This window comes from Thunnus albacares, chromosome 21, assembly GCF_914725855.1.
Source record: "Thunnus albacares chromosome 21, fThuAlb1.1, whole genome shotgun sequence".
NCBI classification, from domain to species: Eukaryota; Metazoa; Chordata; class Actinopteri; order Scombriformes; family Scombridae; genus Thunnus; species Thunnus albacares.
In genome coordinates this window covers 24667008-24811186 of record NC_058126.1, presented here as the reverse complement: position 1 = coordinate 24811186, position 144179 = coordinate 24667008, and the positions used below count along the sequence as shown (strand labels likewise).

Sequence of the window (144179 nt, the reverse complement as noted above, 5' to 3'; positions counted from 1 at the left end):
AGTCTGAAGTGAAGTGTTATTTCATAGTGTTTAATGTTCAAAAAAACATTTCCTGTTAGTCATTTAATTTGATGTTATCAGAAATTTTTCTCATTGGAGTTTTGGGTTGAAATAATTTCTTTTATCACAACCAAACACTGAACAAGATTTTTTTAGGTGACCCAAATGTTACAATTAACTTTCATGAACTGGAAACACACTGTGAAACATCTATAGTCTGTGAATCTGTTACACCAGGATTACGTTACGTAATCAACGCTGTGGTAGCGACTTGTCAATCACAACGTAGCCCTGCCTTAAAGCATACCCTGCTTTATCATCTATTTCACTCTAAATGGGGCCATACTTTACAAAGTGAACATCATGTTGTATTAAAGAAGACTTGAAACTAGCGTTTGAGACCATAAACTCATTAGGAAAGTGTTTACTGAGGTAATAAATCAAGTGAGAAGTAGGGTCATTTTCTCATAGACTTCCATACAATTGTACTTCTTTTTGCAGCCAGTGGAGTCGCCCCCTGCTGGCCCTTAGAAAGCATGCAGGTATAAGGCGCTTCTGCATTGGCTTCACTTTTCAGACCTGGAGCTATCTGCTTGTTTACAGGACACATTTTTCTCCTTATGGATGAGTTTATTTTAAGGAGAAACGTACAGTGTCTGCTGCTACCTGTGCTCTGAGACTGCTGGCTGGTTTTCAAACAGCCGTTGGTCCAGCTGCCAGGACAGAAGCCTAGTTTTTCTGTGTTTGCTGTTGGACCCACGACCACTCAAATTCTCTCAATCAAATTCCTTCTCCTAAGGTAATCAAACAAAAATAGATAACAAGATAACAGCAAAACATCTCTTAAATCAAACTTTAATCTCTCTGAGGCTCTGAATCAGGCATCTTCTATCAGCTTGACAGTATATCATTACATGTTCTAATGTGCACATAAATCTTCCTGTATTATGTTTCTCTATTTAGAGTATTATTTAGTCCTGTGTGACCAAATCTAAACCTTGATTTTATCAACTTTAATCAAATTTTTCCAACTTTTCTTGGAATACTGTAAAACCACCGTCCCTTCCTGTCTTCCATTGCTTTCGCCTTCAATCTCTGCTTAATTATACTCCTGCTGTAGTTAAGGCAATATCAATGTGGCTCGTTTTATGTTTTTTATTTAAAAAACTTTAAAAACTGCAGCTTTATTTGCTGGTTTGTAACGTTTCATTCTAACATGTGCTGGTATCCAAAAGTATAATCTTACATCTTATTATCTTATTATGTTATCAAACCACAATCTTACACCGAGCCCTGTCATTCTGTATAATGTATGTTGTATATTCTATGTAATGTATATTTTATCTCTATCAATGAATGACTAACTTAAACTGGATAGTGATGAACACACAACTGCTCTCAACAGACTTTTTTCAGAGTGGACATTTTGACATGTCAAAGCAGGAACAGCACAGGTGCAATTAATAGCCTGCCACTGATGATGGCTGAATTCCATTTAGTTTCTCCAAATTCATGACTCTGGTATATTGCATGATGGTTCACCAGTATAGCTTTCATGGCCACATGAGTGGAACCAAGCCTTTATTAATGTTATCAGATGTTAGACCTGTATTCTTCCTGCTATGGCAAATCAGAATGGCTGTGAAAAATGCACATGGTCTTGCCTCTGTCCATCACTGATTCTTTACGGTTAAACTATAAATGCAATTTGATTGGCTGAATTCTGTGTAGATCTGTATGAAATTGTAGCAGAGACTTTCTGTATGGGTCTTAATTGTATGTGTGTTCAAAATACATTCCTTATCTTTGATCTTTTCTAGTAATATAAACTCTACTGTTCAAGTACTATTGCTGTAAGTGGCACTGTTGGACTAATGTTTAGTTGAGCTACAATATATCTGTTGCTTTCTGCAGAACTGTCTATTCAAAACTTTTTCTTTCCCTCCTCTCCTTTTTTTTGTTCCTTTTACGACCTCAGAAGCTCGATCATCACGGGTCTTAAGGCGGGTGTGTGGGACACACACCAAATTTAGCATATCTGACCTAAGAGTGTGAGCTGATGAATTCGGGTGAAACAGATCAGCCATGTATGCAGGAGCCTGACCGTGCAATGCTCTGTAAGTAAGAATGAGAATTTTAAACAGGATCCTATACACAACAGAGCCAGTGAAGAGATTTAAGTTTAGGTGTAATGTGAGACAGTCTATTTGACCTAGTGAGTAGTCTTGAGGCAGCATTCTGGATTGCCTGCAGACGTACTAAGTGAGGAGAAAAGTGTGTTACATTAGTCAAAGTGAGATTATATAAAGGCATGTATAAGCATCTCTAGTTCAGCAGTTGAAACTACAGATTTCAGTTTACTAATATTTCTCAAGTGGAAAAAACAAAAACGCACATGTACATAATCTCAAAGCCTGATATTGAATATTATAACCTTTTTCAGAAGTGTAGCCTACTTGTTACAAACCCATACATGGCTGCATTGTTATGTTCTTGGTTTAGCTGCACAACTGTGCTGTTGCTATTCTGATTCAATTTGTGATGAACATGAATTATTGGCATTCATGGCTTCCACATGTTTGTGGGTGTTGTGCAGCTGGCTGTTCTGCTTGCTATGCTGCTGAATCTCTAATGATTTTAAATCTGTGTATTCATTTGCAGTGTTTGTGCGTTCATTCTCACTGGTATCAATAAAAAAATAAGTTAATGCAGCAGTTTAGCTAATTGTCTCTTGTTTGGCATGTGCTTGCCTTGTTGCTGATGTCAGAGTGATGAATTTGAATTCTCTTGTCGAGGCTGAACTGGTTTCTGACATATTTAATTCAACTTTGATTTATGTTTGTTCATATTATAATGGAATCTATAGCTGAACTCCTGCTCACTGCTAATTTATTTAGCTTAAAGGAGAGGAGAGAAGGCCTAGTTTGCATAAGAGCAACACGTCTTTCTCTACGTAGTCACATTTTAGTTTATTTCCCTTGTATTAGTATCCCAATTTATGAAAGTGGTGCTGTAATAGTTTTTCTTACCTTCTGTGGGTCCATTGGTCTCATTTCATTTTAGTACATTATCACAATCAACTTACAGAGACTTGAAACTTGCTTCATATAACTTGTTTTTCGTTAAAGTTACTTGAAAATGATATTAGTGCTAAAATATCTGAGTGATCTGTGAATTCCTCCCGATGGTGCATTCACATGCAGAAGTGAAGTGAAGTGAAGGCAACAGCTTCTACTTGCAGCTGCCTTATAGCATTGCATTCATAAGCTATGATGTTTGGAAACTCAACAGGGAATATGGATATCATAATTTTGACATCACCGAATGGTCTATGAATGATGAGACAGAATGTACCGTAAAAGCACAATTCCTCTAGGTCAAACTCAGACGTGCACTATCATTAGATGATCAGGGCTGGAAAGCTGGCATAGTAGTTAGTAAACAAAAAGTTGGTAGAAAAATAACTCCAAAGTGATGTTTCTTGATGATTACACTTTCTATGGAACTACTGTTGTTCCCTATCAGTTTGATATACCAAGGAGGAAATGATGCTGTAGGCAAGGCAGTGATGCAGTGGATGAACCAACATGACAAAGTTGTGCATCCTTCCTAGAATGCTTTGGTCAGAAACATGGTGTGCTTCATGGAGCAGAGTGTCCAATCAGAAGTACATGTGGAGAGGACATCTGTCCTACTCACTGATCCAGCACAAAACTACAGGGAATACAAGGAATGTATGTCTCTGCCATGGAAATTAGTCCCAGGATAACAGATTGTTTTACATCATGAAACCATGATAGAAAATTCTGCAAAATATACAAAAACTAAAATATGCATGTTTTGGGAAATGACTGGCACTAACAGAAGGTTTAAGGAGATAATAGTTATTTTGCTTAAACATGCAAAACCTTATTTAACATAGGTTAGATACATTTAGTTTAGTATATTTCCTTTACTGTTATCTTGCTAAATGTTCATCTGAGCTGTACTGTCAGCTACTGTATTTCTCAGGTGAGAAGGGCTTTGCTAGCATTCAAGGGGAATTGCAACATGCTGTTGCGTATATTCAGGAAGGTGGATCACAGTGGCTCTGTTGTTGTGGGATTAGCTGTCTTAACTGAATTCTCGTTGCTGCTCAGATTCTTTGAGAGCTTCCTCAAACAGCACAGCCTGTACTGCCAAATCTAACTATGTAACCGTTTGCTGTAAATGGTCATTCCTTGACCTAAGTGTCCCTGAAATAACAAAGCAGCATCAAGATCAAACATTACCAGAACAGAAACAAGAAGCTCAATACTTAATAGAAACCAAAGCACTGAGACAGGGCATATTTATGCTTAAAATTACAAATGAATTAGGTAGCATGACTCAGTGGTTACACTCCTGTCCTTGAAGCTGTAGTTGTCTGTGTGTCTGTTTGATGTGTGAAAGAGAGGCGCTGGCTCTGATATGAAAGGAGATCTCATTCCAAATTTTTTGGGTAAATGTGGATAAAGCATCTTTGATCATAGCTGGTTCTTCAAAGCTGGTACAAGGGTTGAGTACTTGTGATGGCCCTAGTTACATGTTCCTGTCTTATTTAAAAGTAATTACACTGCAGTGTTTCAGCCCATCTTCTCTCACTATATAAAACTGAAAAATGTTTGCTGGGCTGACTGAGTGACGGAATAAAGGGTGGGGAGAGTGCGGTGTGCTCTCTGATCAGATTTTTATCTATTTCATGTCAAAGTGATAAATACAGATGGGGGCAGAGTGGACAGCAGAGTGAATTTCAAATACCAATGGCTGCCTTTTTTTTCTGGCAACTAGTCATGATCCAAAGTTTAATTACCCTTTTAAACTGTATTGAAAAAAAAAAAAAAAGCAAAGGAGTGAAAACATTGTTTTGGAAACTAAAGGTGTTGTCAGGTATTTGCACCACTTTGGTCATTTCCTGGCTCTAAATAAACTACACTTGGCTGAGGGGAGTGCATTACTAGATTATCCTGTTATTGAGGCCCCCCGAATTTGCTGTTGGGCCTCTATTTGCCACCACACAGCAAATCTCCTACCCTACATTATTTATATCTAGTTTTAATTTTTGCATCAGATTTTGAGTTAGTGTCTTATAACAAAAATGATGATTCATTTTAGTCATTAGATTTTTTTGTTAGTTTTAGTCTAGTATTCATCATGCATTTTTCACTTTGTTTATTCTAAGCATTTTGTGGTTGAGCTATTGCCATCTTTGTGCATGGGTACCATGGTTATTGGTTCATTGTGAGGAGAGGCCAGTGTTAACTTGCAGCCCAGTCTCATGGACTCTGGAGCAAAGAAGCTGTATTGTTTTTTCTAATTTGTTATTCATTTTTAACTATAACCGTTACATCAATCAACCTTTAATCACAAGATTTTATCCTTATTTTTACTTTATTTTAATTTTATCGGTAGTCTACAGTCAATGGTCTTCAATATAGCTCCTCTGCTCTGTCCGGACCGTCTGACCTGCTGCTAATGCAACACCACTAACACACTTTTAGCTTAGTCTGTCAGCAACTGCTACCACCAATGTTACTGAGAAAAATAAATAAAACAGCTCACAAGCTTATTAAATATGTATTTACAGAGCTGTGTGAAAGTTAATCAGGGATCCTTTCTAAGAACTGGAACAAAATCAGCTGATGAATAATCGGGCCGGAAATAAAGCTGCTAACATTAGCTAGCCCGATTCACTCAACAGTTCATAAAAACTCTGATTTTAATCCTGCTGCTTTGGTTGTCAAACTGTCACATTCAGTCTGTCAGTCAAACTGTTTATTGTTTATTGTTATTCTTGTCTTGTTTTATGTGTTTTTTATTTTTATTTTTACATGTTAAAATAAAATTGACTACACTAAACTAAACTGTCAGGTTTTATCATGATTTATGTGAGCAGCCCACTTTCAGAAAAGGACAGCAATAACCGTTGGATCATAACTTAAAAGAGACTGAGATTATTCAGACCTTTCTTGATCAATATATCAGGGACAGTGGAGAGACACTTTCTTTCCTTGTTGCTACATGTTTAAGTTTCATAAGAAGCAGGCAGTGTGGCTAAAGCAGATGTCGCAGGTGTCATCCAATTTGATAGCATGGTCTCACCATGACACCAGAGGGAGAAGATTCATCAGTGTGAGATGTGTTGATATGTGCAGAAGTGATAGTAGCCTCCCAACCTCCCTGGTGTTTTACTGGGAATGTTACCATCTGATTTAATGTTGAGCACAGCGGTGTTCCTCGTGGAAACATGGAAACAGAACCAAAGCACAGCATTTCCACCAGCCATAGTTAAAGGTTGGTTTCCACTTATGACTTAGAATTTCCTCCCTTATTCATAATACCTGGACACTGTTTTCTTAAAAATATCAACTCTGAAAAATTGCTAAAATTAATGAAAAATACAGAATATCTAATAACATGATTAAAAAAGCTGGAAGATGGAATGTCTTTCAGAATTCTCCCTGGGATTGTCCTTTTAATTACATTTACTGGATGTGAAAGTGATTATAATTCAGCCACATCTGTGTGAAGGTTTCTGTTCCCATCACATTTTTCCATTTAATTTCCATACACCATTCCATACACCAAGAAAAGGCTCCAGTGAACATCGCTCTTTTCAGCGCCCTTCCATCGCCACAGTGGCTGCTATTGGGAGCAATTCAGTTCCTGATTGGAAGTCATGCCGCTGTAGACAAAAAGTAGTAAAATAGCTCATTTAGTGAGCCATCATTCGCTTCAACTCCCATTCTAAATGAAACACCTGGCTTAGAATGACTTCATTCATCTGAACTCTCTTTAACTCTACAGCTGGCAGCATTTCACCTATTACAGTAGATATAAAGAGCAAATTCTCAAAGGGCACCTAGAGAGGGGAAAATGGTCTCATCATGACTCCAGATACATGCCTATTTAACATTGCTATGTTCACACAAAGCAGAGTCTGTAAATACTTAGCTTTGTTAGCAATATTTACATGTGCACAATTCTCTGTAGTATTGCAGCACTGTGAGTAAGGCAGTCGTCTCTTAACTATTTACATCACTCCGTAATTTCAAAGTACTGATGATCAGGATATTTAGAAGTGTGAGGAAGCCTGACCACAGTGGCTAGGAAGGTGGTAGGAGACAGACTCAGACTCTTGTTGAATGAGTAAAAACTGATTTTTTCAGTCCAGTGTAGCAAAAAACAAACAAACGTCTCAAAAAATGAAATGAACACAAGCAAAATCAAAGTTAACTAGCTCAACTCAGGATAAAGCAAACTAAGGCATGATAACATGCACACAGCTACACTGTCATCTTCTAATTTCTGCTCCACTAAACCTACATCTCTCCCCTTACATAGGCTCTCCAATCTACCAGGCAGAACCATATTCCTTTCCCTGATGCCACCTTGTATATAACAATGCTACTTGTATCAGTCAGCATTGTTTACACAAAACACATCCACATCATTAAACCTCAACCTGAGCCAAAACAAGTACAAATCATATAGATACTAAACCAAACCTTTAACTACGTAACATAAATCCCCCTATACTTGGTCTAACCCAGTAACATCACTGAAGATGTCACCCAGTGTATAGATATAAGAAGTAGTTGGGTGCCCCCTCCTTTTGTTTGTAGGGCACATGGTGGGTATGGTAAGAAAATGATTAACTTATGAAATGCAGAACTAAACCAATAAACAACAACTAAACTTAACTTGTCTGTGTTTTACTTTAATCAAAAATATTGCTGGTATGTAAACTGTAACCAAACATAATGCAAACCACAAACAAACCCAGGATAGTCTGTCTGCAAGTTACAGATTGATCGTGGACCTATGGCTAAACAAACAATTAACAAGCATGGTTAAATTAATAAGCTATATGGCACTGAGGGTGAAAAATGTGAAAAATGGTGTGTTCTTACCCACTTTGTCACAAGAAGGAACTGGCTCATACCCCAATATAAAATTTCTATCCATCCCCTTTCTAAACCACCTTTTCTCACGACAGGTCACCAATCACAGTTGCCAATAGGACTTTTCTGCTCAATTGGGCTATTTTTTCTTGGTTTAGGTGGTCAAAATGGCTTGTGATTCAGGCTATCTAATCAAAAATAATCTGGGATGTAGGCAGAAGTCAACAAGCCGCCAGTGGTAGTTCACTTGTAATCCATCATATGTATATCACTGTTATGTATGTAAAGGACTTCACTCAGCTAGCGCTTGAGCAGCTTGCTCACAAAAAAAAAAAAGAAAAGAAAAGAAAAAGATCAAGCGATTTGTTTACACAGGACTGATGGTAAACTGCCATCCTGCTGATCTCTTTCTAGCTATTGTTACATTTCCTGCCTGGAATTCCCTTTTTACAGTACCATGTTTTTTTTTACAAAATAATGTGTTTCGTATTTTTATGAAATTATACATTTCTTCTGATTTACAATGCAAGGAACCATGAAGTTTGATGATTTAAATCATAAGCCAGAAAGTAATAGCTGCTGGGTATATAATAAGCTTCTCCACAGCACTTTCATATCCAGGCTGTGGAGGCTGGACAGAGGCGCTACGTTCATTTTATTTTTTTCCAAAGCTTCTGTCATAACAAATTTCAGACCAGTGTTTTGAAAGTGAATAACTGTGATTAACCCAAACATCTCAGCTTCTACTGTCAGTATAAATATGTTCCCTTCCACTCTGACACGTAATGCACTGCAAAAACTCTTTCTAAGTAATTGAGATAATCTTATGTTTAGTTTTAAAATCTCGTCTGACTTGCTTTGAATATGAATTTGATTATCTAGTACTGACTATGCAAGGTGTTTGGCTTAATTCAAGTAAATGTCTTGCCTTGTCTTAATTAGCATTTTAGAGAAATCTTTTTTGGGGCTTTGTTTGGATACAAGGGACATGTCTGTTACAGGACCTCCAGTATGTTTTGACACTTATTTTAAGATCTGCGGTTTCAAGACAAAAACATCATACTTTAAGTTTTAGTCTTACTTGCATGAGCCTATATTCTCAGCTTCATACTGGGGCAAAATATATAATATCTAGGATCAATATCATGTATCAAGGTTTAGAATTTTTTATTTTTTATTTTTATTTATTACTTTTCACATTCCTTTGACATCAATAGTTCTTTCAATATTTTATGTCCCTTTCAGTACAATACAAACATACTGTATTCAGAATAATCAGTAGAACTAACACTAGGGGTGTGGCACACAAAAATCACAGTTCAGTATGTACCTTGGTTTTGGGGTAATGGTACAGGAGAGAAAACAAAAGAGAGGTAGAAAATGAAATTTTGGTCCTTTATTGTAATAAATGTAAACGTCAAACAATGGCTTTAGTTGCTCTGCAGTGTAAAAGGAAAACAACCTTTCTGTTTCTTGCAAGGAGTCAGAGCATCTGCTGACAGCTGTTGCTTTCTGTGATGCTGGAGCTCAATTTATGGTTGCAAAACTGGTTCTTACGACATGTTGTTTGACCACAGTCTGAAATCAAGTGCGTTTGTAGTTGTTCTAAATGGAAGTCACTTACCGAACATCCTGTACCAAACAGTTTGGGATGAATACACATATTGTTACACCCCTACCTAAAACCTTTCTCAGATCCTATAATTGATGAAACATTTCACTCAAAACCAAAAAGGTCAATCTCATAGTGGTGTTAGAGCAGTGGTGGACTCAGGCTAACTGAGGGACAGGAGCGAAAAAATATATAGGGCGCCTGATACATTCAATGGGCCCCATCAGCAGAAGACAACGATGTATGTTTGGTAAAAAGGCTATATCCCCAATTAAGATTAAGATTTTATGGGGTGATTCAGAATATAAGGAAAACACCTCTGTATTAAAAGCATGTACTTTTTAAACATTTATTTTGAAACATCTCTGTAATAAAATACAGGGAATGAGTAAGGTTTTAAATATTTATTTCTCAACACATCTGCAGTAAAAACCTGGAAATATTAACATTTTGAGAATTAGCTGTTTTGAGCAGTCTTGTCAGGGAAGCAAGAAGCAAGATTGGTGAAATCAAAGGAGAATTCTTTTGGCCATGAGTTTGTAAATGTTAATGACCTCATTATGGTCAACTGGGATGTCCCTCTCAATGGACAACAGCAGAAGATCTGAGAGCCTTCCTTCTCCACATCTATTTTTAAGCTGGTTCTTGATCACCTTCAGTTTGGAGAATGATTGCTCAACTGATGCAGTTGTCACTGGCAATATAGCATATATTTTGAGGAGTTTTGTCTGTTAGCAGGGTTACTCAAAAGGTTTCCCTCCAGATTTCATAACTGTTTTCATGTCTGGATACATTTTTAAAACTTTTTAACATGCCAGGCTTGAGTTCTCCTGGGCATCCCTCTAATTGCTAATGGGTGATGCAAACATACCTGTATCTCTCTCATCTCTTCCCTGCTGCCTCTAGCTGCATTTTGCAGATCTCTTTGTATTGTCTTCACTTTTCTGTCTCTTCTTGGCATTCCTCTACAATTGCAATTTAAACCAAGCTAAAGGGTTGTAAACACAATTTGAGAAAAGAGAACTTTGATTTCCTTTAAGGTGTTACTACACCACCAGGTTGATGTCCAATTTGTAGCAAATATTTACTGAGATGACTAAGTACATATCTAGCCAGCTTACAGCTTAGACTGCACTGACCCAAAGACAACAGAACAATCTAAAGAGGGTGTGACTGAGCAAACTAGTGAGTAGTATTGTGCCAAAATGGAATGTCAGCTACAACTACAACATTTTTAAGGGTGCTTTATTTTCCTAATGGTCAGCCTACATAAAGGATGCATTAATACTTACCATAATGGCCAGTTTACTCAACCGTATAGGGCACAGTATCTCATGTTCTTCACTGGAAGGGCACTTCATCATATTTTCTCTTATACAGTACACCCTATAGGGCACTTCACCATGTGTTTTCTTTCATTGAAAGGGCACTCAATTCTGCACTTCTGTATGTTAGACTAAGGCGAACCCTAAAAGGCACTTTTTCAGAGATTTCATGGCAGTATTCGGTTGACATGTTGGCTCATTGGTTAGTATGCATGACTCCCAATCTGATGACTGTAGGTTTAAAACCCGGTTTTGGGTTCTGTGCGGGTATTCCCTGTGTGAAGTTTTGTTGTCTAGAAACAAGGATAGCACTAATCTTATTTTCAGTAATTTGATCTTGTTTTAAGACTTCTGGACATCCAGAATTATTCTGAGAAATCTTATTCAGTGACAGTCACAAAAGCTCATCTAAAGTGTCTTCACTGATGTTTGATAGGGTATTTTTGCAGTGTGGCAGCAATGCTTGAGAGCAAAGCACATCATAAACCAACCTCCTGGTTCATCTGTACTTTCACCTTTTGTCATTTGCCTCAAAAAATTATAAGATACAGGCTTTGGATACACAGACGATACTTGTTAGTAGGACCAATTCATTGTTGGCTGTGATCTTTTTTATGGTATAAGAAAAATATAGTGTCACTAGATGTCCTCTAATGATGACTGGTGATTGTTGGAAAACAAACCACTAGCTCTATGGTATGATGATGTCTGCTTAAAGGGGGGGATTCCTTTATATTCACAGAAAAGTGTCACCTTTGTAAAGTGTTACAGCTGCCTCAGCTGCCCATTTGTTCGTTCCTCTCTTGTCTATTGCTCTACCCAGGTCTCCTCCACATAATCAGTCCACAATGAGGTGCACCTGGCCAGGGGGGAAGGGTTAAATGCTCCAGGTTCCTGCTGCAGAGAAGAGGCTTCTTGTTTGTGGACTGCTAGTCTTGCTGCCTCTCGGCCTGGGATTTTATTTTATTCAGTGTTTCTGTATTTTGATTGCTTATAGTATTTATTTAGTGTCTTGGTTGTTTTGTATGTTTTTGTTAATAAATCCCATGGTTTGAATATTTTGAAAGGTGTTGGGGTCTTACTTTGGGTAAATGGAGAATTGTTGTTTCTTTTAACGTTAATGTCTTCGCACAGAAAGAACAAAAACTAAATCCAGTAACTTCTCTTTTTTGTTTGTTTTCAAAACTTATTTGATTAACATTTATTTCCTCCTCTACAACACATATAAATGCTTTCATGAACTGGGAACATGTTAAGACCTTGCTATACTGGTAATGGAGAGAGCAAACACTTTGATTTCAATGAAAATTTTGTTGATTCAATATATTTTAAATTCAAATGACAAAACCCAGAACTTAAAGAAGAGTCTTCTACAATATGTCAGTACTCATTCTAACATACTATGCAGTCAAAGCACATCCCTTTTTGTTTTTGGCAAAAGATGAGAGAATGAGAGATGAAAGAAGAATGAACATGTGATTCCCTCTGTTACAGCGGAGTCTGTTCATTAACAAGCATTATTCATAACATTCTTTCAAGTCCATTGTCAATCAATATTTCCAAACTCAAGAGGATTTTTAAAATTTCAGGCTTAGTCCAGTCTTCGTCCTAGCGTTGTCAATTAAAGGTCAAAGAAACAACTCAAATGTATTCCTTTTCAAAAAACAGTGAACAAAATAAACAAGCAGGCGGTCATGTCAATCTGTCAGGGATGCAACACGGTAGGATTTGTTTGGTTGAGATAATTTGGTGTTTTTTGTGGATATAGTGCTTCAGTTCAGTTCCACTTTTTCACACTGCACAGGTTTTTCTTGTGCTGCTTCCAATACCTGTCAAAAACCAGCCTCTGCTTTGAACTACCTCTCACCTGGACGAGTGACCACCTGCTCCCCGGCTGAGCAGCGGAGACACAGCTTCATCTCTGTGTTAATGGCTGACGGCTGAGTGGTTGTGGCAGGCAGCCTTCTGCAGCCTCCGTGCCTCGCGTGTCACCCAAGGGCCCGGTGGATGGGAGTGGATGGGTGTGAAAGTGGAGACGGTTAGCACTTCCACATCTGTCAGCTGGGGTTGGCAACTCACACCTAACATTTACGTAGGTGGAGAAAGGCGAGGGCAGAGAGGGCAGGGGAAGAGAAAAAGAAAATGACAGGATGACTATGTGTCATGCATTTGGTTTGTATAAATTTAGAACTACTGTTTGGATGCCAAGACTAATGGAAAAGAGATGGAAAATGGATGAATTAACAACTCACATGTAAAGTAAGGGTCTCTTGTAGGTTTATACATTTTCCATCTCATTCAAGTACAACTTAAGATAGCTTAAAGGAGCACTTCAACATTATGGAAGATTATTTTGGAAGTCTTATTTTCTTTCTTGCCGAGAAGATTGATACCACTCTCATGTCTGTCTTTCTGCTGGTTGCCTGGCAACTTCACAGAGATGACAAGACTCCAGGAAGTGACTCTGCCTGGCCAAGAAATGGTCCAGCACATAACTCCCTGTTAAACCTATGGATGTATAAAAGGATTATATTATACCCAAAGAATGGCGCCCATTTACTTGCATGTAAATTGCTCACCTGGCACATGAGCCAAAAACGATTTCTAGCTTCCAGGTTTGCTACAGCTGAATATGTGCAGTGTTTTTCCTACTATGGGGAACATGCTCTTAGGGCCCCAGGGGATTTTTTTCACTGCACTATCAGGAGTGGCAGTTGGAAAAAATTGGCAGCAAGGCTTAGTGGTGTTACTTTATCAGCTCTCTTCATACATCCATGGTTAAACCACAACATGATGTTCTTCCTCTTTGGTTTGTGTACAGATTAAACAAACAAGATATAACTAATTAATGATCTTTAAGCAGCTCTCAGGTAAACTGGTTTAACTGGTCACCTCAGCTCAACCTGCTGTTGTTAGCAACATTCAGCATCTTTTTTTTTTTTTTTTTGCACCAAGATTACATTATGCTAAACCAGTTCTCCACAGGAAATATTAGGTTCTACATCTTTTTTTCTAGCTTTTTTTATTTGCCATTAACCTAAACCTGAAAAGGGATTTATTCCTAAAACATTAAAGAGTAACTCATCACCAGGCTAAAATGTAGTGTTTTACTACTCTGGTGGGTGTGGTCATAAGTGTGCTTTGGTTATGCCTGTAACAGTGAAGTCATAAAATCCTGGAGTACACTTATACATCACTGCGGCAAGGTGACAAGATACAAGATTTTCACAGGGAATTAAGTTACTTTTAAAAGGTCTACAGGTTATCTGCTCAAGTATAACACCGCTTCAACTAGAGGAAGCATAGTCAACCATGAAATGAGATGACAAATTATTTTATAGAGACTTTTTGATCCTAGAATATGGAAAGTAAACCCCAGGAACATGCTTCACTTTTTGCTGACACCAGTGGAACAGAGGTTAGCACCGAACATGATGTCATGACCTGTTTGCAAACAGCTGCCTACTTACACATCCAACAGACACAGAACGTTAGTTATGTAACATAACTCCAGATTCTATGAGTATAGGTGTAACTTCTAAACTCTAAGAGCTGTCAATACTGGATTTATCCCCATATGCATGCACAGTCATGAGGATTTTCTTTCCCATCATTGTAAATTGTACAGTTGCCTCTCTCAGGTTCCTGTACAGTATATAACACAGTCAGAGCCTGAGCTCTGCTCCCAAAAAGCCGGTATTTTCTTCAGCTAATCCTGGTGGAGCAGGGGGCCTAAGTCTTAGCGGGCTATGCCCATATTCATAGAATCTGCAGTTACGATACGTAACTAACTTTCTATTTTGTATAGGGTTTGTCCTTTAAGAGCTGTCACTGTTGGGTTAAGGGCGAAGCTGATGTAATCAATGCCTGCTGTGACACCAAGGTCCACAAGCATATAACATACACCAGTTCACAACCCAATAAATGTGAAGTGTAATAAGGCAGGGAGGCACCGGCTGTGCCATGCTTAACACCATGTCAGCCCTGTGTGGAAAAGGGGCCAAGTGATATTACACTCTCCCCAAATAGCACTGCCGCTGCAGAAGGGTAGGATGTTGATTACTTATCATAAAGGTCCCCCATGCAGCCCACTAATCCATGATGATGGTATTAAAGGCGCAGGGTTTGACATGTGCGTAAAAGTGCCAGATCTTACCACGCATCATCTGCCATTTAGCATGTTTAAAACTAAATGAGTCAGGGTGGACTCAGACACTTCATGCAGGTTAAAATAGATGAAAGGGCATGGAGAAGCCCAAGGTGCTGCTGCACGGATGTCTGCCACTGGCCCTCTGAGGAGAGCCTTGGATGAGGATAAGGCTCTCGTGGAGTGCCCCTGCTCTGCTCCTGTTGCAATGTTCAATTGTATGAGGGCATCGCACAGCCAGTGAGACAGACAATGTTTTCACAGAGCCATGCCTTGTGAGCAGATCCACCTTCTCCTTCTCAAACCTGTCCCACAACATCTGGATGAGTGTGGGACTCAGTTTCCACTCATTGGGGGATGGACCCCCACATCATCATCAAGTCCACAGCACAGTTCTGTACCACTGGGATGTACACTGCTCTGATGGAGAGCCGGTCTCTGTGTGACCACAGCAGGAGGCTCCTGGCTATTTCCAGCAGTTGGGCTGAGCGCACACCGCCCAGATGGTTAATGTATGCCGCCACTGTCATGTTGCCTGTCCTTACTATGACATGTCTGTTTGTCAGCAGTGGAGCAAAATGTTTTAGCACTTTGAGTATCCCTGGACAGCTCCAGACAGTTTATGTGCAGGGATGATGGATTCTCACATTTTCCCCCCACAACCTGTGACTTGCACATGAAGTGTAGCCTCTTGAAATTAGCCTTGATATCCATGTATTCATGGGTAGCAGGCTTTGCCACATTGAGCAGTGCTCTGTAAGCTGTCACATGCTCATCACAGCCCATGGGAGGGCTGTCTTGAAAGGGCTAGTGCTGGCTGTGGTGCTGGAAAGCTCTGTGTTCAGTTTCGTGCATTCAAACCATGAGTCTGAAATAGGCCATGCTGAGATATCACCACATCAACTTGCCCTGATGGGTTGGAGGTGGGTGATGATTCTTTACGGTCAGTAATTTATATTTTAAGGAGGATTTATTACTCATGAAAATGTGAAGAAGTGACTGGGCTGCTCCTGCTGCACTGTTTTGTGTATGCAGTGGCAAACCTCTGTTTTGTGTGGGGAGCGTGTGTCTGTGTGACAGAAGCTACAAAAAGCTCAGTGGGAACATAATTGGACTGGGAGCAGACGGAGAGGAAACTGCTCTTTAGAGAAAAGTGGTTGGACCTGAAAAGGGCTGTTGTGTTTCCTTAGTTTAGTTGCATCGAGACACATGATCCCTGCACTCCATTGTTGCCACTGACGCTGTTGTTTTCGAGGTGCCTCAGGGCAGGTTAGACAAGGTGCACGCTGGCTGCCGGTTCTTGATCGGATGGTGCAGAGCCTGCTGAGCCATGGCCGCTGGAGGAGGATGTTGTGGTGGGGGAGGAGGAGGTGGTGCTGCAGCGGATGCATGCTGAGGCACAGCTGCAGCTGGGGCTGCAGGGCACTTCTTCTTGGAGTGAGCAACTTGGCACTTCTGAAGAGGCTGAGGTGCAGCTTTGACCCAGAAGGTGTCCTTCCTCACCCTTTTTGCTTCCTTGGCTATTTCATGCAGGTGAGCTGTGGTGCTTTGGAAGAGTGGTCCAAATAGCTCATGAGGGGATATGGCAGCATCCAGTAGCTCCTGTCTGATTAGATGAAGAAGCTGAGACATGTGCAGCCAGATATTTCTCTGCATCATAGTTTGCCACACCATTATTCTAGATGAAACCGCTGTTGTCACCATGGCGAGAGTCAGGACAGCTGTCATAACCTTCCCAATGTCTGTGACTAGGTCTGGGGAAAGAGCCCTGGGTTTAGTGGCCATAACGGAGACAGCTGAGGACAGCAGCGCTATGTTGTTTTGAACTGCCGCAATCTGAGAGGCACACTGGTGTGAACAGTCAGAGAGGTGAGCATAAACTTGATTCTGAAGAGTCAGTGGCAATGGCTTGCACCTGCTGACAAAGGTTGCCTTGGGAAGAAGGATTTTAGTTAGGCTCTGCTCTAGTGGTGGGATGGTGGGAGACCCTTTTTCTGTATCCCTGTGGACTCTGCTGCAGCATGCGGAGTTAGTGCTAGCCTGGCGCACCATTCAATAGCAGTGTGGGTGAAGATCTGATGGCAGGATGTAGCTGGTTTGACAGGTGGGGCACAAGTGGACAGCTTCAGTGGCTGGACTTCTTCATCTTCTCTTTTGTTCTTCACTTGTTGACTGCTTGATGCTGTTATATACTATAAATTGGGACCTGAGAGAGACAACTGTACAGTGTGCAGTGGCGGGAAAGAAAATCTCTATGACTGAGCATAAGTGCTGGGATAAACCCAATAACGACAGTTCTTAGAGGGCGATGCTTATATGAAATAGAACAACATGAGCATTCCTTAAGAGGTCTGCCTCTGTCAACATGACAAAAGTAAGTCCATTGTTTACTTGCTCTTATCCTGTAGTTTGATGTATTTGGAAGAAGAGCGCCTCAATTCATACACTCATACACTTCATATTTCAACAAGCTGCCACTGCATTTTTGAATATATTGTTCTGTACAGAAATAATTAAACTTAGTGTCAAATTACACCAGTAATACATAATGGGTCATTAGTTGGTTTCTATTTCTCTATCTCTGATGTCCAGTAATTAATCTAGTTTTCATTCTATGCTAATTACAATTGAAAAGTCTGCAAAGCCATGAAACTTGAAGGCACACTGAACATTTTTTGTCAAATAAAGTGCCCAGGTGACACTTTGTTCAGCCTTTAAGCTGTGTTATCTAATCCACAGTGACACATTTAGCACATTTCCTTCTCCTCCATTAAGCTAGCTCCGTTGATCCTCCTGACACTCTCCATGACATCAGCGTGGTTCAGAGCTTTCTGCCGAGTCACACACCTGCTCTCCTCAGAATGTTGAGCCTTTGCGTCGTTTATTAAAACATTCATTACTGTTGTTGCTTCATTGTGGTTTCTTAGAGGCACGGATGCACTTAAAAAACTGAATAATTAATTAATTTTGTAATTTAGTTTATTAACTTGCTGTAAAATGAAATGTTACATATCATGGTTCAGATACTGTGCAAATAAGAAAATACTATTGGTTAAGTATTAAGTATTACTGGTTTGGTCTGTACCTACTCCTGAGAAAATATGTCTCTTTAGCTGCTAAGATAACCAACTTTATGCACCATTCAATCATTTACTTAACTTTTAACTTATCTCACTCCTCCTGAATTTCCTCACTTTCATTTTTTTCATGAATGATATTTAAAAACATTCAAAACCCATTTTAAACCTTGAGAAACTCATTTTTTTTGCCAACCCTTCAAATTATGGAATTAATCCTTTCAAAATTCACTTAACATTTTCTTCACATAGATTTTATATTGTAAAAAACTTGAAAATCTCTTGTTTTCATTTCCTCATTTAAGAAACTGTTTTATATTATATATGACAGTTTTTATACAAAAAAGGCTGAAAGGATTCTTAAATTCTCCAATAAAAGTATGATGATGATGATGATGATGATGATGATGATGATGATAGTAAAGTAAGGTTAATAAAGCCATTTGGCAGTCAGAATTAAATCAAGATAACAGTTCTTTAAAAAAAGAAAAAATGTACTGTATATATCATACTTACTGAGACCACAGAATAATAACATGTCAAATTATTCATAGAATGTTATGATATCCCAAACAATGGATGGAATGATGTGAAATGTGTCTCTTGTTGTGACAAACCCACAGAGAATATCACCAACTGCAGTTCTCAACTCTACAGAGTTTTTTTTTAACATCTTTCAGCTCATTGTTTTGGTTTACTGCCTAATTCATTGTTTTGTTCATTCTCACAGATCTCATCAGCCTCGCTTTCATCCTTTTTCAGTGTAGAAGCTCTGATAAACCGTGCACTCAAACTGCAGACACACAAAGTTGCAGCTAGTGAATGCAGTGGAGCATTTAGCAGCTGAAGAGCCTGATAGTTTTCTCGGAAGTCAGTGCAGACAAAAACAGAGCAAAGAAGATAACAAAACAAAAAAGAAGATACTGGACTTGCATTCATCTGGTGTCAATGTTGTTTTACAGCTTCTTTCTGGCAAAAAAAAATCACTTAATGCAGAATAGTTACAGCATGTTCTGTAAAAAATCTATTTGATAGTAAAGCAACAGTTATCTTAAAATACATCCCCTGTCCTCTACTTTATCCTCTCATATAAGTTATGCATTCACAAATACATATGACTTCTCTAATAAATAAATATAATTTACTGATTATTCACCTATACTGTCATTCAGTGCTTATAAATAATGACATTACCTTAACACTATTTAACCTACTACCCCTTGGATTCTGAACAGGGCTGGGTTAAGAAATCATTTAAGACCCTTGTTTGGTCAATTTGAAACAAATGGAAATGCACTGCTACTAATTAAAGTTGAAAAACTAAGACAGAGTGTATTATATGACAATCAAAACAACAAAAGAAGGTCCTTTTACATCACCCAACAAACACTGCACACAGAAACCCTGTCCTCTGAGGTGTCAGAGTCTATGTAGCCTCCGTGTCTAAGACGGCCCTGATCCCATTAATTAACTTGAGTGCAGAGCTGCAACTATTAGTGGATTAAGCGAGTAGTTGATTGACAGAACCATAAATCGGACTATTTTGATAATAGATTAATCACAAAAGTAAATTATTGACCAAAAACGCTGGAAATTTTCTGGTTTCATTTTCTTCAGTGTGAGGATTCACTGATTTTCTGTTTTTATACCATTGTAAAGTGAATATCCTTGAGTTTTAGACTGTTAGATGAACAAAACAAGACATTTGATGAACTCTGAGAAAATGTGAAGGACATTTTTCTGTACAGTATTTCATAAATACTTTCCCCACAGGGTTTCAATTTGAAAAAACACTCTTCATACAAAGAGCCAAAATTCCTCCCCAAGTTCTTACCTTGAAACACAAAAGGCTGCTCCCAAATACAAAGTGCAATGCATTGATGAAACACTCAGTTCACTCTATACAGCCACATCATTTTTGCACCATGCAATTGTTAAACTAGACACACAGTTCACAAAATTAATTTTCAAATGTACAGGATTACATTACACACAGACTGAATAGGTGTTCCTACTTTTGGCAAAATGTTCCAATTGACACAAAGTGTGTCTGTATTTTATTGTGAATTGAGTGTAATGCATTATCCCATGATTTAGCTGACAATGTTACATGACAGGAATGTACTATTGGTGTGACTCAACGGCAGGAGAGAGCAATCGTGGATATGGTGGTCCAAAGACATCCAGCAAAATGAATTGACAGCGATAACATCTTCCAAAATCAGCTTCTTGATGCATGATGAATCACCAGTTTTCATACAGCTGAATATTATATGCAATTTTGAAGCAGAAATTAGGAGTATGTCATTTTTTGTGAAGAGTTTTGCAAATTGAAACACTTGTGAAAATTGAGCTAAACCAATATTTAAAGTCTCCCTCCACTCAAAAATGTGTTTTTCTTGATCTTACAGTTGATTGTTTGAGCTTCACTGTGCTGAATGATGTATGAATGATGTATGTGCAGACTATTTGATAGTAGAAGGCTGTTTTCACATTCATCTGCTGAAAGTTTCTCTGTGCTCATTGAAAATACAACTTTAAGGGGCGGGCCTACGAGCATGATTTGTGAGATCACAACTAGTTTGGAAGCCAATCCTGGTCCAATATTCAACTTACAGAAATGTGATGTAGAAACTTGAAGCCTCTAGTGCACATACACTGAATTTCTTTACAGTGAAGTAGGGGACATCCTTTGTCCAGCAACCAAACTTCTGAAATGGAAGTAGAGTAATTTATATCCATCTTAAAACATTTCAGGAGGGGATCTTTAAAGTCACACTGACATTTCACAGTGAAACGGAATAATGTGTGTGGGTGGTGTACAGATACAAGCAGGATTTAAATCAAATCATTCAGATTTGATTGCTAAAAAAGTGTGCATGGTTGAGAGAATACAGTGCAATATGGAGCTTTAGAGGACCGCTGACCTCCACACACCTCCCTCACCTGCTGTTAGATCAGAAGGAGGGCGCCAAGAGAGAAATGAATAAATTAGATCTCAGCCACATTCTTTTGGAAATTAAAACTTTTGTCCACCGATACCCAAACACACACACCTCTTTCTATCCCAGTCACCTTCCATATTGCTCTACTGGCTACTACAACCCACACAAACATTCAAGTGTGGTTTTTTTGACATTATGTGTTTCAGCAACAAGGAAGTCCTTCAACTCAATAATTTAGTAACTTCTTGTCTGCACTGGAAGTGGAGATATGTTGTGTTGTGAACACTGACATCTCAAGGGCTGAAAGAACATGAGACTTTCTTCTGCAACAGTTTGACAAACACTGAGCACTATTTTTATAGCTGCGCTTATTAGATCAGTTCTCACACACAGCACTGAGATCAGCTGCTCATATTACTGTTATAATGTCATGGTGACTACTCAGAATATGTTATTTGTATTATTGTGGGTTGTCTGAGTGTGGTTGTTCATAAGTTCATAAGTGAGGAGTTAATTGGACAGAGTTAATTACACTATTACAAACAGTCCACTTTCCTGTGATGTGGCCTTATTATTGTGTAAAAGGCAAATTATTCCAAATTTATTAAATCAGTGAAATGTTAGATTACATAGTTGGGTGAAATAAGATGTTTTAATCTTTGCTGATAAATAAGATTATAAGTAATAAAACCATCTGGTTTAGTGATGGTTTGTGAATAATAAATAATGTGAATAACTTAACCTGCATCATCATACTGATTCGTTAGCATCAGAGCTATTGGAAGTTTTCACCCTAGAAACAGCTACAGCAGCACAAAGTAAGCTAGCCAAGCTAGCTGTAAGCTAGTTAACTCTGAGCTTAACTTTGCACTGAAGATCTTCTTTTTAATTTGATATTTGCGATTGATGTAGAGGTGTCAGGTCACATGACCTCCTCAGATATGTGGACACGTGTTCCATACTTTGAGAAATGTACAGCAGGCTGTGTGAACTGATCAGGACTTTGACTTTTTACTAGTATTTACCGTAGCCAACAATAGCAAATAAGAGACTAAACAGCAAATGGAAGTGAAAAAAGGGGTGGCTGCATAAAATCAATATGAAAAAGTCACATTTGATTGGGTACATTTTTGTATATATGGCCCTGAGTTCAAAATGAGTCAAACATGTGAAAATGTCTTACACGGCATTACAGATGAGGATATTGATATAAAAATACTTAATGATTTTTTAGTAGGCCAAAGATGTCAAAAAACAAAAAAAGAAAAAATCCTGTTATGACAGGAGATAACTGACTGGACACAAGATTAGAACTGGGAATTTTTTGGGATTATTTCTTTCCCCCAATTTCTGTAATGTGTTTGCTTAGTTTAGCAATCCATTCACATAGATTCCCACATCCAGATATTGTTATTTAGTTAGAAGCTGACTGACACGTCTCACTAGAGTACTCACTGACTGTCCTTAGTATCTCCCCATCTATCAGACTAAACACATTTAGAACACTCTGGCATTTCCCAGCTCCTGTTTACCAGTAAAGCTTCCTGGAGTGTAAATGAAATGGGATGGTACAATCCGCTCAGAGACAAACTGATTACAACATCATGTCAACTGACAAATATGCAAAGATAAACAGCTCATACAGCTAATTAAGTCTGGAGTCTTGTGTTCAAGAATTTGATGTCTTCAGTCCTTCATTTCCTCACACAGTTAATACATTTTTGAATAAAATTCAAACCTCAAACCTGAAGGCGGTGAATGTAATTTTCTGTCTTTTTTTCCCCCTGGGACCTATGACTGATTTGAAACGGCCTTGGTTAGAATGAGAAAAAATGATTCCCTGTCGCTAGCTTCCTTTTTTTATGTCTCTGTGTTTTGTGAGCTTGTTTTTCCATTTACATCATTTCACATTAAGAAGACCTACACGTTAGACTCTGCACACCTCCTCAAGGTTAAAACATAAACATTTTGTTCCTAAGTGCGTTTGACTGCTGTGAAGGACACATAGCCTTATGTAATTAGAAGGAACATTAGTGTGTGTGTGCATGTGTTTGTTGTGTGCAGGTATGATATAACCAGGATTTAATGCTGGCGACTGCTGTATCTTAACGGCAATAAAAACCCACGTAGATCTAAGCACTGTAAATCACTCTTTGATATTTCTGGAGAATCAAACAGTCAGAAAGAACTTATTTCCAGAGTTATCTTTTGCACTAACAATTATCCAGACAGAAATCCTCTACAGAAGCACTTGAGTCACCTTTTCATTGATTTGCTTGAACTTATTGCTTCACAAGTTATTGGAGATAGAAAAACACTTCACTAATTTTATTCTGTACACATACTCTAAAACTGATGGATACGTCAAACTCATGCTCTCTACTGTGGTGGGTAAAGAGAAATGTATATGCCCATATGCCACACTGTGTGTGTGGGCCCCCCTGCACAAACCACATAACAAAAATATTCACTTCAGTTTGCAGCACTATTTTAATATGTTAGTTAAGTTAATTAGTTATGTAAGTAAGTTTGCAAAAATATGACAGTACACATGCACACAGGCACTACACAAATATGTCTTTTGATTTAACTGTGAGGTTATTGTCCCCATTCAGCAACCAAGCTAAGGTAACACACCAATGAGTTTGCTAAGTTACCATTAGCAAGCTTGTTAGAGCTTTATTTTTTGCATTCTGTTGCATATTTCACATGGTTTGTCAAAACACAATTACATTTATTCTGACATTGCATTTCTTAATAAGCTCATAGTGATGCTCTCTTTTGTCTCTAAATGTGCATGCATGTCTACTACAACTCCTAATATTTTGGGACTCCTCTTAGCGCTCCTAAATATCAACACAGATAGGAGTGATTTCCCAAGCTGAGAAAGTTGATAAATTGCTTTTACTACTAGTCCTAAAAGTAGGACCAAATTTGCATTACTTTGAGAATTACTGGCCAGTTGGGAGCGATTTCCTACCGAGAGACACTTAATAAATACAATCCCAGATCACAAAGCAAAACAATACAGGAGTGCAGGAAACATCTCATGGTAACATGGAAGAAGATCTCAAGGTGAATTATTCTATCAAAGTGTCTCAGAATGAAGTAGTGAATAGCAATCAAACTTTCATGTATGCAGCAATAAAGACCAACATAAGATCTTCAACCTTAAATTTATTTTGAGCAGGAATCACATGATTTGGTCTAAATGTTTGAACATCTGTCTGAGCAGCCTGTCAGAGATACATGATTCATGATTATAGAGGTTAAGCTACATTACCTGTAATGCTCTCTGACAACAGCAGCTCTTAGTCATGCTTCATTTATTGTGGGTTTTTTCTGGTGCTGCAGGCAGACGCTATATATAGAATCTACGGTAGTCTCATTTCATTCTGCATGTTGTACCTTGTGTCATGAATGTTGCCAAGGGAGTGTGAAGAGAAGGGACACTAGAGGGCAGTAAAACATCAAGATAATACAGGTACCAGCGGCCTGATTTCTATTACTACACAAAATAAGGAAGCAGGGACACGTACTGTAGACTTTGTCCGAAACACTAATTCACGACAAAAGACAAAAATGGAAATCGTGTCAAATTTTACAAATATAGTAAACAGTAACTGAAGTATCAAGCAGGTAGCTCCTGGTCTGAAAAGTGAAGCTAGTGCTGAACTAACTTAAACCTGCATTCTCTCTAATGGCCAGCAGGTGGCGACTCCACTGGCTCCAAAAAGAAGTCTGATTGTATGGAAGTCTATGAGAATATGACCCTGCTTCTCACTTGATTTATTACCTCAGTAAACTGTTTCCTTATGAGTTTATGGTCTCAATCGCTAGTTTCAAGTCTTCTCGAATACAGCATGATGTGTATTTTGTAAATTATGGTCCCACTGAGAATAAAATAGACCATAAGACTGGGTATGCTTTAGAGTGTGGCTACATTGTGATTGACAAGTCACTACCATGACAACAACATTGGTTAGATAATGTAACCATGGAGTAACCACCATGGATGTATAAAGCAAACTGGATACAGCGTCGGAAGCTGGGCCCCATTCATTCCTATGAAATTTGTTCAGTTGCACATGAGGCCAAAAAAGTTCACCTTCTTCAACATCTGCAGTTAAGTGCATAGTTGTCTGCAACTAACTAACCATTGTACAGGAGTTTGGATCCCAGAGACTTTGTCATTGAGCCCACCTTGCTAACAAATACCACCTAGTGGTTGTCACGGCACACAACAACTCCTGGGTGTTAGAATTAAAATGCAAGTGCTCCCTCGGAGGGTATCGTGGTAACAATGCCATGTGGAGACGTTGTGGATTCTGGGGAGGAGTGGCAGAAGCAGATTAGCTACCTTCAAGGTGGACCACATATATCACCGATTTCCCCTAAATTTCCTGCCTGTCTACTGTGCATACTGCATTAGTATTTCTGTTTTTCCTGCCTGTTAATACCATTTCCTGCCTGCCTAAGCCCTTTGCTTTGCTTGCCTGTTTGGACTGACCAGCAGTAGACAAACCTTATTTTGAACTACGGACACAGTAAAACATTTACTGTATCAAGCCTACCTCTGAGTTGTGCGTCTGAGTACTTCATATGCAAAACTGAGGCTTTACAGATCTACCTTTACTCCTGACAGATAAGGATTATAATTGACCCAACTCCTATAGATCCTTATCAGTTAGACCTAAACTGTTTTTAGACATCTGAACAATTGACTGATGCTGTTGTTGGAGGGACAGTCTTCTGCTGTCTTGATTGCAAAGAAAACTTGTTCAGATTCATGGCTCCTAGAAGATGTACCCTACTGATTGCAATGACACACTTAGGCCAACATTTTCACTTGTCAATCTTTTAGACATTTTAAGCCCCAACTGGAAGGACTCTGCATCATCAGTATGCTTGTTCTGTCCTACACCAGAGTAATGAACGCGACTTTAAAGGGCTTCTAAACAGCACTTTAAACTGTTTTATCATAATTCACCAAATGGATTCACAATTTAAGTGTAATAGGCTACCAAACACATATTTATATCTTTCATCCATGCCATCAGCCTACAGAGATTGTTTATCTAAGAGGTAAAAACTTGCTCACATATTTTTTTCCATGTTAATGCCAACTGTGTAGACAGAATGCTATCATGTCATGAACTGTGGTCGCCCACTCGCTGTTAGACGAGAGGTGGACAGTATCTTTTTGTCTACTCACATGCTTGCATACTTGTCTAATCTAATGCTTTTATGCAAATCAGGTTTAAATGGAGTTTAGCCAAACTCCTGGTTCAGCAGTAATATTCCAGTAAAACACACACCACTGAATACAGAGGTGAGCTTGTGCGATTGTAGCCTGGATGGGCTTTTAGAGTACAGAGCTGTTGTGTGGGGCTGGGTGGCTGCTCAATTGTGAAGTCGCCTCAGTGTGTGAACTAAAATTATGTAAGAGATGTCACTTTTAACCTCTTCAAAGAAGATAAAAGTATCCATTCCACTTCCCTTTTCCACCCTTCCCAACGGATAGACAATATGATCAATGGAATTCATTGAGCCCCTAAAAGGTCACAGTGGGAAGTTTTTACTGAACTACTACATGCCCTTCATACATAAAGGAAGATTGAGGTGTATTATAATGCAATATAATGTATTATGTATCAGTTACAGCTGCTGGCTGTGACCACAGCATGAGTGGATGCACACTCAGCTCAGCCAGAAGCCTGCATCATTGCAACTATGACAACTAAACCAATTTTCTACACTGTAGGGCTATAACTAACAATTATTTTCATTATCAATTAATCTGCAGACCATTTCTCCACTAATCCGTTAATCCTTTAGTCTATAAAATGTTTGGAAATGGCGAAAAATGTCCATCACATTTTCCCAGTATTTGTTGATGTCATCTAATATTTTGTGTTGTCCAAAACCCAAAGATATTCAGTTTACAGTAATATAAAACAGAGAAAACAGCAAATCCTCATGAGGAGCAGCAGCTACATAATTTGGGACACTGGTTTAAAAAAATTGCTTAAACAATGAATCAATTATCAAAATAGTTGCAGATTAATTTTCTTTTGATTGACATCAATCAATCGTTATTGCTTCGTTGCACTGCATTTTGACCAGCTGCTGCAGATGTGTATCAAGAACCGGTACTAAATTGGTACCGGTTCCTGACTGGTCAGTGCCGAAATATTGATACGCTCTTGGACAAACGGTGCTGCTACTGGTATATATGTAAAGTTAATTCATTTTAACATAGCTGGTATGGGTGGCAGTACCAGGCACCTTAACGTTTTTTGCCAGCCAACATAAAACGGAAAGAAAAAGAAGAAAGCACTGCACACCCAGAGGCAGGCCAGGGAGACAGCTGCCGACCAGGGTGAGTCTGAGAGAGAGGCAAAAGCAGGAGAGCTGCCCGGAGGATGAGAGGACTTTCCTGAGCTTGTCAGGCTCCGAGATAACGTTATCTTCTGCTTTCTGCTTAGAAGTGGTGAATTTACAGCTCAGAGCAACTTAATACAATATAGTCTCTGGCATTTATTTGATATCTAGTGTTGTCAAAAAATGTTGCTGACACTAGATTTCACCATGATATCACCTGCTAAGTAGTTAGCATTCATTAGCTAAGAGGGCTAACTTGGCTTGTTTATATTACATGAACGTTGCTTTTTTCCCCATCGAAGAAATTATGAATTGTATGTTGTACATGAAAGTACATACAAAAAAGTGCAAAACAATATCAGGTATGTTACATGATGTACAAAATGTGCATTATACAACAGGGCACAAAATGTGTAGGATGTGAAATACATTTACATTTTACAGTTTGTCATTTGGCAGATGCTTTTATCCAAAGCCATTTACGAGCAAGACAAGACAATCAAGCATTAGAGGACAGTGACTCAGAAAGGCTGTGGTACAAATGCTCATACATACTCATGAATACTTTTATTTTACAGATGCAGAGAGGATGCATATTTGGATATGTGCATCACTAAGCGTTCGTATGCTTAATAACTAAAGCTAGAACAAATTGATGTATACATAAAGGTCTTTAATAAACAATAAAACCCTACTTAGCTCTTTACACACCAACCAGGCTGCTGTGGCAACATGGATGAGTAAGGATATTGCTGCTCCTGTATGAGTACTGTTTAATCATACTAACCTTTTTAAATCTTTTACTGCCTTCACTGTTCATTGCAGTGTAATTAGTGGTACTCCATACTGGAAGCAGCACTGAGTACAAGTGTCAACGAATATTTGGAATAGAGCTATAACACACTCATTAGTGCTCAACATAGGGAGCTGATTATACACCTGTTTGCTGACGCCTGCATATTGAAAACATTCATGTTGAACATATACTGCTAATTTGCTGTGTGCAAACGAGCCTTTATTTTGGCAACTAGGTCAGAGCAGTAGAGAAAAAAAGGAAGTTAAAGCCATCGGGTCCAATCCTCATTAAAGCTAGAATCTGATTTTGTTAATTTTTTTCAGTTCAGCCGACCATACAAATTGCTACTTCAATATGAAGAGGGAAAAAAAAGATGGAATGAATTGCGGAACAAAAATGAGAAGTCTGATAGGGGAAGCAAAAATAATCAGCAGCAGCATCCCCGCCAGTCCCTCTCTTTGGTGTTTTTGTTATTCTTGAAGATCTGCCACTTGAGAAAGTTGGGAGGTGGAAGAAAGCCAAGCTTCCTATTAAAAAAGCCTCAGAGTGTGTGAGCAACATCCAAGGAAGCGTTTTACATCAGCGGCTGCATAGGTAAGCTTTTCACAATCTCAACTGCATGTCATCGAGAGAGGTGGATCTTGTCAAACGTTTAAAAATGGATGGTTTTCTTTGCATTTGCAAGCGATTTTTAAACCTGCAAAGAGCAAGTGAGATGAGGATCAGAGGCTGTATGATGGAGAATAGGCAGAGGGAGGGTTAGAGAGGCAGAGACAGACAGACAATTGGAGAATTGAGCTTTCTTCAGGTTATATTTGGGGTCTCTGTGACAGCTGAATTCCCTTTGCTCCCTATTCTTTCAGGCATCATGTATCAGCCTCGGCTGCCAGTCTAAGAAAGAAAAGGCAGCTGATGAAGAGAGCAACCTCACACAGGATCCGCTTCAGCCGCACAGCCTCCGAAACCGTTGGCTGTGTTTGCCACTGTGAAACGTGAAAAGAAAAGACTCCTGCATGCTGACATCAATACTATTTCTCAACTTTTCATTGTGCTGCAAAAGATCCAATGTCACCGGGTCCTGCATCTGTTCAACACAACTTAAATCTGCAGTTCCTATCTCAAAAGAATCAGTGCTATCGATCTCTTTTTATGATACAAGCTCTGTTTTGCCCAGAATGTAATCAATTCCTTTATAAACAGCTTGGTTCTAGGGGGAGCTTTACGAGTTTTTCAGCTTATAACGCGGATCGATATGTGCAGTCAGATTAGATGAGGTCTCTGAGGCACAAGCATTCCTCCACTCCAGAGAATTACCAATTCAAACATGGAGGACTCAAACAGCACTCTACACCTGTCAACACTTATCCATAATTGGGGTGCATGTTCTCGGATAACATATGTGCATGCACACACCACATCTGAGAACAAAGTGTTTTCAACAAGGGCTGCCACAGGCTGGAGCAACTCTCACCCCAGGACAGGCAGTCCTGGTGGAAGGCTGTAGCCTCTGTTTGATGCCTGCATGTTGGTGGAGTCACTTTACTGTTGCTGCTTCCCTTCTCTGCTGTGGACACTTTCCTTTCTGTGTTTCATCATGTGTAAAATCTGGGTGAGCAAAGCACTTTATGCACTATCAGGGAAAAGCATCAGTAATATGTAATCTGCCCTCATGCTCTGCTCCGATTTTTTATTTATCCTGAGCTGGCATGTATGCTTAAAAGCTGCCATGAATGCTTCTTTTGTTGAAACATTTAGCTTCTTTCAATCCAACCTCAAAGCCCTTAAAGGGTCAGTTCGCCTAAATTACAAAGGGGTTTTTTTTTTACTGTCCTCTAGTGTTTGTCCAGTCGTGCAAATAGTTTTAGTTTTATTTGTCCAGTTTTGTCCAATATTGCTGAAGTTTCTGCCTTATAGCCACTTTGTACAATAGCCATACTAAAACAGTTCACAGTGACTTTTTTCAGGGACATTGCTTTTGGAAAGACATGATGCTGCTGAGTTTTTTTTTTTTTGCAGTTTTGTCTTTTACTACAAGCATCTCAAACAAATTCCATTCAATTCCAATGTACTGCAGTGGAGGCAGAAATCTCTAATAAGGTGTCAGAGACAGTCACAGACAGCAGCAACAAAGCTCAAGGACTTTGGATTCTAATCAGAGAGTGATTCAAAATGAAAAAAAAATAAATAGGAAAACTAGATACATTTGATATTATGGGCCTTTGTATTTTTAAACAAAATAACTGAGGACCAAACTGAATGTAACCTTACAAGAGTTTATACACAGTGGCTAGCATACAGACACAATAGGAGAGAAGCAGACACAAGTAACTCTATAATTCTACTTCAACTTGAATAGTTATAGTTTAACACTTTGTGAAAAATATATCTGCCAAGACAGAGATGAGAAGCTAATCAATAAAGTTATAGAAAAGATTTTTTTTTTTTACTTTGGATGGAGCCAGGCTAGCTGTTTTCCCCTGCTCCCAGTCTTCATACTAAGTTTACTTGGCTGCTGGCTGTAGCTTCATATTTAGAGTACATATAAGAGAGTGGATTGATTATCCAAAGTGATGGACAACACCCCCGCTTCCACTTCCTGCTAGCAAAGTACAAAAAGCCAAAACATGTTATGTTCAGGGGAGGACTCAGCCATGGACCCCAGAAACAGAAATTATTATTAATGTACTAAGGACAGAATTTTGAACGAAAATACATGTACTCAAATGAGCAAAAATTTGAAACCAAATGCAATAAAAATATGCAATAAAAGTGTACTATGTGAAAGCAAAAGCCAAATCCATAACTTGAATAAGTTTTTATGTTAAATAACTGTACTTAAAGAAGGAAAGATCTCACAAAACCTGAGCAAATAAAACCAAAACCATTTGCGTGACTAAAGTTAATAAGAAAATGAGTTTTCCTTTGACTATTGTTTGTATTGCAGCAGGTTCAGTAAGTGTGTTTTCATCCACCTGTTTTCAAGATAAGATGTAATGATACTGTTCCTAAAATATATATATATACAGTACATACACTCATACATTATCTGTATCTGTTGTATATACATGTTCAATATCTGTGGTGGTGACAGTTGAACTGAGTGGTTGATGGTATTGAGTCAATCAGTGGAGGTAGGAGGTACTGGGTGCTGTTGCGTTGTGGAGTCTGATGGCTGATGGCACAAAGGATGCCCCTCAGCACTTTGAGGCATGTGACTGGATGAGTCTGTGGCTGAACATGCTCCTGAGCCAGCTCAGCCCATCATTGAGAGGATGAGAGGGGTTGTCCATGATAGCTTTCGGCTTCCCTTTCATCTTCTTCTCCTCTGTTACTGCCTCCACACTGTCCAGTTCCATCCCCACCACAGAGCTGGCCTTCCTCACCAACTTGCCCGGTTTGTTGGCACCACAAGTCCCAATGCCACCTCTCCAGCACACCACAGCAAAGAAGATAACACTGGCCACCACAGACTGGTAGAACAGCCGTAGCAGCACATTGAGGGATCTGAGCCTCCTCAGAAAGAACAGCCTGCTCTGTCCTTTCCTGTGGAGGGCTTCATGATTTTAACATAATTTACATCACCATTTATTATGAGGACTGCACTGGGATACGTCACAAGCATGTGCCGCCACTGCCAATGGTGGAATGTGAACAATGATAACAATAGCCACTGAAAACTCCTGAGGCAGATAGTTTGGCCTCAATCTGACGACCAGCAGCTCAACATCAGGCGTGCAGATTGTTACCTCCATAGTAACATGCCCTGGGTTACATCATTTGGAATTAACAAATACAGCAAACCCTCCGCCTGAATTCTTACTGCTCTGTTTCTCCCTGGCTGCCCAAACTAGCGAGAAGCCGGCTAGTTCCACTGAACAGTCTGGTATTTTCATATTCAGCCATGTCTCCATCAGACATAATACACTCCTAGTACTCGCGCTGTCTGCTAACCAGGGCCGAGAGCTCATCCATCTTTTAAATCAGCGAGCGTACATTCCCCATGACAACAGAGGGAAGACAAGGCTTGTATCTGCATCTTCTCTCTGTCTTCTTGTTTCTTACCATTGCTCTGGCTCGAGTTCCGCTCCTCGGTGTCCTTAGCTCCAGCGGGATCTTCTTTGGACATGCAAGTGGTCGATCCCGGCACTGAAGGAGCTCCTCGTGTGAATAGACCACGTTGCATTGTTGTTTTGGTGGTTGTGGTGTCTGTTTTCCTGCACATTGTTACTATGCATTACTAGTCAAAAGCTAGCTCAAAAAGCTAAACCACTATGACTGTTAACCTGTTTACAGAATAAATAAGTCAAGCTGCAATCTATTGTAGCCGTGCTAAAGTAATTAAAAATAGTAAAAAAAAAAAAATGTCTACTCCCCTTGGACCACATTGTGACTTGCAAAGGCGGAGTGGTGCTGTCTGCATTTAGACTCATTGATTGAGGGCAGTGAAGACTGCAGAAGCTTCACAGTTTATGACTAACCTTGCTGAAAACTTAAGCCAAAATATAATGTTTGTAGTGAATGCAAGACTTTTCTTTGTTGGAGCAGACATTTATCTGCTGGCCTTCAGTAAATTTGTTCCTGACATTTAATCTGCTGTTCCTCAGCTGAGGAACCGGCTTAACGGTGAGAGACAATGTAAATTTCTCTGTGAATTTTTGCCTTGAGCCTCCATCGGAGAGGTCATATTCATAACATAACGTTATTGATAATCTCTCCATGAGATAACATTGGTAATATTAATTGGTAATAACAACAGCAAACAACAACACATGAAGGTACTGCTCTGTCTCCTGTATTAGTGACTGACAGTAAACCACTGTAGCATTATTGTCACTGATGTAGTCAGACAGATAAGCTGGTTCAAATAAACAAAGCCACACCACGCTTTGTCTGATAAACATTAGACATGGGTGTGCATGATGTAACTCAGTAAATAAATGATAATGATACCTCAGTAATATTTGAAGTGTGAGTTATATAAATGATGTCTGTGTGAATTTTGCACCTTGTTGTCTGAGCTGTCAGAAACTGAAACTGGAATCTTTCCAGACTGATACTGACACAAGACAGTAGAGTTAGTTTGTTTTTCCTTTTTTGGAATACACATGCACACTGAGATTTAATAAAGTTATTGACCTTTTATACTGAAATGTATTCTTTTCATTTAATTTCTGTCATGGTTACATCCTAACCCCTAATCTTGTCTGTCTCCTGTGTTTTGATAACAGGCTGCAGGTTCAGTAAATCCTGATTTCTTTAGTTCTGCCTTTCTCTGTCTGAAATGAGTGCAGTTCAGGTCCATTTAGCTGCTGAAGAACTATGAGGCAGCATGTGGAGCAGCAGGAATGATTCATATATTTGTGAATGTATTCATGTATTTTATATCTGTGATTATGTTTTTTCTTGGTAAAAGCAGAATCACAGACAGCAGGGTGAAGTAGCTGCTCAGCCTTCTCATCATCATCACCTCTGACCTTCAGCAGTGACCTTCACTCATGCCTCTAATCCTCCAGGTCTGATGGTTCCAGAATGAGGATGAGGATAGCACACCGGGTGAGTACGTAGTTTCAGTCCAGTGTTATGCTTTTTCCACAGCTGATCTGTACTGATGAATGCCAGTAATCTTACTGGGTTGTGCTTATCTTCTTTACAGTCACCAGAGACCCACCCCGATCTGAACTGAAAGCTTCTCTGTGATCACAGTGATGGATACATCTAAAACTCTGTGACATCATCAGGAGATCTGGATCAATGGATGCTGCTTCTCAAGTAAATATGTACTTGTGTTTATTTCATAGTGCAATGCTATTTTGGTTAAGAAATGTTTATTTTGCTTGTCTGTCTTTTTTATTTAGCCTCGTAAAAGCTCCTGTGTCTCCTTGGACTGGTTTCATCTTCAGTCCTTCAGTGCATCAGTGCAACATGATGAGGAATGAAACTGTTACTGCTGTTGATTCATAAACAGACAGTTTATGTTCATTATATCACATTCAGTCGTACTGATTTCTGTCCCTCCAGCATCTGTCCAGACTCTTCTGGTTGTCCTCCTTCACCTCAGACCTCCATACATCCCTCATCTGGTCAGACTGCAGCCTCAGCCCCAGCTCTGACAGGACTACAGGCAGCCACACTCTGTGTATTCATCAACATCATCAACATGTGCATAAGCCTATCATATTGGCTGTGTTATGTATGATTTGGTATCCATTTATAAGACTTATAAATGTCTTGAATCTATCTATTGTCTGCCTTTATTTGTTGCAAAATGTGTATATATATATAGAGAGAACATAAAAGAAAAACATAATTTTCATGTGTTTTGTGAGTCTGAAACATTGCAAATGATCTGAAAAAGACTAATTTGGACAAAATTTTCATTAATTTCTTTCTATTGTTACTGTTATCAAAATTATATTTACTCAGAACGCAGTGAGAATGGTAAATTAAAATAAATCAATGACTACGGCCCAGAGTAAATATTTACATATTTACTGTAAGATGGTGTGTGGTAGCTGTATAAAACACCATCAGAACTGTGTTCCAGACGAGACCAGACAAGCCCTCTATACCTGTCTGCAGAGAAGAAGAAAAAGCGGGTGTTCTTGTACCCCACAAGCCAGTCATAACAGTTGGCATTCCTTAAAAGTGAGTATTCCTGTGCTCTACAGGAACACCCTACTGTGGCTGCAATCAGACTCTACTGTATGGTTTCTCATTGTTTGAGGTTTGACATCATCTTGTTATGTCCTCCTGCAATGGTTTAATGGCACAGACTGGAAAATTAGCACCACTGACTGTTAACCTTGATGAACCAACTCTTAATTTTCAAAAAACAGTGGTGGATTTGCATTTTCCTTTGCAGATTTTCTGGAAATTCAGTTAAAATTTGGCCTACATTTGGATCAAAAGGATATTGTGACTTGTTTTTCTCTTCCAAAATCGGCCACTTTAATTTGCAGTGCAAATGAACATGTTCATTATTAGTCATAAAGTTTTTGACTGGCATTCTTTAGTGTTTTGACGCTATAAACTATCCACATTAAAATGAACCAAAAGAGACACATTGAAAAAGTGTCTCTTATTCTTAGGATTCAACCAAATGACCAGTAACTGGGTTCACACCATCAGTTGGTGCTTTCATTCCCTTTCTAGGACACACAGCGGTGCTCTGTAAGGGTTGTGTATAACAAAGAGAGCAGACTGTTACATTCTGCATCGTTATTCAACCCAGGCTCTCATGTCTTTTTACTCTCTGCTCTCTTCCTGTTCATCCTTCCCTCTGTCTAATCCCACTCACCATTAGGGGTGCGAATCTTTCATAATCTCAGGATTTTTGAGGTGAAATAGACTGACCGCGGAGTTATTTTCTTCAGTCTCTGAGTGACGGCATAGAAAGTTATTCATATACGTCATATTTGTCGAGGAAAGGTAATTATTTAGACATGAAATCAAAACGTGCTTACCACTGCTGCCTTTTGTGAAGATTCTCTGGACGCTGCACTGCCCTCACAGTTGACTTCTGCCTTTTTTTTATTCCATCAACATCACATTATTAACTAACATATAGGAAATCAATTTTTGACATTTGTGAATCGATGCAGAAGCGTCCATGTCCGCATTGAGATGCATCTAAGAATTGATCCGCCCTCCCCCACCCCTACTTGCCATCCACCGGACTAGATCTATCCTCGTTTCACCTAGTTGACTCTGTATTACTCATATACTGCAGTGCCAGAAGAACTTTGTTATGCAAATGGATACTTAGCGGCAAAGCTCTTTGGAAGCTGCTAAAACAAACAGCTCTGTGCATTAGGAGAACAAACTGGAAAACCTTGCAGTGGATGTTAACAGCAGCTTGAGTTTGCCATCATCAAACAAAAAGAAAAGGTGATTGTTTCCTATTTGCATTCTTATGTTCTTTGACGTGCCTTTCTGTCTTAATGGTGCCACTTGTGTGAACTCCTCTATTCACCTCCATTGCACCCGTCTACACACATACTTTCTCTTCTTTCATCCCTCCACTGCTTTTTAACTCACCATACATAAACATGCACTAATACTCTTACAACTTGTCACTGTTTTTATACAGAAACTCCATATATTGAAATATTACTCATTATTGTTAGTTTGTGGCTCTAGGGGTGGTAATGTTGGATAATGGATAGTCTGTCAGTTCAGCTTGTTTGGTCAGCAGCTGAAATATTTCAACAGCTACTAGATAGATTGCCATGTGTAGGGTTGGGTATCGTATCAATTTTATTGATTCTAATTTTGCTTATTGAATCTCAGTTCTGATCCCAATATTTTTTGGAGAGAAAAAAAGAACAAATATTTCAAGAACAAAAATCAGCCTACCTTTATTCTTGGCACATTTAAACTATATATATATATACTATATATACTATACTATATATATATACTATAGTCTCTTTCCCCCTTCAATTATAAAAATAAATATTACTCTTTCTTATAAGGATTGATCAACAAAAACAACAAACTACAAAACAAAACTGTTCAAATAAATAATGGAAAAATACATGTAAAAAAAATCAGAGTATAACAAAATATTTAACAGACAGTTGTTATGGAAGCAGCAACAATGTCAAGAGAATGGATGAATGGATGTCTGCAATGCAAAATAAACAATTATTCTGGAGAAAATCAGCATGTTGGCCTTCTCGGGAAGAATGCGTGATCTCTCTGGGCTGATTGTATCTCCAGCAGTAGAAATAACCCCTTTCCCTGGGGGTAAAGGAGGCCTGTACACACAGGTATGAGAGGGCTAGGTCTGACAGCAAAGGATATTTGTCTCTTCTGTTCTACCACCAGAGAGCAAGGTCTTCAGAGGTCATTATAGGAGGCATATCCCTATACATCTCCAGTTCTTTGTGAGTCTTTTCCTGGATGGACAAGGTACTCTGAATTAGGCTCCTCTTCAGATCATCACCCTCTGCGAATCCTGAGATAAAAATCAAAACTAAGAACACATAAGATTATAAAGACAATAATATCAAGTATAATTGAAGCAATTTTTATCATGTTGCATTCACCGATACAGTCTCATTCTTTCTCTCCTCCCCTCTCTCCTCTTCATCTGGTTGAACTGTTTCCATGTCCCTCTCACCATCACCATGCTCTGTCAGTTGCAAGTGTAATAAGCAATTAGACTAGACAAAGGAGTAACACAGGACATGATGCAGGAGATGAATATTTGATAATTAAAAGTCTAAGTTTAATTCACATCTATAATGAATATGTGTATTTCTGTAGGATGTGCTGCTGCCAGTACTTTGTCCTTGACCCGGTCTCAGACTGTCATCATCCTCCAGTTTATGTTTAATCCTAGGAACCAATGTGGTCGCCTCTCCAAGGAAGGCTCTGACGTTGACACTCTATGAAATGTACATATCGAATTATAATAATAAAACATAATACAATTATTTCCCTAAGTGATATCCATTGCTTTTAATCATTTTTTTTACCTGATAGAAGAAGACCAAACTGTCTTCTTTAGGGTGGACACAAACACTATATCTCCATCTTGCAAAGTGAAATGCTCCCTCAGCTTTTATAGTATGGGTTGAGACACAGAGTGTGGATGCGTACAGAACTGACAGGTCCTCTGCTTTTCTGAAGTCTGTTTTGGGAAGAAAACACTTTCCATGTTCAGGAATCAAATTATGAATTATTCTTCAATCAAAGAGTAACCACTTACTATTCCACTTAGCTAGGTAATTGAATTATTCATCATTAATTTCATCACATTATGTCACCATAGACCACAACACATCACTCAAAAGCTCAAAAGCTGTCATACCTGTCCCTTTCCATTGCCTTTCTCAGCCATTGATCCAAAGACGCTGTGTGAATCGTAAGATACTGCTAGAGGAACCTCTCAAGCATGAGGTAAAGAGAGTACCAGCGAGTTCTGACATCAACAAAGACAGAGTGCTAAGGAAGGTCTACAAGACACACAAACAATAATATTTTTAACTTTATCTTCCTAATACTAATACATAGATAATAATATCTGAAGTTGAACTTGATGATGAGTAATGATTATTACCCACAATGTGTTGCTTCTCTTGGCGCACAGTCTTGGCCATGGATCACTTCTTCATCCACAAGATCACATTCCAGATCTTTGCTGTCCATTTTGCCACTTGTGTACAGACTTTGAGCTCCAAGATTAAGTGTGTGTGTGTGAGGCAGCCTATTACTGCCACATCCATGTTGGATGCATTATCCACTGTGATAGCTGCAATTTTGCCCCTTATTCCAAACTCATCCAAAATGTCCCCAGTTTCCTTGGCTATCACTGCCCCTGTTTGTGTTTTGTAGATGACTTTTGTTTTAAGAACTTTATGATTCATCCTTCCCTCAGTGATATAATGTGCCGTAACTGTAATGTAATGGTCCCGGCAAATGCTTGTCTAGCCATCACCGGTAACTGCTACTTTGCTGACCTTTTCCAGATCTGCTTTTATGTTTTCTTTTTCGATGTTGTACCAGGCTGGTTCAAATGATTGGACAGACTATCCCTGGAGGGAGGGCAGTATTTGGGATTTAGGGCGTTGGTCATCTCCCTGCAGAGATATTGTACACTCACATTATTATGCTACACCTCCCATGGGGTAGGCCTAATCATAGTTTACTGGAGACTATGATGTTAGTTATTCTGTCAGCTGTTTCTGATGTGCTATGACAGGAAAATATCAAAGAAGGCTGAATATTGCTGTGAATAACCAGATATTAATAATGAAATTTGCATATCTAAACAGAGGAGACTCAACTGTAGCAAAGGGATGTAACCGCAAATCTTGTCACTGCTTGGTGACATTCATCCACTTTCTCCTTGCTCATATTCTCTGTCATGGCTGAAGTGAAAGGAGTTTCTGTACTAGAGGGGGGTCTCTGGGGATGAACCGGAGGTGGAGGGGTGCTCTCTGAACTCACATCTAAAAGATATATTAGAATAATTTATGGACATCATCCCTCAATATAAAAGGCAAATGTCAGCTCATCTGTGTTTTGTACCTGTGCATGAGATGCTTCTGTTAACGTTAGCTGTATCTGGGGCGTTGTTGTGGCTGTGAGACTGCAACACATTGAACACAGTGCATTCCTTCAGATTCACACTGAGTTGAAGTAAATGCTTCGTCATATTGGAGGTTCTTCCTCCCTTGCACAAAATATCCTTACTGCAGGTTTTGCATTTTGCTGTGTCATTATCTTTTTTAGTGAAGCTAAGCCAAACTTTCAAGCGCTTGCTGTAGATAGTCAGGGTCCAGGATGTAAATTGAAGTGTCTCTTCTTACTTGCTTTGTTGACGTACTGCGTAACAAATGACGTGACATTAGGTCTGCGTAGCAGGTCCTGGCAGATAAGATAAACTTTGATGGACTGCAAAATGCTCACTGCAGTTCACTTGAGAGTGCAACTGAAATATGCAACTGAATATATTTCAGTTCCAACTTGGAACTGGTTCTGGATACCCAACCCTATTGCCATGACATACTGAACCATGACATTCATGGACATTCAAGATGATTAATCCTGTTTACTTTGGTGATTCCATGACTTTCCCTCTAGTGCCCCAGTGAGATTTATTTTTTTTTCTTTTTTGGGTTTTTTTTGTGAAATGGTAATTTTGAAAATTACTGGATGAATTACCATTACATTAAAAACACATAATCATGGTGTCCTGATGATGAATCCTAATGACTTTGGTGATCATCTGGATGTCCATCTAGTGCCACCAGCAGGTCAAAATTTTCACTTATCCAGTGAAATATTTCAACATCTACTTGATGGATAGGTGATTCCTAATGAATTCTTATGAATTTTGATCCCCTGATGCTTCCTGTAGAGCCACCATGAGGATGACATTTGAGTGAAATGTTTTGACAACTATTGGATGGATTGCCGTGAAATTTCTTTCCGATATTCATGTTCTCCTTGGGATCAATTTTAATAACTTTGGTGATCATCAAGTCAAAATTTCAAATTATGAAATACCTTAATTTTGCAGGTCTTAAGTCATAAACCAATGACATTCCCATCAGTCACATGTGTACTTTGTGTTAAGTTTTAATTAGAAAATGTTCGAATGCTGACACGCTAAACTATGACCGTGTCCACACTAAGCCATCTAAATTCATAAGCCATCTTTCTCTCTCCATTTTGGCCCTTTGTCCAGACTAAAATGGCGTTTTTCTCACCCAAAAACAGAACTTTGTATAAAGGCTGTTGGTGACAAAACAGATGGTGGCCGTAGCGCGGCTATAAAAACAATGACAAACAGCTTCATGCAAGTATTATTCTCTTTACTGTCTACTTTGACAGCTTGTTTAGAGTTAAACATAGCTATCTACCACCTTTCTCTTGCTGAAACCTCTGTAATCTGTTTGCAATAAACAAAATGTCAGGAAGCCACTGCAGAAACCGAAATAGTATACCATTTCTTCTTTGCTTGTTTTCTGTGGCTGTGGCTTGCTCATTTGTTCTCCATGCATGCCCAGTAGGAGGACAATTACTCATTTTACATTCAGTTTTAATGTAGACTGAGTGGACTGTTTGCAGAAACAAGCTGAAACTTCTGCTGTGTGTGCATGGCATTTTAGGATTTAGCTGGCTTAATGTAGACATAGTCTAAGATGGTGAACATGTTAAACATTATACCTGCTAGCATGTTGATGTTTGCATTTAGCTCTCAGTCTCCTGCCTTAAACTGTGGTCTATTTCAAATGTTTTTAAATTACTTAAAAACATTTATTATTAATTACTTAATAATTAGTGCTCAAAGAAAGCTTAGCTTTGAAAGGCACATGTTGATCATTTTCACCAAGTACTAACCTTAAAAATACAGATAAAGTTCAACAGCAATGAAGACAGAGGGCATCTGAGGGTTTGGATGAAACTTTTTTCTTGAGACCATACTGCTGCAAATGCTCCAGTGCCAAACTTGTCACCTTCACACTGCTCGAGTTTTATGTTAATATACTACATGTGAAAAAATAAATAAATAAATATATATATATATAAAACAAATGTATCATGTACTGTTTTCAGTTGGATAATGTTACGCCATGGAAATCTCTAAGTGTTTGACTAATTGAATGAAACATTTTGTGTTGTACCACAATTTCATAGTTTGATATATTGTAGTGTACAAAATATGGCTGTTCTTGTTACATACCTTGTTCATTAAATATGTCTTCTTCAAGGACCCAGCATAACACTCTGAAAATCAAGATTCTGAAATCTAGACATCTCAGCTTCATATAAAGAACATTAGGATGCCCTGTTCACATGCTGTTCCCACAACTTGACTCTGACTAATTCTCCTCTTAGCATCCAGATGTAGCAGCTATTTAAGGATGCTTCTTAAAAATGCCATCCTGTGTTCATATTCACAGTCCTGCACAGGCAGGATTTCAGATTTACAGGCATGATTGACTCTTAAACAGGTTTCCCTGCTACCTCATCCTGGACTTTAATGAAGAAGGTAATAATCCAGATGATGTGATCATGACCTACCCAGAGAGAGAGAGATGATATGATTTTAAGCCTCCTTAAACAGCTGCTACATCTGGATGCTGAGAGGAGAATTACTCCCAGTCAAGCTTTGGAGCACAGCCTTGTCACCAGATCACATGACTCTGAAACCAGATGATTCAGTCACTGCTATTTCTTGTGATATTTCCTCTGTCAGAGGCTGCAGTGGCTTCATTTGCTATTTGCTCCAATGATGGGACATTCAACCAAAGCTATCCACTAATGGACATACAGTATAGTACCAAGCTGAAGCTTCAGTTGCTGCATGCTCACCTGACTGTGTACCTGCTGACTCAGATGATTCCTGATGGAGCCCTGACCATTACACTGATAGACTTAAGAGGATCCCTCAGTCCTTCAGCAGAGATACATGCTGTTCCTGTTGTTAAGGATTGATACTCTGTGATAATTCACAGCAATGCAATACAGATAACACAAGTGTAACATTTACAATTTAATCGGATGTTTACCTCTGAACCTCTGAATCACTCAACATCTCCACATGTTCAGTGAATCAAAGCAGTCTAGTGTTATTCTTAAGGGCTGCAGTTTTCTATGGTTAGTGACCAATCAGAACTTTGTAGGCAGAATTAAAAATGTGGGTGTTATCTTCCTACATGGGTAGCTAGCTACATTCACAAAATTAGCAACAAATGAGGATGAGAGACAGCTTTTTTACGTTCGCGCACAGAAGTAACTCCTAAACTGGCATATTTCTTAAATAGTTCAAAATTGTTTTGTTAAAATATTCAAGCAACCACTACTGCAGCCTTCGTATCGACCAGAAATTACATGGACTTGCTCAACAAGTCCTCCATATAAAATGACATAATACATCTTAGTTGGTGAATTATATCCTGAATGACACTGTGAACTGACGTCCCTATCAGCAGGATGACATCATTTGCATGTGCCTTCAAATCACTGTTGAAATGATAAATGAAATATGTTTTATGATGTGACTGAGCTTTGGGTTAAAATGACAACTTCTGGTTAGGGGACCTTAGTCGTCATGGTTACACTAACAACCATGTGGCTTATGGTAGGGGGCTATCATGACTCCCATGTTAAAGTCTGATGTTTTGTTGACCCTTACATACACCCGACCAACTCCCGAAATGGACTTTGTTGTTCTATACTACTGTCACCTGATTTCCTCCATTATCATAATTATTATGGCTGATAGAGAGCGCTGTCACTTGAGTGTAAACAGATTTTGTTTCGGGGTACTTGCTTAAACAACAGATTCTGTCATTCTTGACAGGATCATTATGTGGGTGGACAGTCTACTCTTGCTGCTGACAGTTTATGACAAAACAAAATAGTCCTCCCCTTCTCAAACAGAAACTGGTTAAAAGATAGTTTGACCTTTTTATCAAATCTGTCTTAAAACAATACCCACATGCTCATATGTTCATTGAAATTGAGTTTTTGATTGCTGTAATTGTTCTTCCTGTCCATTCTGTCAGAGATCCCCTCCCTAGTTTGATTTCCATGTGAGTGGGGGACAAAAGGGGATAAAATCTACAGTCCTCTTTTAAAAATGTGTTCCACACTTCAGCCAAACATCTTTTTTAGTACAAAATTCTCTCTTTGTGTTACTAAGAGTGGTGTCAGGGCTTCATTTTGCTGCTGCTGTTAAAGGCTAATGCCGCAACAGTCTAAAGGACGGGTTCGCAATTTTTCAAGTCTGTCCTTAAACAAAAGTCAGGAGCCCAAATGAACATTGACACATGTTTTTCTTGCTGTAATAATTTCTCCTGTTCATACTGACCATGAGAGATCCCTTCATGATGCACTTACAATGTAAGTGATGGGGGACAAAATCCACAAGCTAAATTCATGAAGCTAATATGAGGTTACAGCGATCCAAATTAGTCAAATTGAGTCATTTATCTTTCTAATGCCAAATTTCCTTTTCTGTGATGAATTTTCCACTGCAGCTGAAGAGGAAAACACTGTCCATCGAGACACACTAAAAAGACTGTAACTGGGGAAGACCTGCACTAACTTAAATGGCTGAAGCCTCACATTATCTTAAAATAAAATTTTTGCTTAAAGTGAGCACCGTGGATTTTGTGCCCCATAACTTGCATTATAAGTGCATTATGAGGGGATCTCTTAATGAGTTTCAATGTTCATTTGGGCACCTGACCACTGTGTTGAGACAGACTTGAAAAATTGTGAACCTGTCCTTTTAAGAGTGAAACTGTATGTGAAAGAAAATGTAAGAGCAAAGTAATAAATGAATAAATATGAGAACAGCTTCTGCTGCCAAGGCTGGAGGAGGGCACTGGAGGTCAAATGCAGAGATGTAAATGCATAAAAAGCAACTTCACGCTGTCCTGTCACTAGGCCACAGAGGGCAAACTCTATATTTTGTTAGAACATTGAGACTATAAATATATTTTCTATAAAATATTTTGAATAAGATGGTGTCACAGTCTGTAAAGCTGCAGTGAGATCATGGGTACAGCAGGCTACACTAAACCATTAGTCAGGACTCACATGGAAGAATATAGTAACTGTTTTTAATGAATACAGTACATTCTATTCATTAGAGTCTAAAATCATTTATTGTACTCATGATTTAATAAACAATGGAAAGGAAATTAATTGTACCGCTCAGTGTGAATTTTTTTGTGAAGAAGTTTTCTCATCTGATAATTCAATAGCATTTCATTTAATTCAAGATCTGTGGTGTTTTTTGTTTTGTTTTGTATTTTAACCTTGATGACAGAAAGTTACACAGTAGGAAACTGAAAAGAAGCAGGAAACACATGGAGAGAACAGGAGATGCTCAAAGGTCCCTATCATCATACACACTCACAGACACACTAACAAAGCAAACACAAATATTCAAAAATAACTAGTAAAACTTTAAAGTAACTCAGAGGAATAAGTGTCTCTAACCTGTGCTGTGTTGTGGTTCACAGTTAGTATGAAGACCTTTTAAAGCCAATCTGCTCTTTGTTCTGGTCTCATGGTCACCAGCTCTCGGTTCAAATAAGGATGTTAAATATCTCGGCAACTTGCATAGTAAGGCCTTATAAATGAAGACGCAGGCATGCTGGTGTTTTCTAGATGTCAGTGATTACTGCTGATATTTTCATGTAACTCAGTGGTGAGTGCGATAGCTGTCTTGTGTAATGAATTGAATAGCACTGTGGTAGTTGGCATCCAGTGGTTTAAGGCTGGTGGCAGCAGCATGAGCATACAAGGTATCTCCATAATCCAATGTGGACAGTATGGTAGATTGTATAATGTTTTTGGTTTCTGTTTCGACAAGAGAAACAAGCTCTGTTCCAGAACAAGAATCTAATTTGAATTTTTAGTTTAATTAAACCAAATTCCTAAGTATATATATAATACTATACTGTATTGATTAGATTTCCATTGAAAGCAAGAATTTTAAAAATGTTGGCATTGGACTTAAAAACCGTTGATTGTAATGCAAAGTTTTGCTGAGTTTTTCAATAACATTGAAATGACATTCTTGTCTGGCAATAGGATTGGCATGATTCACTGCTGATTGCTTTTACAGTATTTTTGTCCACTTTGGGAACTCGTAAAAATAGTTACACATTGTCACGGGTTCGCTTTCAATGATGGCTCAGACGATGAGAAACTTCAGCGTGGTGATTTTTATTCACACCAAGTTCCCCAAACAAGAGTGGCAAAAATATTTACAGTGCAGAAGTGGAAAAACCCTAATAACAAAAAAAAAAGTATTTACACGACAGGTTTCCTACTGGCAGCTCGTCACCCACATTGTTACTTAGCCACGACCAAAACCCAACCAAACCTAAATGAGCAGAGCTCCCCCTTATATATTCTTAGCCCCTCCCCCGGGCAAACCAATTACCAAATTATAGTATCCTACGTTCAAATTTGACATCACAACAAACATAAATTCAAAAATCAATATATATTTCGCATAAAGGAAAAACGGCACTAATCACCCTTCATATAGCTATGGCCAAATACCCCCAAACCAAAATAAACCATAAAATATCAGTCCATACGATGTTGATGGTATAGTCCACAGTCGCATGGCCCTCTTAAGCGCGCCACCAAGCGCTATATATGGTGTGTCCAGGAAGTGCCTCAGTTTGGCCCATGCCCGGAGGCAACCAAAGGCAGCAGCAGCAGCAGGTAAGTGTATATGTGTGTGTGTGTGTTGCGTCAGCGCCAAGTGTGCACCCTCGAATGCTTAGCGTGAAGAAAAGAGTTCGGACAGTTGGGAAAAGTTTGTGGGAGTGCAGGACCGCGGGACACAAGTGCGGGCCTGCAAGGAACCGTTTTAACTGGAGCATGGCTCCGCAGGAACAGTGGGAGCGCTGTGCGCTCCAAGGCACCGGCGCTCTCTCTCTGGCCAAGAGAGAGAGAAACACACGCCGGTTAGGGCATGACGGAGCGTTCACGGGCGCCCCGTCACATTATCCCCCTCCTCCCCGAGGTTGGCGATGTGCGGCAACCTGGAGAGATAATCTGCCACAACATTGGTCTTGCCAGCTCGATGTCTGATCTGGAACTGGAAAGGCTCGAGGGAGAGGTACCAGCGGGTGAGACGGCTGTTATGATCTTTCATGGAGTTCATCCAGGTCAGAGCGCGATGGTCGGTCTCCAAGTCAAACTCCCTCCTCAGCAGGTAGTATCTCAGACTTTCCAGGGCCCATTTTATGGCCAGGCCCTCCTTCTCCACATTGGAGTACCTGGTTTCACGGGGCAGCAGCTTGCGGCTCAGCACTGGTTGTTCTTCACCAGGATCACCCTGGGCCAGGACTGCTCCCAGTCCCACGGCAGAATCGTCAGTGTGGACCAAGAACCGCTGGCTGAAGTCGGGACTCCTCAGCACTGGAGAAGAGCACAAGCAGGCCTTGAGGGTTTGGAATGCGGTCTCGCAGTCCTCATTCCACGCGACCGGGTTCCTCTGGTCCTTCGCTGTCAGAGCTGTCAGAGGAGCAGCGATGGTGGCGAACTGCGGGACAAATCTCCTGTACCAGCCAGCCAAGCCCAAGAAGGACCTCACCTCCTTCTTCGTGCGTGGGCGTGGGCAGCCATGGATGGCCTCGACCTTGTCCACCTGTGGTCGGACCTCGCCTCGTCCCAGCCGGTAGCCCAGGTACTTAGCCTCCTCCTTGGCCCACTGACACTTGGCAGGATTCAGTGTCAGACCCGCCTGCTGGATCTGGCCGAGGACTTGCTCCAGATGACACAGGTGCTGCTCCCAGGTGTCACTGAAGATGACCACATCATCCAGGTAAGCAGCACTGCAGTCCTCACACCCCTGCAGGACGCGGTCCATCAGTCTCTGGAAAGTGGCAGGTGCACCATGGAGGCCGAAGGGCATCACGGTGAACTGGAAGAGGCCGGCCGGTGTCTGGAAAGCAGTGTAGGGGCGACTGGATGCATCTAGGGGTACCTGCCAGTAGCCCTTGCAGAGGTCCAGGGTAGTGATGAACCTGGCCTGGCCAATCTTCTCCAGTAGGTCGTCAATCCAGGGCATTGGGTAGGCATCGAACTCCGACATTGCATTGAGCTTCCTGAAGTCGATGCAGATGTGGAATGAGCCATCCTTCTTCACCACGATGACTACCGGGCTGCACCACTCAGATTGCGATGGCTCGATTACCCCCAGACGCTGCATCTCCTCCACCTCCTTCAGGAGCTTTGCCACCAGGTGTTGGGGTACTCGATAGGACCTCTGGCGAACCGGCCCCCTGTCTTTCAGGCGGATGACGTGCTCCACCAGGTAAGTGTTCCCTGGGTTAGCAGCAAACAGCTTGGAGACTTGCTGGAACACCTGGCTCAGCTGGCTGCACTGGCTGACAGAGAGATGGTCGAGAGCAGGTTCAGCAGACTGGTTGAGGTCAGCTAGGGTAGACTCCTCCTCCCCTTCGCTGCCCACCTCCGTCACCAACAGGGATGCCACGGGAACCTGAACTGGAGCCTCCTTCCACTCCTTCAATAGGTTGACGTGGTAGATCTGCTTTGCCTTTTTCTTGTCCGGGTGGTGGATCTCGTAGGTCACAGGGCCCATCTTCCTGAGGACTGTGTATGGGCCCTGCCACTTAGCCAGTAATTTGCTGTTGGAGGATGGCAGGAGGAGCAGGACCTTCTGTCCAGGCTGAAACTCTCTGTGTCTGGCCTGTCGGTCATACCATGCCTTCTGGATCTGCCGGGCCTCACGTAGGTTGACCTCAGCCTCGTCTCGGTACTTTGCCAGCCGGTCTCTCATCTCCAACACAAACTGGACCACACTACGATCGCTGGTGCTGGTTGCAGGAGCCTCCCAGGTCTTTAGCAGCAAGTCCAGCGGCCCCTGGACATCCCAGCTGTACAGTAGCTCAAACGGGGAGAAACCAGTGGAAGCTTGAGGGACTTCCCTGTAGGCAAACAACAGGAAGGGCAACCACTGGTCCCAGTCCCATCCGGTGTCGGCGACAAACTTCTGCAGCATCTTCTTCAGGGTTTGGTTGAACCGTTCGACCAACCCATCAGTCTGCGGGTGGTATGGGGTGGTCTTGATCACTGCAATGCCCAACTGTCGATGGAAGAGCTGCAGGAGTCTGGAGATGAAGTTTGTCCCCTGGTCTGTTATGATCTCGTCCAGAACACCAACCCTGGAGAACAGCTGGACAAGACACCGCAGCACAGCAGGGGCAGCGACAGTGCACAAGGGAAAGGCCTCAGGAAACCTTGTGGCATAATCACAGACCACCAGAATGTACTGATGCCCTCTACTGCTTCGCACCAACGGGCTAACAATGTCCATGGCTGTACGCCTAAAAGGGGTGGAGATAATGGGCAGAGGCTGGAGGTAGGCACGGTCTGATTGGCGGACATAGCAGGTTTTCTGGCAGGTGGGACAGGTTCTGCAGAAAGTTTGGACATCTGTATACATGGAGGACCAATAGAATCTGGAGGCTAGGCGCAGATAGGTTTTGTTGTGACCAAGATGACCAGCCCAAGGCAAGGCGTGTGCCAGGTGCATTATCATTGGTCGACATGACCCAGGAACCACAAGACGCTTGACCCCGTCAGCCAGTGCATACAGGACATCATTGTCAATGACAAAGCATTCTTTTCCCTCCTTTGCCATATCCAGCCCCCCAACTGCTTTGGTGAACAATGTCTTAAGAGTCCCATCCTCCCTTTGCAAGGCCCCAATGTCCCCAGGCACCTTCCATATGTCCTTTGTTAGTCCCTCTTTACAGTCTGGCTGCCTGGTTTTAAGCCCCTTTTCAAAACGCCGCGGGCGGCGAGACTTCCTCGGGCCCTTTGTGCCCCCTTCAAACAAACTGCTGTCCAGGGTTGAAAAGGGTTCTGGATCTGGTCCCTTTCTCTGCCATGGGTCGGACGTCACCCCCGCTCTTGCCTGGGCGCGGGTGATCACCTGACCGGACAAGCCCTTAACCCCGTCACTGTCTTTGGCCTCCACATCAAGCAGCACATCAAGTAGCACCGGTAAGTCCCATCCCAGTATGGCAGCTACAGGCAGCTTTTCCACCACCCCCACAGTTATCAAATAGGGTTGCTCATCCACCACCACAGTCAGATCAGCAGTAGGGTAGGAATGGCTGTCCCCGTGCACGCACAAAATGTCCTCCTGTCTGCTATAGTCCACAATGCCCGTTGGCACTAAATCCCTACGGACCAGCGTCAGAAAGCTACCCGAGTCAACCAGAGAAGTCATAGGTTCACCATTGATGGTAATGTCTTTAAAATGCTGCCGCCTTCCCACAGCCCTTCCATCCTCAGCGCGGGGAGTGTAGCATGCACCACTCAGTTTAGCTTTTCTGATGGGCCATAGAGAAGCTTGGTGGCCTGCCTGCTGACAGTAAAAGCAGATGAGCTCCTTACTGGAACTGTGCTGGCTGGGTGCAGAGCGGAGTTCTCCTGGCAGATGTGGGTTGGCTCTGGCTGCTGGTCTGGGCTGGGAAGAAGGCTGACGACCGGGACCACCTTGGTATGAAGCTGGGCCTCCCCTTCGTGCATTGATGTGCTGTTGCGCTAGCTTGGCCGCAGCTAGTCCATCTGTGGACTCGTGATCCTTCACCCAGGTGTGGATGTCTGCAGGGAAGACACGTAGAAGCTGCTCCAAAATGATCTGCTCTCTGATTTGCTCCTTTGTGTGCTGCACCGGACGAATCCATCGTCGGTAGAGACCCTTTAAGCGGTGGTAGGTCTCTGATGGGTTCTCCCCGGATGGCAATGCCATGGACCGGAACTGAGTGAGCGGTAAGAGTGAGCCCTCTCCTCATCCATAGCCGTGTAGGCCTCAAGAGCCTTTCCGGTGAGTAGAGGCACCAGGCGACATGTCCACTCACACTCTGGTCAGCTCCATGTTCTAGCAATGCGCTCAAAGCGAAGCAGGTAATTTTCAATGTCCTCTCCTGCCAGGTACTGTGGGATCTTGGGGTCGCCATAGGGTCTGCTCTCAGGCCTAGGGGGTTCTGCTCCGCTGCTCAGCCTGTCCCTTGATCCCTCCATAGGTGAACTGTGGCGTGGCCGAGGGGCTGGTGTTGGTAAGTCCAGCCTTAGGCTCATTGTCGACTCCTCAGATGGCGATGTGGCTCTGGCGGGCGCTGGGCTAGGTGCTACCGGCCTCTGCTCTGCCACCGGCTGTCCTAGTTGCAGGGTTGGCATCGAAGCCCGTAGTCCTCTGAGCTCTTCCAGAAACCCCTCCTCTCTTCTCTGCTGTCCCTCCAGGAAGGTTCTCATGACGGCCAGCAGCTCCTCTCCGGCACTTGGAGCTCCCAGAGCTGCCTGGAGGGCTGGAGCAGCAGCTCCCCCTCCGTCCTCCTCCTCTGTGGCCCAGGCTCCCTCATCTGCCGCTTCATCGTGAGCCACTTCTTGCTTATGTGAGCGCAGTCCAGTCCATTTTCCTGAGGACCAGGTGCGCCCACGTCGACTGGCCATCCCACTTCTGACACCAAATGTCGTGGGTTCGCTTTCAATGATGGCTCAGACGATGAGAAACTTCAGCGTGGTGATTTTTATTCACACCAAGTTCCCCAAACAAGAGTGGCAAAAATATTTACAGTGCAGAAGTGGAAAAACCCTAATAACAAAAAAAGTATTTACACGACAGGTTTCCTACTGGCAGCTCGTCACCCACATTGTTACTTAGCCATGACCAAAACCCAACCAAACCTAAATGAGCAGAGCTCCCCCTTATATATTCTTAGCCCCTCCCCCGGGCAAACCAATTACCAAATTATAGTATCCTACGTTCAAATTTGACATCACAACAAACATAAATTCAAAAATGATATATATCGTATAAAGGAAAAAACGGCACTAATCGCCCTTCATATAGCTATGGCCAAATACCCCCAAACCAAAATAAACCATAAAATATCAGTTCATACGATGTTGATGGTATAGTCCACGGTCACATGGCCCTCTTAAGCGCGCCACCAAGCGCTATATATGGTGTGTCCAGAAAGTGCCTCAGTTTGGCCCATGCCGGAGGCAACCAGAGGCAGCAGCAGCAGGTAAGTGTATATGTGTGTGTGTGTGTTGCGTCAGCGCCAAGTGTGCACCCTCGAATGCTTAGCGTGAAGAAAAGAGTTCGGACAGTTGGGAAAAGTTTGTGGGAGTGCAGGACCGCGGGACACAAGTGCGGGTCTGCAAGGAACCGTTTTAACTGGAGCATGGCTCCGCAGGAACAGTGGGAGCGCTGCGCGCTCCCGGCACCGGCGCTCTCTCTCCGGCCAAGAAAGAGAGAAACACACGCCGGTTAGGGCATGACGGAGCGTTCATGGGCGCCCCGTCACACACATTCATTCAGAGAGTAATTGGTGGTTATGCATCCTGCCTTAACACGATATATACAACGGTTAAAAGTGACATTTGTAAGAGTTAAAGAAAAATTCACATCAACTCTTTGTATTTTTGCTGATTTGGCTAATATATTTAGTATAGCATTGTACTCCTTGCTGTCATTGTAGAGAGTGTGGACCTGACAGCTCCACTGGACACTCTTTTACAACTGGGCTGAGTAAATTCAACCCTGTAAGGCTGGTGTCCCATGTCTTACATCCTACTGTGAACAAAACTGCAGGGAGCATTTAGGTCAACCTGTGGTTTGGGGTTATAGAAAAATTGTGTACTCTGCAGAATTATTATATTAAACCCCATTTATGGTATTATTACTAGCTGTATTTTTCTGCAATAGACATTCAATGTGTTTGCATGCTGTAACTGACTCATTCTTATTGTCAGCATACACTTGTCCAGTGTGTTGGACAGATTGTAGCTCAAAGTGTGTTTTCTGGCCCCAGCAGATGACACATATGTAGTTACAAATGAAACTCTGGGAGCTGAATTATGAAAACACACTTCTCATTTCCACAAGTAATCACAGGTGTGACCAAATCAACCAGGGCTGAAATGTTCAGGATTACAGTTTACAATATCTTTCCTTTTTAGCCATGCTTAACTGCATGGCGCTATGAATGACAGTGTCAGTCTTTTGACCACCACTTTGGTCCAGACTAAAATATAGCCTGATAACTATTAGATGGATGCCATGAAATTTTATGTTTATGTTTTCATTTTTTGGGGTGGTTGTTTGTTTTGGTGAAATATCTCAACAACTGCTGGAGGAAATTTGGTGCAGACACTAATGTTCCCCTCAGGATGAATTCTAATAACTTTTGGCCTTCATCAGGACAAAGTTTGTTCAGTACCTGTGACCTAATATCTGCTAATGACATTCTTACCAGCCTGTACTTTGTGTGTAGTGCTAATGTTAACATGCTAACATTTGCATTCTTTGCCATGGTGAACATGGTAAAGATTGCATGCTAAACACATCAACATGTTTACATTGTATCTGCATGTTAATATGCTAATGTAGCCTCATAGAGCCACTGGCATGGCTGTAGGCTCTTAGCCTTTATAACCTTGGATTCTTAGTCTTACTGCATCCTGTTTGTCCTGTTTGCATTTTTTGTCTCCACCTGTTATCCCAATGGCTGTCTCAGTTTAGTTTATTTGTATTATTAGTAGTAATATTGTTATTATCATGACAGCATTACTTCCGTTTTACTACAATTATTTACTACTTAGGTCACAGACTTACTTTGTTGTTTTGATCCATCCTTAATAACACTAGTCAGGGGAACGCAAACAACATTTCTGTAGTGGCATATCCCAAGCCTATAGAGATTAATAATCCTGTTGCTCATCGCTGGCATCCAGAGCTGCAATAATTTGCTGATAAATTGATTAGTTGATTGACAGAAAATTAATCATCAACATTTTTGATAACTGATTGATCGTTTTGAGTACTTTTTAAAGAAAAATGAAGACTGAATATATTTGGGTTGTGGGTTGTTGGTTGGGACAAAACAAGACATTTTGAGAATATCACCTTAGGCTTTGGGTAACAGTGATGCACATTTTTCACCATTTTCTGACATTTATAGACCAAACAACTAATCAGTTAATCAAGAAATTAATTTACAGATTAATGTGGAGGAATGCAAGGCAGCTTAGACGTGTGGTCAAAATGGATGATCAGACTTTGTTCTAATTATTATTATAATTAATATTATAATTATTACTATTACTATAATTATCATTATTATTATTGCTGCACACTAACCTTTTAGCACATCCTCTCAAGTATGCCACCCCCATATTTTATAGGAGTATGTGACAAATAAATCTTGAAAATGATGGAACATTAGTGTGCTGGTTTTCCTCTTCAGTTCCTCCATCAGCCATCTTCATCACTTAAACAAAGAAATCAGTGTACTCAAATCTCATATGCAATTATGTTAGACACTTAATTAAAATATATTGAAATGAAATTGTAACAGGGATTGTTGCTCGGTGTGTTTTCTTGATCAAAAGATTTGTTTCTTGGAGGATGAGAAAACTGAATAGGATTTTTTTTTAATTGAAGTAGTTAGTGCACATATCAAAAACATATTTTCAATTGTTAACTACATGAAAGTTATTTAAGTTGAGAATACATCAAATCATGTCAGGGAACATATTTAAACCCATTTAAATTTGGGTGGTAATCAGGTGTTACTGACTGTTTTTATTTTATCCTTATGTTCTTCATATTGTATCATGGTTTCATGTCTATTTGAAGACATTCTTGTGAACATAACTCAGCAACATGAGAGAAGCTGCACCACATGGTCCTCCTATAGGAAGAATTATTTCATTAGATTTAAGCTGCATAAATCTGCATACTAATGAGGAGGACCAGATTTTGATGAAACCACTACTCCATTTCTTATTCTCTCAGTGTGTTAACATTCATATTAATTTCATTTTGTCTTAATTTTATATTGTCATAATATTATCACACTTTTTTAAAAATGTAGTCATTATCATTTAATTCAAGATTAAGGCAGGATATTAGAAATAAATATCTCCTACTTAATGCAATAAATAGCTTAATTAAAGCATTCATTATATTATTTTCAATTTATTGTTGTAGTTAAGTGCCTTTTGTCTGCAACTGGCTTTGTACATTTTCTGCAATTTCTTTAGCTATTTTATTCCTATGGCAACCACTGGAGGAACAAACAAGTCTGTCCTAAAACAACAGTCAGGTGCCCAAATGAGCACTGACACATGTTTTTCTTGCTGTAACCACCTCTTCATACTAGCTATTAAAGGATATGGCTGGTGATTTTCTATATTTTTCTTCCTGTCAACAAATCTCATGTGTAAAGCCAAACCAACAATGAATTGATCTATTTACAAGTATTGTGTGTGTATCCAAAGTCTGATATGTCTTATTCCTCTGTGCTGTAGTGCTCCGTTTTTGTCCAAAAACTTCACGTCCAAACACTTCAATGAGCCACATTGTTGCGCTGGGTAACATGTTCCTTCACCACAAATAGATTTATGGACACAGTAGTTTGTTTAGAAACCGTTCCAAAGAATAATAACAGCCAATACTTGTTGAGATATTTCAGTCTGGACCAAAGTGGTGGACAGACTGGCTGACAGTCATCAGGCTGACGTTGCCATCCATAGAGTGGCACCACTTGGCTAAAAACGTCTTGTGCACCAGCATGGCCAGTAGTCCTGGGAGAGCTGGGAAAATTATGGTCATGAGAACACAGCTCAATCAGCTGGCTGTGATCACCATGCTTCAATCAGTCAGAAACTTAAAGTACAAATATGTAGGAGCAAAAAAAATCATGACAAAAGTCCTACTGTAGAGTGACATGTTAACAACAAGTACATCACTTTAATCTAAAAATCAATGGACAATCATTACAGAAGCATAAGAGATCAAATGTATGGGTTTAATGCTATGTTCTCACACAAAATCTGAGAATACTGCAGAAATTATTCCCTTAATTTTGATTGATTGGCAATAGCTTACCAGTCCAGTGCTGTACTCAGTGATCTTATCACAATTAGGTGATTGTGTAACCTTTTGGTCTCAAGGAAATCCTGATGTAACCAAACCTCACCTGGCAATAAAAAGTTTCTCTAGAAAGCTCAGTATTGTCCTGGTCTCACATATCAGTCTAATCTTAGAAGCTGCTGTGACTGCGAGGCTCCACACTGTTGTGCTTTCCCATGCTGAAGAGGATCCTGGGGGGAAAGGAAGCTGCTACCTCTGACCTGAGTGTTTGGCTGATAAACAACCTGCACAACTTAAAGGTGCAGCACATGAATCTGAAACATGCCACATACATCATTCGAATCAGGGCTGGTTGGAAAAAGTTTTATTGCACTGGTCTATGAGTTAGGTCTGTCTTATTTGTCTTAGACTCATTCAGGTTTGACAAAAATAAAGATTTAATAATTAGAAGTTTAAAAAATTAAATATAATAGTCTATCTCAATACAATAAGTATTGGTTAACAATAAAAACATGTGCTTGAATGGTAAATGAGTATGGAATTAATATGTTTTTAGACTGCAGCAACTCCCTAAAATGAAAAGAATATATACATTTAGTAAAATGTAACAAACTCACACATATACACATAAAACAGATGAGCAATTGAAGCATTTGTCAGCCATGTTATTTTTGCTGTACATGCTCAAATAGTGGTCTGACCCTTTTTGGATTGCTGTTTTGATTAATGTCAAACATGTGTGTTGTGTTTCACAGCAGCTTACCACAAATAACAAAAACATCAAAGTATCAGCAATAGGAACTTATTAGTGAATGAAACCAGTATTTCTATTAATGAAGAGAAAAAGGGCTGCAACTAATGTCTATAAAGTTTAAAAGATAATGAAAAAATGCCATCCGCTATTTCTCAGAGCCAAACAGCCAAAACAACAAAAAACTAATATATTCAATTTACTGTCATATTTTTCAAAGAAAAGCAGCAAATCCTCACATTTGACAGGCTGAAACTAGAATGTTTGGCACATTTGCTTGAAAAATTACTTAAACAATTAATCCAATATCAAAATAGTTGCAAGTTCAATTTCTGTCAATCAACTTATTGATTATTTGAACTGTTGCAGAAACTCACAGCATGCTCTTTGTTGTTAATGCAGCAAATGGCATCACAGTCAACACAGTGGGAGGAGATTAGAAAAGGGACATCTCAAAGGTTCTAATTCCTGGTAGACTTTTGATGTGAAAACATCTGCAGGAAGTGTAGCGTTCCCCAGACAGTAGCTTAATAATGATGGAAAAAATGGCAAAGTATAAATGATTGAAATTAGATATACAAACAGTATTCCTGTTAAAAGCACATTTATGACTGTGACTTTGTTGTTACTGCTGAAACTGGTACTGTGGAAACAACAAAACTGGTACATTATGCTCCATTTACCATGTGATCCAGTATAGTACAGGTATGCTCAGTGGCCCCACACTGCTGGTATAAGGATGTATAAAGTAGCAGATATTAAATTCAAGGTTAAACCCCTTGAGATAAGTCATCTCTTTTCTGAGCAATATAAGCGGAACATTTAATGTGATGTGAACTCTCACCATTTCTCTGCAGCATCACATGATGAGCGAAGCAGGCCGTTTCATGTTCTTTCACATCCCTCTCCCAGCAGTTAAATACAATTTCAGAAGTATCAAGCCGGTTTCAGGAAGTCTGTTGAATACCAAGCATCTTGTTGGCACCCAAGCCTTGTATGACCTCCGGGCTCACATCGATCATCAAATGGTCCCTATGGAGCATCCAACCACAGGTTGACACTGGAGAGTTGGAATAATAAATCAGTCATAGACTCAGTCAGAGGTAGAGACCTGGAGAAATGGGCCATGATAGGGATGGTGGATATGTTTGGGACCCATGGCTGAACTGCAAGGAGCTAAATCTCTGTAACATGGAGGATTTTAGAGATGTGGAAGGCTTTGTAGTGTTCTACAAAAAGTCTTGTCATTTCTTATGTAGACAGTGATCTTGCTCCGATATGTGACAGATGTGATTTTGTCCTACTTCTTCTAAAAAGGGTTTTATTTTTAAATTTTTATAAATATAGTTACAAATGTACTGTGCCTCAGATAACTATATATATCTTTAAGGTAATTTTGAAATAAATTACAACCAATCGGATGATTCGTGAACGGATTTGAAGAGTAAAATCTCACATAAGTACAGACAGGAGCAGTCTGCTAAATTCAAATGATCAAATGATGAACTTGGAGTCTGGAGGCGTAGCAGACAGTCTGTCAATTTGGATTCTGCCGATGTGACTGATGGAAGAATTTGCCTCGCTTATGGCAGGCTGCCACTCAAAAACTACAAAATGAAGTATCAAAACTTAAAATGAAGTATTCAACATATGAGCACAGATTTGTTAATTTTGAATTTCAAATGATTTGTAAAGATGTTGATTTGTTTGTGACATATCTGCTATCATATCTGTTTATACTGTATCCGCCCTTGATATGCTACATCCACTATCTATTTTATGTACTGATATTTTCTTTATGTAGTATGTATTCGTCTCCACTGCATTGCTATTGACACCTATTTGTATTTGCATAACAATATTTTTTATACACATTTACATATATATAACAAATATTTACATATATATGGTTTATACAAAAAGGTAACAACTGTGGGAAAAATCCATAAATGTGAGAATATCATTCTCTTTCAAGTCAGGGCTATTTGTGTAGTCCATAATATAACACAGTGTCTCAATGAGCTTTACCTTACACGCCCATAACTGCAACAGTTTCTTGCACAGCCCAAGCTCTCTGAGAAGACTTGTTTATAACGCAATACAATGCTGTTGTAAGCAGATATTAGGACATTTGCAAATGTTAATCAATGTATTTGTCAACAAACATTTTTCTATGAAGCGCCCATAATGGTTAATAAATTACTGATAAAACAGTAAAACAGTAATTTAGTAGTGATTGCACACATGAACAAATATTCACAATGTGTTATAAAGTATGAATTAACTGTTTATACACATGTACAAATGGTTCACATTTGGGTTTTAAAACTCATAAAGAAGAGGAGCTTCAAGGTTCATTCTTGACTTGTTTGCTCATGGTCCACTTACTAGATTTTTTTCCCCCATTGTTTTAGCTACATTCTGTGGTCTTCATCAGCAGGTTGAGTTTGCTGTCGAGTATTTTTAGATAAATACTCCATTAATAATGCTCCATATTATTACTTCAATTATTGGTGAAATAGGGAAGGGTAGCTTGAAAGATAAGAAGGTCCAGCTCCTTTAAACAGTCCAGTAGTTTTAATGTTGACAATACCTTTTATGAAAATGTTTTATTCCTGTTTTATTGAATCAGTCCTCATACTCTCCTTTGTTAGCTGGTATGGAGCACATACCCTCAAAACAGATCGCAAGTTATCATCAAAGTATGCAGCAAAATTGCAGGCACAACCTTGTATGACCGTCCTTATCTGTACAAGGTTACAAGGACTTTGAAGAAAGCCCAGTCAGTCCTGGCTGGTCCTAGTCACGCTCTCTCAAGGAGTTCAAGTAGCTTCCATAAGGCTGCAGATACAATCTGCCGAGATGCAGGACCAGTAGACTTAAGATCTTATTTGTCTCTGCTGCCAGTGGCTTTTTAAATAACTCAATGTGATTTTTATATTATTATGTTATTCTTCATCTGATGATATGTGGTTACTGCTTGCTGTACAACAAATTGCCCTTCAGGGATAATAAAGATATACTTGATCTTTGGTGAATTGGATTGAGTATCGAGCTTTGAGGGACATCATACCTAAGTACATGGAGAGACATGTACTTGAGATGCTCTGCTCCTGTATTAAGTAAGACTTACTTCAATTATTTCTCACAATTTTGATGAAAAGACTGCTAATTTGCACACATGAAATGATTCTGAGCAACAACCACGGTGCTTAGAGTGAGAATAAAATAACAAAGTTGCACTAGAGTCAGCCGCAAGAAGTAGAATTTTTTCTTTTCTTTTTTTCTTTTTTACAAATTTGGTTGTCAGTCTTGTCAAGTCAATTTAGTTAACCCAGAAGATTTACCTCTCTTAGTTCAGAGGCAAGACTTCATCTGAACATTTCTTCATTTTAAATATCTTATATTAATATGCAAATAATTTTCTTACTTCTGTTGAGTTTAATTTGTTTCTTATAGCCACATCCACCAAAGCCTTTTAAAGAAAACTTGGAAATAAATTCTTGGTCAGTTTCTTCTGGGCAGAAACATTATTACCGCAGGGACATTAATCTACATTTTAAAGTAAAATACTGTGAAAATTATATAACTTGGTTTATTTTCTCTCACTTCTCACCTCTTGTTGGTGGATGTGTTGAGCTGAGCTGTCAGATTATTTTTCTCGGGTCAGATAACCTCACAGTGGTCGATGTGTTGTTTCATGTTCTAGTGTGTATTTAGTCTTTTCCCTGTTGCATCCTGTGACCTTTTCTGCTGCAACAATTTAGTTCAAGATCAATAATATTTCATCTTGTGTGATTTTCACACGTATTGATGAATCTGAAATAGGCTTTGATCCTCCGTTACAGGCACACAACCGCATCAGCATCGCAGTGTCATCGTCACAATAAAATGTTGTCACCATCATTCATTCGTCGCAAGGCTGTCAACTGAAATTATTTACAAAGTCTTTTCCCTGGGCTGTTGTTGCCTCCTGGCTCGCCTCTGCAACACTTGACAAACCCTACACTTTCTCCTTCCATGTTGGATCCAAACACGCTTCAGCTCTTACCCAGAAGAGGCTAAGGGCTTTGGGTTATGATCACCCTTGAACTACAGAGGTGGCAGCTCTCGTATTCTCTTTGAAAACTAAATCCTGTCTCCGGCCCCTCACATCAAAAAAAAAAGGCAAGAGATCAAGAGGAGGAGGAGGAGTAAAAAAAGGAGGAGGTGTTGGTGGTAGTAGGGGTGCTAATTAAAGCCATGGATTATTTATTTGCTTCGTGGTGGCATTTTGCTTGTTTGCCAAACAGCTGCTGTGGGCTGAGTGCACTGCCTTAGCTTGGCTGACTGCCTTAGACTGAATTCACACCAAATCGGGCATTGCGGTGAAAACGCCGGTTCTCCCGTTCATTTGAATGGGGGTAGTGTGTTAAGGCTGTGGGGATGGGGGCTGCAGGGGTGCACCAGCGGCCTGCGGTGAGTAAGTTGAACCAGAATCAACTTTTGGAGAAACGCAACCTGACGTCATGTTGCGGTCCAATCACAGCCAGTGATCAGACTGATCAGAGCGTTACAACCCTGCCATGAGGGAGGACAATGACGTTACTGGGACGAGGGGAGGACATTTCTCTTCGTTTGATAACATTAAAAGTAAAGTTAGTCTTTTCTGACAGCTTCCCGACTCATTTTAGAAAAGACAAGAGAGAAAGCGAGCAGAGAGCACCAGCAAAAGAGAGAGAGAGAGAGAGAGAGCAACGGTGGTCAAGCGAGCTAGAGACTGAATGAAGGGAGCGAGAAAGTCGGTGAATGAGAGGAATAAAATGTATTTTCTGACTGGTTACTAATAAACATACCCACACCTCCGCACAACCCTGCAGAGGTGCGGCGCAAAGCCTGATTTGGTCTCAGTACAGCCTTACACTGACTGTTTTGTAGATACATATGGTGATACACACAAATCCTACTTCTAACAGATGCATTCACCATTACACACACCAGTATTTCCCCAGGAATTTTATTCTTGTCAGGGTGGAAAAGCCTCTGAAAAGTGTTATGTGTGCACTGCATGTTAAGTCGCCTACAGTGTGGGCAGATGTATGTGTAGGCAATCTGAATTTGGTCAAACAGAAATTTTTTATTGCATATTCTAAATGTGTATGTGATGTCAAAGTGAATGGAGGTTCCTCTGGAAAGTATTTACTTTTTATTGATTTGTCTCACTGTCCTTAACGCTGGCTCAGCCAAGCTGCTAAAGTGTGCCAGCTCCCTTGAGTGAATGATGTAAGATTTACTTATTGTCACTGTAACTCTGACAAATTATGATTGGAGTGTTCAAATGCAAGATGCATGTAGGTTACTTGCCTCCGGGATCAGATTTGGCACCATGCGTTACATATCCATGTGGTCCGGATGGAATAAAAAACTTTAAAAAAAAAACAAGTGCAGCTTTTAGCTGTTCACACTGATTAAAAAGCATCAGATCTGTGTCACATGTGAGGGGACTGAGAACTGGGACACATTCATCTGCAGTGTGACTGTAGCCTAAAAGTCTTAAGAGCCATCTCTAATGAAATTCTTGTAGGTGGGTTACCAGCTTGTTAGGACAGGGAAGGTTAGGATAGTTAGGACAGAGCTGTATTATTTTAATTTTTCTTGGCAACCCTGCTGCTGCAGACGTTGGACATTTGTAGCACAAAAATAAAACAGTGAAGCACTGAAATAAAAAACAGGAATTATTGACACCATTTTTGAAAATATTCATGTCCAGAAAATGTACTCTTTTACTGAGTTAATTTAAACAGTAGTGTTTCAGTAGTGTGCTCACTGTAATCATTCCTCCTGTTCATACGGATCATTAGAAGATCCCTTCATAATGTACTTTCAATGTAAGTGATGAGGGACAAAATCCACAGTCCTCCTTCTGTGTGAAAATGTATTTTAAAGTTTATCTGAAGCTATTATGAGGCTTCAGCGTCCAAATGAGTCAAATCAAGTAGATATATTTCAACATTACAGTCTTTTTAGTGCCAAAGTCCCTCTTTTTATTCGTCTGCAGCTGAACAGGAAAACACTATCCATTGAGAGACAAACTTTATTTAAAACAACTGTAAATGTGGCAGATATCCACTTTATTTGACTAAACCATCACTTACATTGCAAGCATATTTGAAGCAGATCCTCTAATGGTCAGTACGAACAGGAGAAAGGATTACTGCAAGCAAAACCTATATATTTTCTTTACTGGTATAGAATAGTATAGAATATTAAATCTGTTTACATGACAGTGTTAGCTAAAATTAAAGCACTGAAAAGACTTGAAGTTGCAATTTACAGTTGAATTCCTGAAAGGAGTGGGAGTTTCAGCCGGAGCAGAAATGTTGAATGGAGTTGAAGAGGAAGGAGATGAAAGGCCGGTTGATATCAGTTGAAGCGTAAGCACAGTGTAAGTGTCGTAGAAGCCAAACTAGTAACCACACTTCAACATTTACCTCAAGTGAAGGTTAAAGTGCAGTTACTAAAAGGAGTTGAAGTGGCAGATAGCATGTGATTACTGAAAGGAGATGAAGTGGTACTTAGAATGTGATTGCATGTCTATTGATACATGTGTAATCACAGGTAGGAGGCCTGTTTTTTGTAGAAATTCAGTGAAAACCATCCACAGTGGGATTTGAGTCAATTTAGACTTCTTCCTCTTCTTTTTTTTTTGCTTTTTAACACCACTAACAGCAACAGTTTACTTCAATTGTATTGATGTGGCAGCATAACACTTAGAGACAGTTATAAATTAATGTGGACAAATAAAACCACAATTAACAATGAGATACCACTGGGTCTAAAAAAAGATTTACTATGTGACTTGAGTGAATTGACTCTATAATGTGGTAAGAACAGTTTACTAATCCCATTATTAACCTGACATTAACATAAATATTATAACTACAGCATACCTAGACATATACCTCACACACACACACACACACACACACACACACACACACACACACACACACACACACACACACACACACACACACACACATACATACACACACACACACACACACACACACACACACACACACAGTAGCAGTCCTGGCAAGACTTTTGGCAGGACCAGCATGAAATAGAGTTAGTAACAGCAGGATATCTCACACACACACACACAGGGATGGAGGGAATAGATTAGCTCTGTGGGGGGGGTAGTGAGGATATATGTGGGGTTGTGGGAGTACAATTAATAAGCAGCCACTGTCTGGTTGTCCCAAAGCCATGCTGATGATTTGACACTTCTCCTGCTCTTTCGCTCGCTCTCATCTTTGTTCATTATCAAAAAAAAAAAAAAAAAAAAAAAAAACTTTGTTCATCATCATGTGTGCTTTGCCATAGCAATTAGTCTGTGATTTGTCCAAAGACACTGTAAGGCAGGCACCGGCTTACAGTGATCAATGTCTCTTGTAGAGTCCTGCTGCACCGAAGGCAGCGGGATCTCAGTGACATGAAGGGCTCTCGGCAGCTCTGATTAGCACTCATTGATTGAAGCTGTGCCTTTTGAAAGAGATGCTTTTAATTGTCAACTCTTCAGACCCCTGTCTCCTGTGATACCAGCATCAGAAAAAATACTAGATGAATTCTCTCCTTTCGTCTAACTGGAGCCAGAAGAGGAATAAGTCATGACTCACACACTCCGCTTCCTCACTTTTTATTCATTTCACATTGCTTTAGAGGTCATCGCAAGCAACTACTAATTGCTCTGCTGTCATTAAACCATTTATTTTCTTGTCTTAATCAACACATCGGTGTGCTCTCTATATAATGTAGCCCAGACTGGGATATACACTCTGCAAGACTGTTCATTTGGATTTGGTTTGTAAGGAGTCGTAGTGCCTTGTTATCTTAAAGGATAGTTTCACAATATTTCAAGTCTGTCCTAAAACAACAGTCAGGAGCCCAAATGAACAGTTACCATTAAAGAGTAAGGCTGCCAAGTTTCTATATTTTTCTTATTGTCAAGAAATCTCATGTGCAAAGCCAAACCTACAATGAACTAATCCTAGTATTGTATATTGTATTGTGTGTATCCAACCTTGACTGGTAAATCAATAACTGTATTGTGTGTATCCAAATCCTGATGTATCTTTTTTTCTCTTTGCTGTAGAACTCTATTGAAAAACATATCAATGAGCCACACCGTCGCACTGTGACATGTTACTCAGCCCCAAACAGTATGGGCACTTTAGGTTGTTGAGAAATGGCTCCAAATGTAGCAGTGTGGTGTTTTTGTGCTGTATTATGGACAGCATTAAACATCGTGGTAAAATCCTTTAAGGACTGAAGCGCTGCTGTCATGTTTCCTATGTTCCTTAAGTGTTGTTGATATGTTTTTATGCAGTTGTGTATGTAAATCTGGTTTCATGTAAAGAGAGATATTATGCGTTATAGCAGGAAGTATAGTGACTTGTCGTACTTCTTTGGGCTTTTCTTCTTACTTCCTGTTTTTTTTAAGGACTTTTCCCGGGAAGGTACGCATGTTCTTTGCTCTGTGTACTTCTGCTGCTGTAAATGTGAAGTTACTTAAAAACACATGTGAATTCAGTGTGTTAACATTGTTAGTTTTAGAGCTGTAATTTTATTTCTTTTCATGTATGAATTAATTAGGGGAGAGGTTTGTCGATGCATGTGTGTCGCAGGGCTGCCGTGTAGCTTGTCACGCTAGAGTGTACTGTTGAGATCGTGTTTAGTGACTTTACTCACGATGTTACACAAACATTAATAACAGCGATCACGTGGTTGCTATGGTAGTTCTGTATAAGGAAGATGCCACTGAGCATGCGCAGCAATGTGGTTCTGTTTACAGAGCTTTGTTAGCTTGTTGTGCTACATATCACAACCTTTTGTCTTTTTACTAAAGTTATTTACAATGTACAATGTAGTACAAAGTCAAGAAGTTAGTCAAAAAGCTTAATACAACTTTTTTGTATTGCTGGAATTCTCCTTTAAAGCTCTAGCAGTAAAACACCTGAGTGTATTGAATTGAGCAAAGGTGTGTTCTACTAACAAAATCAACTTCTCATTTTAAACAGAATAATGTGTTATTTTCTCTTTCAGAAGTTACATAGTCTTGATATTGGTGCACACTGAAGGATGCAGCCCGTTCCGGGTTTTTAAAAGATTCTTTATTTGGATTTGATTTGTAAGGGATTTTAGCACTTAAGTTTCAAAACAAACTCAAGAGCTACAGTAAAACTTTATCACATGGATTCACTTTGTCAGGCAGAGCATGACACAGCAGTTTGCTGCCTGTGTATCAGATGTGTGTGCCAAAGAAAAAAAGCACCAGATGCCAAATTTATAGGAGAGCTTGTTTGTGGAGAGGTCACAATTATGGTTTATCTTTTCTATCTCTGTACACTCTCTACAGTATAAACAGTGGACCAGCTGAGATGTCCAGTGTGACCTGTGAGCAGAACATCAAACAGCAAGGAGTGGCAGCCCCGCAGGGTGTGTTATGAATGTACTTTAGCTGATGAGTAACAATATACAAAACAGGTGTTTGCTGTGCTGTGTAAGCAGAATATCAATTATTAAAGGAGGCTTAATGCAGTGCATGTCAAACCCTCTCCTCAATAGGCTCATCAATTGCATTGGTCAGCGTGGTACATTAGATTGAAAATATATTGCCTCTGTAACCATTGTAGTTTCACTATATACATACATACATACATATATACACATATATATATACATACACACACACACACACACACACACACACACACACGTGTGTATATATATATGAAGTCAGTTATCAAACCTAAGAAAACATTTTTAGAGGTATGTTTTTTACTGTACTGTGATTCTGTCATAATGTTGAGAGTTGCCTGTACTGCCAAAACATGAAAGTGTTCTACAAAAGTAAAATATATTGGATTTCTATCCGATCCTTCCCCAAACTTCTACTTGACGAGAGGTCTCAGTATTTGATCCCAGAGATATTTTATCAATTTAGTTCAATGGTGCTTTGTTGGTTTATCTTCTTTATGCAATCTCTAAATGTAAACACCATGGTGGTTTATATCTGGGAAAACAGATGGGAAATGATGGAGACAGGATAGAAATTTTGGGTTAATAGTGTAGTGCATTATTTATTTTTCACATTCAGCACCACATGAATAGAAACTCAGCGGGAGACATCAACAGTGAGCCCACCATGTTGTCTTCCTCTGACATGAAGACAGCTTTTAAACACTATTTTTGCACATTTTTATTAATTCTCTTTATTGTTCAGGCATGTGTTTGGCACTGCAGATTTTTCTTTGCAATAGAGAAGAAGCAGTGGAAGGTTTCATTGTGCTGTGATAGACAAAATGCTCTTTCAAAGGCTTTTAGATCCTGACAAGAATAAACTTTACATACATTTCACATTCACTGAAAGTTATCATTTTCCACTGTGCTAAGCAACTGTGCAGAGCCTCAGCAAGCTGCTATAGATCCAAACCCCGGCAACTCCTTATCCAGCACACATGATTAATAATCCCAACACAGAAACCTGACTCACGTTTGGATGTCAGTCACATGCAGCACAAGATCAATCTTATCAGGAAGTGGAGCCGCAAACATACCGACCGACTCTTACTCTGAGGAAGTAGGTCGATGGATGAAGGCGGTGTCACAGTTTGGAGCCTTTTTGACATTTCGATCTGTAAATATTTCTGCTTATTTTTTTCCTTACAGACTTTTCACTGACTGTCGTTCATCCCTTTGGGTTTGCATCATTTTATCAGCCAAGTTTAAAGAGTAACTTAACATTCTGTTTGAGCATGACTGGCACAATCCCCAAGGCCCCCTGTCCTAACCCACGACCACTGACATTTCTACTCCCCTTCACAGCCCTGTCAGTTTGTTGCTCCAGCATCCCTCTATCTTTCCCCCTGGCTGCTTACACTGGACACATATCAGCCATGTTAATGCCTGAATATTATATCTGGTGGTCATTCAGAATTCATAGAACCCTAGTCACTCACTATCTCTCAATTTGAAGGCTAATTTTAACTTGATTTCTATTGCTCTAGTTCATGTGTGTACATTTCACAGCCCTCTAACTGTATTGAAATATCCCTCTACCTCCAAATGCAAGGATCTGCAAAATCATGCAAAATGCAACACACTTAATTTCCTTAATAATAATAATAATAATAATAATAATAATAATAATAATAATAATAATCTTTATTGTCCACAAATGTGGAAATTTACCTTTGGCTTCACAGGTTGGTTAAAACACATCATAGTAAATCACAATACATACAATAATAAATAACACAACATGCACAGTACAGACAGCGATAACGGACATGGTTTCAGTGTGAATGGTGTTTATTGCATTTGGTATAAAAGACTATTTGTAAATGTTCTTGGTTGCTGCAGCAGCTCTATAGAGTCTTCCTGAGGGCAGTTTTATGAATTCATTAAAAGGAGGATGAATAGGATCAGACACAATTTGTCAGGCTTTTTGTTTCACCTGCAACATTTCTGGAAAGTTGCCATTTGTAAAAACACTCTCAGCTAAAGCCCTTGTCAGGAGGAGCCAATAAAAGGAGTACTCTAGGAAGGCATTGTGTGCAATGCATTCTGGTTATTGTAGGGCTCTCTGTCATATTTTCTAGCTTTTTATCTGTAAGAAGAACAGAATAATAGATTTTTCACTGAATTTTTTGCTTGTTTGTTTTTTCTTTCTTTCTATAGAGCAGCATTACCTGAATTCTGCTGTTGCAATGCACATAATAGGCTGGGAGCAGCATTATTAACAGTATAATACAGTGACTATACCTATAATTCACTGAATGAAAAAAGTGGATGTGCACACTTTCTCTGTTAACCAGTCACAGCTGGATGCACTCTTTATCAACTCAATCGGCAGTGCCTCTATCTTCAACCCGGTTGCTGATTTGCATTGCATCACTTCCGACTCCACCACTTGCATCAAGGCTCTGTTTGGATACCCATGGGTGTTTACTGCATTCTTGCTCATAACTGGACGTTATAGCCTCAAATAGAGACTACATCAAAGTTTGATGAATGTTTGATCAATAACGCTTTGAATTCAGGAACCTAGTCTCTCTTGATATTAACCACTCTTCACAGGTAATGAGTTCATATTTGGTAGTTCATTCAAGGAAAAAGGATTTTTTTTTTTTTTTTTTTTTTTACCTCAAAACAACCTCGTCAGATATCAAATGTGAGGAATAAGATTGTTCAGTGGTGTCAGTTCTGTCTCTATCTCTAAGAATGATTAGATATTCATGTTAAAGGAGCTGTCAACATCTTTTTTTCTGAAAGTAAAGCAGTTGTCATATCACCTCCATGCCGAGTCGTCAAAGTGACATTCGTGACTTAATTACTTGAACTTCCCTTCTTTCCTCTTTCCCATCTTTTTCTCTCTGCATCACCCACTTGTGTCTCTTTTAGCTTCACCTCGTCTATAGATCAACCTTGCCAGAGCCCTCAAGTCTCCAACACATATCACTTTTGACTGGTGAATCAATAACTGAATTACTTTTATGAAACCACACCACTAGAAGAGATGAGGGCTCTGCGGCTGCCTCAAGCCAACCACTTTACATTTTTAATCTTGCGGGAGTTCAGTATGGATCAGCCAGTTGGGGAAGAAGTGGACGGAAATCAGACACCCGGATGTTTTTTAATTAGAGGCAGGAGCCAAACAAGCAATGTCAGCTGGGCCACTTGTCAACATTAGTCAGCAGTTGTGTGTGTGTATGTGTGTGTACGTGTATGTGTGCGTGCATTCGTGCGTGTGTGTGTGTGTGTGTGTGGAGGGTGTGAGGCAGAATGTGCAATCGTACAGGTCACTTAAATAGACAAAAAGATACATTAACATTTTAGGCATTTGGCTGAAGCTGTTACCCACAGCAATTTACAGGAAGCTGATAGACACTAAGACACTTAGGATTTGATTTGATTTGGTTTGATTTATTGACTGGGACAGTGTGCAGTTTTAAACATTAAAGATGCACTGCACCAGAGTTAGCTCGAAGCTAATTTGCATCCGTAGTCCCCCACAATCAAAACATACAACAGCACAATAACAAACAGTGCAAAGCAAAAAACAAAAAAAACAAAAAATCAAACCAAAACAAACAAAAAAACCCCACACAGAACACACCATACAAAATACAAAGCTACACACAACAGCACAGCACATACACCCACAATATCAATTAGAAATTAATAATGTAAATTAGACTCAGTGGTCACACAGCTGATTGGTCTTTAGTAATTTTTTTAATTTGGTCTTGAATGTATTGATAGAACTGCAGTTCTTCATATCATCAGGTAGGGCTTTCCACTGAGTTGTGGCTTTCACACAGAAAGCTGACAGCCCAAATGCAGTGCGATGAAATGGTATGGTACAATCTCGTATAGAGGATATTCTGGAGGATGTAATAGAACTTACTGAGTGAGTGAACACAAAGTCACATAGTGGAGGAGGAGCCATTTAAAATTTTATAAACCAGGCACATGAGTGGGCAGACATAAAGACAGGCTGACAGAGACTATAGAGAGTGATCCAGACTATATGTACAGGATTTTGACAACCCAGTAAGCATTTTGGTGATTTACAGGGTAAATCAAAATAGTCTAAATTTAGTTGAAAAGTCAATGGTTTTCATCAGCATTTTCCATGACTAAATTTGGCATATCATAACTACATAAAGCATTGGTTGTGTGTAACCTTGACATCTAAAAGACAAACAAAATCACTGAACCAACCACTGAATTTCTGTTGACTTGCAAATCACCAAATCAATACTTACTGGGAACAACACCTTTGCACATCATGTGCTGTAAATACTCAAATAGTGGCTGTAAGAGCCATTTCAATGTGTTATTATTACTGTAGTCCAGTGTTTGCACTGGGTGTCACCTTGTCACGTGGTCAATATAGGGAGGGACTTATAAGAGTGTAATTCTAAGTTGGCAGTACTCTTAACAGTTTCAGACCCATGAAGGACAGTTTATTTTTTTAAAGGTGAAAGTCAAATTTGATGCAGCAGAGGCAAAGATATTGTCTTCTTTATTCCATACTCTGTCCTTCCTTGTCAAAACATGGTGCCTACATTACCCCCAGTGCAACTCAACTCGAGTGACTCGACCTTACAAATTCAGGTGTCGTGGCTTATGAGCTACTAGCCTCAGGCAGAGATGAGGAGCTACAGAGGTCTGGTAACATCACTTCTTTTCAACCGCACACCCCCAGATTTTTTTCATTTTCAAACTTATTCAGCCACAACCGACAGTGTGACATCACTTGAGGCAATTTATCATGCAGAGGGATCTGGAGCCACACAAAGCTTTTTATTTTTTTTTTCCACATATGCAGTAGTACTCCCAAAGTAAAACTGGTGGAGTTCCCCTTTAAAATAAGGCCTCTGATGTTGCATGATGGAAGGCCCGTCTTGCCGAGTAAACACTATGATGATATATTTATGAAAATATTGACTTCATAGAGAATTTTAAACTGAGACAGAGACTTTATGTCAGAGCAATTTAGGAGATCAAGTCAGAAGGGAGGTTTATTCCACCTGATAATGAAGACTTTTACAACTTCAGGTCAAGACCCGACTAGAGTCTGACAGCCCTGGTATAGCTTAACAGTAATTTTAAAAAAACAAAAAACAGCAAAGTAAAAGCAATTGGAATTAATTATTAAATGAAAACCACATTTTTGTTAAAAAGAAACTCAAAACAGAATGGTGAGTATGCCTGTTGTTATAATGATGGGATTGGCATTGTGTGAATGTACATTATCCTTTATTTATTACATCTATTTAAGTTTAGTTAATCTTGTACTGTTATCCATTATTACATTATCCATCCATTTTTATAAGGCCAGCAGTCAGACCTGCAAAGAAACAGTGGATTACTTGGAGGTGACTGCGGTTTTAGTTCACCTTCAGTCTGACTGTCAATGTGTTTTATCTGAATAAAACCATTCTAACATTTTCACAAGAGCAGTAATAAACCTGCTTGAAGAGGACAAGTTATACATTGAAGTGGTAACTTCTCTGTTAGCACACTGGAAACTGATAACCTCTATGTGAACCGAACCATCAGCTGAAGCTCTCAGTGGCCACTTAGACTCTTCATACTCACTATGGAAGTGCTTACTGAAGGACTGCAGTAATTTTACAGTATGTGACTATATTTTGTAATGTATTTCTGAAAGTTACTCACATGGATGGCTGGAGATTCATCTGGTCGACTATTTCATGGTGTGACAGTGAAAATATTCCAACACTATATATGTTCAGAAGAGGTCTGTGAATAGACATGGATGGAGCAGTATTGCAGTGAATGCATGTTCTACAGTGATGAAACCTCATATTATTAGAGGCTCAATATCAAGCACAGACTTTCTACTACAGCTGTAATTTAACATAGCCTAATTAATTAACAACAGAGTGATTAAAAATTTGTTTTGTGTCAAGTAACCTGAAAATTCAATTAAAAGAAGATAACACAAGCAACTGCTACACCCCCCCTTCCAGTGAGCCAGCACGTGTAACCCTAGAATTTTAATTATGACAAAACCAGAGGATGAGTACACTCATCAGGCCATATTGTTTCATACATTTCCCTAATACCAGGTTGGACCCCATTTGTCCGCAGAACAGTTCTCTCAGAGCGGATGTTCTGGATGTGGTCAGAATGGTAACCCCATCTGGAGGTGCAGGGTACCCAGATAAAGATGGAGAATGCACTTGAATCCTTTTTTTTACTTCTTTGAGCCCTCATTCATATTGGGAACCTCTCATTTAGTTTCACCTCAAAAGGTGCTGTATTGGGTTCAGATGTGGAGAGTGTACAGGCCACAAGAGTAACTGAAGGGCACTGGCATGTTCCTGGAACCATCATATTATCTTGTTGTAGGTACTATAATGAAAAAGGTAGTGCTGAGACACACTGCTACTGCAAAATAATAATAGTAATGTAAGGACAATGAGACCTTTATGAAAGGTGTCAATTATTAACACTTTTAATTTTGTTAAGGTTGGGACGAGTTATAAGAAAAATATTCTGAATGTGTCGAACACAGCTGTCAGAGCTATGAACTTGGAATCTAAGCTAATAATTAGATACATGCATATATAGATGAATAGTAATTAATAATAATAGTGGTAATTTTTTTTACAGTAATGTCAATCATAAATAGACTTTATACTCCAAGAACAGTTTACTAGTCATGAGGAGTACTTCTTGGCCTGTGAAAACAAAGATGTGGGTATTTTCTTGTCAGGGGGTGTCTAATGAAATATGCTACAATGTTGTGTCATTGGAGGTTTAGTGTTGTTAGAGTTGACTGACTAATACTAGTAGTAGTAGTAGTAGTTTGTTTCTAGCACCTTTCAACAACAAAGCAATTCATCTTATTACACAAGACATAAAAACGTATTAAGACAAGATATGAAAGAAGCAAATGGTAATATAAAATGAAACCTATAAATACGGATTAAAACTCAGGATATCATTGCCTGTGCTGATTCAGTTTTGACCATTCTTTATTGATCTGTGTCTTGGAAGCCCCCCAATTTTATGTGCAAGTGTAAAACTAAGTCACTGGAGTGTCTCTTTAATATCCTGTAAATTACGGAGGCTGGGTCTTTAAAGCAACCATACATAGAATTTATCTTTCAAATGATTCGGATGACATAAGATTTTGTTTCAGGGAAAAACTGCAGTCACTCTTCAGAGACAGATTCACAGTTTTTCAAGACTCAAAAATCATCCCTCTGGATCATACTGGCAAATTAAGAGATCCCTTTATAATGCACTTTCAATGTAAGTGATGGGGGACAAAATCCACAGCCTTCATTCCATACAAAAATATAATAAGTTTATTTGAAGCTTGCATGAGGCTTCAGCTGTCCAAATTAGTCAAATCAAGTCTGTCTCTTTCAAAGTTACTGTCTTTTTAGTCCTCTTTTTGTTAGACTGCAGCTGAACAGGAAAACACTTTTCATTGAGACACAAAGACAGATTTTTTTTACTAAAATATCCACTTTATTTGACTAATTCAGACAGCTGAAGCCTCATATTACCTTCAGATAAACTTTTAAATATTTTTTTCTTGTAACAAGGACTGTGGATTTGTTCCCTCATCACTTACAATGTAAGTGCTTTTGGAGGGGATCTTCTAATGATCAGTATTGCAACAGGAAGAATGATTACAGCAAGTGAAATCTATATAAATGTTCATATAGGCACCTGACTATTGTTTTAAGACAGACACAATTGTGAACCTATCCTTTAAGTCCCAAGTTTGCTGTAAATTTATGGTCGGTGGTTTGATGTATGGCCCATCCTGTCCACATGTTGAAGTGTCCTTGAGAAAGACATGATTCTGAGACTGTTGTTGATGGGTGTGTGTAGGGGAAAAAATGTAAGCTGTTTTTGATAAAGCATCTGCCAAATGGAAACGGAAAATTTATTGCATAACAGTGTTAAAATAATACCCATAAACTATGTACATCCATGCATGTTTAACCATGTGAACCATGTGTGCACCTGAGATAAAATGCAAAGGGATGTAATTCATCTAATACTTGCAATGAACAGTTCCAGTGTTGATTCAATTAGGTCAGCAGATTGAAAATAAAATACATCACAAAAATTTAACATCCACAGACAGTTTACACTTGCATATTGAACAGAATTTGTTCGTTAGGTCCCTATCAGACAGTATGCTTTTTAGCAGCCTGGGGCAGCTTTGTGTAATTGTTTTTCACTAACAAAGACCATGCCATTTGAACGGTATAAAAAGTAGATTTATTTGGATTGTCGAGAGGGTTCAGGATTGGATGAGGATAGTGTATGGTGGGCTGGATGGGGGTAGAGGAGAGGGATGAGGGGGGTCGATGGCATGGGGATGACCGGGGACCAAATGGAATCACAAAGAGGCTGGAGCGTTTAGGAACCCGGGGGTCGAGACTCAGGGTGGGGGACATGTCTCGATGAGCTCTCTGCTTCGTCATCCCCCTGTGGTTCCTAGAATAGGACAAGAAGAATTACTTATGTGGGAGTATTAACCCTAACGAGCATGTCTTTGATGGTGGGAGGAAACCGGAGTATCTAGCGGAAACCCACGCAAACACGGGGAGAACATGCAAACTCCACACAGAAAGGACCTGGGACGGCCAGTGTTCGAACCCAGGATCTTCTTGCTGTGAGGCATAAGTGCTAACCTCTGTGAGCCACCGTGACGCCCATTATAGGGTTGAGGGGATGAGGATCGAGGTTCCAGGGGTGAGGGATGAAGGGATACGTGTGAAGTGGTAAGATGTGCGGCTCATAGACGCAGGGATGAAACAAAAACATGAGGCAATTAAGACGTAGGGAGCAGGCATGTAGGGAAACACGACCTGGCTCTGGCTAAGGCCGAAGCAGTCTGTTGCCACATCGTAGTGGTGGCAGGATGGAATCATCGGTGTGCCAGTGCGGGGGGCGCTGGGTAGGGAACCCGCAAGCGAGTCGGCTGGAGCGGTGGTGGAACTGGAGGCTGTGCAGAACTGGAAAGCCTGGCTTTGTAGGCCGTGGAGGGGCGCAGTGGTGGAGGCCAGAGTGACAATGCTCGCTGGCACAGTGTTAACAACAGCTAGAGCGAGGGGATCGGTGACAGGGGTTTGCTGAAAACACAGAAAAATCATTTGGGTGTAGGGGAAGGGAGGGGAACAGGGATAGAACAGTAGGAAATTGAGTTTGTCCATCAGAGGGAGCACCGTGGCTCTGTGCAACTGTTGCTGTGGTAACGGCAGGACTGGAGGTGGCTGAGGGAAGAAACATAGGGTACATCTCAAGTCTCTTAATTTATGTCTCCTCGCTCCTCGCCTGAACCGGAAGTTGTTCCTGATGCGCCATTTTGACAGGCGTCCCAAGTCTCTTATTCTGCTCTGAGGAGCGAGGAGGGATCTCTGAGGAGCGAGGAACCACGAGAGTGGCCTTCAAGGAAGTCTTTTACCGGCTGACACGCCCCCTTATTGGATATCAGTTATTGATTGGACGCTGCAGCTAATTAGACTGATCTGATACATCACTGCAGTTTCATACCGAAGTGGAGACAGATTACAGATTAAAATTAAGTGTATCACTCCCAAGTTTTATGTTTTATTTGTTTTCTGATTCATCATAGTTAAAAATCTGTTAATTGTCGGTCTGATTAACAAAAGAACCATAAACAACTTTCTTCATTTATAAGAAAGATTTTTTTTCATGATGTTATTACCTCCATTAAACTGTTTCTTGGTGACAGACAGACTCTTCCTGACTTTAATTTTATCCATAATAACAGTTAAATACATCTATATTTTACATAATTTATCATCATTTCCATTCAGTCACATGTGAGACTGAAAATTCCTGAGCGTCAGGTTTGATATGAGTCACATCATGGAGGGAAACGTGGATGCAATTTAAGAGATGTGGGATGCACCCATAGAAGGAGCTGTGGAGCGGGTGGAGTCGAAAGCGTAGAGGTAGCTGCAGCTGAAGGAAGGGAAGAGGAGAGGATGAGGGGATGTATGTGCAGGGGTTGATTGTGCAGCCTGCGGACACAAAGATGAGAGAAAAGACGAAAAACACGAGACAGATCAGACAGAGAGGGAGCAGGCACAGAGGAAGATACCACCTGGCCCTGCGAGAGGGCTGAAGCAGTTGGCTGCGTCGTGATGTCATCGACGTGCGGAGTACAAGTGGCGCTGGGCGGGGAACCCGGAAGTGAGCGGCCGTCCGGCGCGGTGGTGGCAACATCCATGGGTGGTGGAGGTGGAGGCAGAGAGGAGCAGGAAGAACCTGGCTTTGTTGTCAGTTCGATGAAACGGGATTTGTATCTCGAGTTCAGCCTGGGTTCTGTTGTAGTAGGTGGCGTTGTGACGTCATCGGTGTGTGGCGTGTGTCGGCCCGGCGGCGGACAATGAACCCGGAAGAGCGGGAGGATTTGAACTGCCAGTGAGAGGGTCAATGGAAGTAGAGTCTGCATAGAGTTGGAAAGTTTGTCTTTATCATCGTTTCGTAGGAGTGGGACGACCGTCTCCTTGAGAGCTCGCCGGAGGTGAGCGAATGTCCGGTTGAAGCTGTTAATCGCTTGGAAAAGAGCCGCATCCGAGTGGGCCATGGCGTGAATGCGTGTGGAGCGTCTGGATCCCAGCTGATCAGAAGCGCGGGGTCTGGAGGAGAAGGGTTCCATGTGGATGTGGTGGTGAAGGAGATAACTCATTGGTACTGCTGGATCTAGTCGTGGGCGGTATGTTGCCGAGGAACGTGGATCAAGGAGCATGGGCAGGAGGTAAGCGTTTGCGATGCAAGCGTGTCGTATTTCGCATGAGAACTGAGACGAATGGGAGAGAAAGGGGTTAGACACGTTTATGTAGGTATGCATGGATGATTGAATTAGTTAGGCACAGGTGATTGAATTCAGTGAGAGAGAGGGGCGTGATCTTGTTCCTGAACCTTTGTTATAATAATAACTCCATTCAATAAGCGTGAAGCTTTTTGCTCGATGCTTTTGCGTTGCTGATCAAAACTCATTGAACCTGGTCTAACCTTGTTTTGTTATGCTGCAGTGGTGTTAGGAGCTGGGCTGTTCCACAGTAATCTCCCATGAAAAACTGACTGAATTAGTCAGCAAGTTCCCCAAAATTATATAATATAGATAAAGAATATATTCATGTTCAAGTGACAGATGCCTTCTTGCAGCCATAGTGATTTTGAGTGAAGTGCATGGATTAACAACGTATTTTGTCATTTAATTTGTAGGACTTCTTGTCCAAGTGACAAAGGAGATGGGTATTATACATATTGATAAGGACCTTTCTGTTGCTTATTGCACTCAAACCAGCTACTGGTATGCAGCTTCCACTGTAGGCAAGGACCCAGTGTTAAACTTAATGTACTGTATGTGTTCTATGTATCATTGTTGTCGCTCGTAGATATTTACTCAATCACTAATTATCAAGGAAATTTTGGTGCATATAAATCTGTGAGAAAGCCAGCATATGTATATATACAGCATATGGAACATATTATACATGGTTGTGATGCTTGCCCCTATATCTGGTGAAGGCCGAATAGACTGAAATGTTGAACATTAATTAATATACCAGAGGTAAGCAAGAAAATGTTTTCATTGTTTGTCAATAGCATGAGATGAAGAGAAATGTATTTAATGTTTTTGACTTTAGTTGTGGTTTATCAGCTCTAAACCACAAAGGACCTATTCTCACATTCTCTGTTAGAACTGCTCTGTCATTTTAACTGAGTAGAAGAACTGTCATTTGCATACATTTGGATTCTGCACTTGTTGGAAGGTCATTCGTACATGTGTACACAAGAGAACAGAGGCCCAAGTACACTTCCCTGTGGCACGCTGCAAGTGCATGAGGCAAGGCTCATTTTGAAAATGAACATAGACTCCTTTGTTGTAGATAGGATTAAAACTGGTTCAATGTAACTGATTCAATGCTCTTTTAGTTTTCTAAGTAATATTTCATGCTGAACAGTCAATTCCTTTTTAAGTCATGAAACAAAGCAGCAGTGACTTTGTGTATACCTGAGGTGGATTTAATATCTTTAACCACTTTATGCACTGCAGAAGCTGTACTTTGCATTTTCCTGAAACCACTTTGTCTGGCAGTAATGATATTGGTGCTGGGCGACAACAAAGCTGGAATTGTTAAATATGAAGTGTTCCATGCTGGTAAATTGAACATATTGCCAATTTGAAATCGGTTTTGAATGTATAATATATGAATAGGGACCAGTGTCTGTGTGGCATCATGTGTAGAGGGAGTGAGTAGAAGTGTTTGCACTCCTTGGCCTGTCATCTGCTTTATGCAAGGAAATTTCCTCACATGTGCGGTTAGCTCTGCAGGGAGGAGGATAGGCTTTCTAGTGTAGGTGTGTGGTGACAGCAAAGAGAATAGGCCCTGGGTCTTTCTGTGGGTTCCACTGTTAGAGGTTACCCCAGACAGTCGGAGGGGGGGTGACCCTCTGCTGCTCTGTGGAAAGCCAGCAGGCACAAGAAGAGGAGAGAAGAACAATCCGTTACTGTCCAAGAGGTGTTTTCACACCTCGGGGTGAAATGACTGCTGGCCAGTCATGACTCTCTTTTAGGAGCTCAGGGGTCAGACACGAAAAACAAGACTTGTCTGATCTTGTGCTGGATTTTGCAGTCAAAGGTGTGTTGAAGTATAAAACTGGTACCTCTCTTTGTTACACAATTTGTATGTGGTACTATAGCAGAAACAAATTCTGACATTCAATACTCAGTTAAGCTTTTATTCTACTATGTATTAACTGTGCCTCATGCAAGGAACCTTTTCCTCATTTTATTTTTGATTATCATAGAACAGCAGTAGCCTACTCAATAGGACACAATAGGAGCTGTAGTTTTTAGGTCAGCAACAGTGGTTATGCAGGTACACTACGGAGATAAAATGATGTACTCATCAAGTTAATTGCTGAAAACTGGGAACATAGCAACGATCGCTAAAGAGAAATCAAACGGGTGCAAGAACCATCAGTGGTCAGATGCTCAGACAAGTTATAGAGAAAGTTTAGCTAAATTATCTATGCCAATTTATTTGGAGGTGAAAATGAAAGTTAGTGCACCTGAAATGTCAGTAATAATCACTCACACTGTGATATTTCTTCATAGCCTGATTTCTAAATGCTTCCAAAGCATGCTTCCAGCAGTCCATTATATCGATCCTGTGACCTGCTTCAGCTGTAGCATTAGCATCCTTTAGTACTGATTCCCAGGTAGCATTGCCATCCCTCAGCTTTGGTCAGCAGGTAACATTAGCATTCTTTAGCACTGGTTTACAGGTAGGATTAGCAGTTGTCAGTGAAATCTCCATCTGGCACTGCTTTCTCCTCTGCTTCATTGTTCATTATTTTCAGTTCCAGAACTGCTGATATTAGGAAACGCTAGGTAATCCCCCAGTGAACCCACTCACCTACCTCATTATTTATCAGTGTAATGTTAACACAAAGTTAGTAATGTGAGAAGTCTGTTCGTGCTTAATCATGACCATCCATTCACCACATGGACAGCGCGAAACAACGCTAATGTGCTCTGACTGTTGAATGTGTTGCTTTCATCATTTGTTTTAGCACTCACAAGCCAGCTGTAGCTCCATCTTGTTTAAAGTTGAGACCCGGTGTGGTCTTCTGCAGCTGTGGGCCATCCTCTTTAAGGTTCCCTGACTTTTGTGTTCAGCTATGAACTTTTGCTGTCCTGGCTGCTACATGGACGTCCTTCCTGTTAGCTTTAACAAGTCTGACCAGTCTTCTCTGACCTTTCTTGGTGACAAGTGTTTTAGCCACATAAACCGCCGCTAATTGTATTTTTTTTGTTCGTTCACACCATTTCCTGTAAACTGGAGACACTCTAGTGAATGAAAATCCCAGGAGTTTCACCAGTCTCACGACATTGACGCCCCTGTGTCTGGCCCCAGTAATCACATTACATCCAAAGTCATGTAGATCAGACATCTGGCTCATTTTGAGATTTAGCCAAACTTTAACTGAATCTCTTGACTGTGTCTGCATGCTGGGTGTTTTGAGCTGTAGCCACATAATGTGATGTTTGGAGGAGCAGGCTGTTTGCTTTACCAGGCAGGAGTAACTAATGAAGTGGCCAGTGAGTGGATATTGCACTGAGGACAGATACAACATCCTACTGTAATTGAAGTGAATCAGACTTTTTGCTTACAAGATGTCCATTTTTTATCATGTAGTAACTCTAGCTTCTTATGAAAAACACCTTTTCACATGATTTTACATTATATCATTATCATACCATACCGTTACAACATACTAGTTCTGTTTTGGAGTATCCATTCGACTGATCACAGTGTATGGGAGCACTGCCAATGCAGGTAGAGTTGATCAGCATGAAAGAAATTACAAAAGCATAGAGAATCCAGCTTCTAAGTAGACAAGTCCGGGAGCCTGTGGATGTAAACGCTGTGGGGATAAATACTGTTTGGCTCTCGTATAGTTGTAAAACTGAAACACTAAATTGGCCCATGTTTTATGAGATGAGCACGCTCTGTGTACTACATTAAGAAATTAATTCCCTGCAGAAAGAAGGATACTGGCCAGCTAAAGTCAAGCCTGACTCATTTAGTTGTTGAAGATGAATTGCATCGGTCATGACAAAACATACAACCTACATATCATTTGTGCAGCGCCTGCAAATGTTATATCACTCTTTATGGCTATTCAGGCAGAGTAGAGTACACCAAATAAATCATGGAAGTCGCAGCCGTTCACATGAATTATTGAATTTAATTTCTTAAGCCTCATGTTGTGACACAGTGGTATTTTGCTTGTGTTTTCAATGAATTCACAAAAGAGGATCGCTCACTTCTAACATTTGCTCTTCTGCTTTTCTTGTTACTCTGCCGTCACACCTCATTACCTAATACTTCTCATGTCTTATGTTTTTATGACTATTCATATCTTTTTTTAGGGTGTTACCCACATTCTGAACATATGTAAAAAACTGCTTTACAGATTAAATAGAGCTCTTTATACAAGTCAGCCATGAATCTTTCTGTCCACCAGTGTTTTTTTTTTTTTTTACCACCATGCTAATACAAGCTCAATTAAGATGCCATGGGTGATAACAGTAGGATCATTATCAGACAACAGATGCACTTCATATAATCTTCTGTTTGAGAACTTAGACAAAAACCATGAAATGCCGTCCAAAGTGTCCATAAAAAAAGACAGGACTGATAGAGCTATGACAACTGTATCAGGTTTTGTCATAATCATGGCAAAAGGTGATGAATGATCAAGTAAAAGTTCCATGGACTTCAACATACTTTTACCTGTAACCAAACCCAGTAGAAAATTGAAAGTAAATTTAAAAAAACAAACAAAAAAACAGCCTTAAACCAATCACAGTAGCACCTAACATTTTGCAGGCAACATGAGTAACGGCTAGAAGTAACTGAGGCTGACGCTGTCTTATATATTACAGTCATATGCATGATCTACCTATAGTGATTTATGTTTATTGGCAATGCAGAAAGTAGTGTAAAGTCCATAGAGTGCAATGTAAAGTAACTGTGGATGTCGGGGTGATGGATGGCTGTATGAGTTTTTGGATTCAGCACAGCAGCCTGGTTTCACATCCTGTTTCATAATAGTAGCCAAGTTTGACATTTAGCCAAGTCTGCAAACCAACCAGGCCCACCATCTCTCCTTAACCTTAACCACACCTTAAACATCTCAAAATCTTGGGCATTGAATGTTCTACATTGTGTCACATCCTGCCAGGACTTGTGTTCTGCTGTGTTTGGACTCTTTGTGTTTTTGTTCTTTTGGGTTCATGTGTTCACTCTGTGTGTCTATTAATTCCAGTTCTTCTGACTCTGTGCCCCTAGCTGCCATTCTCTACCAGTCCACCCTCGGCTTTTTCCCTGTGATTTTAAGTGTGGACTGAATGGAAGATGGACAGATAAGATAGTATTGTATTGAAGGACCCCTTGGGATATTATTGCTTATTGTGGTTGACCTTTATCCTGACATTTGGGTTTGTGTACATGTGGGCATACAGAGCTGAAGTGATACTTTTGCCTTCAGAGTGAGTTTGTGTGTCTTAGTTGTCTTACAGCTCATTTGTCTCTGTACAGTGGCACAGTGCGTTTTGTTTGCATCTGGCTTGCTGGCATTTAAGGCCTTCTTGAGCCTAGTTGTGTTTTCTTGGTTTTGATTTTCTGTTTGCTCTGTTTTTCTCCTGTGTTTCTATATTCCTCCCCAGACCGCCCTGCATCATCCTTGTTAGCCCTGCCCTGTTCTCAGTGTTCTTCCCCAGTCTGCTGTCACTTTCACACCTGCCCTATATCAGTCTCGTCAGCCCTGCCCTGCTCCCAGTGTCTTTCCAGCCTATCAGCTCCCAGCACTGCCCCTGTGTCTTGTCACCTGTTCCTCATTGTCTGATTAGTTTGGTTTATATTTAAGGTCTGGTTTCAGTTGAGTCTTGTTGGATCATTTGTTCAGTTTAGTTCCTGCCTGTACTCCTGTTTTCTGTTCTTGTTATAATCTATAAATATATTCTTCATTTCCTGGTGCCTGCCAAGTCCACCTGATTCGCAAATGAGGTGGCACTAGAGGAAATATCAGGAGATCACTAAAATCATTAGGATTCATCATCTTGCCACCAATTTGGAAACACTATATTGTCTAAAATATTATTGTATTCTGTAACTTTGAGCTTCCCTTCATTGAAGCTAAGGAGCCTAACCTAAATGAAAAACCCCAGAGCAAAAGTACTGTCATGAAGTCCATTATTTTTATACTTACTGTATCTTTGGTTATGATTTTTGTGAAAATTTGATTTGACATTGATGAAGAATAGGCATATATCATTGATGATTTAAAATCTTTTGTGGGACCATCGAGCTACCAGGGCCTTGGGCAGTTACAGACCTTTTACCTAATGATAATTATGGTAATTGCTCTTTCTCTCTATCACCACCTCTCTTTGCAATGGTAACCAGTGCCTGAGCCCTGCACTCCAGTGAGCGAGCTGTGCCAAGAGCCCATTTGACTCTCAGAAAAGAAAGGGATTATGGCTCATAATTGACAGAGGGCAACAGGATTTGGTAGGATTTATTGCCATCTGAGCACATCCCTGTTCTGATAGCCCACACTGCCTGACCGGCTCTCCAATCCATTGGCTGTGCAACAGCATCCTCTCTAGAGTACTGATGCCTGGTATCAGAAATCACAGCTTAGTGTTTGACAAAATACTTTTAATTCTTTACTGTCTTTGCATGCTGGATCCCCAAATAAATTGAAGGATTAAACAATTAAACACATAAGTGAGAATGAAATCTGTAATTATTCACAAGGAGGAAGGATAGGGAGGCAGAGAGACATTGGGCCTCATGCAAGAACCACTCATACAAACAGATTCGTTGTTAAGTGACATGTACAAGTGATTTAAGTAAATGTGAAGTATCCGCCGATTATCTTGTACGTTATAAGAGTCATGAGCAGACTTATTTGACTTAATCATACTGCTTTAATCTAATAAGTAATATAAGTCAGGGTAAACGATGACCAAAACAACAAACAAGAATCTATCTCCTCAAAAGTGCTGGCTAACCCAGGTGAAACAAACAACATTCACTAATTCTAACTCCCTGGGATAAAGCAAAGCATGACAAAACTGTGGAAAAAAAAAAGAAAATGGCAGTTCATCCCTACAGCTTGAGCACTACTTCAAAAACAATGTGGGTTGTTACAACTGTTACAAATATACAGCACTTACACACTATGACACTATGACTAGCAATATCTCACAAGATAGTAATCAAAATCCCAGTAACAAAGGGTTTGGAGGCCAAAGACAGACCAGGGTGCTGCTGTTAATCTGCTGCTATTGGACAGCTGGAGACCCGAGCATTTTAACTCATAAAACACAGGAGCAAACTACACACAAGTAAGAAATACAGTCAGGGCTGTAACACTGCCTCAGGGTCAGGGTCTCTGTCCAGTATCATCTTGCGTTGCAGCTGACAGTGTCACATGACCTACTGTAGACAATAATATTCTCTCCTCTAATATCTCTGACTGTTACAACCCTTGACCGCCTCTTTTTATTAGTCAAAGATGTTTTTAGAATCTAATTTCATGTCAAAGCATTCCCTCTTTATTTCTGTCCCTCTGCAGAGCTGCTCTGATGACAAAGGAGATGGAAGCTTTTCAAATTTTTCAAATTTTAATACCACAACTCGACTAACTTTGTTGATTACTGAAAGCAAGACTTCAGTAATCGTAATCTTCTTTTTACTCTTTGGTAAAATCTTTGTGAATAAAATAGGGCTGCAACTGCTGATTATTTTGTTTTTTAGTCTGTGATGTCTTCAGTTTGCCTGTTTTGACCAACAAACAGTTCAAGATCTTAAGATATGCAATTTATTGTCATATATGACAAAGAGACACAGAAAATTGTCACATTTGAGAGGCTGGAACCAGACGGTTTTGGGCATTTTTGTGTTAAGAATGACTGAAATGTTTGATTAGTTAGTCGACTAATTGTTACAGCTCTAGAATGACACTTGGCCACAAACAGATTGCAATTTTAGGGGTGGCGATTTTGCCAATAATCTAAATTTCACAAATGCAATTGACAAGTTTGTGCAGTTAATCCAACTCCAAGTTTGTTGAATCCAACTTGCAACACCCGTACGAACAAGCATCATAGAAAAAAGTACGAGTTCTAGGACAAGAAAATGAAAATATTCTTGCATGAGGCCCATTGACTTGAGAGTTGTTGGTCAAAGTGAAAACAGCAGGGCATTTTAAGAAGCTGCTGGGCTGAGCAAGTGGCTGTCTAAGTGTGGAAATTAGTGGCCTTTTGTGTCTGGCAATTACACACTTCAGCACGCACACTCACAAAATCCCCCATCCCACCCTCCACCCCTTCACCCAGACACACACAAACACACATGAAGATGAACGCTGTGCAGTCACAGGTGGAGAACGAGTCAAAAGCCATGATGCATTCGGGGGCACACGGCTTCATCCAGCCACTCTGGGATCCTGAAGTGGCCAGGAGAGCAATCCAGAGCCAGGAGGGGGGCCTGACAAGCCAGATTGACCTTGTCTGCACTAACAGGTCGAGTAGAATAAATGACAGAAAGGTGAACATCAGTCTTTAGAGCCATGGCAGATTTAAGAGTGATGATTTCCACCCCCTCCCTTCCTCCCAAGCCTACAGTGTGCAGCGAGAGGCCTGGCATTCTCTGTTCTGAGGCCTACAATCTGTTAGATTCTCATTCAGCAAAGTCACAGCTCTCTTGGCTGCGCTCTCACCTGCAGGATCGTACATCAGATACAGCTCATTTGTCTTCCAAAGGCATGGACCCAGTGGGAATGAGGTGGATGGGACCACAGGAATGCTTTAAATGGGAGAACTGGACAAGGAAGGGAAAAAATAAAGGATGGAGCAAGTGGCAAGACAAAATCAAGATTAAAAAAAGTTGATGGGGGCAATGACAATAATTTTTTACTTTTCCAAAGCACAAAATGGCAATAACATGTCAGCAGGGGATTAATAGCATGGGTTTAGCAATCACTGAATTCTTTTTATATTATTTATATATATAAAGTGCACACAATATCCATTTAACAACTGAACTGAAGGATTTCTAACTTTGATAACTCAGTTTTAGCCTGTTTTCTGCTTATGTTGGATAATGATGGTACCAATAAAAAAAAAAAAAAAAAAAAAAAAAAAAAAAATGGGAAGAAAGAGACACAACAACAGGACACAGATCCATACAACCGGGGATGATGTGTTTACATGGTCAACATCTTAATCACTAGGTGTGTGTTGGATTATGGCAAAATAAACTACAGTGTGTGTGTGTGTGTGTGTGTGTGTGTTCATGATAATGAAAGAAGATGTCACCCAGTTCAGCGGTGTGGCTCATTGGTATGTTTTTACTAGTTTTTGGACAACAATAGAGCTCTATGGTGCAAAGTAATAATATATATCAGACTTTGGATACACACACAATACTTGATTTGAGTCTGCACATTGACATTAAGAAAACATAATATTTCCAGCCTTTAAACTCAGCAGTTAACATAAGAACTGCAATTGTCTGCAATTCTATCAAACACCAGACAAATGAATTGCATCTTTTGACTAAAGATGCCAACCTGAGGGATCCCTCTGTTGCAATTACTGCAACATGTAGTAATAATAAGAATAATTTGGCCACTTTGGTTACGGCACAAACAAGCTGTAAACACAACATTGACATATTAGCACCTCATAAATGTTATCCCGAACATGTTAGCAAACAGTAGCCTATTTACACATGCAGCAGACACAGAGCAACATTCATTGAGAGTCATGTTTGTATCCGTCTGATGAAGTCAAATATTCATGCTCTTTAGTTTTTTAGCTGCTAAATACTCCACTATGTTCACCAACTAGTTGCTGACTTTGTCTGTTTGTTGTTTGATGCTGGCCAGGTAGTGAGCAACAGCTTCATTACAGCTGCTGCTGCTGCTGGAAATGACTTCCCATATCTCTATAAATCTCCCATATTTAAAAAATGCAGCTTTAGTACTATCAGTGGGTATAGCTTTGTTTAGCACAATTCTCTTCTCCAAAATCTCTGCAGTGTGCAACATGAATACTGTTTTGTACAATGTACAATTATTGTCTTTCCCCAACAGTCCCTAAAACAATTAAGCCAAGCAAGATTTATTTTTCAAACACTCTGCCTTTTCATCTGAATGTAGCTCAGACCTTTTAAAAAAAAAATGTTTCTCCATCATCCAGAGATTAAATTGGTTTATAGATGTTCAATTGTGATAGAGTACTGAGGATAAAGTCTGTGGAAATAAAGAACAATAATTCCATGTGGAGATGATGTAGTATAACGCATATTAACACATAAAACTGACAGACAGGGTGGAGGCAGCCCTTCATCGCTCTCTAGAAACTCAACCTTTAATAAACTCTGTGTATTTGCATTACAGAGACACAATTAAGCTCAGTGTAAGAGTGGATAGAGATGTATTATCCATCAGCCTGCAGGGGAGCCGGTTGTTGTAACGGCATAAAAATATAACCGTAATTACAAGTGAAGGCAACAGCACGGAAATGAATCAATCAAGCTGTCTTTGTTTTAAGATGCGGTGGAGTTTGTCGATGTGTTGGCTGTTAGGGAGAGCGGGACTCCTGCAGGACGCCATCCATCAGCTCAGACAGCAGCACACCTGTGATGATACTGAACAACAGCAGTAACAGCACAGTGCAAGGGTGTCAGGTATGTTGAGACACACTATGGAATACAAAGTGATAAAAAACTACACGTTTGATGTAAAAATCCAGACTACTAAACTGTTTAAATCACAAATGGAGCTACAGCTGAGAGCCTCTCGTCCACAGACTGTGACACTTCACATTCAATGTTTCTGTCCAAATTGAATTCAGAGTCCAATTTAACATTTTAAGTGCACTCGAGGAAAAACACACACACCTACACATGTTTAAAGAATGAGCAATGTGAACAAAAACTCAGGGCTGGTCTCTGGCTCTCTTGAGCCAGAATGAACCTCCCACTCAAACCCCACTGCTGATGCTCCAGTGCAGACCTGTAGAGGATCACCTCTGTTAAACTTATTAAAGAGAGATAACAACTTATTGCTGTACAATGTAATTTGATTTTTAGCAGCATTAGTGATAATAAGTAAGGAAATGTAGTATTTTTCCTTGTTTCTGCACATGCAAATGAACCAATATTAATGTTATAAAACCTCAATATAAATGTGCACCAATATTACCAAATGAAAATGAACAAAAACATCAGATATAACACTAGAAATTTGTGAAATAATGAATGAAATGAAACCTTGTCCTGATGCTCTTGAGTAAACAATATGAGAATCAGTTTTAAAATATTAGAAAATATACCAATGTTAACGTTATTAATATAATAGAATTCATTCATACTGAGGGATACCACTGAAACCAGGTCCTGAATTGGAACTGGCTCTGAACCTGGAGATTTTCAAACAGTTCTGTTCTCCTCGCTGCTTGAAGAAACCAGGGAGTGAGATTAGCAGAGTGGGAAATATGGTTTTGGTGTATTTTTATGGTTGTGTTTGCAGCCTCTCTTCTTTCACACACACAATGGACAGCAGAGTTTGTGGAGTAGAGAGGGAAAGATGAGGTTTTACTCGTTTTAATGACAACTACGCTCGTTACTGTAAGCGCAATCAAACTTTTGTGAGGTAAAAACCCAATAATTTATCAAATCTGTTCAACAAGCATTAACATGCAGAAATATTTTCATCTGCTTTCACCGCAGTCTCCAATATACTGCTGGAATGTTTTAACCATAACGCTTGTTATGCTGTTAGCAATGTGTTATGAACAAGCTAAAAAGACACTATGTAGCCTGTTTAGCCTAATTAGCCACATATCTTAAAATTAGTCAAATCCTTTTGGACTTTCTGGCTGAGATGGCAGCCCCCCACTCCCAAACCAGCCTCTCCCTCTACCAGTGGTACCTGACAGCAGTCAGTCCATACCAGCAGCAGAGGGAGGAGGACAGAGAACAGAGGAGTTCAGTGTTCTTCATTCTTTTTAAACTTTTTGATGTCCAGGACATTATTATCTTATAGAAATGATTTTAGATTTGTTTCCAGGGAGATGTTATTGATTTTATATAATGACTATGCTGTTGTAAACATTGCCATTTCTGCTTTACTTCATTATTTAAAACATATTACAAGAGAAAATACCTAAAGGATAGGTTCACAGTTTCTATAGTCATAAAACAGCAGTCAGGAGACCAAATGAACATTGACACACATTTTTCTTGCCATAATCATTCCTCCTGTTCATACTGACCATTAGAAGATCCCTTTGTAATACACTTACAATGTAAATGATGGGAGACAAAAACTTCCATTGTCCAAATATGTCAAATCAAGTCAATATCTTTCAAATTTAGTCTTTTTGGTACCAATTTCCCTCTTTTTGTTACTATACTTCCACTGCTGGGCTCTGCATGCAGGCTTTTCTACCATCCATCTTGGCCAAAGAATATTTAAACCATCTTACCTGTTTTGTCTCTCTCTCTGCTGTCGTGTAGTATATGCTGCATCGCTGCTTCACTCCTCCACCACCACCAATGTCAAAGCCCCGTCTATGGCTCCCCTGGGGGGAAATTCTGATTGGTTGCTATTTATAGGGCTCCATCCCTATATATCCATTTAATTAACGTGGTCAATGCCAAAGATGATCAAATAAAGCTTTTTAATCATGTCAATTTGTATCTTCCATGATTTGAAATACATTTTTGCTGTGGATTTTGTTGCCCATCACTTACATTGTGAGCACATTATGAAGAGATCTTCTAATGGTCAGTATGAACAGGAGGAATGATTACAGCAAGAAGAACATGTTTCACTGTTCATTTGGGCACTTGACTACTGTTTTAAGACAGACATGAAAAATTGTGAACCCTTCCTTTAAAGGATGAGGACTAACTGGTTGGGTTGGTAAATGTACATCTGGTTAATCACTCCATCTCCGTTCAAGAGCAGCACACAACCAATGTTTAAGGTGTTTGACATAGCTCAGTTTTTGTTACATGCTTACCATCAACATGAGAGTGCTGTATGGTTTAAGTTTATATCTGATATAATGTGTGTGACACATATTTATGCAATAGCATCTATTGTCTTTCTTTCCTTTAGTTTTCTCTTGCCTCTCCTGTAATGCAAGTAGTGTCTTGTAAACCCTTTGGTCACCTTTGGGTGTGTGACACATTCACAAAAAAATTTAGTTCATTCATTCCTGTACACAGCAATTTGCAAATGTACAGTGCAATCAATATAACTGAATAATAAATATAACTAGACAATTGAATTATGACAAATATGAAGACTTCTCATTTGTAATTTACTCACTTGGGGGCCCTAAGCAGCTTAGCTGCTTGCTATTCTTATGCCTCAGGCTGCCTTCAAAAATATTCTCTAATATTTTTTTTTTTTACCAGTGCCAGTATTTAAAATGCTACACAGAATAGCCAGATCTCTATCACAAAATTGAATTTGCAAATGACTCTGAGATGGAAGAAGTGTTGAAAGCAGTAAACCTGCAGTCAGGACGATGTGGGCATTTCCTTAGGCAGCAGAAAAACACTGAAGCTTTGAAACTACTGTTCTGTCTTTCTGTGTTTGCAACTTGAAACGTTTTTTTTTTTTTTTTTTTTTTTTTTTTGCTGAGAATGTGCTTACCATACCAGCTTTCTCATTTGCCTTTACAGTCTGCATTGACATATTTCTCACGCTGTGCTCACTTTGCATTCTCTTTTCTATATGCCATGCCATTAAGCCTACGTTAGATAGTGCTGTAAAATGCTCCCGTGCTTTAATACTGCAGAAAAAAGAGCTGGAATGTAAAAGGCATTTCATAAAAGGTACTTACTATTGCAATCTGTGACTCTCTGTGCCTGATGGTGCCATTATTAAAAGCTAAGTCTGTTCATTTCTCCATCGTGGCTTCATCAGCAGGTGTGGGATTTCAGGCCAGAGGTCAAAATGAATGTAAAAAAAGGCAAAATATACATGTTATGCAATCTCAAAAGTAACCAATGTGTAGTTTTGAACAAACAAAATACTGAGGCTGCCAACCTGTGATATTAGCTACAAAATGACTCTCCCTTGTGCTGTTTTGTATCTTTCCAAGAGGGTTTCAGTGTCATTGCAAATGCATTTGAACTGGCTCCCCAACACTTGTCTGACCCAATTTAAATGACGTGTGGAGAAGAGCGAGCAGGGGGCATTTAAATGCAGGAGATGACAACATGTTCGCCCCCACATGTATAGACTATGTGACTTCTCTCGCTCACTTTCACACCACGGCTCCCCTCCCTCTCTTCCTACTCGCACTCGTCTCTTCTTCACACTCTCTTTTTTGTTCCCTTTTCTTCCCTCTCAGTCTCTGTCTCTCTCCCCACTCTGTCTTTTCCTCTGGTTGTTACATTAGCATAATGCAGCCTTTGCCTGCCAGTGAAGGGGAGCGTATCCGGCCCACACTTCCCTCAGTCTTCATCGTGCCAGCCGCGGCTGTATATACTGTCGAGGCACACAGCGACGGCAGCAACCCTCGCTCTTCACATATGGAACAGCGTTGACAGGATTATAATTAATGGAAAACAGGGGACCCACAGTGAACTCGCAACAAGTTAACTTTGTAAAGCTGCATTTGGAAACAAATCCCACACAGTCCAGTAATGTTTGCTTAAAGAGCCCGTTACACAAAGTGCCTCATTTGCATCAACTCCAGGAGTGTGTTAGCTAACATGTCATGATACCAAGACAGACTGCAAGGCATAACACACTGAACACTGACAGTCTGTCAGCTTGAAATTAGAGGAGATTATCTCAGTCAAGTGCAGCTCTGAGATACTGAGCATGAAAGCTTTCACAATTCAGCTTACAAAACCATTATGTACTTCAAATATCAAACCCAAACAAGTTATTTAAAAAATAACCCCACACAAGAATAAGGGTCATGAATATCTTAAATTTGATTTAGAAAAGAGAAACTTAAAAGTTGAAACTAAAACTATAACACAATAAAGCTGCATATTGATGGCTTTAGAATAAAACAAAATGATTGTGACCACAATAACAATATTGTGAGGTTCCACTTGATTTGCTGCTGTGCTTTTAGACTTATCATTTATCTCCCTATTTACCACTCACATGATTGTAAATGGATCATAACTATGCTGTGGCAGCATCACTATAGAGTAATTCTATGAGTGTATCAACAGCATTGCATATGTATACACTTGAACTCTTTATTTAAGCTATTTTTTAAGAATTTCTATTTCTTTTTTTTCTCTTGAGTTTTTCTTCTTTCTTTGTTCTATTTTTCTCTCTGTATGCTGTAAAGCACTTTGGATCCACTGAGTTGAATGTAAAGTTTTATATAAAACTGAGTTTATTGAAACGATATGGTGGTTTCACTGAGTGAAATATTCAAACTTAAGATAACTTGTGTTTTTTTTTTTTTTTTTTTTTTTATGGCTGCACCATCAGATCAAATAGAAATATTAATATAGCCGCAAGCAGCAATGATTGGGGTCCAAGCAGATTGCGAGCATTCCACTTAATATGACCTCAATAAGCACTCTAAAACATACCCCATGCATGAATTGCTACATTGTCGGCGAGGTCGAACCCTCGACCTTTGTTTCCACAGAGAGGGTGACTTACTGACTGCACCGCTGAGGACGCATGTTTTTCCACACACCTTCTCACAAGTTGAGGCAATGTCGTCACATGTGCAAAACTGGAGTATTTTTATTTGTTTTAACTTAAAATGTCAAAATATTGGTGATAAATTTCTGAAAAAAATCACACATCCTTCTGCTGTTTTCAGGTGTATTGTCAAAGATATCGGTGAAATTTGTTTAAAAATGAGATGAAATAGAAAATGTTGTGCATACAGTATAAATTACAGCAAGATATTGAATATCACTGCAGACTTACTGTTTGACTGATCTGAACACTATTTGAAGCACTTGATATCTACCATCTAAAGAATGTCTGCTTCAATTTTCGTAGCATATGAATGAAGACTTGTAGAAATATAGATGTTAATTGATTTTGCATAAATTGAAAAATATAGAGTGACGGATTTCTGAATTGACCATAGGTTGAAAGTGAGGCAAACTTTTCAGCATTGCAAGCCTCAAATTCAACTTGACATATTTGGTCTCATTGGACATGTAGGATCTCAGCTAGGTTTTTAAATTTCTGTATTCAGATTTTTGAATTTTAAAAAGTTCTGTGGGCTTGGGATTGACCGCACCCCATGGAGCCAATGGTGTGTGTGTGTGTGTGTGTGTGTGTGTGTGTGTGTGTGTGTGTGTGTGTGTGTTTAAGGATTTATTTTGATACAAAAAAAAACATTTACAAAAATCTTTATAATGAGTGTAATATGAAAGTGAAGTTGTTTGGTTCTGTCAGTTTAATGTCCGATACAACAGCTTTAAAAATGACATCAATAATGTCATAAATATATGTGATCTCAGTCATGTGACCTCCTCAACAGCACTGAAATAATGACCGTTAAGGCCGGAGATATACTTGCTTTTAACTACGCATGCCTATGCACATGATGCCTGCCTCGCCTACAAAGCCATTCTGCATCCATTTGGAGTGTTGGTTGTGCACGTCCTCAAAAAACACTACACGTCTGCAAGATGCAACACGCATGAGAACGGTAGGGGCAGTATGCAGATGTAACAGGGTCAGGGGTCAGTAGGCACCAAACAATGACAACAATGGTGGAAAGTTTTGAAGATAATTTCTGCAATTATGCACATCTGAATGATGTGTCATTGCAGCTGCACAGTGACAAAGTACCATTTAAATACTTCTATTAAGTGTATGTATGTTTTTATTGTTTTAGCTTTGAATTTTGATCCTTTTATTTTTCTTTTCTACTTCTCAGTTTTCTCTTTTTCTATTTATTTTTATTCACTGAACACTGGTCTTTTAGCACAGCCTCAAGAGTATGCTAAACTGCTTTTCACTGCACATATTGGTTGTGTATGTGACAAATAAAATCTTTGATTCTGCCTTGCAATCATTTTGGAGCAAATCAAGTTCCATCTGCTCCAAACTGAGTGTTTTTTTTTTTTTCCATTCATACATGCATATTTCTACTACTTTCATTTATAAGATTTGTAACATTGTAACACTGATGCATCTCTCTGCACAGTTTTTCATTACTTGTAATTTATATCATAGTAACCAATAACTGCAGTTTCATTCATGCTCTGCCCCATCATTTGTAACTTCCACCACTTTGCTCCCCATGTATACCTATACATTTTTCTATTTCTATTTTTTTAATCTTTTTTTGTAAAGTAATTTCCTCAAACTATTCTTTCATGCTGGTAATGTCCATGATGTAAAGAAGCATAAAAGTGAAAACGTAAGCACAGTAGCAGCACATTGAGAAAAAGGCTAACACACATTTAAAGGAGCAGAAGGGTTTCCTTGCGTCTCTGAGTCAGTGTAATCAATAGAGCATAAATTCCAGAGAGAAGGGCATTTTCTGCCTGGCTAAGGTGGAAATGGCCAGAGAATTAACATGTTTTAAAGTCCTGAGAGGGACCTCAGCCGTGAGGTCAGTGTGGCTAACGAGATTATCATGCTTGACTGGAGTAGCAGCTGAGCAGTAATATTGTTGTGACGTCCTGCATAAAAGATCTGACCACAATTTCAAACAAGTCAAGGTGACTGTCCCCAGCAATCTCACACAGGAGCTATAAAGAAGCCTGTATGAGTACATGAGACTTTAGCATAAAGCACTTTGAACGTGGCATTTATGTTTGGACATAGATGTGAAATGTATGGTGGGTTGACGGCTTAAACAGGTAAATTTGAAGAAGTTGCTAAACTAAAGATCTATGAGAGTGAGACAGATGACAGTTTAGGAATATTAAAAGGGAAATTCCAAATGCCAACTGAAATCACAAAAGTTGTCCCATATTTTGCAGTGGCATACATCAGCAATGCTCCTTTATGGCCAAAATGCACCGGGCAGAGACATGGTGCCACACGTCATGGCAGCAGCAGGGCACATCCATTATAATCAACTGAAGCTGCTTCACTCACCATGGAAAACACGTGCACCCACACTGTTTATCTCCATTTTGTGCGGCTGGTATGTGTGTGTGTGTGTGTGTGTGTGTGTGTGTGTATATATATATATATATATATATATATATATATCATTTTTTTTTTTTCTCTCTACACGCTACACAGCTCTCCAACAGGTAAGAACTACATAGAATTGTGTAAAAAAAAAAAAAGAGTACAATCTGTTTAAAAATGAGTAAAATAAATACCCCATCGTACCAGAGGACTCTCCCAAGAGAACTATAAATTTGAAGTCAACTTTGTTGGTAAAATAACACATTCTGAACCACTCCATGGTTAAAGTGGGCACTTCTTTGTTTAGAAACAATATGTATATGCTAAATGTCTCTAAAGAAGCAGCCTTTTCACCACTCAGGCATAAAACTGTCCCCCCTCTTATTTCAAAGAGTGGGGGACAATGATATAGTACGATGTGGTTTGTTATAAGATTCCATGTTATATTCAGTTTGAATATGGGTTGCCATAATTCAACAGGTTATGCTATAAATTATGTTGGTGTATATGGTGTTTTATAATCTTGTTCCATGTGCCCATTTTTAACTTTTTAACCCTTCTGAAGGTCTCTGCATGGCCCTGCATTTGAACATAAGAACATAACAACTTGAACATAAGACAGTAGAGATAAGTAGCCAACTAGTGTAAAATAACACAAGACTATGGGTTGGTTTTCCTCCTGTCCTACTCAGTTTCTGATTCACCAGCCACCACTGATGCTTGTTCACAATGGGTTAGAGAAGCAGGCTTGTGACCAGAAAGTTACTGGTTTGATCCCTTGACTGGCAGGATGAATCTGGGTGGTGAAAGTAAAAAAGAAAGAAACAAAAAACAAAAGTATTAGCCCCTAATTACCATGACTGAGGTGCCCTTGAGCAAGGTCCTTAACCCCAAGTGGAATTATTCTGTGGCCAGCAGTCAGACTGTGTACTGGGCAGCCTCCAGGTATGATTGTGTGTAACTGTGTGAGTGTGGGTTCTCAGAGAAACATCCCTGAATAAATAATGGTTAAATACCTTCCAAAATAAGTCATGGAATCCTTAAATTCAAAAGAAGAGTTTCTCAGCAAAGGCCATACATCTTGCATAAAAATTATGGTGTAAGGGGAATGACCAATGTTGACATTTCCAGCTAAGTTTTTAAGCTGTTCAGACTGACTAAGTATAAGCTATCAAGCCTGCAAACATATGTTAGCAGTACACTCTTTCACTGATGGATGTTTTTTTCTTGGACAGCTGGTACAACACAAGTCGTGTTTTAATTTGTAGATAAGGAGACATGAGCTTGAAAGCTTATGTGGGTTGTGGCTCTTTTTGTGTTTTGTGTGGTGGTGTTTGGTTGTCACCATCAGCCAATTGTAGAAGATTAATGGCCACTACTTCATGCATATAAGTTCAAAGTGAAATTAATTGATTGGCTACATACATATAATTTCTGTGTAGACAGATGAAGATCTATCTGACTGGTATATGCATATATAGGGAGTGCAATCACAAAACCAAATGATATACAACATAATTTCTCCCTTTTGGGTACAAATTTTTCTCTCAAAAGGGCATAGCACATTGAATTCACAAAGCAGATCTTTATGTTGTAGCAGAAGAGACACATTTTAATTTCAGTTGGACTTATTGAGTCTTCCTATTTAGTGCCTTTTTCTGTTAGCCTTTGTGTGGCCAATATGACGATCAAGGACAAAGAATATCACAGTACAATACACTACCTGGGGTGTGATCCTCATGGATTGAAGACATGTATTGTCTCAAGAAGCTGATACTTGCAAACATCAGAGCAAGTTTTGACCTCTATATTTTAATGATAGCCTGGGTTACTGCAGGCAGAAAGATATTGCTGTTTCTCTAATGTGAAATGTTCATCTCTTTCGTGCATTGTGCCCTTTATCATCAGATAAAAGCAAAATCATTAGGTTGTGTAACATGTTCTGTGATCACAGAGGCTTGTAATGAATTCCAGAAAGGAAGAAGGACTCAAAAGTAATGTCAAGCTTTGCCTTAAAGGCACACCAACTGGGAACCAGTGAGCTCAGCTAATTGAAGTTGGGCTTTGTTCTGCATGGTGCCCACTGAAAAACAAACTTCTTGAGTTGAAAATAGTTACTGAAGTTGTCTGAGGAAGAGAGCAGCAGCGTGTTTGGCCAAACTTGCTCCAGTCATAAGCTGTGTTAGCGCTGACCTGAGAAGACCAGGGAAGCAGAGACATCATTGTCAGCTCTTATGGGAGTTCATTTACAATTGAGCTTGAGAAGAGAGAGACTGCAGCTGTATCTCCAGCAACATCAGAAGGACTCCTAACAGATCAACTACAAAGCCAAACAAAAAAAAAATGTCATTCTCACACTTGCGAAACCATTCCCAAAACCCTCAGAAAAGCAAGAGTGCTTGATAATGGCCATGATGATTTAGAAACACAACAATATTTGATTCATCTCCAAGCCTTGGAGAAGATTCCCTGTTTACCATGTGTTTACTGTGATGAATTCTGCTTCCTCAATAATCCCCAGTCTAGAATCACCAATTAGCCAAGCTTAGTTTGGCAGTGCACTGTGCTTGTGTACAGAGAGTACAGTGCCAGTGAGGCAAAACTTTGACAGAAAAAAGACAACATGTTATTTACTCTGTCGACAGACCCAGAATTCTTGCTGCTCACAGAACACACAGAGAGCAGGAGGCTTCGTCTGGATGACAGCTGGGCTCCAAAACCCTGTTTCTCCTTCCCTTCCAAAACTTTCCAGGAGCCAATGGACCTGCCATTTGGCATGACAGCACTAGGACAGGATATAGTGAAATTCAGCTGTGTGAATATGGGAAAATAACCCGGTGTTGTGAATGACAAGCACCAGCAAAAGTCTAAAGCCTGAGTCGTCTGCTCAAAATTTCCCAAAACTCACAAGATGCAAAAGTTTCTCCCTCTTCGGAGCATGAAGATGCTTGTCGAATTCCATACCAAGCCATACAGTAAGTAGAGCAAAATGTTCACACATTTCATTCGTCTGGACATTTTTAATCATTTAAATTCATTGTGGTGTTAGAGGAAAATTTAAAAATTGCCTGAATGGAAAGGGAGCATAAAAGTGGTGGTGTTTAGTGGTAATTTCTTCATTAGATCCCATGATCTCTTGTGTTCAAATTGAAAATCTGTCTAAATGGTAGCACCAGAGAAAAGTTCTGGGTCAATTAGCACATTAAATTAATGTTCCCTGAAGGGTAAATCCTACACACATACATATATATCTGAGTTTTCAGTATCTTGTGTTCAAAGATACTGGATCTGATCATTATATCTGAGTTTTGAGGAAAGATCTTGCAGGTTCCTGCTTGGTAAATTTCATGACAATTATGTTACAATAGATTCTTATGTTAACCATTTGCAAGCATTCATGTCATTGGACAAATCTGAAGCTGAAAACTCTCAGCTGTATGTTTGTTTTGCTGATGTCAGTGTGCCAGGCTAATGAAACAGATTGACTACATTTACATGCACACTAATATTCCACTATTGTTCTGAATATGACGTTATTCTGAATTGGATATGGGTCATGTAAACAGCATATTCCCTTTTGGATATTAAGAATTAGGCCTTATTCTGAATGTAGCATTTTCTGATTAAGACATGTGGGATATGCTGATGTTGTTATGGTTTTAGGTGCATTCTTTTGACATGTATGCAGCGCATTCAGAATATGCATCTCAGTTGGGGTTTTTACCGCAGTTTTCGACACACACCTTCTTGCCTGTTTACGGACAACTCTGTGTGTTGTAAACAAACCAACTAGCCAAGAGTTTGCAAGGCTGGGATAGAGATGCATGGTGGGCTGGTTGTGTAACACACCCCTGTGCAGGCAGAATGACATATGCTGGAGCAGGAAGGCAGACAGAGGAGAGGAATGAGAGGAGAGAGGAGAGCTGTTCAGGGCGGGCTGGAGAAACAGAACGCACCTTCTCCACGACGGGGATGGAGGGGATTGGTTATTATCCTGACATGCAGCCATGGACTGATGGTGACGACTCGGTGTGATGCACCAAAAACACTCAGCAGTGTAGTAACATCATGGGACAACCTAGGTACTGGATGTTTCTGTAACTATAAATTTATAATATCAATCACATCAATATCACTTATAAATATCAGGCAGCAGCTCACTAATGTTTTTCACCTCACTGGTTTAATTTCACTGCCTGCGGAGATCTTGTGATTCCCGTTCCCACTGGAGCAGAGGGAAACCCTGAAAACCCTCTGCAGGAATATTAGTGGAATATTCATTTTCATTAGCCATGTAAATATCTTAGTAGGAATATTGTCTTTTTCAGAATAAGGCCAAAAAACTGAATATTTTGTGCATGTAAACGTAGTCATTGACTGCACTCTGTTTCTTCCCACTGTGAGTTGTTAATCCACTTCCAACATTTGACATGGCTGCAGAAGATGGAAATAGTCAGACAGAAAGAGACAAACCCAAACCTGACTCGAGTCTAAAGGGCAGTCCACACCAGGAACTATAACTATAACGATGTGAGCATCCACACTGATGAACGATAACGTTCTGTATACAGTGACGCCAAGCACACGCTGCGCACTCCAGCTGTGTCAGCAGCTTAAGGAAAATGGTTATTGATTACTTGTTGTTACTGGTGCGTTGCACAGAGAAAGAAAAAGAAAACCAGAAGTGTATCTATTCACAGGCAGGTGGCCATTCATTGTGTTCTCAGAAGAAGACGCTGAAGTGCACAGGCGACCAGCTTTTATTGCACTGTGGCTGGGAAGCACAGTATGAGCACAGATCTTAAGCCTAAGAGTTTCATAAATTTGTCATTTTTTTTACATTATAATGGAGAACAAAGTTTCAGCATCATTGTATAATAAAGAGAGACAAACATATCTAAAGAAAGCACCTCTGACTGTCATTCTACTCCCATTTATAGTGCATCAGTCCGTGGTGAGAAAAGAGCAAAACCACAGAATAAATAAAGTCATCAGTCTGTTTCCAGAGTTAAGATGATATATGCAGTTTTTGAAGTTTTACTGGAAATGTCAGGCTAGACTGGAGACTTTGTTGTGCCGTATGGTTTAGGGGATGGATTTTGATTGGCTGTCAGTGTTTCTATCGTTCATCAAATCGCTCTGAAAGTGATCCCAACGATATTGTCCACCACTGTTGTTGTCGTCATAGTTATTGTTATTGTTCTTGGTGTGGACGGCCCTCAAGCCCTTATGCAACAAAACAGACCCGATACTTTTGGGCACCTTACTGGTGCATCTTGGGCATCTTACTTTCAGCTGCTCTGTTATATAAAAAAAAAAAATTAGAGAGAAATGTTCGAAGCACTATAAAGGGCTACTAATTACAAGATGAATGTTCATTTAGTCTGACACATTTGGTTCAAGGAAGTGACCAAAGCAAATAGTTAGATTTACAGAAAGGCAAGGCTCTGCCCCTGAGCAGCGACGAGGATTGTGCTGGGAGAACTAATCCCTGCTTAATAAACATACATGATTATTAGATCTTAGAAAATTAAAGCAGCAATTCAAAAAGCTGAGAACATAATGGAGACCGGGCTGGCTGAGTAAGCTGCAGCAGCACAATTTTATTTTTACTTATTTGGATCTCCATTAACCACTACCAAGGAAGCAACTACTTTTCCTGGGGTTCACACAAGTAAACAATACATCATGATGCAAAACAATAGTGTGATAAAATCCAAGGCAAAAGAAAAAAAATAAGGGCAGAATAATAATAAACGGTGTCAGGTTATAATGGCTGCTCTGTACACTTGCAAAAGTATTGTTCCATGTTATTTGTCAGCTGATAGCGTAGCAGCTGACCAGTGATTGTGTAGCAGGAATAAAGCAGCTGATGGAAGTGTGACTTTTGGGACACTTATGATTGCAGAGTCAGTTTACTGTTCTTGATCAGTATTATTAAATCAGTTTACCTCAGATGGCAGCTTGTGTCTGATTTTGCAAGATCCATGTTGGCGTGCTTTTTAAGGCATTTTCAGATTATTTAGTGCAAAGTTGGATCTTAAAAAAAATATGCATTTCCACATCATAATTACAACCTAGATGTTGAAATAAATGGAAAAAATAGGAAGAATGGACAGAGGGCTGTCACAATCATAAACCTCCATCCTCTGGCGGCAATAAATAATGTTCAACAAAAGCCCTGACAATCTGGCCAGTAGTTGTTGAGATATCTTACCCTGCAGCTGGGCCAGCTGTGGCTCAGGCGGAAGAGCAGGTCGTCCATTAATCGCAGGATTGGTGGCTTGATTACCCCGGCTCCTCATGCCCACACGTTGAAGTGTCCTTGAACAAGACACTGAACCCCGTTTGCTCCCGATGGTGAGGCCAGTACCTTGCATAATAGCTCCATCGCCATTGAAGTGTGAGCGTCTGTGCGAATGAAAGGCACATTGTAAACTGCTTTGGACAAAAGTGATATAAATACAGTGCATGTACGCCAGATCAAAGTGTTGGATGAACAGACCGACTAAGAAGAAAAAAAAAGAAAAGACTGACCTTTATCAGTCTCCATACAATGGATAGCCAAGTGAAAAGTTTGCCTCAAGTTTTTTTTTTTTTTTTTTTGTGTACCACGTGTCATGCTTTAGAAACAAACAGAAAAGCAGTTCTTGACTTGTGATATCTAACCTGAGGCATGACCACACCATTCATTGCAGATCTATATGGGAAATGAATGTTTCTTCTGTTCAGTAATTGCACTTTTCCTCCTCAAAAGAAGCACAATGATATTTAACCTTGGTGGCACATAACATCACCGCTACTCAAGTTCCAACATAGCACATTATCAGGACATTGATGAGAACTATGAGAGTTTTAAGGTCAGCACATCTTGAGTTACATTAATTGTCCTTGTCTAAATTTTTGATCTGTTATATTTTCTTTTAGCATTCTTTCCTTTTTTCCTTCTTCTCCTTCACAAGTGCCTTGGAGGAACCGAGAAGCCAATGTTTCCTTCGTGCAGTTAATTGGCTGTTTCTTGCCTCTTTCCAAAGCTGCCCTATAAACACTCCTTTCTTTACATGCTCCATTACACTTCTTTTCAGTGCCATGAACAAAGAAGGATGACTCACAGCATTGCATTGAAATGGTGGAATGCAAGTTGTGGCTTCCATACTTTGTAACAAGCCCTATGTTTTTTTTCCCTTGATCTCAAGAAACATGGATAAGGCTTTGAGAGGTCAGAATCAAGACTTTTGCAAACCATAAAAAAAATCTTCTGTGAATAGATTGTACTGTCATATAGTGGAGAAACCTCGCTCGGAGAAGCGATTGTACCTTTGAACTCAATGCTTCATAAAAATGGTTCTGTGAAATAGTAAAAGACCCGGGTCAGACTTCTCATTGTCTCTGTTTGAAGCTCGGACTGAGACCTATCTCCTGCAAAGTATGACAAATTGCTTCTGCTTCGGCAAGATGAGCAAACACAGCGCAGTGGCTCTGTGATTAAATATGGTTGTCTGGTATCGTCTGTCTGAGCAAATATGGACATGAATAAAGTAGTTAAGCTTTATTTAAACACAACTACAGGTTAAAAAAAAAAAAATCAGCACTGTTCAGCGTACACATCTTGTTATTTAGAAATTAATGTATTGAAAGCTTTGCTTGCTCTCATAAAATGTCATCTTGTGCTGGCACAGATGCAGGGGAAAATGTAGTTAAAGGCAAATGAGGGCTAAATCATTCCGCGCAGTGCAGCTTTCACATAAGTTTTACCGGCCTTCATTATGTATATTTGATGAGAACAATGCACATTCATCAATGTTCCTTTGCAGGGACTGAATAAACATCACTAGGAATGATTAATTTGTCCGCAGCAGAAGAATGAAAAAAATGCTAATAAATGAGTGGTATTTTTAAAGCAAGAGTATTAAGATGAGAGCAGTCATAAAAGAATAATAGAGCAATGAACTGCAGTTTGTTCATTGTATTTACTTTATTTGAAAAGTTTCATTTTTAAATGAATATCTGCCATATATTTGTATAGATAGTAGGGGTCAGACAGTGGGATGTATTTATGTCAGCTCAAAGTAAACGTATGATTTGTTGAGAGCATGTTAAGTAGACCAGATGGCTGTTATTGAGTTTAACATGGAATGACTAGAACATTGTCTTAAAGGACCAAAGCTGATGATATGCTGAGTTTGTACTTTAATATTTTAAAGATGTTTTTATATAATATCAAAGAATGTAACCACATAGCATTTCATATAGCCCGATAATCAGATCAAGTTGCTTTTCATTCATTTAGCCATCATGGCAGTGGTGGTAATGGTTGCTAGGAGCATATGACTTAATGTTTTCAGATTGATGAATGAAATATGTTTATTATTATTATTAAGTTGTATAGCTTTGTCGATCTGATCCACACTCGTTGCCACTTTCCTGTCGCAATTTTCCATGAATGTACTGATGTAGCTATGTAAGCAGTTGACGTCTCCATTATTTATCCCGCCTACCATGCTCTGATTGGTCGACTGTTTTTTTCCAAACTGGCAGAAACACCTGTCAATCGGCACGACAGCAGACCTGTTTGAATCAATGAACAAAACAAAGAAAGATGTGGGTAGTGATTCAGAGGTCTGGAAACATTTCAATGACTCTGGGATGTCATTTTCTTCTTAATAATGTATTCCAGCAGCAAAATATTGCACTCTCATGCAAGTTAGCACACTTTCAACACATTAAATAAAAGAAGGGTTAAAATCAATGCAGCAGAAGCCTCTTAGTCTTTACTATAGGTCAAGTTTAATAAACACTGGATCCAACATTTCCCATAATGTACCTTAGTAGCATCTTTCATTAGACCCTGCCTGCCTGCTAAAAGCCCTCATCTTTCAATCTCAATTTCCCATGGTTTGTAACACAGGCTACCCGTAATAAACATTAAGTTTCCAAGCCCGAGCTAAAAGAACTGTGATGACATCATTAAAACATCACTAGGGTTATTTGGCAGGCTTGACGAAGCTCCTCCAGAGCTATTGAAGATAATATACAAGCGTTTCCACAAGCTGAATAGTGCTTCCCGTGAGGCATAAACTGAACTTCTGAAATCTTTGAAGTGCCCCTTTAAATGACGGGTTACATTGCAGAGACATTTTTTATTCATGCGTTGAACAAAAGAAGAATAATACTCCAGAGGTGCTAGGAGACAGATACCTGGGAGTTTGAGTCTTCTTCACAGCTCCACAATAAATTATGTTAAAATCACAATCTCAGTTCGTTTTATTTCAGTTGACTCAAATCTGTAGTATTTGTATTTGCACAAAACCAAGCATCCAATTTGCTGTCATTTGCTGTGACAACTTTGATTCTGCGGTATTTGGCTTTGGAACGACACAAGCACAAAACCAACAAAGCAATGGAAGAGATGAGAAGTAAAACTTCAGAAAAGGCAAATACATCAATGATGTGAAAGTTATTCAGTTTCAAAATTTTGTAATCAAATCCCTGCTGAAGTCAAAAAAAAGAAACAAATGTACCCAATCCTGATAAAGCAAACATTCTATCAGCACTGTTCTACTCTGTACAACATTTTTATGTTGAAAGACAATGAGAAAAGTTGTCTCAACACAAATGCACCGTGGACCACAGGGTCTGCCGCTGTGGCTTTGTTTTAGTCTACCTTTCACTTTCATGCAGTATGGATAAAAATAGTAAAAATAATTTTAGTGAACATTGGTTTCTTTTAGACTGAAAATCCATGTGCGTCAGGAAGAAGCCTTAGACATATGTACATAATTCCACCCTCCTTAAAATGTATACACATCTAAATTATTTCTACAATTTACAAAACATACTCATCATAATCTGGATTATTACATAATGCATTTACAAACAGAATATCAATAAATTCAGACCCAGTAAGTGTTGCTGGCTCATGTGCTTCAAGAGTCTTAGTAGTAACTTCACTCCACTGATCTGTTCACAGTATAAATACAAAATACAGGACTTTAATAAATGGGCAGATGCTCGCCAAACAGTTTATTTCAGTAGAAACATGCAGAGATTGTGTTCATTGCCATTGTCATGTTTGAGGACATCACTACACCGCTGTGCTGGTAGAAATAACTGTCCACCTATTATTACTTGGGCTGTACATCCCATTATCTGTGCCAATACAAACTGTATGGCATACAGAGCTGTTAACACCTGCAGACTGACAGCTGTGATGCAGCTGTTCTGCTGTCATCAGGAACAGACGTCACCTCAGATGACTGTTCAGAGGAAAGGATGTCTCGTTTCTCTAAAACGTTTCCTCGTTTCCTTTGTCTTCATCTCCTCTGTCCTCACCACTCCTCCTCCTCTGTTAGTCCCTTTCATGTAAGACTTTACAATGCAGAGAGATTATTTATTCAAAGTATACCGCTTGTTTTACCACACAACACACAATAATTGACTTTTTTCTCCCTGAAATTGATGTGAAATATGATTATTATTATTATTATTATTACTATTAAATCTCAAAACACATGCATGACTGTATGTAAATCTGTATGCATAATAGCTGCACACATTTGTAGCACATTGTGTTTGTTTAACAGTCCTCTGGAGGGGAAAATTGGTATCTCCTCTTTGTGCGTACCCCGTCTGCAGCCTCAGTTGGATCATGACTACATGTTCATAAATCCCGTGGCTTAAATGCTTAGTGCTAGCAAGCTCCTGCACTGACTGATTACCTTCTGACGGTATAATTAACTTTCGCTTAGCTAGCGAGGCTACCAAAAAGTAACCTATGTGTTGCTTTTGACTGTCTGTCTTTGTTTGTCACATGGCCCTCGCTTTGTGCATCCTAGTGGTAATGAGATCAGATCAAACTTAAGAATCACTCATAGGAATCGTGCTGAAAGTGAACCTAGGACTAAAAATACTCCAACCTCAGAGTGGGACATGAGAGTAATTTATGAGGCGTCCTACACTGACTTTCAGTAAGAAGGAGGGTTCCTAGGAGACAGTTTGACGTTGCTGTTCTATGACAGAGTCACAAAGTAGAAATAATGATGACGTGTTGTAGTTCTCTGACAGTCTCAGTTTCAAATATTCGACCGTGGTGAACTTTATTGCGGAAAATGGCACCATATATTCAGTGTATGTGTATACAGTACCAGTCAAAAGTTTGGACACACCTTCCAAAAGTGTGTCCAAACTTTTTACTGCTACTGTACATAAATAAGTCAGTCAAAAAAGTCAAAATATTACAGCAAAATTAGATCATAAAATGATATTTACAAATGCACTGTTCAGCATATAGACTCTAAACAAAGCCACTCACATGGCTTAGAAAATAATGGAGCCTATTAACTAAATTAAACAAGAAGTTAATTTCATTCAGCCCCATCCAACCACATGGTTCTACATCCTATAATGTTGCCACATCTTGCACTTCTTGCACATGTTTCAAACCGTCTTTGGTGCACATGGAATCTTCTCTTCCACTGTCCAATTCCTTACAGCCCTTACTAATTTATGCTCCTTACATGAAGGGAAAATTGTTATAAATAACACAGTCCTGGGGAAATTCTGAGCTAAGACTTTTTGGCCAGTTAGGAGTGATTTCTTACTCTGAGAAGCTTGATAAATACAGCTCCTGATCAAGAGAACACTTATTGATACCAAGTATAAATGCAAAGACCAGAGGAAAATATCTTGATAATGAATCAGTCACAGATCACATGTTAATCATGTGTGGAAAGGAAGTGATAGAGTCCAGTGTGTAGCAGCAGTGGCAGCTTCACAAGGCACAACCAACTATGAAGTCTAAGAAAACTTGGGCCTCTGTTGGCTGATATAATGTATAATCACTGTACATCTTTTACAGTGCTGCACACAGTTGAGTTGTGTAGATAAAGAGGAAGTTGGACAGGACAAAAAAAGAACTCTTTCTATTCAATAACATTATCCTGGAAGTCAGACAGCTGCTCTTCCAGTTACTAATGGATGGAAAACATTCAATATGTTAGAAAAACTAAAATATTACATAACATGTCTTATCATTCCATGATAATGTTATTTTATTTAGCAGACCAAATATCTGTAATGCATAATGTACATAAATGGCTGCCTGCTGATGGCTTAATTTAAATAAGCCCTGCAGCCAAACTCACTTTGAGAGGAAAATCAGGAAGATTCTCTTGTACAGAGAGCTGTGGGACTTAATACATCTCAATTATCTCGCCTGCTTTAATGTACAGTATTTTGTGTGCGTGTGTGTGGTGTTGACACTAATGATATTCTGCTGTGACCTCCTAATGGACACCCTGCTTTGCATTCTGTGGATGACTCACAGTCAACATTTTAGATATCAGACTGTTTTTCACCGCTGATTCAGGCAGGAGAGAGTTCTTTCAAATCTGAAGCAGCGAGTATGCATCTTTCTGAAGTGTCCTACAGCAACATACTCAGTCCCTGCAAGCTCCAGACCCTGACCTGCCAGTGGAAGGGGAGTGAGGTGAGAGAAAAGAAATTTCCCTCCAGCGATAGTCACATACGCACTAGTATCAGTATTGAACTTTAACACTAATTAAACACTACAGTTTCAGTGTGAGGCTTTTGGAAGGCGTTATCCATCGTGCATTGGGTGGATAGTTGCATTAAACACCGTCAATTCAAAGTTTGGATACAGTTATTCTTAATTTAGTCTCAGGATCAAAGTCCTCCATTATTCCTAGCAACACTTCTTCTCTCCTCTGGCAAATCTTGTGATTCTTCTGCTTCTTGGTGCTTAATGAGTTCAGGGGATTTGCATCAGAGTTAAGTCTGACTTTTCACCTCTGGACCAAAGTGAAAAATGATGGAGTAGGCTGTAAAGGTACAGTACTGTAAGTGTGTGTGTGTGCGAGAGAGAGAGAGAGAGAGAGAGAGCAAGGGAGCTTATGTGCCACTTCTGCTGTGTTTTGATGTGTGTTGATGCAGTTGCCTGTCAATATGCCAGCTACCATAATCCTTTAAAAAGATTAGGATTAATGGCCCTTGGGCCTCACCGAATTCTCCACTTAGAGAGATGAATACTCATGAATGAATATACATTAAAATAATCAGTTAGCATTTGTTTATTCTAATGTTTCAGAGCAGGGGTCGCAATTAGATTCGGCTGTGGGCCAGTTTTTAAGCGCCATTCACTGAGGAGTTAACAGGTGCAGTGGAAACGCAGCACTGTGTTTTGAGGGTTTATGTTTGAATGCTATCTTTTTTATTAATTTGGGGAATTAACTGATTAATAAAAATGTTTGGCTGTTTTATTTGATGTCTTATCAATGAAGATTCATTAGACGTTCTGGCTGAGACTTAAAAGATTTGACTATCAGATATTATCAAGGCCACAGTCAAAGTCAGAGCTGTCTGATGTGAAGCTGTGTTCATATGGTTAAATTTGCACTTAAAACCTTTTAATTCTGCTGATACAACGTGTTGGCCCTGAATGGAATATCTCGACTGCCACTGGATGATTGGTATGAAATCTGGTACGTATCTTCATTGTCCTCAGAGGATGAATCTTAATGACTTTTCATCTGGTGCCACCAACCGATGACAATTTCCTCTTGTCCGCCAAGACCAAAAACATCAGAAACATACCTGAATTCCTGCCATTCTCTGTTTTATTTAAGATGAGAGAAAAGCAGTGATAATAAACTGTGAAACAACATTTGCATGTTATCACCTTTATAAAGATTATATGGCTAACATGTTAGCAAATAGTCGCCTAATTACAAATTCAGCAGACAGTAAAGCAAGTTTATTTATATAGCACATTTCAGCAACAAGGTAATTCAAAGTGCTTTACATAAAACGTTAAAAGCACCGTGACAAAGTGCAAAAGAAACACACCATAAAAGACATTTAAATACAATCAAAAACAGCCATTAAAGAGCTAAGAGAATATAAAACAAAAATAAGCTAAAATAGAGTAAGACGTGTATAAAATACAAGAATAAGAGTTACAGTACAGTGTAAGAAATGAATAATTATTTGATATAATCAAAGGTAGCAACAAACAGAAAAGTATACAGCCTTGATTTTAAAGAACTGAGAGTTGCAGAAGACCTGAAGTTTTCTGGGAGTTTGTTCAAGATATGTGGAGCATAAAAACTGAACACTGCTCCTCTGTGTTTAGTTTTTGACTCTGGGGACAGAAAGCAGACCTGTTCTAGACGACCTGAGAGGTCTGGATGGTTCATTACGTAGCAGCAGATCAGAAATGTATTTTGGCCCTAAACCATTCAGTGCTTTATGTATTTTAAATTCAGTTTTTTGACAGACAGGAAGCCAGTGTAAAGATCTGAGAACTGGAGCGATGTGATCCACTGTTTTGGTCTTAGTGAGGACTCAGGCAGCAGTGTTCTGAATCAGCTGCAGCTGTCTGATTGATTTTTTTTTTTTTTTTTTAGGGAGACCTGTAAAGACACTGTTACAGTAGTTGAGTCGACTGAAGATAAATGCATAGACAAGTTTTTCCAAATCCTGCAGAGACATAAGTCCTTTAATTCTTAATATATTCTTCAGGTGAAAGTAGGCTGACTTGTAATTGTCTTAATGTGGCTGTTGAAATTTAGATCTGAGTCCATGACTACACTAAGATTTCTGGCTTGGTTTATGGTTTTTAACATTACCGATCGAAGCTGAGCGCTGAATTTTAATCGTTCTGTCTTGGCTCAAAAAACAATTACTTCAGTTTTGTCTTTGTTTAAACGCACAATATGTAATGTCAGCCGCTAGGGGTCTCTCATTCAAAACAATAACAAAAGACGGAGTGTGATGACGGTGTGAATTCGCAAGGAATCATGGGAGTTGTTGTCTTCGTTGTTAAATAACCAGTTTCACCGGGATAGGATTACTCCAGTGTTAATCATTCGGGATGTTTTTACCGGGAGCCGAATTACCCACAGATGTCTCCTCCTCTGCAGAACAAACGGACCCGGGGATTACAGGTAAAAACACTGAATAAAGCTGTTTCACCTAAAAAAAAAAAAGCAGTATTTCTCCGACGATGTACAGCGACCACCGGACATCCGGCACGGGCTGTTAGCCTAGCTAACACTTGTTCGGTTTATTTCTCTTATAACTTTAAATCAAGACGTTCGGCCGGTTTCTCCCGGGAGCCGAATTATCCGCAGAGGTCTCTTCCTCTCTAAAAACAAACATACACGCAGATTAAAATCGTTAAAATACTAATTAAAGCTGTTTTATCTAAGAAAAACAGTGTTTCTCCGACGATGTACGGCGACGACCGGACGTCCGATACGGGCTGTTAGCCAAGCTGCTGCTAACACTTGTTCAGTTTATTTCTCTTATAACTTTAGATCCAGACATTCGGTCGGTTTCTCCCGGGAGCCGAATTATCCGCAGAGGTCTCCTGTTCTCCAAAAACAAACGTACACGCAGATTAAAATCGTTAAAAATACTAATTAAAGCTGTTTCACCTAAAAAAAAAAAAAAAAAAAAATCAATATTTCTCCGACTATGTTTCGTGACCACCCGACTTCCTGGAGGGGCTGTTAGCCGAGCTGCTGCTAACGTTTGCCCAGTTTATTTCTCTGATAACTTAAGATCCGGACGTTCAATGACTAAAATTCTTCTTCTGGCTAAAAGATATAATTGAAAGTGACCTACATTTATCATGAAAATGTGGCGTAAAACTGAATAAAAGTCAATTTATAACAGTTTGTGTGGAACAACCACAACGCCGATGTATTATCTTGTATGTGTGTAAGTTACTCTTTGGTAGACGCCATTGTAGCGGACAAACACAGCGCCGCCGTATACATCTTGTGCGTGTTTACTCTTTGGTAGAGGAAGTATCACGCCATTGACATGCAACCAAATGAAACAGTCCGTTACTTTGATTAAATTACAGATTTCTCTGGGTTTGAAAATTGTTGGAAACATTTGGGATAATGTAAGCACACAACTCAACAAAATATATAACATAGGTCTAGTTGTTTTTAGACATTTTAATGTGGAATAATTACATATTGTACCTTTTTAATTGAAGGAAATCCTAGCACATCCAGTTGTTGATTTGTTCAATGCACTTACTCAGCGTGTCAAATGTTTGTGTTGTCTGCATAATTATGGTAACATATTTTGTTGTTTTCCATAATCTGATTCAGTGGAACCATGTAGATGTTGAACAGAAGAGATTCCAATTACATATAGACACAAAGTAGTCCCTGTCCTTTAAGTAGGATTCAAACCAGTTTAGTACTGTGCCAGAAAGTCTCACCCAGTTTTCCAGTCGGTCTAGTAATATATTGTGGGTGACCGTGTTGAATGCAGCTGAGATCCAGTAATACCAATACTGAAATTCTGCTACTGTCTGTGTTTATGGGGATATCGTTGAGGACCTTAACAAGTGTAATCTCAGTGCTTTGGTTCAGCTGTGAAATAAAACAGCTTTTTCAATAATTTTACTTAAAAATGGGAGGTTTGATATGGGCCTACAATCGTTAATTAGTGAGATGTCTGGATTGTTCTTTTTAAGAGTGGCTTGATGACAGCAGTTTTCAGGGCCTGAGAACAGCATTGCCAGTTTACAAGCTTGCTTTGATTGTACAGATCGAGATGTCTTCTATTGCTCATTCTCTGACTTACTTGATTGTTACCAAATCCCAGCTATCTGGAAATCTTCTGCTGTCATACCTTTCCCAAAGAACACCAATCCTAGGCAACTTAATGATTTTAGACCAGTCGCCCTAACATCATTAAGAATGAGAAAATTGCTAAAAACTTTGCTTTGTCAACTGTGCATGGAAAACTTAATCCACTGCAATTTGCTTACCAGGCAGGGAGAAGTGTGGAGGATGCAAAGCTTTTAATACTTAATAACCTATATAAACATTTAGAAAAGCCCATGCCAGGCTTTTGTTTGCAGACTTTTCATCTGCATTCAACACGATGCAGCAGCATCTTTAAATAGAAAGGTTGTTATGTGACTTAAATTTGCCTCACCAGCTTGTATGATGGATCTTGGGCTTCTTGACTGACAGAGAGCAGAAGGTTTCAGTAAATGGCTGTTTCTCAGAATCTGTAGCTGTGTCCACAGGCTCACCACAGGGATGCATCCCTTCACCCTTACTCTTTATTATATACACTGACGGATGTAGGAGCACTCATAAGGGCAGCTATTTGGTCAAATTTTCTGACGACACTGCGTTGCTGTCCATTCTCCAAAGTTCTTAGGAACTTCTTAGACTTAAATGTATCTAAAACCAAGGAACTGATGATTGATTTTAGATGTAGCAGCCAAAGAGTGCATCATACATAATGAAAATGTGTAAACGGTCACATCATACAGATATTCGGGTACTATTTTTGATGACTATCTTAAATTTGATGCGAACACTGAGGCTATTGTGAAGCAGGAGCAGAAGAGAATTCACCTTCTCCACAAACTAAATTCCTTTTCTGTCAAGCCCGTCATCCTTTGTTGTTTTTATCATTCTTTTATTAAGAGTCTTCTGAGTTTTTCTTTCATCTGCTGGTTTTTACAGCCTCACAACAAAAGGACAGAAACAGACTGAACAGCATTGTTAAAATCTGTTCTAAGATCATCGGAGTGAAACAAAGAGATCTGAACTCTTTTGGTAACCAACAAATCCTCCAGAAAGCAACAAGTATTCTGTTTTCTCTGTTGCTGTCAGGGCCTCGTTATGTTTTACCTGCTTGCAAAACTAACCGCCATTCCAAATCATTTATCCCTTTTTGCAGTCTGACTTTTAAATGCTATTTAGGTTTGATTTGATCTTTTATTGTGTTTATCAAGTTTATCAACATCATTTATAGATTTTATTTCCACATTTTTGCTCCTTTGTGTATTTGTTTATGTGTATGTTACTGTGTAGTTTTTTTTTTTTCTGTGTACAAGATGCTGCTCGTAACTAATTGCTCCTAGTGGGATTAATAAAGTTGTTTTTGAGTTTGAGTTTGAGTTGAGGGCCTGTGGGAAGAAACGTGAGAGAAGAGATGTGTTGACAATTTGTAGAAGATCTGAGGCCATGCAGTTTGAGACATTTTTTGAAAAAAGCCTGTTGGCAGAATATCAAGGCAGCAGGAGAAGGATTTCAGATGTTGTTTTTATGGTTGATCAGATAAACTTGTGTCATGGTATCTGAACTGAATTTAAGTGGACACCGGGACGACACATATCCTCTACCTGATATGGAGGCACTGACTGTCTCATTTCTGAATTTTGTCACTGAAGAAGGAGGCAAATTCATTGCAGGCCTTGAGGCTACTGACACAGGAGGGTTTGTTAGCCTGTCGACAGTAGCAAACAAGGCACGCCAAGTCTCTCTTTATAGATTTCATAATGAACCTGGAGATTTGTTTTTCACCATCTGTATTCAGCTTTTCAACACTCGGCTATTCACCTCAGTGGGAGCGATGGCATCAGTAACATTTGTAATTTTAGAATTGAACTTATATACTAGCTCATTGACTGACTGAGACCCAATAGAGGGCAGGTGTGGAAGAGTATATGAATAAATATTTAACCGATATACTGTTTTGTGATTTCCTCTGGACATTTGTGTGCACAGAGATTGTGCTCTCAAAGAAAACACAGGAATGATCAGAGAGAGCAACATCAGTCACCACAACCTTAGAAATGTTCAGACCCTTTAGAGATGATTAAGTCCAGAGTGTGTGGGCTCTGTCACATGCTGAGTCAGTCCATAGTTACATAACACAGTTCTTTAGTCCCTCTGTCCTGAGGGTTGTCAACATGGATGTTAAAATCACCAACAATAACTACACAGTCAAAGTCAATACAGATTATAGACAGCAGTTCAGCAAAGTCATCAAAAAAGGTTGCACAGTATTTAGGTGGCCTGTAGATATTTAGAAATATAGCTCAAGAAGATGGATTCAACTGGAGAACCACATATTCAAAAGGAGGCAACATTTCTATAAGACATCTGCTGGCATTGGAGGGAATCATTAAACAAGGTGGCAGCACCTCCTTTCTTATGCACTCTAGCTTCACTCATAAAACTGAAGTTGAGAGAGGTTGAGTTGATAACAACAGCTACACTGTTATCTTGGTCTAATCAAGTTTCAGTTAAAAACATTAAATCAAGATTGTGCTTGACAATAAAATGATTGATTAAAAATGTTTTTCCTGCCAAAGACCTTGCATTTAATAAAGCTAGATTTAGTGTGCTAAAAGCATTATCTGCCCAATTTTTTGGACAGGCTGTGGCTGACAAGGAATGGATGTTAAATTTGATAAATTTGCAGGATCGATTGGGTTCTTCCTGTTTCTCAGCAGGTTCACTGTTCTTTTTCTATTGCCTATCAAGACAGGAATCAGGAAAGCTACCGGCACACTGGGCCCTGGCTCGTCCAGGGAAGAGTCATGAGTGCCATCAGCCTTGCAGCCTCAACCCAGCACATATCAGCTAGAACTTGCTGCATTTTGCACACAGACAGCTGGATGTGCTGTGCTTTTATGAGGCTGGGGAGAGAGAGGATGACTCAGATGCCATTGTGGGGGGTGGTGGGCGTCATAGCTGTGACAATTGTGTCAAAACTGGCTGAGGCCAGTGGTGGAGGTGGACGCCAAGGGGGATTTAGTAGAGAGAAAATGGGAGCAGGGCGGGGGGTAAGTTTGGTCCCAGTGGTGACCAGCTCATTCATCTGGTTAGTGGACTCCAAGAGAGGGGAGGATGGAGAAAGGGTGATTGGAGAGGAGGGGTAGCCTGGATGGGGCCTGAGGCGGTGAAGAAGGTGGATCCTCATTGGCGGTTGCTCTCTTCACGTAGGGACTGAGACAGCTCTCCTTCAAGGTTTCTGCCGCGCTGTGTTATGTCTTCCTCCTGTTTCGATTCCTCTTGTCTCTTGTCCTTGGCGGAGGGAACAGATGGGTGATGCAGGGAGTAAAATAGGTTAGAGATGAACAGTTTTACTCCTGACTTGTTATGGCAAAGTCCTTCTGCCTTTTAAAAAGATGTCTGCGGTCCATGGACAGTACATGTAGTTAAAAGCCATGTGTTCAGTGCCAACAATCTGCTGAATCTCTTAACTCCTCTTCTGACTGGCAATAGAGGGCCACTGATAAACACCTCAGCATTCAGAGAGCTGACTGTGTTAAACAGATCAATAAAGTCTTGTTTCAGCATTTCAGAATGTTGTTTTACAACATCATTGGTCCCCATGTGCACTATGATGTTTTTCACAGTCGGGTGTGCAGCCACGATATGCAGGACTCTTTCTGTCATGTCAGAGACCACATCCTTGGGAAAACAGTATTTCTGTGTTTTTTTTTTTACTGCACATGCTTTTTACATCTTTTCCAGCAAAGTCACCCACAATCAGAGTTTGAGGCCCAGTTGTTAGTTTTTCTAGCCTTTTACTTTCAGATTTACTTTCAGTCCTTACCCTGCTGTGTGAAGATGAGAGGTTATCCAGATCATCAGATGGAGATCCAGGGTCCTGCAACAGTGGATCAAATCTGTTCTCCAGTTGCACACTTGTTGGGGAGGTTTTTTGCTAGTTCTCCCTTTTGCAGCTGTCCACAGCTGTGTCCTACTAAGAACAAGGGTTGAAGAGGCACTCTGCCTGGATGATAATGCAGACCAACCGGTCGCAACGCAAATCTCAGGTCATCGGGCTCTGCCTGTTACTCCTCCTCCCATTTCCCAGGGAAATGATTTACTCTTAGGCTTTGCACCAAGGGAGTTCCAGGGAGGATGTATTATCTTGTCCACTGTTTTGAGTGTGTAACCAGACATCCCGGTTTGTCTGGGATTGTCCCGGTTTCAAGCTGGGTGTCCTGAGTCCTGACAAATATCTGTGAAACCCTAAAATATCCTGGTTTTCAACATTGAGTACCAAATTGTCCCAGTTTTCACCACAATTAAAATAATAATTATAATATTATCTGTTTTCAACGTTTACATAGACATTTATCATAACACAAACAATGGACCATGCATCTGAATTCAACACTGATTTGTCTGTATGTGTGTCAATCAATCAAAGTGTTGCTGTTGCTAGCCTATGATGCGTGCAGCTCTTTTGACAGCACCTATCAGTATTCTAATAGTTAGCTGTCATGCCAAAGGGTGAGTCTGTCTTTTCTAAAGAGCTCCAGGAGGCTTACTTCCTTCATAAAGTACCTGGCAATGACAATGCTGCATTCTGCATGCCGATAAAAAAAGATCATTTTAAGACGGCCAAACATAAGCGATGGTTTCCTTGAGAGCTAAGAGCTCCAGAGAAGAAACTCTAACACTGCAAAGGGTAAAGTACCCGGCAATCTTCTTAGAGGTAATTTTCTTTAAAGGCTCTTTCTCTGTTTTTGTTATTAACGAGGTGCAATATTGGTTTAATGTTTTGATGTTTTAATCTTCATAAACTCGTGACCAGCTGATGACATGGCATTGTGAAGATGTAAGTTAAAGTTATGTTATGTACAGGCCATAAAGAGATTGTACCTTGTTTTGTTAAAAAAAAAAAAAAAAAAAGCCGGCAGAGAATGTGTCACAGTCGACTGAACAGCCTAACCAATTAGATTTTGTAGCGGCTCCAACAAAGTTGATTGGTCAAAAGTTGAAGGTGTCACCCCCTCCTTCTTACAAAGCTCAGTGCACAGAACTGCAACACATGCAGTAAATATGTCAAAAGTCTGTGTGTAGGTGCACACACTCCTGCACAAGTGTTTTTGCCTCACAGGTCATTAATACAGGTTTGCAGACACCGAAATGTTCAGCCTGCATATATGCAAGCTTGCATCACAGGATTTACAGATACAAACATAAATGTACAAGTTTACAAAATTAAGGATACATATACACAATACCTTGTTTCCCAAGTACACCTTTTCGAATGATATAATATTCCATACAGCCGTTAGCCTTTGGCTACAGTTAGCTGAAGGCTAAACTATTGTAAACATTCATCATGGCCACTCATCACTTGTTTTCATGGTAAATTACCTCTTTCTGAAATGACCCATGATTGGCCTAAAGGTTTTCTAAAGCATGAATACAGGACCAAGAGGAGGTGCAGAGCCAGGATCAGTTATCCTGGCTGAATTTAGCCGTGACGCGGTTGCATGAAAGCAGAGGTGCATAAGTTACCATGGAGATTTATTCTGTGCAGCTAGCCTGCTCCAGACCAGGCTAACAGCCAGGTTTGATTAATCCTGGTGCTATCTGACCAGTCAGCTGTCACTCTGATCAGAAATAAATGTGTTTTACAGTTAATCCATGTTCTTCTGTATATATTTTGCTTCAATTTTATTAGCCTGCTTTAAAATACCACAGATACATTGCCATTTAGTTAAGTAGGTCCACTGTTATTTTAATTGTAACCCATTATCATTTTTATAATTATTCATGTGATAGTCATTATTACTGTTAGGCCTACTGTTCATATTGCTGTCAGAGGTTTGATGAATACATATGTTATTGCACATCTTGAAATGATTAGAAATGCTGATGTAGCCTATCCCTTACTAATAAAGGATAGTGTATGTCACTCTTCCCTGTGTACATGTATTTTATTTGGAATGGGTAGCACACAGTTTGTTGTTAGGTTTCATAATTGTATAATCTTCCCAAATTATAGTCTCACTTCACTGGACCGATAACTATACAGTGTACTGCACATTCATGAAACTGGGAGGACACCACAATGTGTTTTGACCTTTTTATTTTGCAGTCATCACTTGTCAGCTTGGAGCTTGGGAGAGAGAACAACAATGATTAATACATTGTGTTATAGTCATGCTTACAGTGTGCATTGAAATCACCTCCTTTCTAGTTTCAGGATTTCCTCAGTGTCTTTCGTTTGATTTCCATGTCAAGGTCCATATCCTGCAGTTTTTTTCTTGTGGACTTTAATCTTCACATCTGCCAGCTCTATTTGTCTCTCTAGGTGTTTGGTGTATAGACATCTGACAGTTTTTGAATTCTGTAAAACACCTATCAATTAGCACAGCAGGAATTGTGCATAATGTGGATTTCCTTTAGGCGATACTCACTATGTTGCCAGGCTGGCTATCTGTCTGTACAGCATCTGGGTCCTGTTACAAATGTGATATTTTTTATGGAGCACCACATCACTGACCTCTTATACATTATGGACTAAGTATTTCCACAAGATTGACATGATACCTCAAGCCCTCTGGAGTCCAGTGACACAGACTCCTCGTCATATGCTGCAGAAGTGCCTTCCCCCTGTCATATCCAATAGAACTTGTATTGACAGGATGTGCCAAGCCTACACCTTTAATGAATAATACTCACCAGATTATCGTCTGGTGGCTCCAGAAGAGAGAGTGTGTTGCCAGATGCTGCAAGGCAAGCCAAAGTAAGACAGTCCACATAACACCATGGGCCGCCAAACCCCCTGCCACTTTTAAGGCAAAGTTTATAACTGTTAATTTGTGAAACTCAAAACTCCTTGAATTGTAATTATGAATGGTTTCAGTGGAGTAGTGGTTAATAAGTGTATATTATTGGACTACTTACGCATTCAGTCGGTCCGCTACTGTCTACCAGGCTTTTTCTCTGTTTAATTACAGTGGCCGTGTTGCCTTTTTACTTATAATATGTTTCACCTCCTCATAAGTTTCCATTACAAGCTGTTGCTCACTTGGGGGGAAGTATGCGGCATGCATCTTCCCCATTTCTGCATCAGTAAATCTGTGATCGACCTTGTGGTCTGTTTTAAGAAAGCCGTGAACGCGCACTTATCCGAATTACTTACACCTGGCTTGCCATAGTCGCACCTCCTCATCCTGGCTTGGCAAATGTGCAGCGGATTAAGCCTGGATGCACTGATTAGACTAGGTCAAGCCTCACTTTTTCAATCATCCTGGATTTCTGAATTCTGCTTTTGTGCAAAAGCCCTCAGGAAACCCCAAGGAACACAAAAACACAAAGAGACCAAAAAACACAAAGTCCAGGCAGGGTGTGACACCCCAGCTTTAAATGACAGTTTCAACATAGTGGCAATTACATATATCTTTTTGCAGAGACAAGCAGGCCAACTGGTTAATGGCCACTTGTGCTTTTTAAAAAGTTTATTGCAGAGAAAGTATCTATTAGTGAATGGAAAAACAATGGAATAAACAAAGTGAAGAGTCTCACGGGCAGATCTTTAGCATGTGTCATTAACCTCATTAACTTTACTTCTTTCTTTTCTGTCCATTTTTTGTTTTCTTGTCTCATTTCCTGGCTGTAGTCATACTGTAGTGAGACTGTAACCTTGGTAGGGTTGTGATTTTGATGAAACCCACTGTCTTGGTGTGAGCTCTCTACCTTACCACAATTACCCCAAAACCCAATTTTCAACAGCACCACAGACCAGAGTACAGGATGGACATGAAGGGATGTTGGATGGAGTAACGTGATGTGGACTGCAGTAACATGTTACCAAAGGGCACTGTGGATGTGTTAACAGCCACTCTTCAATTACCAGCTCCAGCATCATACTGTATTGGTCTGAGATGGAATGAATTGGGGTGATGATGCTACATCTTTACCTACAGGACAGTCCACTGTGGTAGAAAATACCCACATTATTCAAGCATTGTGTAACAGATAATTTCGTTACAAAATTGTCTGCATGAACTAAACAATACACAACTCAACTGTGTAATTAGCATGCCTGCTGTTTGCCTCTGTTAACTTTAAATTACAAAGACTTAACCAAACTCTTGCATAATGGAACACACTCTGTTTTCTCTTTAAATCAAATAGTAGCTCTTTTGTCTTGAGTTTTACTGGAACCTTGGGCAACCTCATTTAGCATCTTGATTGTCCCTCTTTATAGATGCCTCTTCTTTGAATTCCTGCCATAGCACTTCTACTTGGAAATCTCTTTAGCCGGCGTTGCCATGGCAATTCAGCTCCACTGAGCTCGTGAAGGGTATATACTATATGGGTGTAAGTGTCTGTACAGTTGTGCCAAAGCAAAAGAGACAAAAGCATGATTACTGAAATGACTGAAGAGATAATCTGTAAAATGTTGCCAGTTTTTTTTTGCATAAGTTCCTGGCACCCTGGTTTCCTCACTCTGAAGATGGTTATTTGTGGGTATTTTGCAGGTGACGCATGATGGTGGATTAATGGAGACCCAGAGACTTCTTCCTGACACAAAGCAGTGGGGAGGGTGCATTAATCTCTCAATTTAAAGCCTCTTGAGCTAATAAGTGTTGGTAAATGTTTGGAAATTAGTCTCACGTTGCTCATGTCGTCAGGAGATTATATTTGTCTTAATTGCTAAAAGTGAAGCAGACTTTGGTAGCTACTTGGATAACCACTTCAGCTCACTTCACTTTTCTTCACTTTTGCTTTAATGGCTACTTGTTGGAAGCTTCTTTTTGGTACAGCATGGAAAAATCACTCAGTTCAGTGTGTCAGCACTGTCAGCAGCATAGCACAGAGGCAGACATAACATACAGAGTAGGCAGACCAGTTAACATCTTCATTAAAGGGGCTCTCCTGGGTTTTTCTGTAGCACTTCCATAAAGTTGGAGGTGTTGCAAGATACTGATTGAAAAAAGAAGCAGCAGAGGCAGAGATATCATATTCATATCAGGTATGAGGTACTTTTTTACATATTAGGTTCTAAATACCTAATATGATTCAAGCTCTGAAAACATTTCCATACACAACTCTTAAAGGTCCCTAGAAAGGTTCTTAGCAGGTCAGTAACATAATTGAGTCAAAGAGTGTCAGATAACCACAAATAAGTACCAAAGCAAGTACTAAAATAATAAATGAAGGGAAGTACAGGTCTGCCTTACTTATTCCAGTAATGCTCAGTCACTTGAACTGTTTGGGGGTGGATTTGTCGCCAACCACTGCCAACCATACAATGGGCTGTTCAATCTGGGCACTCCCAGATTGAACTACCAAATAAAAAGAAAAAGATAAACCCAACAGAAGCAAACCCAGAGAACAAGACTATTGTGCCCATCACCCAAAAACAAAGAAATAAAAGTGGTTGCCGTGTCACATATCAGGCTTCTGCTGCTGAGGCTGGGAGGAGAGACAGTCCAATATCCCTGTCCCGTTTATAAAGATTTGTCCAATCAGGCTGGAGTGGATACACCTGAAGGAAAACATGTTAGGACTAAGACAAGTAACTTAATAGTTAAAAGACCCTCTCTGCCTGATAAATGCTCACATCTTTCAAACTCCATGTCCTCAGTTTTCAATTCAGGCTTTCTGCTATAAATTTTTCTAATCCAAAATAACCTTAATTATTTTCTCAAACTTGAGAAAAGCTAATTCAGTACCACATAACACATTGCAACTGTTTACAGACTAAGTAGTACTCCCCATGACTAGTAAACTAATCTTCATGTGTAAAATTTGCAGCGTGCCTTTTTAATGGCTCTACTATTCCTTGCTTAAAAGTATCATGACACTAGTTGTTGCAGAAAGAAGCTGTTCTGAGGTCAAGTTGGATGGTTGGGACAACAAAGCATGTGACATTGGAGACCTGTTTTCAACATTAAACATTACCACGATCTTTCCCTAATCAAATATTAACTATATAGCAGTAGTGCATCAGATGGTCATTTGCAGTCTTATGGAGACCAAAGATTGTAACAAAATGGACCCAATCACCCAAGGGTTAGCAACTAACAAACCCAACTGCAGTGTTTCAAAACTTCATGTTTTTCTACTCTTGTTGAGGAATACTGCATATATTTTGAGTATCAAATACTCATTGCATGTAGGCTTGAATGGTGGCCCCGAAGAGTCAGTAACTTTATGTTGTCAGCTTGACTTTAAAGTGAATCACAGTGGTTTCCATCACTGACCCAGTCATATGAAAAAAACATTAAAATGTACCAAAAAGTTGACAGACACTTAGAGACACATATCATGTTATTGCAGGTATTTGCATACTGTTATGTCAGATGTCTGTTAAACATGGTCAAAGTTCCAAAACCTGAGGTTAATGTATGTAAAAATGCTGTCTGAAAGTCAATACGCCTATGCGCTTTCCTGCTGAGAGTTGGCTAAGTGAAGATAAGCTAGTTAGCGTAGCTTAGCATTAAGACAGGAAGCAGGGGAAAACATTTAGCCTGGCTCTCACCAAAAGTGACAAAATCCACCTACCAGCACCTCTTAAGCTCCCAGACTATTACTATTACTACATAGTTGTCTCAGAGCAGTTGCTAGGCAACTGTGGAGACTCTGTGGTCCTAGCTAAGAAGGTCTGGCACATACCGCTACCAAATGAAAGAACACATTTCAGAGAATACTGACTGATTTTTCCAAATGTGTGCATTTGTTTATTTGGTCTCCAAACAGTATCCATACTTTACAGGGCTCATGGTGAGTCAAATTAAAATGCTCACCATGGCTAAGGGAAAAAAAAAAAGTTGCAAGTGAATTGTCCCTTGAAAATATTGATGTTTAGGATGAATAAATATTGTTAATAAAATCTGTATTCTTTATTCATTCTCTCTTTTTATTTTGATCCGGAGGCTGCTTTACAAAGATTGACAGGGCTAATAATAGCTAATGTAATGTGAATATCACATATTCAGATGAAACATTTACAAACCTCCTCTGATCATTAACTGTGCATTGGTGGACTATAAAGTAACCCTTAGCTATAAAACAACAAAAGCATACATTTTATGGCTATCAGAAACTTTTAGAAAAACTTTTAACAACGAACTTGATCATCAGAAAATAATGCATCGTGATTATGAAAGAAGCAGGCATGGCTATAATCCCATTTGTCTGGTGCCCTGCTGTCCACCTGGCACCTTATCAAAAACCATAGATTATGTTACATAACGTTGGCTAATGGGCTCAGAGTTAATTTGGGTAGGGTATTATCACAGTTTAACTAACTTACTAACATCAGTCTATTACTAACCTCAATCACATATGCATAAGAAGCTCCAGTCCATTATAAATCTAGCAAGACAGCAATGTAACTTGCATGCAACAAAATGTGCCTTGAAAACACAAAAGCTAAATAACAACACACCAAAATACTGGGTGCCTCCATCACCCAGATTGCCCATTGACCACCACGCTAACTGCACTGAGAGCTTTCAAGTGTGGCACCAATATGCGTTCACGTGCTACATAGTGACGTAATGACCTTTCCTTCTTTTATAGTTTCCTTGGACAGAGCCAAGCGAGCTGTTTCCTTTCTGCTTCCAGTCTTTATGCTAAGCTCAGCTAACTGGCTGCCGGCTCCGGCTACATATTTACTGTACAAAAATGAGGGTGGTATAGACCTTTTCATGTAACTCTTGGCAAAAAAGGGAATAGGCATATTTCCCAAAATGTCACACTACTCCTTTAGGACAAGACATTACAAGTAGTGTATATATGTTTTATTAGTATCAAGACAACACATAGACCTGTAGATATAAAGTAGATGAGTGTATGTGACCCTAAAAGGGACAGCACATTGGAAATAATTCAGCCAGATCCCTCATCCGTTCTACAACCTGCTGTTACACTGCAGAGGACCATTATTATAGTGGGACTGTTATTACAGTGAAGATTGGATATCAGAGGACATGTACAGTGTTTTGATGTCTGAGCAAGACTGCTGCAATACTCTGACATTCCTTTTCAGTTCTAACAGAGCTGTGGGTTGTGTTTTTGTGTGCATCTAACATCTGATAACAAGTGCAAGTCATCCTCTTATCTGTTGTGATGACATCATGCATGAAAAACCCAATTTAGAAATACATTTTTTCTCCAAACCCATCAAATTAAAGAAAAAATAGGACATCAATCCATTATACTGAGACACTCTCTTGTAATGAAAACATTAAAGCCACTATGAAATGAAAGATTAATTTTTCGGCTGGTTCGCAAATAAACAATGACAGAATGAGAATGTTGTTTCCTGGAGACTTTAATAAAAAAATGCCTTCATTTTACAAGGTGATCTCTCTAAAACAGTCAGACCTATTTCAACTCAATCAAATCTTCATCAGGACAGACTGAGTACAGGAAACAAGCCACTTTAACCTCTCCACTGTCGACAGTTGAGTGATAAAAGCAGTCATTATGGACAAAATCACAGAAAAGTTCAATGTTAATGAGAAAAGAAAAAGAAAATCCCTTAAAAACAGAGAGCAGTTAATAATAAGGAAGACAAGTGGTCCTTACTGTGCAGAGTTTGCATGTCCTCTGGGTGCTTCAGTGCCTCAGTCCAAAATCATGTAGTTCAATCAGTTGTGGAAGAAGTATTCAGATCCTTTACTTAAGTAAAAGTACCAATACAGCAATGTAAAAATACTCCATTACAAGTTAAATTCCTGCATGAAAAATCCTACTTAAGTAAAAGTACATAAGTATTATCAGCTTGATGTAGTTAAAGTATTGCAATAAAAGTAGGCCTTGTGCTTTGGTCCCTCTGAAATGTGACCTTGACTACACACTGCTTTCTGTAAGATGTCAAAAGCCAAAAAGGTTGGAAACCACTGGTTTCATCTTTAACAATGTGTTGTGTTTTAAAAGCTTGATGTATTATCCATTGTCTCAAATCTTCATCTGAAAAGTAACTAAAGCTGTCAAATAAATGTAGTGGAGAAGAAAGTACAATATTTCCCACTGAAATGTAGTGGAGAGAAAGTATAAAGTAGCATCAAATGGAAATACTCAAGTAAAGTGGAAATAACTCAAATTTGTACTTAAATACAGCATATGACTAAATGTACTTAGTTACTTTCCACCACTGAGCTCAATTAAACTGCAGACCATGTGACAAAGGCCAAGTAGATTGTTGAACAGTTGTTGACAAAATAAATTTAACTCAAATCCCACTTACAGTTTTTGTTTTTTTCATGTAGAGCATTGAGATTGGACGATGCTGCAAAACCCATAATATTCTGTGACAATATATTTCTCACATTCAATTGCAAGGTCTGTTAAAAATCTTGCTTTCAACGATATCTGCACATAGCAACTACAGTATGGTTAAGATAAGAGAAATATTGTTGCAATGGCAAATAATCTATGGTTAAGTTATAGTTAGGCAACTAAAACACTCAGTTAAAGTTAGGGAAAGATTGTGGTTAATTAGAAAGTGAATTGCAGGTCTGTGATAAGGGATGTAAACTCCAGTCTCATGGACGGATGTCAATGTGCTACTCACCCATCTACCACATCCTTACGGTACACCTGACAACATGAAGGTCACACTACTTAGTACATCATGACGTGCGGAATCATCCAATACAAACTTAATTCCTAGGATACTTGGCTGCGAACACAAGAGCAGAACATTTTCAAGGACAATAGAGAGAGGAAGGTGTAGCAAGCCAAGGAGTATAATGAGTGGATGATGAGAATTCCAACCCAGCGTAAGACAAGGATGAGGACTGTCGGCTAAGTAGATACACCAGAAGCATTCAGTAGTACTCTTATATATGGCCGCACTGTCAAAAGATCTAGCCAGAGCCTTCAAGTCACTTGTCGGCACTTACCACCTTAAGACTGGAGTGGTGTTTGAGATCATCATGACATCACATGTGGCAGCTGTGTGGAATAAGTTAAACAGCAAGGTCAATGACAAGGGACTGAATGAACACCAGAAAGAGATAACCTCAACTGTATGTGAACACCAGACCAAAACCTCTTCATCTGAGCCATCCCCACAACAACTGGAGACACTCCATTTGCTGAAGAAAGGTTGCGATATGTGGTTGAAAGCTCTATACAAACTAGAAAGTGGACCATGAGTAAGGTTTAATTCAACACACATCTACACTTGAGTTATGAAATGTATTAAATTATAAAAATGTACAAATAAACCCCTGAAACAAAACAAACAAAAAAATCTGGATTGGTATCGACAGTGCATTATGGTTGATGCATATCTGTAATGAAGATGTATGTACTGTATGTATACATTTAGTCCAAGTTTTATCGTGACAGCAAAACCTTACATGCTATCCAAACTCCCAAATGGATCCATTGCACTTTTACAAGTTTCAGCCAGAAATCAATATCATGATTGTGATCAAAATGCTGTGTTTAAGCCTTTATCCTCAACCACGAAACATAATCACATCAAAATTGTTTCAATCTCTCAAGAACATTTTCTAATCTGTTTGCTTTCACTTATTATTTCTAAAATGTTGCTGAGTGTAACTCCTGTCCATTTGTCATGAGAGTAGAAGCTGTAATCACTGCTACTAAAAACTATTTAAATATGATTTTATAAGCAAGAAACTTGAAAAACAGCTGATACATTTGAATTCAGTTTGAATATTGGCTGTAAAACCAAAAAGTGCTGTGCAACAAGTCTGAGAATGGCTAAAATGATGTCTACATTCAAAAGACATTTGAAATAAGTGTCCAAACTGTCTGTTTTTGTCTTTCTTTCCTTTCAGTGATGATTTTGAATTGGCATTAAAAGCAATCTTGTTGATGAAACTTGGAGTCAATGAATACATTTCCTGTCGTTCACACTTTCTTCCACCTATAATTAGCACATTTACCACATGTGGGTTCTCTTCTTCACTTAGCTTTTGTTCACCTTTCTCCTCTGACTTTTAGACATTAGCTCGGTTCATATGTGTCTGCTGACCCACACACCTGCTCGCTGCAGATTGTCGAGCCTTTGTCTTAGCCAGCAGCCTCACTTCCCTGTCCCACAGGACATTCATTCAGAGGGCTTTTTCTTTTCACTCCATGGCAATTTGACGCATTTTAAGCTTACTATATTATTGCATGTCTTGTAAGGTTTTTGCAGTTAATTTATGTATGAAATCAAAAACCTGAATATAAGTTCTGTAGATATACCAATACAGTAAATTCAAATACTGACAAGGATAAATTAAAACATTAGCATCACAGTCTGATATCTAACCATTTACATCTTTTTTGTGTTTTATTGTCTAACAGATGGTAAACTATACAAGTTTTTGTTTCGTTTTCTCAGCTACAGACAGAAGACAGCATACTCAGGGGATTAAAAACAATCAAACCTAAAAATATGTAGACTGACTTTTTAGCTTCACTTACACCGACTGTTCAAAACATATCAAAAGAGAGGTATATGGCTTTCATTTAAAAAGTAATAAAGAGCAACACCATCTGGTGCTCACACAGCAATGTATTTCTGTCTCTGCTGTGGTTTGAACAAACAAAGGAAGAGAGGAGCAGTTAGCCTGAGCAGTGGTAGACACCATAGCCACAGAACGAAACACGGAGCATGCAGGGACTGCTAAATGAAGACCAGTGATGGGGATAAAAACAAAAGAGCTTACTGATTACACCATCAACAAATTCAAGCCCTTTGGTTCCTACTGAAGACATACATTTTGGGTCAAAAATTGATTCTGTAATTTCCTAAAACAGCTGGTCACTGTAGTTTAAAGCTAACATTTCTTAAACAGGAGGAAAGAGTGCATTTGTTGGGGACTATTTTCAGCGGCGGATTAATGTATATTTGGTACTCTAGTGAGATTTTCTGGCAGCAGGACGCTGTGTGCAGGATTTTTTAAACACTTTATTGCAAGTGTGAGTGCACAACTAAGATTTACATTTGCTTCCGTAATATTCATACATCTAGCGAAGCAATTGATTAACCATCTATTTTAAGTAATCCTTTAAGCCATACAGTATATTTAACATTGAATTACATTACAGCTGCTGCTAAAGGCTGAATTCTTGTGGGATTCAAAATAAACTACAGTGTATGTGTTCATGGCAATGAAGGAAAATGTCACTGCAACTGTGTGGCTCATTGATGTGTTTTTAATAGTTTTTGGACAACAATGAAGGTCTAGAGGAATAATTGTTATAGGATTTGTTAATATCACCACACTTATTTTCTAAATGGCAGATAGAATATAATTAGTATTTTTAGAATTTGTTTTGTAGAAGTATCTTCAGGTGGTTTCCTGCACTTTGCTTGAAATATGGAGTCACACATATTTAATGTAAAATATCCCTGAAATAAATAAGATTTCATCATTAAATGCATGGTGAGGCACAAAGAAATTCCCTACATTCCTAAAAGTTGTACTTAGCAATTAAATTAAAGGAAGCTGCTTAAGGAATGTTTAACAGCAATAAACAATGACTAAAGAGTGTTTTAACTGACTTATGAATAACACAACAGTTTCTCCATCTCAGCCCAGTTTGTCTCAGTTGTTTTGCTCTGATTTCTATCAGATAGATTTTAATAATTTTAATGTAAGAACAGTTAGGATTTTAATCAACATTTGATTTGAACTGTGTTCTCACAGCAACTTTATCATATTCCTGATGAACCATGGCAAATCCCTCAGTATTTTTCCCGACAATAAGAATCTATTGGAGATTTTTCTTGCTACATACTGAAGCACAATACTTACATAAGGGAAAATGAAAATTTTAAGAACTGTAGAATTTTGTGTCTTGATCCAGATACTTTTCCTTTAAAAAAAAAAAAAAAAAAAAGTAAGGAGGAGGTTTCCACAGTTTAGTTCTGTGGATGTGAGTTAGGACACTAGTGTCAATGTGAAGAGGAAGAGAGAGTTTAAACTGATGTGGAACCAGCACAGGCGTGTGTGAGACAGTGTTCCTCACAGAGACACCCTAAAGGAAATACATTCAGTTGGCAATTGAAAAAACAAATTGAAAGAAGAATTAGTGCTGCAGCGTTTCGGCGTATGTGGAGATACAATTATTTGTAAGTGAGCAGTGGGTTCAGGAATCCCTGCTGCTGAGGGTTTAATAGGCAGAATGTTGAGGAGACTGGCAGCATCAACGCTCCTTAATCTGAGGAATCACAGGCCTTTTCTTCAGAATCTCATATGAAATGGCTGGCAGCTATTCGGATGCCGTTAAATGCCTGCGGCTTGGCAGTCCACTATTTCATCATGTTGATCTGATGGAGAGATGGGGAATTTGGAGTCAGAGGCAGATAGACAGAGACAGAAGCAGTTTTCAGAGCTTCTAATAGTTGTCAGTTTGAGTTCAGAGGAAAGTTCAGCCTTGCAGTCCCATCTGAAGATGGATAAAGACATATTTTGTTTTTGCGAGGCTGGGTGGCTGACATGCATGATAGCGAACCATTTCCAATCCACAGCAGCACATGCAACACTCAAATAAGTGTAGACATATGCTTGATATCTTAACCCGCCTCCCCAGTTATTAAATTATGAAATACACATGCTTTCTCATTGATTCAGGCTCTGTTTGATGACCCCAGCGTTCTGGCATGAAGCGCCTGTAGTGGTACAAAGTTAACATTAAATCGCTATGACTTGCATACTGTAAGGCAGCCCAGGAAGCATTAATAATCCAACAGGACTTTGTCAAACCATGCTGCAACATGCTTTACAGTGTGTGTACCAAACATGCCAGGAGTACTGCAGTTTAATTAGGAATTCATAAAATTAAATGAGTTATGAAAGACATAACTCTCACCACTGGGTTTTCAATGATGAGAGACCTAAGAGATTATTTCTACTATTTTTACTAATTTTTTTTCTGTTCTAGTTATCTGATTATATTACATATCTTTTACCTTGTTGAATATCACTTTTTATTACTTTTTTTTTGATACCAGTTACTCAGGATCACTAATATTAAGCTCAGTGAAGCCAAGTAACCCAAATGGAGGCTGACTAAATTGAACTTGCTTCATGGTACTTGTTGAAATTTTCAATTATGTTAGAACAAACTAGTTGACAGTTCATAGACACTAAGGCTGGAGCTTTCGGGACAGCCAGAGCTCTGTGGTTGACACACTTTGATCAGCTGGTAACCCATCTTTGGTTCCAGAGTTTAGGGGCCATGTTTGTTAGAGCTCTGTCTGCTTTGGTTTAAGTTTGAGTGATAATGCAACCTAATAAGACCTTGATATTGGATGATTCTGCAAAACCCTGGGTCATGTTCAATGACAATGTTTCATAACTTAAAAAGCCAGCATTAAAAAGAAAAAAAATTGTGGTAAGCTGCAAGTCTCTGGCATATACTGCACATTTGGTCAACCCAATCACCAGACATGACCATGGATGTTGGACAATTCTGAAAAATCCCAGATTAATCTTTCTTCAATATCTCTGCATGTGAGAGAAAGATCATGGTTAGGGTTAAAATAAAGGCAAACATTCATTTCAGGTATGTGGCAGAACGTGAACTCATCCACAACCCCGACCTCCACACCTTTACTTTCTCATCAGAGCACACTACTTCCTGCGCCGGCACTGAATCTTGGCTTAAAACATAAATCGTGAGGTGCAAAATCATCCAATATGAACGCAATTCCTAGGGATACTGAGCTGTATAATTAGAAGGCACTGTTCTGGTGACCACGGACATCATGAAGGATAGTACGGTTCGAAAAGCTCAGCAGCTCTGGGGCATTGCTGCCTTTTAGGGAATTCAAATAATTTTAAAATCAATACTTAAACAAGTGTAATGAAGTTAAAATGATTTGTTTTTTCTTCCATGTCAAATAGACTTGATTATAAACTGTCAGTGTTGCCCGCCATGGTAAACCAGTGTAACACTTGGCTGAGTATTGTTAGTGAGAAAATGCTGTGTGTGTGTGTGTGTGTGTGGGCCTGCAGAAAAGTGCAGTCATTGGAGTTTAGTGGTGCAAATGTCTGCAGCTCTCCAATTTCTCTGTTAAACTGAGTGAGGCACTGGCTTCTTTTCTGAGTGCACTTTTTTGACAGACGTTGACAGGTCCCGTTGGGCTCTTTTACAGTGCTGACTGCTGACAGGAACATGGTGGAACGAAACAAAAAGGTTCCCTATAGCTCCCTATGTGATTTCTATTCTGTCTGTACCCATACCTGGGCAGAGTGCAATGTGCACCCCTATCAAAGTCTCTCCACGTGATTGACTGATCTCAGCTGCTAGAGATGGATTGAATACTGAATTACACTGAAGGTAGCTATTCCAAACTGAATGAAAATATGCTTGAATAACCCAAAATTTCAGAATATTTATATGCTTTCTACAAAAGTGTTGACTGTACTTCCAAAACACATTGTCAGCCTCATTTTCAGATCTTAATCATCCTATTACCTTAAAGGGGACCTATTATGCTTTCCCTTATTTTCAGTCATATATAATGTTACAATGTCAGATGTTCATATTAAACATGGCCAAAGTGTCAAATTAGGCAAACATATGTGGAAGTAATTCCTGTGAGCAAAAAGCAGTAGCTTCAGACTGCTCTGAACATGTTGGTTTCCAGCGTTTTTTTCTACTTTCAGCCCGAGCTGACATCAGCTCGTGATGGATTTCTTTATATGGTCATCTGCTCCACACACAGCGCACCATTTTTTTTATTGTTTGGGGGTAGTCACACCAAGCCATGACTTGAGTCAAACTGGCACGCTGTTTTTCCATTACACAGCAGTGCAAAGTAAAATAAGTAGTTTACCTTTTGGAGGTGTGCTGGTCGTCTGCAGCTCTTCATCAAACACATCGTCATCACTGTGGCTGTTTCTGCTTGTACTATTCCTCCCTACATTATTTCTAACTGATCCACTGAACAAAGAGCTCCAAATATCTTCATATGTTGTTGTGTCGAGTGGTTTTTTAGTGCCGCTAACAAAGCTCCGCTAATTCGGTGAGGAACACATTTAATTTCCTGTAAATTCTTCACAATAAAAGTCTCTTGTTATTCAGTCATTTAAAAGCTTTTAACATGAAGCAGTACAGCAGGAAATATTGGGTTTGCATCAGCGGTAACCTAACAAGACTGATATGGCTGCCCCCCACATGCTTCCAGAAAGCTGGCCAATCAGAACAGAGTGCACTCATCAGAAGGGGGCCTTAAAGAGACAGGAGCTAAGACTGCCCATAAGAGACAGAGGATGAACTGAGGCGCTGCATAAAGGGCCAGTATAAGATAAATAAAGAGTTTTTTGAACTTGTGAATCATGCAAAGCTACTCTAGTAGACCACAGAATAAAAATATAGAGCTCGAAATGAGCATATTAAGTCCCCTTTAAGATAAAGAAACACTTCATGATCACAACATAATTATCTCATTTTCCTGAGACAACTAATTATGTTTTTGAGATGCTACAGCGGTTACCCCAAGACGAGATAGGTCTGTTATATGTTATCTCAAGATAAGGACTTAATTATCTCGTTATCTTGACAAAACAAATGGTAATGTGTAGCCCTACTTACTTTATCTTCTTGCATGTATGCTTGCTCTGTTCTCTTCTACACCTGTTTCTCTCAAGCTGAGTGGAATGACTCAATTAGGAAACCAACTAGAATGCCATAACATACCAAAGCCAGTTATCTAGAGATATTGCACAGTTTTCTGGTGATCAAGACCTCAGTGTCTCACAATAATGTAAGAGCTCCATCACTATCTCAGGCAAGGACTGTTGTTTAAAGAGAATAAGTAAGAAATAGTACTGAATATGGTTGACAAAAAGCTCAATAATTTGTGATCTCCAGCTAATGGGTCTAAAAAAGAAAGCTGCATGTCTCTCTTTTACTTTTGGTCACCCCGGAAACAGGACCATTGATGGTAAAATTTTGTCAGTGAGTTCATACTTTGAGCTCATAATTTAAAATTATTGAGACAACACATCGTCTTCTGTCACACTATTCAGGCTACTTTAATTTGTTGAAACTTAAAGGTCTATGTTATTTAATGTTTGTGTTGGTGAAAGCGCTATTTTAACCTTTGATGGGTAACTGTTAGTGTATATCAGTAAACTGAGTCGGGTTTTGTGCTCTTGAATAGGTGGAGAGAGTGGTTAACTGTATTGTAATGGTACATCAAAAATATGGCGTGCTCTTGCTTTTTCTCTTTTTGAAGGTGGAGAGAGTAGCATTGGTGCCACAGTAGTAGTGGCAGTGTCATCTCATGTATGTGTATATATATATATATATAATGATATGTACCTTTGGTTTTGTTTGAGGTTCATAACAGTACATAGTACTGACCAGCTGTTGGCTCTTTAGTTTGTTATTTACATGCACTAAAATTCACCAGAATGCAGGAAATCAAGTCTTTGTAATGAAAATTTTCCTAGTGGGGGACCCCCAGCCCACCCACATATAAAGTAGCCTGACTGGGGCTATATTCCATGCTATATTTCTTGGCCTGAATGATTTTCCCAGTCTGGCCCTGGACTAAGCTAGGGATTCACTGCCTGTGCTTTCATTCATTGCTAGATCTGTCTTGACTCATAAGGCTGCTGTTGTAAGCCCTGTAAGATAAGCTAACTATAGCCCATAGCAGTGAAGTTGCGCTAGCATCAGTTTGTTGCATCAATTTCATTCATGCTTCACAATCAGTGGCTCATTCATAGCTGTGTGGCTGTCAGTTGAAAAAGACGTTCTCACTCCCAACTCGTCATATACTGAAGCTTGGTCAGGACCCCATGGCGTCACTTTTTGACACATTGGGTACTCCTTTAGCGTCATTTTTCAACATGTAGGGTAGTCCAATAGACTTCTGTTGAACTCACACAAGGTCTGAAATAAATGCTATGAGACTGATGATGTCTATATAAGGTGACAAATTTCAGCCTGGTCGCCAGAATAAAATGTTGGCATTGTGTGTGTCTCCAAACCACAGATTCGTTGAGTACATTTCAACACCTGTAATACAAAGCATATAAACATTTCAACAAAATGTATCATCAACATTTCTGAAGTGACGTACTTCACATGACATCTCTATAAGCTGACTTTCTTATTAGGGGGTGGAGGGGTTGGAGGATGGCTTGTAATGTTGTATGGTTCGAGACCGCCTGAACGTTTTTATTTTATTTTTTATTTTAACCCTAACCGTGACGTTTCACTAACCCTAACCAAGTGGTTTTCGTGCCTAAACCTAACCAGACCTTAACCACTGCGTTGTCACACAATAAAATATCATTATTTTTTAAGTGACTACCGTGATACGGTAGTCACTGACTGAAAAACGACACTAAAGGGGTACCCAGTGCATTAAAAAGTGACGCCAGGGGTCCTGACCAAGCTTCGATATGTGACGAGTTGGGAGTAAGAACGTGTCGAAAAAGATGTCCAGTCATATGCTGGTGTACACAAAACTTCTCACCGTTACACTGCTATATATTTATATTCTATAAAATGTTATATTCATGCATATAATGGGGTATAATGAGGGGTTTGTTCTCTCAGCAGAATCCTCATTGCTATTGAGATTCTTTGAGAGCTCACTCCAAGAACAGATAGCCTTTTCCACAATCTAACTTCATAACCATTTGCAATAAACGGTTCTTTCCTTGATGTTAAGTGTCTCTGACTGAACTCCAGATAATGTAAAAATGAAATGACAATCTCAGGCATGGATTGCTGTCTAGAGAAAAGATGTGTGATCACAAGAAAAAGGGTCGATGTGACAATGAGATCAATAGGTAGAGCAGTGACTACCATATTATGTGCTGAAATAAACAGTAACTCACAGCCTCCATAGCTTTGGTTTGAAACACCTACAGCAGGAAAGTAACAACTGAGATGAAATAAAATAACCATCCTAGCTGAGACTCAAGTGAAAACTCTTACCTTTTGCATATTTAGAAATTTTCTGTACGTTCCAACCCTCATTGTAATTTTTTTGCATATGATATACAACTAGATGGCGCTGCAAGTCTTTGAAGCAAAAGAAGAGGACAATAAATAACATTATGTAGATGAATTTGCCCAGACTACATTTTAATTCTAGATAAATTTAGCTAATGTTGGAACAAATAACACAAATATGGACAAGTTATGGCTGCATGGAAGCTTTTCCTTGGCCATTTCAGTGCATAAAATTGCTTGATAGCTCAAGCGGAGTTCAAATGGCTGTTTAACAGTCTGCCTTGAAGAGTGGGCAACATCATTCTGGGCTTTGATCAAGGGAGAAGATGACACATTTACTCGCTGTTTAATTTGGAATCACACTGCATTTTCACAGAATGCAATTTCCAAATGACCATCTTGTGGCATGAAAAACTGTGTGCAGCAGTAAAAACAACACACAGTCTCATTTTCTAATCGTTTACCCCCTCCCCCCCTCCCACTTCCTTAAAATGGAACCTTGAACACACTGAGGACTTTCACTTGCTCTTGAAAATATATAGTTTACTTTAAGTTTATTTTTGATCTAATATCTGAGCAGGGCAAGCAGTAATGTGGTGTTACGCAAGGAGGCGGGGGTGAGAACACTTCAAATTTCCGCTTATACCTTTGGATGCCCAGGAAAACCAGTCGGCTTATAAGTGAAAGGTTTAAGAGGACAGCATTTCGCTGATGGACGGGGTGGCTAAATGAAATCTCAGTCCCCTGAATAAGGGAAAAGATGGAGGGCTCAGCTAACTGACAGACGGCTCAGGAGTGTCTGTAACCCAAAACACATTACAGAGCCATCAGACTGAGTGACACTTCCCCCCCTCCCCCCTCCCTTTACAGGAGCTACGATGAATGGCAACCTCTTGTTCTCCCTCTTGAAATGACAACCGCAGAATATCAAACGCCAATTAAAGAGGAGACAGGCACGGCTGGAGGAGTGGCATCTAATTCTCATCAATGTGATAGGTAGAGGGGGAAAAAACACCAGAGAGAAGGGTCACTTTGAGAGGGTGATCTGGCCATTCTACTGCGTTCAGATATTAAAAGGGAAAGGCAGTGCACAGGTGCTAATAGAAGCCATATTAGAGCTGCTGGAACCAAATCAGAAGTGAAAAGTGAACCAAATCTGGTGGCAGAAACAGGCAAACAGGAGTGTGTGTTTGTGCGTGGCTGTGCTGTTGTTTAGGTAGCCCTGTGAAAAGCAATTACAGTTTCAGAGTGAGGACATTATGGCCGAGCCTCAGTTCTTCAAGGGAGGTTTGAGACTTAAGTTTACAGTGAGTTGGGTTTGGTTCATGTTAGAGTGTGGATTAGTGTCAGAGGAACAGTAAAAACATTTGGGGAAATAGGATTGTTTGCCATCAAACTCAATCAAATGAGAGGACTGATATTGAGTTCATATATGTGGGCAAGCTGCTACAAAGCTCCATTTGCCCTTCAGCATCTGTGGTGTTGTAAAAATGTTATGTTTGTTTGCTTTGGTCTGAATCAACTTGTGTTTTCGCGTTGGTTCGATTTCTTTTTAAACTGAGAATAATTCAAGCAAACCAGAATTCATCATTAAAATCCAGGTGAGAACGTTCACTCCTCATTGGTCAGATGTGTCTAGGGCGGGAGCAAGAACGTAAACATAGGAAGAATCTGCCCAAATATCAATCAACGTACTTCTGTTTTTTGATATTGTGTGAAGTCACTGGGCCTTGCTGTTGTTTGTCAGTAGATACAGTACAGTAGCTCCAACAGTAACTGCTTTATTTCTACTAACATGTTTTATCTCATTGGTTTTAATTCATATGCAAGTGTGCATGAATTGTAAATAAATGAATTTGTGGTCTTATGGGGGGAGTTAAGTGTTCAAACAATTTCTTGGCTGTGGGCAGTGACTTCCTAGTCTCCACTGCCTGCAACCTCACATAATCCAAAACAATTTCTTTAACAAAATAAGCCACAAAGAACAAAGAACATTCATTTGATACCAATTTGCTTTACAAATGCAATAGCCTGTATTTTGTAAGAAAAATAATTGCTGCCCGGATTTCTTTCAATTTTTCTAGTCCAGTATGAGATTATATATAATCTGTATTTAATCAGATAAATCCCATTGAGATTAAGATCTCATTTTTAAAGGATACACAATACAGAAAAACAATAATATTAGAGTATAAATGCAAGATGCAAAACAGAACATAAAATACAATCATAAATAAATGTTACAAATTTAAGTAAATTCACTATTACTTAGAAAAAACAATTTTAAAACAAGTTTTAAAAACATTGAGATTAAATAGCGGGTTCCTAAAATACCTAAAGGGTATCATACTGTGGTTGTGAGTGTGTTGTAAATTGATCTTCAAGCTAGGAACAGCAAAACTAAAAGCAGTCTTTCATGTTCAGAATTGACCTAGGGAGCATGCAGTGTGAGCAAGACTTGGGAGTGAATTTAGTTGGTTTCTGTGTTCAAAACCAACAGAGATGACATGTATGCCAGTTGTTTATTGAGAAGTGCCTTGTAGTTTAATATGTGTCAGTGTTGGTCCCGTCTTACGAGACTGGTTTCAGAATGGTGTCAGCAGCATTTTGCATTGATTTGCATTTGATTATGCCCCCACAGTCCAGTGTGGAAAGACTGACTCGATGATCCTATAGCTTTGCTAAATGGTGGAAAGCCTTTTCTTTTCTATGCAAAAACACAATCATATTCTTGCACAACAAAGAACCTGTAAGGAGGTTGGGGTGGATGGTTGGGTGCTCATATTTCAGAACTTTTACTTGTTACTGGGGTAAATAACCTGCATCCTATCTAGTTGTTAGGTTTAGGAAACTACATCACTTGGTTTCAGGTTCAGGAAAGGCCATGGTTCTGATTAAATACTGGAAAAGTACCATGCTTCATGCCACCAGTAACTTTTCATTATTTAACCAAGGTAATTATTTTTCCCCAGCCTACACATAAACAAAACAAAATGTTAATTATTATTTAGTAACCACAAGTGGATATTGTAGGAAAACAAATCATGTATTTTGAGGGAACATCTTCCAGATCCATTGCAGAATATTTTGTGTTGACAGTTTGTCGATATGTTCAATATAAATATAGAACATGCATTACTCAGAGCTGAGTATGTGGGTTGTGGCCATGAAAATTTTGCCAAATCTTCTCTGCCAATGCCAAACAGCTTATTCTGCTGCCATTGACTCTTGTTTGGTGTTTGGTGGATTGGATGATTGAAGCTTGAAGAAACAAGACATATTGTCAATTTAATAATTTATTCATCTAACAAACAGGAGCCTCAGTAGCATGTGGAAGAACCATACACAGCCACAACAGCCTGGTACCACCTCCTCATGCTGGTCACCACCCTGGTCACACACTGCTATGGGATGGCATCCCATTCTTCACCCAGCATTTGTTGCAAGTCAGTCAACGTGGTTGTGTTGGTCACTCTGGCACGAACAGCACCCCCAAGCTGATCCCACAAGTGTTCAATGAGGTTGAGGTCAGGACTGCTGGCAGGTCATTCCATTCTCTCCACTCCCAAATTCTGGAGGTAGTCTCTGATAAACCCCTCTCTGTGGGGGCGAGCGTTGTCATCTTGAAGGATGGAGTTCGGTCCCAGACTGTGGAGATATGGGATTGCCACTGGTTGCAGAATCTCATCTCAATATCTCTCTGCATTGAGATTGCCTCCAACAATGACAAGCCTTGTTTTTCCAGTGAGGGAGATGCCACCCCACACCATCACACTGCCTCCACCAAAAGATGTTACTCTATCGGTGCAGCAATCAGCATAGTGTTCTCCGTGTCTTCTCCACACTTTGACCCTATGATCCAACTGCCATAGGCAGAATCTGGACTTATCACTGAACATAACGTTCCTCCACATGTTCAGGTTCCAGTGCAAGTGTTGCCGACACCAGCGCAAACGGGCCTGATGGTGAAGGGCAGTCATGGCAGGCCTCCTGGCAGCCCTATGAGACCGGAGGTTGGCTGCATGCAGTCTGTTCTGGCTTGTCTGGGCAGAGAGCCGTTGGCCAAGATTTATTGCCAAGAAGCATTGTTACAACAAATACAAATTTCCTTACTTTTTGTGCTAAATTTAGTAAAAAATGACCAAGATCTAAAAAGTGTATCATAAAAAAATTGGCTTAAAACTGGATAAAAAGTTGATTTATGACAGCTTCTGGCAACCACAACGCTGATGCATGTGCAAAGGGGATATGGCGCCTAACCGGCGACCAAATGAAATGGATCATTACCTTGATTACAATTATGGATTTCTCTGGGTTTGAACATTGTTGGGAACATTTGGGATGATGTCAGTACATGACTCAACAAACTATATAACATAGGTCCAGTCGTTTGTAGACATTTTAATGCAGAAAAGTTACATATTTGGCCTTTAAAGCATATAACATATTCTCCAATCATACTGAAGATTAGAATTAGGACTTAGGTTTATAGGAAGTTCAATACTTATGTTGAAGTTAAAGGACTGGAAACCAATTACTGATAAACACAGCTTTCCAGTGTCCAAGTCCACAGGGCAACCACACAAGATGACTTTAGTTATTTCATTTAAACCAACTTTTCTGCAGACTAAACAAAGCTGAGCATTAAATGAGGTGTTGTTTGTAAGTGTTCATTGCATTTCAAAGAGATACTCCTGGTCCAGCTTAACTGCTAGCAGTTTCACATGCAAGCAGTTTTACAATAAAATGGATGATAATAATGATGTGCTTTTTGGGGTGCATTTTTCTTGGTTTTCTCTTCCATAAAAGTGATTTAGATGATTGGGTTAAACAGAGTGTTTAAAACCTGTCTGTTTGCTTGTGTTATGATGCCCTGTGCATACTGATGGTTCTAATGTTATTATATAAGTGATAAGAATGAAAATAAGACCTGATATGTAACTGGATTTTGACTTCGTGGGTAAATGTTTCTATTTACATAGTTGTAGTTTTGTGTAAATGAAACAGATGATTCTATCATGTGTGGTAGTATGTGTGTGCGTGTGTGTGTGTAAATGCATAGATTTGTGCAATCACAGTTCTGGCTTAAGCAAGACATGAAGACAGATTTTCATTTTATGAATCCATCTTGAGTTATGAGTCTGTGCCGAAACATCCATGATGCTGATCAGGCAGTCTGAAAATACATAGTGCTCAGTTCAAACTAAAGCAGACATATTCTGACTGGGGCATGTTAACTCATTGAAACATGAATGACGACACATTGCAGAATCGTTGCAGGGCTGTTTGCAGTTAATCATCGACCTGATTAGCCACTGGCCCCAAGGTCTATAGCTCATCTTGTTAAAATTAGAACATAATAGAATATGAATGTGAACGTACACCAAGGCAATTTCCTCTTCCATTCAGAGCTGTGAAAGTAGCATGAATCATTAGTGGGTTGAAAGCCTTGCAGTATGAAGCAGCCCAAGGCCAGTGCAGTAAGTTTTGTAGACCAGACGCTGTGCTTAAAATCCTCAGCTACAGGCTGTCCTAGAGCTATTGAATACCTTCAGTCAGGAGGGAGCAGAATGGATGCAGCTTGACCTTTGTAATAACAGAAACAGAAAAAATCAACCTATTTGTTATGGGAAAAAATAATAAATTATCAACGCAGAGTGGCTGTTGTCAAATCAGAAACAACATTTGGCATTTGTATCATACACGTGTTTGTTCTCTCTGAATATGTTAGAGTAGTCTTGTAAATTGTTGAATGTTTTTCCTTCTTTCCTTGCAGCCATCAATGAACACCAGTGGTTTCCAATCCAAATGTGGGGACCCCTTAAGGAGTTGCAGGATGAATATTAACAGTTGTGAGATCATTACCAAAGCAGGAGACAGGAAAAATAAATGTTTGCTACGCAAACTAACCTTTTTGTCTGGTAAATATTTTCCACGAGACAATCTGAGGAGGGAAAATCACTGTTTGATGCTCACAAGTCACACATACGTACTGTGACATGGGGTTATAAGTAGATATTGCTTTGTATGAAGGGCCCTGACTCCCTCCTCTCAAAAATGTGTTGCTAATTATCACTTCACTTGGTTGAGCTTTACTGTACAGAATAATATACTGTATGTGCAGAGTTTGATTTCACATCGTTCTGCTGTGGGAGGAAAGTTTCTCTGTGCTCACCTTAAAACTGAGCTTAAGGCCTATACCTATGAGCAGGATTTGTGACATCACAACTAGTTTGTAAACTAGTAGTGTTCCAGTATTCAACTTACACAAGTTTTATGTGGAAAATTGAAGCCTCGAGTGCCAATACACTTGGGGGTTGGTGCTTTGTTATTGGACTTATGTGCTAGTCATGCATTGGCTCCACCAGAGAGTATGTAGTTAGAAGTATAGCTGTGAATGTAGCAGTTTAGTGCATGTACAATCTAGGCTATGTGTCGGTGAAGTCGGTTAGCCCCAAAGTTAGCTACAACTTCGGTCCTGGAGCAGAACACAGAGTCTCCCCTGTGCCTCCTGACTATAGTCTGGACACTGAAGCAGGAGAGGATAACATCGGGTTAGATGCAGAATTAGTCAATTTTAACGCTATCAATTTTGTCGCAATGTACGCAATGTCAGTTCTGGACCAGGCGTACTGGTAATAGTATTATTTTTTCATTGTTTTATTGTAGTTTTATTATAGTAAAGAAAGACATTTGGTCATTTGATCCATCATTTCTATAAAAAAGATATTGATCATTGCAGCTTTAAGCTTAAGGAAAGATTGTGGCCTCTGGTTAAATATTGAAAAAGTCAACTTGAAGTAAGAAAGTGTTTGATTTTAAAAATTTCAAGAAACTACCATCTTTCTGTAATCTTAACCAGTGTTTTAGTAGCCACACCTAACCGAGATGAACCCTGGTGAAAGAGTTGACAAGGAAGGTGGCAATTACAATTCATTTCACACTTTTTTGGATATAATAATAATAATAATAATAATAATAATAATAATAATAATAATAATAATAATAATGGTATGTGTTTCCAAGCCATTTTGGTTTTAGTCTGAGCCTTTGAGATTTGACTGAACGGAGTTGTCTTCCTGTGATGTACAGTTGGCTTAAACACTGACATATTCAAGCTGCCCTGGAGCACTCAGAGACAGAATTCCATTTGTATCACTTATCCACGTGATCAAGATCACAGCTGTAAATAAAGGCCACCCAATGCATCATTTATGAATCAGCTTGATTTGCAAACAGCAGGTCTGTGTCACATGTGAGACAGAAAAATCTGGGACACTTTAAGTAGCAGTGTTGCCAGATTGAGGCTGATTGAGTTGTGCCTCTCCAGGCAGGAGTTATTGCCTCTGCAGACTAATTTATGGAATCTTGCAAAATTATCCTCATTGCCACTCAGCTGAGTGATTTAGACAGATTGAGAGCTTATATAACTGAAGGTCAATGATAGAAAAGATAGTCCACTTTAGGTTAGTAGTTAATCAAAGTAGTAGTTGATCAAAATGCTTGCCAGGAGATTGTCATGTTTATATAGAGTGCTTGCTTAGGGTGTGCTGCGAGTTCATGCAGAGTTTTAGAACATGTTTTTTATGTTGATATTGGTGCTTAAGTACATGTAAGCAACATTAAGCAGCTCCTATGATTTTATATCTTTGATCTGATCTAAAATGACACTTTGATCAGGCTTTGCTTCTCATAGTTCCTGTCTATCCTGTGTGTGTACGCGTGTGTGTGTGTGTGTGTGTGTGCGTGCACAGGCACGTGCACCTGAATGAAGCAAATTGTTTAAGAAGGCCATCATGTGAATGAGTCGCCAATAATGAAAGACTCGAATAAGTTTAAGATTCGTAGAAAGTTTTGGCAAGCGGAATGACGGAAAATAATTGGACAAGACATAAAACACGACAGTAAAACCACAATACAAGAAAAGCCTGTAGAGCTTCATTACGACCAAAGACAGGAGGAAATGGCCGGTCTGTGAAAATAATTGAACCAAGCAAAAGTCAAGCTGGTGGAGGCAAAAAAAAATAAAAAAATAAAATAAAATAAAATAAATGCAAAATATGATTGCATTAGCTGCAGGGCTGAATATCAATTGCCTTGGACTATAATTTAATAAGTCACTAATTAAGTTACTGTCCAACTTTTTGGAGCCTGCTTTGTCTGACTGACTCACCAGGGAGTTTGTCCCAGCCTCCATAGACTCTAAGCTGAGCTGTCCCCCCCTCCGTCCCCCTCCCACCCTCCCCCCTCCCCTCCCCCTCCTTCCCCCTCATGATGACAGCAGCAGCAGCAGCAGAGATAAGAGGACTATGGGAGTCAGACCGGACTAGTTGTCATTTCCCAGAGCTCCACGCTGGAGGGGAGGCCACATCAGACGACAGTTTACTCTGTGGTGAGACGCATCGAGCCTAATGAGCCACAACCAGATGGAAACAGATCATTAATACTGAACTGATGTTTGAGTCTCAAGGGATAATAACTGGTGTGAGATACTGTATGGCTGGTGATGGGTGCATGATGAAGAACTACTTGTCTACTGGCTGTGGTCTTGTGTTTTTTTTTGGGGGGGGGTTGTTTTTTTTTTTTTTTTTTTTATCCCCCACAACATGAATCCAATAACCTGACTGATATTATAAGCAGTCAGTGGTAGTGACTGAACAGGAGAAATGTTGTTGTATTATAATCCTCTCATCTCTGGTGTCTAATTTGAGCTTCTCTTTGCATCCTGTGTAGTTTTTTTTTAAATTCAGGACAGTAAGCTGTGATAAGGAGGAGGGGTTTGAATGAGGAAGACTTCTTTTCATGTCCACTCACTGAGCTTTTTTTAAAATTTTATTTGTGGCATCATTTCCAAATTGAATTCAGTTCATGGAGTCGTTGCAGTCAGTGGATTTGAACTTTGATCCTGTAATATGAGGCAGCGGTATGGTTCAGTCAGTTCTGATACTGAATTAAATAGCTGATGCATCATTTTAGTACGAAGTTAGACTTTCAGAAATTGAAGCAATGTTATGACATGTTAGTTTTGTTCTTGTGCAAACACAAAGATGCACACAAGCCGTCGGTTTCACACTAATTTCACTGTTGGTGGTTACATTTCAAGACAAGGATCAACACACAAGCAAAGGCAGTAAACATGGATGTAGACGACACAGGGTTAAATAAAATTGGCTCTGTAAATGTTTTATGAGGAAGGAAATGCATTCTACATGATTGTTAGACCTCAAGGACACACCCAGAGTAACGCTGGATATAAACAGAACGCTCCACTTTTAAAGGTCCAATGTGTAAGAATTGGCCATCTGATCCAAACAGATAAGGGGCAGCATATTACACCCCCCAAGCCCCCAGATCCCCACAAATGCATCGACCCACCACCGTTATCACTCGCTGAATATAGTGTAAAGCTTACTGTCTTCAGTGAATCTGTGCATTGGTGTTGTCAAGATATGAAAATGCAACAGAGACATTAGTGAGCGGTAAACTACCCAAGAGCTGCACCGATCAGAAAGCGGTTGCACCACAGAGATAAGTTACAACATAACTAACAACTAAATATTTACACACATGCCCCTACGGTAGGTGTAAATCATACAATGTCACAGCACTCACTAATGGTAAAACAGCGGTTTTTCTGACACACAGTATCATTTCTTGCACACACACAGTAATCCAGTATAGACTTTATTTATTGATATGATATTTCAATATTGGTCTAGCTTACTACAGTGTGTTACAATGCCAAATGGCCCGCTTTCACATGGCCGGTGCAACTCAGTGCAGTTCATCAGATAGGCTCAGATGAACAGCTGATGTCTCCCCAACAGCGTCTACAGCAGCAACTCCGACAACGTTGGTGCAACTTTCCAAATAGGCTTTATTTGGATGAATTGTCCACATATCGGGAGTCTACATGGTTACTTTGTTGCCTGAAAAAATAAAACTTAATAAAGTGATATATTAACAGTCCTACAGCGAAAATTACAACAGCAGTCAGCCTGGCTCATCTCTGCCATTGCTACTCAGAGCAGCACTAGTTCTTCTTCTAATGTTGGACTGAGGCAGACTGGACACTACAGTGACTCACTGTCAACTCTCAGGAAGTGGAAGGAGTTTCAGAGGCCAGGATAGGTGGAAATATCCAATATTTCACAAGTCATAATTTTGTGTAGAAATAATTTTTTTTTCTTTCTTATCCTCTTAATCATCTCGTGAGCCCTCCGATTTATCGTAGGCTGGGAACCACAGAATAAATCACTTTTATTTTAATTACATTAGTGTTGGATCCAAATACATTTTCAAGCAGGGCACACATACTGTGACCGAGAGAGCTGAACTCACTGCAACTGAAACCGGCATTAGCTGCAGAAACAAGATGTGAACACGTCACCCACATGTATTCACCTTTTAAGCTAATATGTTGAACACAATAGTTGTAACAGTTGCTTATTTCCACATCCAGCAGTTACGGAGCAACATTATCAATCATTTGGAGTCAT

At 39.6% G+C, this 144179-nt stretch overlaps 1 long non-coding RNA gene across 1 annotated transcript; it reads left to right on the top strand.

Annotated features, from left to right (window-relative positions):
- The first annotated feature begins 33620 nt into the window (after window positions 1–33620).
- Window positions 33621–34374, top strand: LOC122972071. The gene is made up of 3 exons (XR_006399632.1): window positions 33621–33761; window positions 33862–33977; window positions 34227–34374. It is a non-coding gene; the product is annotated as an uncharacterized LOC122972071 (long non-coding RNA).
- The last annotated feature ends 109805 nt before the right edge of the window (window positions 34375–144179 follow it).